Source organism: Ornithorhynchus anatinus, chromosome 15, assembly GCF_004115215.2.
Source record: "Ornithorhynchus anatinus isolate Pmale09 chromosome 15, mOrnAna1.pri.v4, whole genome shotgun sequence".
In the NCBI taxonomy this organism is placed as follows: Eukaryota; Metazoa; Chordata; class Mammalia; order Monotremata; family Ornithorhynchidae; genus Ornithorhynchus; species Ornithorhynchus anatinus.
The window spans coordinates 9,282,064-9,423,978 of record NC_041742.1 but is presented as its reverse complement, the minus strand read 5'-3'; the positions used below and the strand labels follow the sequence as shown (position 1 = coordinate 9,423,978).

At 43.9% G+C, this 141,915-nt stretch overlaps 4 protein-coding genes and 1 long non-coding RNA gene across 9 annotated transcripts in view; 3 read left to right on the top strand and 2 right to left on the bottom strand.

Moving 5' to 3' along the window:
• Positions 1-30,075: 30,075 nt before the first annotated feature.
• FN3K (fructosamine 3 kinase) lies at positions 30,076-39,935 on the bottom strand. 4 transcript variants are annotated; one of them, XM_039914141.1, is made up of 7 exons: positions 39,849-39,935; positions 37,064-37,222; positions 35,626-35,777; positions 34,658-34,749; positions 33,820-33,902; positions 32,017-32,139; positions 30,076-30,574 (listed from the first exon to the last, which is right to left on the bottom strand). In XM_039914141.1, exons 2-7 carry the CDS (start codon positions 37,202-37,204, stop codon positions 30,230-30,232), a joined length of 936 nt encoding a protein of 311 aa, XP_039770075.1. In that variant the 5' UTR covers positions 37,205-37,222; positions 39,849-39,935; the 3' UTR covers positions 30,076-30,229. The 4 variants fall into 4 exon arrangements, with proteins under 4 accessions (XP_039770075.1, XP_028935581.1, XP_028935580.1 ...); XM_029079748.2 differs by lacking the exon at positions 39,849-39,935 and having other exon boundaries at positions 32,017-32,094; positions 37,188-37,726; XM_029079747.2 differs by lacking the exon at positions 39,849-39,935 and having other exon boundaries at positions 37,188-37,723.
• LOC100079591 (ketosamine-3-kinase) lies at positions 39,879-46,537 on the bottom strand. Its single transcript, XM_007666489.3, is given in 7 exon segments — positions 39,879-41,139; positions 41,141-41,206; positions 41,789-41,911; positions 42,561-42,643; positions 43,304-43,395; positions 43,571-43,722; positions 46,072-46,537. Coding segments are annotated over 7 exon segments (939 nt in total). The 5' UTR covers positions 46,222-46,537; the 3' UTR covers positions 39,879-40,866.
• A 2,415-nt stretch (positions 46,538-48,952) lies between these two features.
• On the top strand, positions 48,953-52,539 carry LOC114816956. The gene is made up of 3 exons (XR_003764772.1): positions 48,953-49,073; positions 49,955-50,031; positions 52,505-52,539. It is a non-coding gene; the product is annotated as an uncharacterized LOC114816956 (long non-coding RNA).
• Positions 52,540-53,469: 930 nt separating this feature from the next.
• On the top strand, positions 53,470-117,654 carry RAB40B (RAB40B, member RAS oncogene family). 2 transcript variants are annotated; one of them, XM_029079749.2, is made up of 6 exons: positions 53,472-53,688; positions 102,988-103,048; positions 108,205-108,265; positions 109,156-109,233; positions 110,056-110,278; positions 116,518-117,654. In XM_029079749.2, exons 1-6 carry the CDS (start codon positions 53,547-53,549, stop codon positions 116,787-116,789), a joined length of 837 nt encoding a protein of 278 aa, XP_028935582.1. In that variant the 5' UTR covers positions 53,472-53,546; the 3' UTR covers positions 116,790-117,654. The 2 variants fall into 2 exon arrangements, with proteins under 2 accessions (XP_039770076.1, XP_028935582.1); XM_039914142.1 differs by lacking the exon at positions 109,156-109,233 and having other exon boundaries at positions 53,470-53,688.
• An 8,992-nt stretch (positions 117,655-126,646) lies between these two features.
• LOC114817035 (CMRF35-like molecule 1) overlaps positions 126,647-141,915 on the top strand; it is a 25,346-nt gene continuing 10,077 nt past the window's right edge. Inside the window, exons 1-5 of the mRNA XM_039914262.1 lie at positions 126,647-126,888; positions 129,742-129,883; positions 139,949-140,297; positions 140,606-140,935; positions 141,545-141,638. Coding sequence (XP_039770196.1) covers positions 126,647-126,888; positions 129,742-129,883; positions 139,949-140,297; positions 140,606-140,935; positions 141,545-141,638 — 1,157 coding nt within the window. The remainder of the gene's footprint in view (positions 126,889-129,741; positions 129,884-139,948; positions 140,298-140,605; positions 140,936-141,544; positions 141,639-141,915) is intronic.

Sequence of the window (141,915 nt, the reverse complement as noted above, 5' to 3'; positions counted from 1 at the left end):
AATGGTATTCATTAGTTATTGCCATTCATGGTAATAACAATAAATACCATTGTTGATCATTACCATAAACAACCAGTATTACTATCAACAACAATAATGATAATGATGTTATTTGTTTATCGCTCACTGTGGGCCAGGCACTGGACTAAGCTGCTACCACCTGAGCAGGAAGACAGTAATAATGATGATAGTGATAATAATAATAATGGTATTTATTAATGCTCTTACCATTCAGGGTAATAACAATCAATACCTTCATTATCACTATGAACAAGAAGTTTTGCTATCAATAACAATAATGATGATGATGTTTGTTACTGCAGGCAGGCACTAGACTAAGCTGCTTCCACCTGAGCAGGAAGACAGTAGCACTAATAATGAAAATAATAATGGTATTCATTAGTTATTACTAGTCATGGTAAATACAATAAATACCTTTATTCATGATTTCTCTGAACAACCAGTATTACTATCAATAACAATAATGATAATATTTGTTAAGCCCTTAGAGCAGGCCAGGCAATGATAATAATGATGCTGGTATTCATCATTTATTGCCATTCATGGTAATAACAATAAATACCATTGTTGATCATTACTATAAACAACCAGTATTATTATCAACAACAATAATGATAATAATGTTATTTGTTAATCGCTCACTGTGGGCCAGGCACTGGAATAAGCTGCTACCACCTGAGCAGGAAGACAGTAATAATGGTGATAGTGATAATAATAATAATAATGGTATTTAATAATGCTCTTACCATTCATGGTAATAACAACAAATACCTTCATTATCACTATGAACAACAGGTATTGCTATCAATAACAATCATGATGATGATGTTTGTTACTGCAGGCAGGCAATGGACTAAGCTGCTACGACCTGAGCGGGAAGACAGTAATAATGATAATAAAAATAATGATGGTATTCATTAGTTATTGCTATTCATGGTAATAACAATGAATACCTTTATTTATCATTACTATGAACAACCAGTATTGCTATCAATTACAATTACAATGATGATGATATTTTTTAAGCGCTTACTGTTTGCCAGCACTGGACTTGGCTGCCAAACACCTCAGCAGGAAGACAATAACAATAATAATGATAATAATGATGTTTATTAATGTTATTGCCATTCATGGTTATAACAATAAATACCATTATTTATTATTACCATGCAAAACCAGTATTTCTATCAGTAACAATAATGATAATGATGTTATTTGTTAAGCGCTTATAGCGGGCCAGGCAATGAATGGACTAAGCTGCTACCACCTGAGCAGGAAGACGGTAATAATGATAATAAAAATGATGATGGTATTCATTAGTTATTACTAATCATGGTAATAACAATAAAAACCTTTATTCATCATTACTATGAACAACCAGAATTACTATCAATGAAAATGATGATAATAATGTTATTTGTTAAGCGCTTACTGCGAGCCAGGCACTGGACTAAGCTGCCACCACCTCAGCAGGAGGACAGTAATAATAATAATAATGATAATAATGGTATTCATTAATGCTATTACCATTCATGGTAATAACGATTAATACATTTAATCATTATTACTATGAACAATCAGTATTGCTATCAGTAACAATAATGATAATATTTGTTTAGCCCTTACTGGGCGCCAGGCAATGGACTAAACTACTACCACCTGAGGAGGAAGACAGTAACACTAATAATGAAAATAATAATGGTATTCATTAGTTATTACTATTCATGGTAAATGCAATAAATACCTTTATTCATGATTACTCTCAACAACCAGTATTACTATCAATAACAATAATGATAATATTTGTTAAGCCCTTACAGCGGGCCAGGCAATGGACTAAACTGCTAGCACCTGAGCAGGAAGAGTAATAATGATAATAATAATAATGGTATTCATTAGTTATTGCCATTCATGGTAATAACAATAAATACCATTGTTGATCATTACCATAAACAACCAGTATTACTATCAACAACAATAATGATAATGATGTTATTTGTTTATCGCTCACTGTGGGCCAGGCACTGGACTAAGCTGCTACCACCTGAGCAGGAAGACAGTAATAATGATGATAGTGATAATAATAATAATGGTATTTATTAATGCTCTTACCATTCAGGGTAATAACAATCAATACCTTCATTATCACTATGAACAAGAAGTTTTGCTATCAATAACAATAATGACGATGATGTTTGTTACTGCAGGCAGGCACTAGACTAAGCTGCTTCCACCTGAGCAGGAGGATAGCAACAATAATAATGAAAATGATAATGGTATTCATTAGTCATTACTATTCATGGTAATAACAATAAATGCCTTTATTTATCATTACTATGAACAACCAGTATTGCTATCAATTACAATTACAATGATGATGATATTTTTAAGCGCTTACTGTTTGCCAGCACTGGACTTGGCTGCCAAACACCTCAGCAGGAAGACAATAACAATAATAATGATAATGATGATATTTATTAATGTTATTGCCATTCATGGTTATAACAATAAATACCATTATTCCTTATTACCCTGCAAAACCAGTATTTCTCTCAGTAACAATAATGATAATGATGTTATTTGTTAAGTGCTTACAGCGGGCCAGGCAATGGACTAAGCTGCTACGACCTGAGCGGGAAGACAGTAATAATGATAATAAAAATAATGATGGTATTCATTAGTTATTGCTATTCATGGTAATAACAATGAATACCTTTATTTATCATTACTATGAACAACCAGTATTTCTATCAGTAACAATAATGATAATGATGTTATTTGTTAAGCGCTTACTGCGGGCCAGGCACTGGACAAAGCTGCGACCACCTCAGCAGGAGGACAGTAATAATAATAATAATAATGGTATTCATTAATGCTATTACTATTCATGGTAATAACAATTAATACATTTAGTCTTTATTACTATGAACAACCGGTATTGCTATCATTAACAATAATGATCATATTTGTTTAGCCCTTACAGGGGGCCAGGCAGTCTACTAAACTACTACCACCTGAGCGGGAAGACAGTGACAATGATAATAAAAATAGTAATGGCATTCATTAGTTATTACAATTCATGGTAAATACAATGAATACCTTCATTTATGATTACTCTGAACAACCAGTATTACTATCGATACGAATAATGATAATATTTGTTAAGCCCTTACTGCGGGTCAGGCAATGGACTAAACCGCTACCACCTGTGCAGGAAGATTGTAATAATGATAATAATAATAATGAAGGTATTCATTAGTTATTGCCATTCATGGTAATAACAATAAATACCATTTTTTATTATTACTAGGAATAACCAGTGTTCCTATCAATAACAATAATGATAATGATGTTATTTGTTAATCGCTTACTGTGGGCCAGGCACTGGACTAGGCTTACCACCACCTTAGCAGGAAGACAGTAATGATAATGATAATTTTGATAATAATGATGGTATTCATTAATGCTCTTACCGTTCATGGTAATAACGATAAATACATTCATTTTCACTATGAACAACAGGTATTTCTATCAATAACAATAATGATGATGATGTTTGTTAGTGCAGACAGGCACTAGACTAAGCTGCTACCACCGGAGCAGGAAGACAGTAACAATAATGATGAAAATCATAATGGTATTTATTAGTCATTACTATTCATGGTAATAACAATAAATCCCTTTATTTATCATTACTATGAACAAACAGTATTGCTATCAATTACAATTACAATGATGATGATATTTTTTAAGTGCTTACTGCGTGCCAGCACTGGACTTGGCTGCCAAACAGCTCAACAGGAAAACAATAATAATAATAATAATCATGATTACAACGATATTCGTTAATGTTATTGCCATTCACGGTAATAACAATAAATTCCATTATTTCCTATTACCATGAAAAACCAGTATTTCTATCAATAACAATAATGATAATGATGTTATTTGTTAAGCGTTTACAGCGGGCCAGGCAATGGACTAAGCTGCTACCACCTGAGCAGGAAGACAGTAATAATGATAATAAAAATAATGATGGTATTCATTAGTTATTACTATTCATGGTAATAACAATGAATACCTTTATTTATCATTACTATGAACAACCAGTATTATTATCAATAAGAATGATGATAATGATGTTATTTGTTACGCGCTTACTGCGGGCCAGGCACTGGACAAAGCTGCCACCACCTCAGCAGGTGGACAGTAATAATAATAATAATAATGGTATTCATTAATTCTATTGCTATTCATGATAATAACAATTAATACATTTAGTCATTATTACTATGAACAACCAGTATTGCTATCAATAACAATAATGATAATATTTGTCTAGCCCTTACAGGGGGCCAGGCAGTCTACTAAACTACTACCACCTGAGCGGGAAGACAGTGACAATGATAATAAAAATAGTAATGGCATTCATTAGTTATTACAATTCATGGTAAATACAGTAAATACCTTCATTTATGATTACTCTGAACAACCAGTATTACTGTCAATAAGAATAATGATAATATTTGTTAAGCCCTTAAAGCAGGTCAGGCAATGGACTAAACTGCTACCACCTGCGCAGGAAGATTGTAATAATGATAATAATAATAATGAAGGTATTCATTAGTTAATGCCATTCATGGTAATAACATTAAATACCATGATTAATCATCACTAGGAATAACCAGTTATTGTTACTATCAATAACTATTATGATAATGAGGTTATTTGTTAATCGCTTACTGTGGGCCACGCACTGGACTAGGCTACCACCACCTTAGCAGGAAGACAGTAATGATAATGATAATTTTGATAACGATGAGGGTATTCATTAATGCTCTTACCATTCATGGTAATAACAATAAATACCTTCATTATCACTATGAACAACGGGTATTGCTATCAGTAAAAATAATCATGATGATGTTTGTTAGTGCAGGCAGGCACTAGACTAAGCTGTTACCACCTGAGCAGGAAGACAGTAGCAATAATGATGAAAATATTAATAGTATGTATTGGTCATTACTATTCATGGTAATAACAATAAATGCCTTTATTTATCATTACTATGAACAACCAGTATCGCTAGCAATTACAATTACAATGATGATTTTTTTAGGTGCTTATTGCGTGCCAGCACTGGACTTGGCTACCAAACAGCTCAGCAGGAAAACAATAATAATAATAATCATGATAACGATATTCATTAATGTTATTGCCATTCATGGTAATAACAATAAATACCATTGTTTCTTATTACCATGACAAACCAGTATTTCTATCAATAACAATAATGATAATGATGTTATTTGTTAAGCGCTTACAGCGGGCCAGGCAATGGACTAAGCTGCTACCACCTGAGCAGGAAGACAGAAATAATGATAATAAAAATGATGATGGTATTCATTAGTTATTACTATTCGTGGTAATGACAATGAATACCTTTATTCATCATTACTATGAACAACCAGTATTACTATCAATAAGAATGATGATAATGTTATTTGTTAAGCGCTTACTGCGGGCCAGGCACTGGACTAACCTGCCACCACCTCAGCAGGAGGACAGTAATAATAATGCTAATAATGATATTCATTAATGCTATTACTATTCATGGTAATAACAATCAATACATTTAATCATTATTACTATGAACAACCAGTATTGCTATCAATAACAATAATGATAATATTTGTTTAGCCCATACAGGGGGCCAGGCAGTCTACTAAACTACTACCACCTTAGCAGGAAGACAGTGACAATGATAATGAAAATAGTAATGGCATTCATTACTTATTACTATTCATGGTAAATACAATGAATACCTTCATTTATGATTACTCTGAACAACCCATATTACTATCCATAAGAATAATGATAATATTTATTAAGCCCTTACAGCGGGTCAGGCAAAGGACTAAACTGCTACCACCTGCGTGGGAAGATTGTAATAATGATAGTAATAATAATGAAGGTATTCATTAGTTATTGCCATTCATGGTAATAACAATAAATACCATTATTTATTATTACTAGGAATAACCAGTGTTCCTATCAATAACAATAATGATAATGATGTTATTTGTTAATCGCTTACTGTGGGCAAGGGACTGGACTAGGCTACCACCACCTTAGCAGGAAGACAGTAATGATAATGATAATTTTGATAATAATGATGGTATTTATTAATGCTCTTACCGTTCATGGTAATAACGACAAATACATTCATTTTCACTATGAACAACAGGTATTTCTATCAATAACAATATTGATGATGATGTTTGTTACTGCAGGCAGGCGCTAGACTAAGCTGCTACCACCGGAGCAGGAAGACAGTAACAATAATGATGAAAATCATAATGGTATTTATTAGTCATTACTATTCATGGTAATAACAATAAATGCCTTTATTTATCATTACTATGAACAACCAGTATTGCTATCAATTACAATTACAATGATGATGATATTTTTTAAGTGCTTACTGCGTGCCAGCACTGGACTTGGCTGCCAAACAGCTCAACAGGAAAACAATAATAATAATAATAATCATGATTACAACGATATTCGTTAATGTTATTGCCATTCACGGTAATAACAATAAATTCCATTATTTCCTATTACCATGAAAAACCAGTATTTCTATCAATAACAATAATGATAATGATGTTATTTGTTAAGCGTTTACAGCGGGCCAGGCAATGGACTAAGCTGCTACCACCTGAGCAGGAAGACAGTAATAATGATAATAAAAATAATGATGGTATTCATTAGTTATTACTATTCATGGTAATAACAATGAATACCTTTATTTATCATTACTATGAACAACCAGTATTATTATCAATAAGAATGATGATAATGATGTTATTTGTTACGCGCTTACTGCGGGCCAGGCACTGGACAAAGCTGCCACCACCTCAGCAGGTGGACAGTAATAATAATAATAATAATGGTATTCATTAATTCTATTGCTATTCATGATAATAACAATTAATACATTTAGTCATTATTACTATGAACAACCAGTATTGCTATCAATAACAATAATGATAATATTTGTCTAGCCCTTACAGGGGGCCAGGCAGTCTACTAAACTACTACCACCTGAGCAGGAAGACAGTGACAATGATAATAAAAATAGTAATGGCATTCATTAGTTATTACTATTCATGGTAAATACAATAAATACCTTCATTTATGATTACTCTGAACAACCAGTATTACTATCAATAAGAATAATGATAATATTTGTTAAGCCCTTACAGCAGGTCAGGCAATGGACTACACTGCTACCACCTGCGCAGGAAGATTGTAATAATGATAATAATAATAATGAAGGTATTCATTAGTTATTGCCATTCATGGTAATGACAATAAATACCATTATTTTTTATTACTAGGAATAACCAGTGTAACTATCAATAACAATAATGATAATGATGTTATTTGTTAATCTCTTACGGTGGGCCAGGCACTGGACTAGGCTGCCACCACCTTAGCAGGAAGGCAGTAATGATAATGATAATTTTGATAATGATGATGGTATTCATTAATGCTCTTACCATTCATGGTAATAACAACAAATACATTCATTATCACTATGAACAACAGGTATTGCTATCAATAACAATAGTGATGATGATGTTTGTTACTGCAGGCAGGCGCTAGACTAAGCTGCTACCACCTGAGCAGGAAGACAGTATCAATAATAATGAAAATAATAATGGTAATTATTAGTCATTACTATTCATGGTAATAACAATAAATCCCTTTATTTATCATTACTATGAACAACCAGTATTGCTATCAATTACAATTACAATGATGATAATATTTTTTAACTGCTTACTGCGTGCCAGCACTGGACTTGGCAGCCAAACAGCTCAGCAGGAAAACAATAATAATAATAATAATAATAATCATGATAATAACGATATTCATTAATGTTATTGCCATTCATTGTAATAATGATAAATACCAGTATTTCTTATTACCATGAAAAACCAGTATTTCTATCAATAACAATAATGATAATGATGTTATTTGTTAAGCGCTTATAGCGGGCCAGGCAATGGACTAAGCTGCTACCACCTGAGCAGGAAGACAGTAATAATGATAATAGAAATGAGGATGGTATTCATTAGTTATTACTATTCGTGGTAATAACAATGAATACCTTTATTCATCATTACTATGAACAACCAGTATTACTATCAATAAGAATGATGATAATGATGTTATTTGTTAAGCGCTTTCTGCGCGCCAGGCAGTGGACTAAGCTGCCACCACCTCAGCAGGAGGACAGTAATAATAATGATAATAATGGTATTCATTAATGCTATTACTATTCATGGTAATAACAATCAATACATTCAATCATTATTACTATGAACAACCAGTATTGCTATCAATAACAATAATGATGATATTTGTGTAGCCCTTACCGGGGGCCAGGCAGTCTACTAAACTACTACCACCTGAGCAGGAAGACAGTGACAGTGATAATAAAAATAGTAATTGCATTCATTAGTTATTACTATTCATGGTAAATACAATGAATACCTTCATTTATGATTACTCTGAACAACCCGTATTACTATCCATAAGAATAATGATAATATTTATTAAGCCCTTACAGCAGGTCAGGCAATGGACTAAACTGCTACCACCTGCGCGGGAAGATTGTAATAATGATATTAATAATAATGAAGATATTCATTAGTTATTGCCATTCATGGTAATAACATTAAATACCATTATTTATCATCACTAGGAATAACCAGTTATTGTTACTATCAATAACTATTATGATAATGAGGTTATTCGTTAATCGCTTACTGTGGGCCAAGCACTGGACTAGGCCACCACCACCTTAGCAGGAAGACAGTAATGATAATGATAATTTTGATAACGATGAGGGTATTCATTAATGCTCTTACCATTCATGGTAATAACAATAAATACCTTCATTATCACTATGAACAACAGGTATTGCTATCAATAAAAATAATCATGATGATGTTTGTTACTGCAGGCAGGCGCTAGACTAAGCTGCTACCACCTGAGCAGGAAGACAGTAGCAATAATGATGAAAATAATAATGGTATGTATTAGTCATTACTATTCATGGTAATAACAATAAATGCCTTTATTTATCATTACTATGAACAACCAGTATCGCTAGCAATTACAATTACAGTGATGATGATATTTTTTAGGTGCTTACTGCGTGCCAGCACTGGACTTGGCTACCCAACAGCTCAGCAGGAAAACAATAATAATAATAATCATGATAATAACGATATTCATTAATGTTATTGCCATTCAAGGTAATAACAATAAATACCATTATTTATCATTACCATGAAAAACCAGTATTTCTAACAATAACAATAATGATAATGATGTTATTTGTTAAGCCCTTATAGCGGGCCAGGCAATGGACTAAGCTGCTACCACCTGAGCAGGAAGACAGTAATAATGATAATAAAATAATAATGGTATTCATTAGTTATTACTATTCATGGTAATAACAATAAATACCTTTATTCATCATTACTGTGAACAACCAGTATTACTATCAATAAGAATGATGATAATGATGTTATTTGTTAAGCGCTTACTGCGGGCCAGGCACTGGACAAAGCTGCCACCACCTCAGCAGGGGGACAGTAATAGTAATAATAATGATAATAATAATGGTATTCATTAATGCTATTAGTATTCATGGTGATAATGATTAATACATTCAATCATTATCACTATGAACAACCAGTATTGCTATCAATAACAATAATGATAGTATTTGTTTAGCCCTTACAGGGGGCCAGGCAATGGACTAAACTACTACCACCTGAGCAGGAAGACAGTAACACTAATAATGAAAATAATAATGGTATTCATTAGTTATTACTATTCATGGTAAATACAATAAATACCTTTATTCATGATTACTCTGAACATCCAGTATTACTATCAATAATAATAATGATAATATTTGTTAAGCCCTTACAGCGGGCCAGGCAATGGACTAAACTGCTACCACCTGAGCAGGAAGATTGTAATAATGATAATAATAATGATAATGGTATTCATTAGTTATTGCCATTCACTGTAATAACAATAAATACCATTGTTGATCATTACCATAAACAACCAGTATTATTATCAACAACAATAATGATAATGATGTTATTTGTTAATCGCTCATTGTGGGCCAGGCACTGGACTAAGCTGCTACCACCTGAGCAGGAAGACAGTAATAATGATGATAGTGATAATAATAATAATGCTATTTAGTAATGCTCTTACCATTCATGGTAATAACAATAAATACCTTCATTATCACTAGGAAGAAGAATTGCTATCAATTCTTCAATCAATCAATAGGAAGTATTGCTTCAATCAATAGGAAGTATTGCTATCAATTACAATTACAATGATGATGATATTTTTTAAGCGCTTACTGTTTGCCAGCACTGGACCTGGCTGCCAAACACCTCAGCAGGAAGACAATAACAATAATAATGATAAGAATGACATTTATCAATGTTATTGCCATTCATGGTTATTACAATAAATACCATTATTTATTATTACCCTGCAAAACCAGTATTTCTGTCAGTAACAATAATGATAATGATGTTATTTGTTAAGCGCTTACAGCGGGCCAGGCAATGGACTAAGCTGCTACCACCTGAGCAGCAAGACAGTAATAATGATAATAAATGTAATGATGATATTCATTAGTTATTACTATTCATGGTAATAACAATGAATACCTTTATTTATCATTACTATGAACAACCGGTATTTCTATCAGTAACAATAATGATAATGATGTTATTTGTTAAGCGCTTACAGCGGGCCAGGCAATGGACTAAGCTGCTACCACCTGAGCAGGAAGACAGTAATAATGAAAATAAAAGTAATGATGGTATTCATTAGTTATTACTATTCATGGTAATAACAATGAATACCTTTATTTATCATTACTATGGACAACCGGTATTTCTATCAGTAACAATAATGATAATGAGGTTATTTGTTAAGCGCTTACTGCGGGCCAGGCACTGGATAAAGCTGCCACCACTTCAACAGGAGGACAGTAATAATAATAATAATAATAATGGTATTAATTAATGCTCTTACCATTCATGGTAATAGCAATACATTTAGTCATTATTACTATGAACAACCAGTATTGCTATCAATAACAATAATGATCATATTTGTTCAGCCCTCAGAGCCGGCCAGGCAATGGACTAAGCTGCTACCACCTGAGCAGGAAGACAGTAACACTAATAATGAAAATAATAATGGTATTCATTAGTTATTACTAGTCATGGTAAATACAGTACATACCTTTATGTATGATTACTCTGAACAACCAGTATTACCATTAATAAGAATAATGATAATATTTGTTAAGCCCTTACAGCAGGTCAGGCAGTGGACTAAACTGCTACCACCTGCGCAGGAAGATTGTAATAATGATAATAATAACAATGAAGGTATTCATTAGTTATTGCCATTCATGGTAATAACAATAAACACCATTATTTTTTATATCTAGGAATAACCAGTGTAACTATCAATAACAATAATGATAATGATGTCATTTTTTAATTGCTTACTGTGGGCCAGGCACTGGACTAGGCTACCACCACCTTAGCAGGAAGACAGTAATGATAATGATAATTTTGATAATGATGAGGGTATTCGTTAATGCTCTTACCATTCATGGTAATAACAACAAATACCTTCATTATCACTAGAACAACAGGTATTGCTATCAATAACAATCATGATGATGATGTTTGTTACTGCAGGCAGGCACTAGACTAAGCTGCTTCCACCTGAGCAGGAGGATAGCAACAATAATAATGAAAATGATAATGGTATTCATTAGTCATTACTATTCATGGTAATAACAATAAATGCCTTTATCATCACTATGAACAAGAAGTATTGCTATCAATTACATTTACAATGATGATGATATTTTTTAAGCGCTTACTGTTTGCCAGCACTGGACTTGGCTGCCAAACACCTCAGCAGGAAGACAATAACAATAATAATGATAATAATGATATTTATTAATGTTATTCCCATTCATGGTTATAACAATAAATACCATTATTCATTATTACCCTGCAAAACCAGTATTTCTATCAGTAACAATAATGATAATGATGTTATTTGTTAAGCACTTACAGCAGGCCAGGCAATGGACTAAGCTACTACCACCTGAGCAGGAAGACAGTAATAATGATAATAAAAATGATGATGGTATTCATTAGTTATTACTATTCGTGGTAATGACAATAAATACCTTTATTCATCATTACTATGAACAACCAGTATTACTATCAATAAGAATGATGATAATGTTATTTGTTAAGCGCTTACTGTGGGCCAGGCACTGGACTAACCTGCCACCACCTCAGCAGGAGGACAGTAATAATAATTCTAATAATGGTATTCATTAATGCTATTACTATTCATGGTAATAACAATCAATACATTTAATCATTATTACTATGAACAACCAGTATTGCTATCAGTAACAATAATGATAATATTTGTTTAGCCCTTACAGGGGGCCAGGCAGTCTACTAAACTACTACCACCTGAGCAGGAAGACAGTGACAATGATAATAAAAATAGTAATGCCATTCATTAGTTATTACTATTCATGGTAAATACAATGAATACCTTCATTTATGATTACTCTGAACAACCAGTATTACTATCCATAAGAATAATGATAATATTTATTAAGCCCTTACAGCGGGTCAGGCAATGGACTAAACTGCTACCACCTGCGCAGGAAGATTGTAATAATGATAATAATAATAATGAAGGTATTCATTAGTTATTGCCATTCATGGTAATAACAATAAATACCATCATTTATTATTACTAGGAATAACCAGTGTAACTATCAATAACAATAATGATAATGATATTATTTGTTAATCGCTTACTGTGGGCCAGGCACTGGACTAGGCTACGACTACCTTAGCAGGAAGATAGTAATGATGATGATAATTTTGATAATGATAATGGTATTCATTAATGCTCTTACCATTCATGGTAATAACAATAAATACCTTCATTATCACTATGAACAACAGGTATTGCTATCAATAACAATAATGATGATGATGTATGTTACTGCAGGCAGGCACTAGACTAAGCTGCTACCACTGAGCAGGAAGACAGTAACAATAATAATGAAAATAATGATGGTATTTGTTAGTCATTACTATTCATGGTAATAACAACAAATGCCTTCATTTATTATTACTATGAACAACCAGTATTGCTAGCAATTACAATTACAATGATGATGATATTTTTTAGGTGCTTACTGCGTGCCAGCACTGCACTTGGCTGCCAAACAGCTCAGCAGGAAACCAATGATAATAATAATGATCATGATAATAACGATATTCGTTAATGTTATTGCCATTCATGGTAATAACAATAAATACCATTATTTATCATTACCATGAAAAACCAGTATTTCTGTCAATAACAGTAATCATAATGATGTTATTTGTTAAGCGCTTACAGCGGACCAGGCACTGAACTAAGCAGCTACCACCTGAGCAGGAAGACAGTAATAATGATGGTAGTGATAATAATAATAATAATGGTATTTAGTAATGCTCTTACCATTCATTGTAATAACAATAAATACCTTCATTATCACTATGAACAAGAAGTATTGCTATCAATAACAATAGTGATGATGATGTTTGTTACTGCAGGCAGGCACTAGACTAAGCTGCTTCCACCTGAGCAGGAAGACAGTAACAATAATAATGAAAATGATAATGGTATTTATTAGTCATTACTATTCATGTTGATAACAATAAATGCCTCTATTTATCATTACTATAAACAACCAGTATTGCTATCAATTACAATTACAATGATGATGATATTTTTTAACTGCTTACTGCATGCCAGCACTGGACCTGTATACCAGTATTATAACAACCAGTAATGATAATTTTGTTAATGATGGTATTCATTAATGCTCTTACCATTCATGGTAATAACAACAAATACCTTCATTATCACTATGAACAGGTATTGCTATCAGTAACAATAGTGATGATGATGTTTGTTACTGCAGGCAGGCACTAGACTAAGCTGCTACCAACTGAGCAGGAAGACAGTATCAATAATAATGAAAATAATAATGGTATTTATTAGTCATTACTATTCATGGTAATGACAACAAATGCCTTTATTTATCATTACTATGAACAACCAGTATTGCTAGCAATTACAGTTACAATGATGATGATATTTTTTAAGTGCTTCCTGCATGCCAGCACTGGACTTGGCTGCCAAACAGCTCAGCAGGAAGATAATGATAATAATAATAATTAATAATAATGATAATTAACATATTCATTAATGTTATTGCCATTCATGGTAATAACAATAAATACCATTATTTCTTATTACCATGAAAAACCAGTATTTCTATCAATAACAATAATGATAATGATGTTATTTGTTAAGCGCTTATAGCGGGCCAGGCAATGGACTAAGCTGCTATCACCTGAGCAGGAAGACAGTAATAATGATAATAAAAATGATGATGGTATTCATTAGTTATTACTATTCGTGGTAATAAAATGAATTACCTTTTATTCATCATTACTATGAACAACCAGTATTACTATCAATAAGAATGATGATAATGTTATTTGTTAAGCGCTTACTGCGGGCCAGGCACTGGACTAAGCTGCCACCACCTCAGCAGGAGGACAGTAATAATAATGCTAATAATGGTATTCATTAATGCTATTACTATTCATGGTCATAACATCAATACATTTAATCATTATTACTATGAACAACCAGTATTGCTATCAATAACAATAATGATAATATTTGTTTAGCCCTTACAGGGGGCCAGGCAGTCTACTAAACTACTACCACCTGAGCAGGAAGACAGTGTCAATGATAATAAAAATAGTAATGGCATTCCATTAGTTATTACTATTCATGGTAAATACAATAAATACTTTCATTTATGATTACTCTGAACAACCAGTATTACTATCGATAAGAATAATGATAATATTTGTTAAGCCCTTACAGGGGTCAGGCAATGGACTAACCCGGCTACCACCCTGCGCAGGAAGATTGTAATAATGATAATATAATAATTGAAGGTATTCATTAGTTATTGCCATTCATGGTAATAACAATAAATACCCATTTTTTATTATTACTAGGAATAACCAGTGTTCCTATGAATAACAATAATGATAATGATGTTATTTGTTAATCGCTTACTGTGGGCCAGGGCACTGGACTAGGCTACCACCACCTTAGCAGGAAGACAGTAATTGATAATGAAATTTTGATAATAATGATGGTATTTATTAATGCTCTTACCATTCATGGTAATAATAATGAATACATTCATTTTCACTATGAACAACAGGTATTTCTATCAATAACAATGATGATGATGTTTGTTACTGCAGGCAGGCGCTAGAGTAAGCTGCTACCAATGAGCAGGAAGACAGTAACATAATGATGAAAATAATAATGGTATTTATTAGTGATTACTATTCATGGTAATAACAATAAATGCCTTTATTTATCATTACTATGAACAACCAGTATTGCTATCAATTACAATTACAATGATGATGATATTTTTTAACTGCTTACTGCGTGCCAGCACTGGACTTGGCAGCCAAATAGCTCAGCAGGAAAACTATAATAATAATAATCATGATAATAGCGATATTCATTAATGTTATTGCCATTCATTGTAATAACGATAAATACACAGTATTTCTTATTACCATGAAAAACGTATTTCTATCAATAAACAATAGTGATATGATGTTATTTGTTAAGCGCTTATAGCGGGCCAGGCAATGGACTAAGCTGCTACCACCTGAGCAGGAAGACAGTAATAATGATAATAAAAATGAGGATGGTATTCATTAGTTATTACTATTCATGGTAATAACAATAAATACCTTTATTCATCATTACTATGAACAACCAGTATTACTATCAATAAGAATGATGATAATAATGTTATTTGTTAAGCGCTTACTGCGGCCAGGCACTGGCTAAGCTGACACCACCTCAGCAGGAGGACAGTAATAATAATGCTAATATGGTATTTCATTAATGCTATTACTATTCATGGTAATAACAATCAATACATTCAATCTTTATTACTATGAACAACCAGTATTGCTATCAATAACAATAATGATGATATTTGTGTAGCCCTTACCGGGGGCCAGGCAGTCTACTTAACTACTAGACTAAGCTGCTACCACCTCAGCAGGAAGACAATAACAATAATAATGATAATAATGATATTTATTAATGTTATTGCCATTCATGGTTATAACAATAAATACCATTATTCATTATTACCCTGCAAAACCAGTATTTCTATCAGTAACAATAATGATAATGATGTTATTTGTTAAGCGCTTACAGCGGGCCAGGCAATGGACTAAGCTGCTACGACCTGAGCAGGAAGACAATAATAATGATAATAAAAATAATGATGGTATTCATTAGTTATTGCTATTCATGGTAATAACAATCAAAACCTTTATTTATCATTACTATGAACAACCAGTATTACTATCAATAAGAATGATGATAATGTTATTTGTTAAGCGCTTACTGCGGGCCAGGCACTGGACTAAGCTGCCACCACCTCAGCAGGAGGACAGTAATAATAATGCTAATAATGGTATTCATTAATGCTATTACTATTCATGGTCATAACAATCAATACATTTAATCATTATTACTATGAACAACCAGTATTGCTATCAATAACAATAATGATAATATTTGTGTAGCCCTTACAGGGGGCCAGGCAGTCTACTAAACTACTACCACCTGAGCAGGAAGACAGTGACAATGATAATAAAAATAGTAATGGCATTCATTAGTTATTACAATTCATGGTAAATACAATAAATACCTTTATTTATGATTACTCTGAACAACCAGTATTACTATCGATACGAATAATGATAATATTTTTTAAGCCCTTACTGCGGGTCAGGCAATGGACTAAACCGCTACCACCTGCGCAGGAAGATTGTAATAATGATAATAATAATGAAGGTATTAATTAGGTATTGCCATTCATGGTAATAACAATAAATACCATTATTTATTATTACTAGGAATAACCAGTGTTCCTATCAATAACAATAATGATAATGATGTTATTTGTTATTTGGGGAAGCAGTGGCTTGCAGTGGAAAGAGCACGGGCTTTGGAGTCTGGGGTCAAGAGTTCGAATGCCGGCTCTGCCACTTGTCAGCTGTGTGACTGTGGGCAAGTCACTTAACTTCTCTGTCCCTCAGTTCTCTCATCTGTAAAATGGGGATTAAGACTGTGAGCCCCACCTGGGACAACGTGATTCCCCTGTGTTTACCCCAGCGCTTAGAACAGTGCTCTGCACATAGTAAGCGCTTAACAAATACCAACATTTTTTTTTTTAATCACTTACTGGGGGCCAGGCACTGGACAAGGCTACCATCACCTTAGCAGGAAGACAGTAATGATAATGATAATTTTGATAATAATAATAGTATTTATTAATGCTCTTAACATTCATGGTAATAACAACAAATACCTTCATTATCACTATGAACAACAGGTATTGCTATCAATAACAATAATGATGATGATGTTTGTTACTGCAGGCAGGCACTAGACTAAGCTGCTTCCACCAGAGCAGGAAGACAGTAACAATAATGATGAAAATAATAATGGTAATTATTAGTCATTACTATTCATGGTAATAACAATAAATCCCTTTATTTATCATTACTATGAACAACCAGTATTTCTATCAGTTACAATTACAATGATGATGATATTTTTTAAGTGCTTACTGCGTGCCAGCACTGCACTTGACTGCCAAACAGCTCAGCAGGAAAACAATGATAATAATAATAATCATGATAATAACAATATTCGTTAATGTTATTGCCATTCATGGTAATAACAATAAATACCATTATTACCATGAAAAACCAGTATTTCTATCAATAACAATAATGATAATGATGTTATTTGTTAAGCGCTTACAGCGGGCCAGGCAATGGACTAAGCTGCTACCACCTGAGCAGGAAGACAGTAATAATGATGATAAAAATGATGATGGTATTCACTGGTTATTACTATTCGTGGTAATAACAATAAATACCTTTATTCATCATTACTATGAACAACCAGTATTACTATCAATAAGAATGATGATAATAATGTCATTTGTTAAGCGCTTACTACGGGCCAGGCACTGGACTAAGCTGCCACCACCTCAGCAGGAGGACAGTAATAATAATGATAATAATAATGGTATTCATTAATGCTATTAGTATTCATGGTAATAATGATTAATACATTTAATCATTATTACTAAGAACAACCAGTATTGCTAGCAATAACAATAATGATAATATTTGTTTAGCCCTTACAAGGGGCCAGGCAGTCTACTAAACTACTACCACCTGAGCAGGAAGACAGTGACAATGATAATAAAAATAGTAATGGCATTCATTAGTTATTACTATTCATGGTAAATACAATAAATACATTTATTTATGATTATTCTGAACAACCAGTATTACTATCAATAAGAATAATGATAATATTTGTTAAGCCCTTCCAAGGGGTCAGGCAATGGACTAAACCTCTACCACCTGCACAGGAAGATTGGTAATAATGATAATAATAATGAAGATATTCATTAGTTATTGCCATTCATGGTAATAACATAATACCATTATTTGTTATCACTAGGAATAACCAGTGTTACTATCAATAACTATTATGATATGAGGTTATTTGTTATCGCTTACTGTGGGCCAGGCACTGGACTAGGCTCCCACCACCTTAGCAGGAAAGACAGTAACCAATAATGATAATTTTGATAACGATGATGGTATTCATTAATGCTCTTACCATTCATGGTAATAACAATAAATACCTCATTATCACTATGACAACAGGTATTGCTATCAGTAAAAATAATCATGATGATGTTTGTTTACTGGCAGGCAGGCACTAGACTAAACTGCTACCACCTGAGCAGGAAGACAGTAGCAATAATAATAAAATAATAATGGTATTTATTAGTCATTACTATTGATGGTAATAACAACAAATGCCTTTATTTATCATTACTATGAACAACCAGTATTGCTAGCAATTACAATTACAGTGATGATGATATTTTTGAGGTGCTTACTGCGTGCCAGCACTGGACTTGGCTACCAAACAGCTCAGCAGGAAAACAATAATAATAATCATGATAATAACGATATTCATTAATGTTATTGCCATTCATGGTAATAACAATAAATACCATTATTATTACCATGAAAAACCAGTATTTCTATCAATAACAATAATGATAATGATGTTATTTGTTAAGCGCTTACAGCGGGCCAGGCAATGGACTAAGCTGCTACCACCTGAGCAGGAAGACAGTAATAATGATAATAAAATGATAATGGTATTCATTAGTTATTACTATTCATGGTAATAACAATAAATACTTTTAATAATAATAATTATAATAATGAAGGTATTTGTTAAGCGCTTACTATGTGCCGAGCACTGTTCTAAGCGCTGGGGTAGACATAAGGGAATCAGGTTGTCCCACGTGGGGCTCACAGTCTTAATGCCCATTTTACAGATGACGGAACTGAGGCACAGAGAAGTTAAGTGACTTGACCACAGTCACAGAGCCGACAAGTGGCAGAGCTGGGATTCGAACTCATGAGCCCTGACTCCAAAGCCCGTGCTCTTTCCACTGAGCCACGCTGCTTCTCTTTATTCATCATTACTGTGAACAACCAGTATTACTATCAATAAGAATGATGATAATGATGTTATTTGTTAAGCGCTTACTGCGGGCCAGGCACTGGACAAAGCTGCCACCACCCACAGCAGGGGATAGTAATAATAATGATAATAATAATGGTATTCGTTAATGCTATTACTATTCATGGTAATAATGATTAATACATTTAATCATTATTACTATGAACAACCAGTATTGCTCTCAATAACAATAATGATAATATTTGTTTAGCCCTTACAAGGGGCCAGGAAATGTACTAAACTACTACCACCTGAGCAGGAAGACAGTAACACTAATAATGAAAATAATAATGGTATTCATTAGTTATTACGATTCATGGTAAATACAGTAAATACCTTTATTTATGATTACTCTGAACAACCAGTATTACTATCAATAAGAATAATGATAATATTTGTTAAGCCCTTACAGCAGGCCAGGCAATGGACTAAACTGCTACCACCTGAGCAGGAAGATTGTAATAATGATAATAATAATGATAAATGGGTATTCATTAGTTATTGCCATTCATGGCCAATAACAATAAATACCATTGTTGACCATTACCATAAACAACCAGTATTATTATCAACACAATAATGATAATGATGTTATTTGTTAATCGCTCATTGTGGGCCAGGCACTGGACTAAGCTGCTACCACCTGAGCAGGAAGACAGTAATAATGATGATAGTGATAAAAATAATAATGGTATTTAGGAATGCTCTTACCATTCATGGTAATAACAATAAATACCTTCATTATCACTATGAACAAGAGTATGCTATCGATAACAATCATGATGATGATGTTTGTTACTGCAGGCAGGCACTAGACTAAAGCTGCTTCCACCTGAGCAGGAGATAGTAAAATAATAATGAAAATGCATAAATGGTATTCATTAGTCTTAACTATTCATGGGTAATAAATAAAATGCCTTTATTTGTTATTACTATGAACCAACCAGTATTGCTATCAATTAAATTACAATGATGATGATTTTTTTAAGCGCTTATGTTTGCCAGCACTGGACTTGGCTGCCAAACACCTCAGCAGGAAGACATAACAATAATAATGATAATGATTATATTTATTAATGTTATGCCATTCATGGTTATAAAATAAAATACCATTATTCATTCTTACCCTGCAAAACCCAGTATTTCTGTCAGTAACCAATAATGATATGATGTTATTTGTTAAGCGCTTCACAGCGGGCCAGGCAATGGACTAAGCTGCTACGACCTGAGCAGGAAGACAATAATAATGATAATAAAAATAATGATGGTATTCATTAGTTATTGCTATTCATGGTAATAACAATCAATACCTTTATTTATCATTACTATGAACAACCAGTATCTGTTTGCCAGTAAGCCATGTATATCAATAATAATTATATTATTACCATTTCCATGTAGATAGCAATACATTTATTCATGATTTACTATGAAAAACCAGTGATTGCTATCAATTACAATAATGATCATTTTGTTAACCCTTAGAGCTGGCCAGGCAATGGGAACCTAAAGACTACTACCCACGAGCCCTGGAGCAGGAAGACACTAACACTTATAATGAAAATAATAATGGTATTTCATTAGTGTATTTACTAGTCATGGTAAATACGAATAAATACCGTTTATGTATGATTACTCTGAACAACCAGTATTACCATCAATAAGAATAATGATAATATTTGTTAAGCCCTTACAGCAGGTCAGGCAATGGACTAAACTGCTACCACCTGCGCAGGAAGATTGTAATAATGATAATAATAACAATGAAGGTATTCATTAGTTATTGCCATTCATGGTAATAACAATAAACACCATCATTTTTATATCTAGGAATAACCAGTGTAACTATCAATAACAATAATGATAATGATGTCATTTTTAATTGCTTACTGTGGGCCACGCACTGGACTAGGCTACCACCACCTTAGCAGGAAGACAGTAATGATAATTATAATTTTGATAGTGATGATGGTATTCGTTAATGCTCTTACCATTCATGGTAATAACAACAAATACCTTCATTATCACTATGAACAACAGGTATTGCTATCAATAACAATCATGATGATGTTGTTTGTTACTGCAGGCAGGCACTAGACTAAGCTGCTTCCACCTGAGCAGGAGGATAGTAACAATAATAATGAAAATGAAAATGGTATTCATTAGTCATTACTATTCATGGTAATAACAATAAATGCCTTTATTTGTTATATCTATGAACAACCAGTATTGCTATCAATTACAATTACAATGATGATGATATTTTTTAAGTGCTTACTGCATGCCAGCACTGGACTTGGCTGCCAAACAGCTCAGCAGGAAAACAACAATAATAATTATAATAATAATAATGATAATAACGATATTCATTAATGTGATTGCCGTTCATGGTAATAACAATAAATACCATTATTTATTATTACCATGAAAAACCAGTATTTCCATCAATAACAATAATGATAATGATTTTATGGGTTAAGCGCTTACAGCGGGCCCGACAATGGACTAAGCTGCTACCACCTGAGCAGGAAGACAGTAATAATGATAATAAAAATAATGATGGTATTCATTAGTTATTACTATTCATGGTAATAACAATGAATACCTTTATTTATCATAACTATGAACAACCAGTATTACTATCAATAAGAATGATGATAATGATGTTATTTGTTACGCGCTTACTGCGGGCCAGGCACTGGACAAAGCTGCCACCACCTCAGCAGGTGGACAGTAATAATAATAATAATAATGGTATTCATTAATGCTATTACTATTCATGGTAATAACAATTAATCCATTTAGTCATTATTACTATGAACAACCAGTATTGCTATCAATAACAATAATGTTAATATTTGTTTAGCCCTTACAGGGGGCCAGGCAGTCTACTAAACTACTACCACCTGAGCAGGAAGACAGTGAAAATGATAATAAAAATAGTAATGGCATTCATTAGTTATTACTATTCATGGTAAATACAGTGAATACCTTCATTTATGATTACTCTGAACAACCAGTATTAGTATCCATAAGAATAATGATAATATTTATTAAGCCCTTACAGCGGGTCAGGCAATGGACTAAACTGCTACCACCTGAGCAGGAAGATTGTAATAATGATAATAATAATGATAATGGTATTCATTAGTTATTGCCATTCATGGCAATAACAATAAATACCATTGTTGACCATTACCATAAACAACCAGTATTATTATCAACAACAATAATGATAATGATGTTATTTGTTAATCGCTCACTGCAGGCCAGGCGCTAGGACTAAGCTGCTACCACCGGCGAGCAGGAAGGACAGTATCAATTATAATGAAACATAATGATATGGTAATTATTAGTCATTGTACTTTCATCGGTAATAACAATAAATGCCCTTAACTATCATAACTAATGAACAACCAGTATTGCTTATCAATTACAATTACAATGATGATGATACTTTTTAAGTGCTTACTGCGTGCCAGCACTGGACTTGGCTGCCAACAGTCTCAGGCAGGAAAACAATTAATAATTAATTAGATAATAATGATTAATAATGATATTAAGTTAATGTTTATTGCCATTCCACGGGTTAATAACCAATAAATTCCATTTTTCCTAATTACATGGAAAAACCAGTGATTTCTATCAATAACAATAATGATAATGATGTTAATTTGTTAAGCGCTTATAGCAGGCCAGGCAATGTACTAAGCTGCTACCAACCTGAGCAGGAAGAACAAGTTAATAATGATAATAAAAATGATGATCGGTTATTCATTGTTATTACTATTCGTGGGTAATAACAATAAATACCTTTATTCATCCATTAACTATGAACAACCCAGTATTACTATCAATAAGAATGGATGATAAATGTTATTTGTTTAAGGCTCTTACTGCGGCCAGGACGGACTAAGCTGCAGCCACCACCTCAGCAGGGAAGGACAGTAATAATAATGCTAATAATGGTATTCATTAATGCTATTACTATTCATGTTAATAACAATCAATACATTTAATCATTATTACTATGAACAACCAGTATTGCTATCAATAACAATAATGATAATATTTGTTTAGCCCTTACAGGGGGCCAGGCAGTCTACTAAACTACTACCACCTGAGCAGGAAGACAGTGACAATGATAATAAAAATAGTAATGGCATTCATTAGTTATTACTATTCATGGTAAATACAATAAATACCTTCATTTATGATTACTCTGAACAACCAGTATTACTATCAATAAGAATAATGATAATATTTGTTTAAGCCCTTACAGCAGGTCAGGCAATGGACTACACTGCTACCACCTGCGCAGGAAGATTGTAATAATGATTAATAATAATAATGAAGGTATTCATTAGTTATTGCCATTCATGGTAATGACAATAAATACCATTATTTTTTATTACTAGGAATAACCAGTGTAACTATCAATAACAATAATGATAATGATGTTATTTGTTAATCTCTTACGGTGGGCCAGGCACTGGACTAGGCTGCCACCACCTTAGCAGGAAGGCAGTAATGATAATGATAATTTTGATAATGATGATGGTATTCATTAATGCTCTTACCATTCATGGTAATAACAACAAATACATTCATTATCACTATGAACAACAGGTATTGCTATCAATAACAATAGTGATGATGATGTTTGTTACTGCAGGCAGGCGCTAGACTAAGCTGCTACCACCTGAGCAGGAAGACAGTATCAATAATAATGAAAATAATAATGGTAATTATTAGTCATTACTATTCATGGTAATAACAATAAATCCCTTTATCATTACTATGAACAACCAGTATTGCTATCAATTACAATTACAATGATGATAATATTTTTTAACTGCTTACTGCGTGCAAGCACTGGACTTGGCAGCCATCAGCTCAGCAGGAAAACAATAATAATAATAATAATAATAATAATCATGATAATAACGATATTCATTAATGTTATTGCCATTCATTGTAATAACGATAAATACACAGTATTTCTTATTACCATGATAAACCAGTATTTCTATCAATAACAATAATGATAATGATGTTATTTGTTAAGCGCTTATAGCGGGCCAGGCAATGGACTAAGCTGCTACCACCTGAGCAGGAAGACAGTAATAATGATAATAGAAATGAGGATGGTATTCATTAGTTATTACTATTCGTGGTAATAACAATAAATACCTTTATTCATCATTACTATGAACAACCAGTATTACTATCAATAAGAATGATGATAATGATGTTATTTGTTAAGCGCTTACTGCGGGCCAGGCACTGGACAAGGCTGCCACCACCTCAGCAGGTGGACAGTAATAATAATAATAATAATCGTATTCATTAATGCTATTGCTATTCATGGTAATAACAATTAATACATTTAGTCATTATTACTATGAACAACCAGTATTGCTATCAATAACAATAATGATCATATTTGTTAAGCCCTTAGAGTGGGCCAGGCAATGGACTAAACTACTACCACCTGAGCAGGAAGACAGTAACACTAATAATGAAAATAATAATGGTATTCATTAGTTATTACTAGTCATGGTCCAAACAGTAAATACCTTTATTTATGATTACTCTGAACAACCAGTATTACTATCCATAAGAATAATGATAATATTTGTTAAGCCCTTACAGCGGGTTGGGCAATGGACTAAACTGCTACCACCTGCGCAGGAAGATTGTAATAATGATAATAATAATAATGAAGGTATTCATTAGTTATTGCCATTCATGGTAATAACAATAAATACCATCATTTATTATTACTAGGAATAACCAGTGTAACTATCAGTAACAATAATGATAATGATGTTATTTGTTAACCGCTTACTGTGGGCCAGGCACTGGACTAAGCTGCTACCACCTTAGCAGGAAGACAGTAATGATGATGATAGTGATGATAATGATGATGGTATTCATTAATGCTCTTACCATTCATGTTAGTAACAATAATTCATTATCACTATGAACAACAGGTATTGCTATCAATAACAATAATGATGATGTTTGTTACTGCAGGCAGGCACTAGCCTAAGCTGCTACCACCTGAGCAGGAAGACAGTAACAATGATAATAAAAATAGTAATGGCATTCATTAGTTATTACTATTCATGGTAAATACAATAAATACCTTTATTTGTGATTACTCTGAACGACCAGTATTACTATCAATAACAATAGTGATAATATATGTTAAGCCCTTACAGCGGGCCAGGCAATGGACTAAGCTGCTACCACCTGAGCAGGAAGACAGTAATCATGATAATAAAAATAATAATGGTATTCATTAGTTATTACTATTCATGGTAATAACAATAAATACCTTTATTTATCATTACTGTGAACAACCAGTATTACTATCAATAGCAGTGATGATAATGATGTTATTTGTTAAGCACTTACTGCGGGCCAGGCAATGGACTAAGCTGCTACCACCTGAGCAGGAAGACAGTAATAATGATAATAAAAATAATGATGGTATTCATTAGTTATTACTATTCATGGTAATAACAATGAATACCTTTATTTATCATTACTATGAACAACCAGTATTTCTATCAGTAACAGTAATGATAATGATGTTATTTGTTAAGCGCTTACTGCGGGCCAGGCACTGGACAAAGCTGCCACCACCTCAGCAGGAGGACAGTAACAATAATAATAATAATAATGGTATTCCTTAATGCTGTTACTATTCATGGTAATAACAATCAATACATTTAATCACTATCACTATGAACAACCAGTATTGCTGTCAATAACAATAATGATAATATTTGTTTAGCCCTTACAGGGGGCCAGGCAATGGACTAAGCTGCTTCCACCTGAGCAGGAAGAGAGTAATAATGATAATAATAATAATGGTCTTCATTAGTCATTACTATTCATGGTAATAATAATAAATACCTTTATTTATCATCACTATGAACAACCAGTATTACTATCAATAACAATAATGATAATGATGTTATTTGGTAAGCGCTTACTGAGGGCCAGGCACTGGACTAAGCTGCCACCACCTCAGCAGGAAGACAGTAGTAAAAATGATCTTAATAATAGTATTTATTAATTCTCTTATTCATGGTAATAACAATAAATACCTTCATTATCACTATGAACTAGTACTGCTATCAATAACAATAATGATGATGATGATGTTTGTTACTGCAGGCCAGGCACTAGACTAAGCTGCTACCACCTGAGCATGAAGACAGTAACAATAATAATACAAATAATAATGGTATTTATCAGTTATTTCCATTCATGGTAATAACAATAAATACCTTTATTTATTAGTACTAGGAACAACCAGTAATACTATTAATAACAATAATGATAATGATATTTGTTAAGCGCTTACTGCGGGCCAGGCACAGGACTAGGCTGCCACCACCTGATCCAGAAGAGAGTAATAATAATAATAATAATAACAAAAGTGGTGTGTATTAATATTATTATTCATCATAATAACAATATAAACCTTTATTATTACTGTGAACTGCCAGTATTACTATCAATAACAATAATGATGATGGTATTTCCTTAGCGCTCAGTGCGGGCCACGCACTGGACTAGTGCGCCTGCTACCTAAGGAGGGCGAGTAATAGTCATAATAATGATAATAATGGCATTTATCAATGTTGTCGTTATTCATTTTAATAACAGTAAATACCTTTATTTATCATTACTATGAACATACAGTATTACTATCAATAACAATAACGATAATAATTGTATTTGTTAAGTGCTTAGTGCAGGCCAGGCACTGGACAAGGCTGCCACCACCTGAGGAGGGTGAGAATAATAATGGTATTTATTAATGTCATTATTCTTCATGATAGTATTTCCGAAGCGCTTACTGCAGGCCAGGCACTGTACTAAGCACTGAGGGGGATACAAGCAAATCGGGTGGAACACTGTCCCTTGTTATATCTAGTTGGTATCTCCTTGCTTTTGGATGGAAACATAAACTGATGTCTTCCAATCAGATGTCACACCTGGTGACATTTTTTGGTAACCCTACTTGTTTTGTTTTGTGGTCTATCTCCCCATTTTAGACTGTGAGCCCATTGTTGGGCAGGGATTGTCCCTCTCTGGTGCCAAATTGCACATTCCAAGCGCTTAGTACAGTGCTCTGCGCCCAGTAAGTGCTCAATAAATACGATTGAATGAATGAACCCATTTCAGCCACCTGAAAACATCTCAGAAGGAAGCCTCTCAAAATCAGGTTACTTATATTTGGCAAGATGGTGCAAAGCTGATCTAACTTGACTTCCCATGATGAGGGGCTCAAATTCAAAAAGTACTTTCCAGATACTTCGTGTATATTGCTTCTTTTTTCTGGCTTATTTTCTGTATATTGCCATCTTTCTGGCATAGGTCCTGTGTGCCTTCCTCCCAAGATTGATTCTCCTGGCCTCATTTATCGTCAGTCCATCTTGGCTTTTGACAATGCCAATCCGAGGACGAAATGTTCCCTTAATTTCCTTAATCTTCTGAAATACCAATCTTGTTTGCCCATGTTTGTTTGTTCGTTCATTTAATTGTATTTATTGAGCACTTACTGTGTGCAGAGCACTGTACTAATTGCTTGGGAAGTACAGTTCAGCAACAAATAGAGACAATAACTGCCCACAGCGGGCTCACAGTCTAGAAGGGGGGAGACAGACATCCAAACAAGTAAACAGGCTTCAGTAGCATCATTAGCGCTTAGAACAGTGCTTGGCACACTGTAAGCACTTAACAAAATACCATTATTATTAAATAAATAGAATTATAGATATATATACATCATTAATAAGAATAAATAGAATTATAAATATGTACATATATACATATATATACACAAGTGCTGTGGGGTGAGGAGGGGGGTAAAGCAAAGGGAGTGAGTCAAGGCGATGGGGAGAGGAGGGGAAGCAGAGGAAAAGGGGGACTTAATCATTTTGTTATTTTATTCATTTGTCAATTTGTTACTTACATGCATTGAATCAAAGATCATGACAACTGGAAGTGTTAACACATTTGTAGTGGACAAAGAGAAGATGGAAATAGTTGACAATTTTTTCTCTCCTGGGATTGATAGTAATAAAGGAAAAGTAGTTAAGAAATATGCCCAAGATTAATGTTAGAAAGACTGGCTATGATATAAAGAGCCTGGAAAAAGTCCCAAAATGTGCTCATCTAACAATTGCCACAAAAATGCAAATTGTCAATTCTGTGGTGTTTCCTATGACGGTGTATGGATCCGAAAGGTGGACAGTGAAAAAAGATTAAAAAGAACGTCGATTCTTGTGAAATGTGTTGGCGAAGGCTTTTGTGAATAGCATGGACTTCCCGAAAAATAAAACAGATGGATTTTGGAGCAAATGAAGCCAAAGTGGTCTTTGAAAGGCCAAATGACTCAACTTTGATTAGTATATTTTGGGCACATCATCAGGAGGACTAATTCTCTGGAGAAGACACTAATGATAGGAGAAGTCCCGGGAAAACGTGGAAGAAGCAGTCCAGGTTGGATTAATCACTCATTCAGTCAGTCACTCAATGGTATTTATTGAGCACCTACTGCAGAGCAAAGTACTAAGCGCTTGGGAGAGTACAATACATCAGACTTGGTAGATCCGATCCCATCCCATGAGGGGCTTACAGTCTACAGGGGAAGGCAGACATTAAAATAAGTTACAGAGAAGGGGGTAAAGTAGAGCATGAGGATCTGTATTAATAATAATAATAATAATAATAATGATAATAATAATTGTGGTATTAAATGCTTACTATGTGCCAGACACTGTACTAAGCTCTGGGGTAGATACAAGGAAAGCAGGTTGGACACAGTCCCTTTCACCCATGGGGCTCACATTCTCAATCCCTACTTTACAGATGAGGGAATTGAGGCAGAGGAAGTGAAATGGCTTGCCCAAAGTCACACGGCCGACAAGTGGCAGAGCGAGGATTAGAACCCAACTCCTTCTGACTTCCAGGCCCGTGCTCAATCCACGCTGTGCTGTTGGGTGAGTATTAAAGTGCATAAGGGATACCTAGCAAAGTGTATAGTCTGCGTGGAGGGGAGGGAAGGTAGGGGGAGTGGGGGAATAGGGGAAGAATTATTCATTCACTGGTATTTATTGAGCGCTCACTGTGTGCAGAACACTGTACTAAGTGCTTGGAAACTACAATTCAGCAGTAAAGGAAGACGATCCCTGCCCACACTGGGCTAACGGTCTAGAAGTAGCCTCAACCAGCCTGTCCCCCAGAAAGGACGTCAAAGGCTCTTGAGGAGTTTCCTCATGGCCCCCAGGCTCACGCCACGATACCCGCTCCCAAAATGGTTCCAGTGGTTGACGTAGTTGAAGACCTTGTAGAGTTGGAGCCGTCTGGCAAACCCCGGAGCCTGGGGGATTTTCCTGTGGTAGGCGGAGAAGAAGGAGCTGTCGAGGCCGCCGAACATGAAGGAAATGGCCAGATCGAACTCGGAATGGCCGTAGAAGGAAGCGGGGTCAAACACCATGGGGCCAGAATCATCTTCAGCCATATTTCCCGCCCAGAGGTCGCCGTGCAGGAGGGCGGGAACGATCTCCTCGTCTCCGAACAGCTCTGGGATCTTGAGCTGAAAGGGCCAGACAGGACAGGAGGGGCAAGGTGAAGTGCGATCCATTGATCGATCATTTTTATTGAACGCTGCCTGGGAGCAGAGCGCTGTACTAAGCGCTTGGGAGAGTAGTCGTTCATTATTTCACTCGTATTTAATGAGCGCTTACTGCATGCAGAGCACTATACTAAGTGCGTGGGAAAGACAATATGCCTGTTGTTATATTGTACTATATAACAGTAGTGATTGTAGCCTCCTCTGACGTGGGGGTGAATTAATCAATCATTGGTCTTTACTGAGTGCTTTCTATGTGTAGAGCATTGTATTAAGCATGTGGGAGAATATAAGACAAAAGAATTAGCCGTCATGTTTGCTGCCTATAGTGAGATTACAGTCCAGAGGGGGAGAGAGATATTAATATGAATACATTTTTTTAAATTAGCTGAAGTCTTCTCTTCCCCAAAGACCTGGCTAAAAATGTGCCCTGGGGAAAAAGCAATGCTTCCCTCCCGGGCCTCTCCCTGTCCTCCTATTGAGAATTTTTAAAAACAGTAATTTCCCATTGGCAACCCCCAGACACTATGATGGGTGAACGTGAAGCCCTGCCCTTGCTCATGATGACGGTGGTCTGCCAGAGCTCCTAGAAAGGTGGGCAGGAAGAGGCTGAAGAATAATATCGATAAACAAAATTGCGGTATTTGTTAAGTAGTTGCTCTGTGCCAGGCACTGGGATAAATACAGGATAATCTTACCTCGCTAATCTCCTACTACAACCCAGCCCGCACACTCTGCTCCTCTAGTGCCAACCTTCTCACTGTACCTCAATCTCATCTATCTCGCCACCGACCTTTCGCCCGTGTCCTGCCTCTGGCATGGAACGCCCTCCTTCTTCATGTCCAACAGACGATCACTCTCCCCTCCTTCAAAGCCTTATCGAAGGCACAGCTCCTCCAAGAGGCCTTCCCTGATTAAGTCCTCTTTTCCTTTTCTTCCACTCCCTTCTGCATCGCCCTGACTTGCTCCCTTTCTTCATCCACCCCACCTCAGACCTACAGCACTTATGCCCACATCTGTCATTTATTCATTTTTATTCATGTCTGTCTCCCCATCTAGACTGTAAGCTCATTGTGGGCAGGGAATGTGTCCGTTATATTGTTCTATTGTACTCTCCCAAGCACTTAGTACAGTTCCCGGCACACAGTAAGCACTTAATAAATATAACTGACAGACTAAATGACTGACCCCCGACCTGATTCTGCCCAATTTGCCCAGAAACTGTCTCTGCCCATTGCTCTGCTCCTTCCCTACGCCCTCGGTCACCCACCCCCAACTTAGTTCCGCCTCTCCTCGCACCTCGGGACATGATCCCGGAGCCCTGAGCTGCCCCTGACCATACCCCCTCCTCCCCACTCAGAGACCCCAGCCAGGCCTACCTTCCCGGGACAGAGGGCTTCACCCACCTGCAGCTGAGACCACAGTTCTCTGGCTTCTCGATCTCCATAATCCTTCTCAATCAGGTCCAGTTGGATTTGGAGCCGCTGGCGGGCGAAGAAGGTGGGCCAGTCACTTTGCCATTCATTCACCTGGCAACAGTCAACTGACCAATCAATCAATCATCTTTGCCCACATCCTGCCTCTGCCCCCACTCCCCAACGCCCTCCTTCATATCCGATAGACGATCCCGCTTCTCACCTGAAAAGCCAAGAGTCCTTCCCCAACTAGGCCCTCATATCTTCTTCTCCCACTCCCTTCCGCATCCCCAAAGGACTTGGATTTGTTCCCTTTATTCACCCCTGCCCCCCGCTCTCAGCCCCACATAGGTACACATCCAAAATTTATTTCTTTATATTAATGTCTGTCCCCCACTCTAGACTCTAAGCTCACTGTAGGCATGGCCCGGGTCTTCCAACTCTTACACTGGACTCACCCAAAAGCTTAATAATAATGTTAATAATAATGTTGGTATTTGTTAAGCGCTTACTATGTGCCAAGCACTGTTCTAAGCGCTGGGGTAGACATAGGGGAATCAGGTTGTCCCACGTGGGGCTCAGTCTTAATCCCCATTTTACAGATGAGGGAACTGAGGCACGGAGAAGTTAAGTGACTTGCCCACAGTCACACAGCCGACAAGTGGCAGAGCTGGGATTCGAACTCATGAGCCCTGACTCCAAAGCCCGTGCTCTTTCCACTGAGCCATGCTGCAATGGCATTTGTTAGGTGCTTACTATGTGCCAAGCATTATTCTAAGCACTGGGAAAAATACAGGTAATCAGGTTGGACAGAGTCCCTGTCCCACATGGGGCTCACACTCTTAATCCCCACTGATCAATCTAATCCCCATTTTACAGATGACGCAACTGAGGCCTAGAGAAGTTAAGTGACTTCCCCAAGGTCAAGCAGCAGACAAGTGGCAGAGCAGGGATCAGAACTCACGCCCTCTGACCCCCAAGCCTATGCTCTTGCCACTAGGCCATGCTGCTTCTTAGTACAGTGCCTTGCACAGGGTAAGCACTCAAAAAATATGACATGTATTCATTGAGCATTTACTGTATGCAGAACACTTTACTAAGTGCCTGGGAAGATATAACAGAATTGGTAGACATGTTCCCTGTCCACAAAGAGCTCACAGTCTAGAGGGGGAGGGAGGTTGACCTCTGCTACTCTACTCTGCACCCTGGTACCGTGACCATCTCCCAAATGGCCGTCTTGACCGAAAGCCCAACCAACATCAGAGTCCAGCAGCTCCTGGGCACCGGCTGCTAATAATAATCACTGCAATATTTTTTTAATGCTTACTATGTACCGAGCACTATGCTAAATGCTGGGATAGGTACAACATAATCGGTTCAGAGATATGGGGCAGCATGGCTCAGTGGACAGAGGCCGGGCCTGGGAGTCAGAAGGACCTGGGTTCCCACTTCCCCCAGTTTTCTGGTGTGTGACGCTGGGCTAGTCACCTCACTTCTCTGGGCCCCGATTACCTCATCTGTAAAATGGGTATTAAGACTGTGAGCCCCACCTGGGACAGGGACGGTGTCCAACCTGATTTGCTTCTATCCTCCCCAGTGCTTAGTACAGTGCCTGAAACATAGGAAGTGTTTAACAAATAACACAATTATTATTATTAATATTATTATTAATGGGCCGTGAGCAAGACCCCCCCAAACTCTTCATAGCTGACTGATTCCCCTGCCCCATGCTACAGCTTTGTGCCACTTAAAACTAATGAATAAATGAATGAATGAATGAGCGAACAAACTTACCTGGGGGATGTAGCCACAGCAGGTCACGGTGTGGAACCCAAACTGGTCTACGAACTTGGGCTCTGCAGCCCCGGCACCTTTACCTGGAAACAGACAAGTTTGCTGGCCAGGGAAGCCTTACTTTGGCTTCTCTCTTCCATCCTTACAATCACTCAGTCAATCCTATTGATCGAGTGCTTTCGGTGTGCAAGAGCACTTTTCTGAGCACTTGGGAGAGTTACAGTAAATCAATCAATGGTAATTACTGAGTGCTTTTGGTGAGCTGAGCACTTTTCTGAGCGCTCAGGAGAGTTACAATAAATCAATCAGTGGTAATTATTGAGTGCTTTCGTGTGCAGAGCACTTTTCTGAGCACTTGGGAGAGTTACAATAAATTAATCCAGTGGTAATTACTGAGTACTTTCAGTGTGCAGAGCACTATACTGAGCACTTGGGAGAGTAACAAAAAATGACTCTGGCTAGCAAGTGGCAGGCAATCTGCTACAAGTCAAAACTCACCCATGCTGGGCAGCGGTGGCACAGGGGAGAGTCGAGGGCGGAGACTAGAGGTTACTGCGCGGAAGGAGGCAGTGGTAAACCACTTCCAGATTTTTACCAAGAAAACTCTATGGATACACTACGGGAACAATTGCAGATGGAGGTGGGTCATTCTGGGAGAGATGTGACCATGGAGAAGCTATGGGTCGGAGACGACTCCACAGCATAAAGCAAGACCCCAGCCCATAAAACAGTACCTGGCACATAGCAGGCGCTTAACAACTACCTCAATTATCATCATCATCATCATCATTTTTATTATTAATATTAGCCATGGCCTAGGTCCGGGTCCCGGGCCTACCCACAGTCTTTTCCTCCTTCTTCACCTTCTCCCTCAGTTTCTGGTTGTAAAGGTGTAAGTCAGCTATCTGGTCTCCGAGAGCGGCTGAGTGGCTGAAAGGGAAAAGAAAGGAGTTCTGCCCTAGGCTGGCAAAGGGGCAGTTAAGTGGGCAAATAAACTGCAACGTAGGGGCTGGCATGTGTTAGATGGGTGGAAATCAGTCAGTCAATCAATCAATCTTATTTATTGAGCACTTACCATGTGCAATGCACTGTAATAATAATCATGGTCACAATAATTATGGTATTTGTTGAGCACTTACTGTGTGCAGAGCACTGTACTAAGCATTTGGGAGAGGACAGTATAACAGAGTAGGCAGACACAGTTCCCTACCCACAATGAGCTTAACCCTCTAGATGTGGGGAGAGACCATTAACATTTCATATACGTTCATTAGTGCAGCAGGGTTGAAAGAGGGGTGAATAAAGGGAGTAAATCGAGTGAGAGAATGACGCAGAAGGGAGTGGGAGAAAAGGAAAGGAGGGCTTAGTCAGGGAAGAGGGCTCAGTCTTCTTGGAGGAGATGTGCTTCCATAAGGCTTTGAAGTGGGGGAGAGTAATTATTGGTCAGATATAAGGAGGGAGGGTGTTCCAGGCCAGAGACAGGACATGGCTGAAAGGTTGGTGGTGAGATAGACGAGATGGAGGCACAGTGAGAAGCTTGGCATTAGAGGAGTGAAATGGGTGGGCTGGGTTGGAGTAGGAGAGTAGCGAGGTGAGGTAGGAGGGGGCAAGGGGATTGAGTCCTTTAAAGCCAAAGGTGAGTTTTTGTTTGATGTGAAGGTGGATGGGCAAAGATGGGCTGGCTCCCCTTGCCCACCCTGAGTCCCGGCCTTGACCCTTATCCTCAGGTAGCCAAGTTCGGGGAGCAAGCCCAGGAGGGAAAGGGTGCCCATCTTGGAAAGCCAGAGCCCCAGGAGGCCTACCTACCTAGACAGGCTCCTCATTGCCAGGTACTCCATGATCAGGGCCGCTCCCCCTCCTGGCAGGGCTACCACCTTCAAGGGCTGGGGCACCCGCAGAATACCCGTGGACCTGAGGGCCTCCAGGCTGGCCACCTCGCCCTCAAACATCTCCCGGGCCTGGCGAGAGGGGCAGGGAGAGGAGGACGTGAGAGCCGGGCCCGAACGCCTGCCTGATTGGTGCCCAGGGCCCATCTCTAATAATAATAACTGAGGTATTTAAGCGCTTACTCTGTGCCAGGCCAGCCACCCATCGGATCCCCTGATGAGAGCAGCTTGGGGGTGGGACCCCCAAGAAATGAGATCTCTTGTTTGTGTGCAGTTACCCGCCCCCCACCCCGCCGTTTGGCCTCGGGCTCCTGTTGCTGGACTGGGCTGGGTGTGGGGTGGGGAGCATGGCGAGCATGGGGAGGTGGTCAGGGGGACTCCATCCTGGGGCAGGGGTCACTGCACAGCAGGCCAAGGGCCTTCAGGCGGGGAGGCAGGATGCATCTCCCCGTTGTTGGTAAGGAATTGTCTCTATTTGTTGCTGAATTGTACTTTCCAAGCACTTAGTACAGTGCTCTGTACACAGTAAGGGCTCAATAAATACTATTGAATCTCCCCAAATGATTTAGCTTTATGTCCAGCCCCCCACCACCCTAAAACATCCCTTCCTGAAACTTGAGACTCAGAGCTGCTTCACCTCCTCCTCTCATAATATTAATTTATAACAGTATCTGCTAAGTGCTTATTATGTGCCAGGCACTGTACTAAGCACTGGGGTGGATCTGAGCAAATCAGGTTGGAGAGTCCCTGATCCACCTGGGGCTCACAGTCTCGATCCCCATTGTTCAAACGAGGGAACTGAGGGCCAGAGAAGTGAAGTGACTTGTCCAAGATCACACGCAGACAAGCGGCGGAGCCGAGATCAGAACCCAGGTCCTTTTGATTCCCGGGCCCGGGCTCTAGCCACTACGCCATGTTGCTTCTCGAAGGGACACGGGACAGGGAAGCTCCCCCCCCCACCCCCTCTGCTACCCAACACTGGGCAGAGGAGCACCCCCCCCCCCCAAAAAAAACACATTGGGTAGAGGAGCATCCCTCTTCTTTTCCCCATACTGGACAGAAGAGCACCCTCCGCACAAAACACACTGGTCAGAGGAATGTCCCCCTCCCCTCCCACTGGACAGGGGAGTTCCCCCTCCTCCAAATTGGACAGAGACACATTACCCTCCCTCCAACGCTGGACAGAGGTGCACCTTTCCTTCCCCCACACTGGACAGAAGAGCACTCCCCTTGCCCCCAAACGGGACAGAGGAGACCTCCCTTCCCCCCGCCCCCAACCCCGGCCCTGGACAGAGGTGAGCCCCCCCTCCCCAGCATTGGACCCAGGCATGCCCCCTTTCCCCGCACAGGAGAGCCACCTGACTCCTGGCGTTGCTTTTCACGAAGACGCGGCCCCGATCTGTTTGGTAGCCTTGGCCGTGACTAATGCAGCCGCCCCCCGAGCTTCCAAAGGCCCGGACCAGCGACGTCTTCAGCTCTGACCTCAGGAGGGACTCCATGGGTGCAGCTACACGGGCCTGGGGGGCACAAGGAGAGGAGACCGGCTGCGCACCCCAGGGGTGCAGGGAGCTGGAGGCCCACCGGGCCTCGGCCTGCACCCTTGCAGCCGGGCCCCTCGGAGCTGGCACTCTTGAAGCTGGCCTCCTTACGGCTGGCACCACCGTCTCCCCTTCCCTCCCCTCCCTGTGCCCACGTGGGGATGGAGGCGGGGAGAGCCAGGAATGACGGGGGTAGAGACAGCCTGGCTCGTTGAGGCTGTCCAGACCCAGAGACCCTGCGCCTGTGGGCAAGAGACCAGGCTGGCACCAGGTCCAGCGGCCTGTCCCGAGAGGTGGGTAGTTGGGTGGGATGGTGGGGGTCCCCCTGGGGCATGACCTTCCCCCCGGGTGGGCCAGCCAGGAAGGTCACTTTGCCAGGAGGGGGTTGTGCCTGGGCACAGATCATGGGTTGCAACTAGGTCTGCCCCCAGGGTGGCTATTTATTAATCATCATCATCATAATAGTGGTATTTAGTAAGCGTTTACTAGCCAGCAGGTACTGTTCTAAGCACTGGGATGCATGCAAGATAATCGTGTTAAATACAATTGCCTGTCTCACCTAGAGCTCACAATCTTAATGTCCATTTTGCCCCTGGCCTGGAACCCCCTCCCTCCACAAATCAGACAATTCCTCTACCCAGCTTCAAAGCCTTATTGAGGGCCCATCTCCTCCAAGAGGCCTTCCCAGGCTAAGCTCCTCCTTTCCTCTTCTCCCACTCCCTTCTGTATCGCCGTGCCTTTATTTATCCCCCTCTCCCAGCCCCACAGCACATATGTACAGATGTCATTTTTTTGGATTTATTGATGTCTGTCTCACTCCTCACCCTGAGACTGTAAAATCTTTGTAGGCAGGGAATGTGTCAGTTTATTGTTGTACTGTAGCAGGGAGCAGTGGATAGATCACAGGCCTGGGAGTCAGAATAATAAAAATAATAATAAATATGGCATTTGCCAGGCACTATGTGCAAAGCACTGTTCTAAGCGCTAGGGAGGCTACAAGGTGATCAGGCTGTCCCCCATGGGGTTCACAGTCTTCATCCCCATTTTACAGATGAGGTAACTGAGGCACAGAGAAGGTAAGTGACTTGCCCAAAGTCACACAGCTGACAAGCGGCTGAACGGGGATTTGAACACATGACCAATGACTCCCAAGCTGGTGCTCTTTCCACTGAGCCACGCCGAAAGAGGAAATCTAAAATAATAATAATAATAATAATAATAATAAAGCAGGTTAAACCACCGTGGGCTTGTGGTTTTGGTTTCTTAGCAGTCGTCCAAGGGGAATGGGGAAAAAGGAAAAAAAACCAAAACAGAAAGGGAGGCCTTGTCCCCCCGATTTCTCTTCAAGTTTCTTCTCGTGCAAAGCACTATACTAAATGCTTGGGAGAGTACAACACAATACAAAAGACACATTCCCTGCCCACAAGACCTTACAGTCTAGAGGATTTAATCCCCATTTTACAGGTGAGGAATCCGAGGCACAGAGAAGTGAAACGCCTTGCCCTAGATCTCACAGATGAGTAACAGAGCCAGAATTAAAACCAGGTCCTCTGACTCTGAACCCCCCTGCACTTTCCACTAGGCCACACTGCTTCTCTTGGTGAATTCCTCAGGGCAGCAGGATGACCACAGCAGTTTCCAAAGCTTCGGCTTAGCGATGGGGGGAGGATCAAAAAAGTTTACATATGGTCAGTGAACTCAATAAATAGCACTGCCCACTGCCCTTTCCATTAACTGTCAAGGTACGAAGATCGAATCTGCTGTGCTGGGATTTGGTCTGATGCCACACCATGACTGGGGAAGTGCGGCATGGATGAATGCTCTCCGACAGGCTGTCCAGAGGCTTCTGCCTCGAATCTCGTCAGCAGTGAAAGGCAGTGAGACTCCCCCGCTACTTTCTATAGTCAGCTTTCCCCCACTTTCTTCTGGATTCTCAAGGTGTCTTTGCAGTCTTGGGCACTCCCTGAATTCTACAAGTTGAAGAAAAACTCACGCCAGGGATTTAGAACAGGTCCCCTTCCTCGGTTGTAAATTTTTATTTAATTTTTAATTAATTTTCTCAAGTGCTCACTTCGTGCTCAGTTACCTCAACTGTAAAATGGGGATTGAGACCATAAACTCCACGTGGGACAGGGACTGTGTACAACTCTATTTGCTTGTATCCACCCTGGCACTTAATACAGTGCTTGGCATATAGTAAGTGCTTAAATACCACAATCATTATTAAGTTAATCAGGTTGGACACAGTCCATGTCTCACATGGGGCTCAGTCTTAAACCCCATTTTACAGTTGAGGACCAGAGAAGTGAAGTGACTTACCCAGGGTCACCCAGCAGACAAGCAGAGGAGCAGGGATTAGAACCCAAGTCCTCCAGAATCCCCGGCCTGTGCTCTTGCCTCTAGGCCATGCTGCTTCCCTAGAAAGCACTCAGCTCAGTGCTTGTCACATAGAATGGGCTTGGCAGACACCAGAATAATAATAATATAAATAATATAAGGAATGGCTATCAGGGGAGTGGGAGGACCGGGGCGGGGAGGGAGGAAAAGTCCCGAGTCCAGACCGGGTCCCCTGCCCAAGTCTGGGAAGGGGAGGGGGCAAACCCACCTGTAGACCCCTTAGAAACCAGAACCAAGGTGGTCTAATGATTCATTTATTCCAGTGGGGATTTCACACGCCGCTTCGGGTCACAACGGGGTCTGTAAGCGAATGGTGAAAACAAGTGGCCTGCGGACGGCTGGACAGGGAAAATGGGCTCCTCCTCGCTTCAAACATGCTTCCCACGCTCCTGGGAGGCGGCCACCACACTGGCCCCTCGGGAAGCTGGCCCTTCCTTGCTCACATACCCCACAGAAGCTAACGGCAAGATGTGGCCTGGCTCATCCAGGGGAAGGGGTATGTGGTCTCCTGGCAAGGGCCCGGTCCAGAACTTCCAGCACACAGAGCCTGGGCCCTGGTCCCACCCTCAGCCCTTGAGGCAGCACTGGGTCTCCTCCTCCATCCTCTTCTTCCTCCCTCCTCCTCCCTGAGAGCCGCTTTGACCCCAGACTGTGGGAGCCAGGGAACGGCCGGCGGACTGGATAGGGGCAACTTCCTACAGAGCACCAGCCGCTTCCTCTCAGCCCCCAAGAAAAGGTGGTCCCCTATGGCAGGAGGGAAGGGGCTGAGGCGACCCAGGGCTCGGGATCAGGAAGAGGAGGGGATTCCTGGCCTGGCGTAGTTCAGGACTGGCCCCAGCTGGGATGACCTGGCTGCCCTTCCCCAAGATGGGGGCTTTCCTCTGGGTGGAAACAGACAAGCGACGGGAATAGGATTGGGAATCCCACAGGGAACATCAGTCCCACAATACCCCCAGAGTTCCCTTGTGGGCTGCCCCGGTCCTGAGGGCTTAGGGAGATCTCTGCCCATCTCCCCCAGTGGCAACTGGCTGCCGCGCCAACCTTAAGGCCAGGCACCTCCCTCAAAGCGGGGCCTGGGGCCGACCTCTGCCCCGGGCCGGCGAGCGGCTCGGCCGAGTCGGTGCTACTGGCGGGGAGGGGTCGAGGGATGAACCACAGCAAAGGGGGGAGCCGAGGGGGCGGAAAGGGGGTCATCCACCCAGAAGGGAGCCGATCGGCGGCCCCCTTCATTTGAGGAGACCCCGCATGATGCTGAGGGACGAGCCACGGTAGCCGGAGCCGAAGTGGTTCCAGTGATTCAGGTAGTGGAAGAGCTGGTAGAGCCGCAGGCGGCGGTCAAATCCGGGGGCCTTGGGGATTCGGCTGTGGTAGGCCGAGTAGAAGGCGCCGTCGAAGCCCCCGAACATCCCGGCGATGGCCAGCTCGTACTCGGCGTGCCCGTAGAAGGAGGCCGGGTCGAAGACGATGGGCCCGTCGGCGTCCTCGGCCACGTTCCCCCCCCCACAGGTCTCCGTGCAGCAGGGCGGGCACCACGGTCACTGGGCGGAACAGCTCCGGGAGCTTCAGCTGCAGGGGGTCCAGAGGCAACCCACCCCATTGGCTTAAAGGACAGCCCGGGACCGCCGCCCTCGCCCCGGGATGATGATGATAATACCTTTGGTATTTGTTAAGCGCTTACTATGTGCCAAGCACTCTTTGAAGCACTGGGGTAGGTACAAGCTAATCAGGTTGTCCCACGTGGGGCTCACAGTCTTAACCCCATGTTACAGATGAGGCAAATGAGGCACACAGCTGATCAGTGGCAGACCCGCGACCTCTGACTCCCAAGCCCGGGCTCTATCCACTAAGCCAGGTTCCTGGGCCTCCACCTCTCCAGACAACCGGACTTGGTTTATCTGGGTCAGCTGCGAGACGAGGCCCCCAGCTCTGTGTCCTTTACACTGTTAAGTTCGTCGTGGCCAGCTCCGTTATATTGTCACACCGTCCTCCTCCAAGTGCTTAGTACAGTGCTCTGCCCACAGTAAGTGCTCAATAAATACTACTGATTTCACCGGCAAGGAACGTGTCTGTTAATTCGGTTTTCCCAAACACAGAACAGAATTCTGTGTTCTGTTCTTGGAAGAGAAAAAATGAACCCGCTGGTCTTACCTGCAGCTGAGCCCAGAGTTCGCGGGCCTCTCGATTGCCCGACTCCTTCTCCAACAGGTTTATCTGGTGCCCAATGCGCTGCTGGGCAAAGAAAGCCACCCAGTCTCTCTGCCAGTCGTTCACCTGGAGGAACAGCAAGGGAGGGAAAGAAACGGACTCTCCAGGGACCACTAGGTCAGAAGCAGAGTGGCCGAGTGGCTAGAGCGCGGGCCTGGGAGTCAGAAGGACCAGGGTTCTAATTCTGGCTCCGCCACCTGTCTGTCGGGTGACCTCGGGCCAATCACTTCTCTGTGCCTCAGTTACCGCATCTGTAAAATGGGGATCAAGACTAGGAGCCCCAGCTGGGACAGGGACCGTATCCACCCTTATTAGCTGGTATCTAACCCAGGGCTTAGAACAGTGCATGGCACATAGTAAGCGCCTAACAAAATACCACGATTATTATTATCATTAGAGGTCAGGGCTAGATCCACTCTGCCAATTAAAGCACGTGCCTTGTATTTCCACCCCAGCCCAAGATTTTCCTGAAGTCAGCTCTCTCCTGATGCCTTATCACAGCCAGTCGATCAACTGTATTTACTGAGCGCTTTCTCTGTGCAAAGCACTGCACTCAGCTCTTGGGAGAGGACAACACAGTGAGTCGGTGGCTATTTGCAAGGGTCAAACACTGCCCCCCCTTGTTAGAAAAAACACCCCCAGATCTTTGTCAGCCCTGGACTAGACAGACTTGCGGCTGGGCACCTGTCCCCGGGGGGGTGGGGGCAGCTCTCACCTGGGGCAGGTACCCGCAGCAGGTCACCACGTCAAACCCAAACTGGTCCACGAATTGCAGGTCCGACTGGCCCGCTCCCTTCCCTTGAAAGCCAAAGGGCCAGCGGTTAGCGCCTCCCCGACGGCCAGAACGTAGCCACCAGGCACCGGACCCCCCCGCCAGGACCCCACTGATACCGTAACAATGATAATTATTTATTATTCTCATGACGATGATGATGAATAATCATGATAATAATGTATTGTTATCATTATGGTGATGATGATGATGATTTCATGCTGGAGAAGCAGCATGGCCTGATGGATAGAGCACAGGCCTGGGCATCAGAAGGTCACCGGTTCTAATCCCGGCTTGGCCACTTGTCTGCTGAGGGACCTTGGGTAAGTCACTTCCCTTCCTCTGTGTCTCAGTTCCCTCATCTGTAAAATGGGGACTGAGACTGCGAGCCCCACGTGGGACAAAGACTGTGTCCAACCTTGTACCCACCTCAGCGCTCAGTACAGCGCCTGGCACACAGCGAAAGCTCAACAAATACCACAGTTATCATCATCGAATGATTGACCGATTGCAGGTGGCTGTACCTCAGAGAAATCTCGCTGAGGACAAGGTGGGGACTCTTCCTGTGAGGAGGCCCACCCCAGGCAGCGGCGGAAGCCTCGGCTGGGCCTCGAGGCTGCTCCCCTCCCCGACGGTGCCCGCTCCGCCCCCCGCCCCTCGCCACCGACGCCCCCCATGCCCCTCACCGACGGTGCCCTCTTCCTTCTGGAGCTTCTCTCCCAGCTTCTGGTTCTGCAGGTGCAGGTCCGCCAACTGCTCACCCAGCTTGGCTGCGTGACTGCCAGGCAAAAGAAAGCAGGGGGCGAGGGTCGGCAGCTGAATGACCGCCCGCCGGTGACGGCCGGCCCAGCCGTCCGGGCTTTGGCCCCCGCCCCCCTTCACGCGACCTCGAGGCGTCCCCCACCCCCGGGGAACCGACCCCATCCGGTGGGCCCGACATCGCGGGGGCTCACCTGTCTAGAAAGCGCATGTCCAGGTGTTCCATGACCAGGGCGCTGCCACCCTGGGGCACGTCAATGACTTTGATTGGCTTGGGGACTTTGACGGTGTGGGTTCGCAGGATGGCAGTGAGGCTGGCCATTTCGCCCTCAAACATCCTCCGGGCCTGCTCCGAGACAACGGGGATGGGGAAAGGGGCAAGGATTCACCGAGGGAAAGGGCTTTCAAGCAATGACTGATACTCACTGAACACAGAGCACTGTATTAAGCGCTTGGAAGAGAGGACGGGGGAATAGGTAACGTCGGCCTTCCCCTCTAGACTGTAAAGCTCCTTACGGGCAGGGAGCCCGTCGACCAACTCGGCTATACTGTCATTCATTCAATCGTATTTATTGAGCGCTTACTGTGTGCAGAGCACTCTACTAAGCACTTGGGAAAGTACAGTACAGCAATCAAGAGTGACAATCCCTGCCTTCCTCTCCCGAGCACTCAGTACAGTGCTCTGGCCAAGTCACTTCACTTCTCTGTGCCTCAGTTTCCTCACCTGTAAAACGAGGGAAAAGACAGCGTCCCACCTGATTAGCTTTTTACCTACCCTAGCGCTTAGTACAGCGCCCGGTACGTAGTAAGTGATTAACAAATACCAAACAACAACGAGGATTTATTGAGCCCTTAAACGGAGAGCAGAGCATTGTACCAAGGGCTTGGGAGAGTCCAGCTGAGGCCTTGTGGTAACAGCACAGACCCAGGAGTCAGAGCACCTGGGTTCGGATCCCTACCCCGCCAGTCGTCTGCTGCGTGACCCTGGGCGAGTCACTTCACTTCTGGCTGTCTCACTTCTCTCATCAGCAAAATGGGAATTCAATATCTGTCCTCCCTTCTCCTTAGACTGTAAGCCCCGGGTGGGACCTAATTATCTTGAATCTACCCCAGGGCGTAGTAGTTTTTGGCACGCAGTAATGGCTCAACGAATACCACAATTATTATCTTCTATTGCCTGCTGTGTGCCCTTGGCAAGTCAATCGAGCTACGCATCCTTTTCTGGGCCTCAGTTACCTCACCTGTAAAATGGGGATTAAATCCTTCTCAGCCTCTGAGCCCTATGTGGGACAGGGACTGTTGGTGTAGTGGATAGAGCTTGGGCCTGGGAGTCAGAAGGTCATGGGTTTTAATGGCAACTCTGCCACTTGGCTGCTGTGTGACCTTGGGCAAGCATTCATTCAATCATTTATTTAGTGCTGTGTGTAGAGCACTGTACTAAGCGCTTGGAATGTACAATTCGGCAACAGATAGAGACAATCCCCGCCCAACAGCAGGCCCACAGTCTAAAAGTCACTTCACTTCTCTGGGCCTCAGTTCCCTAATTTGTAAAATTCATTCATTCAATCATATTTATTGAGTACTTACTGTGTGCAGAGCGCTGTACTAAGCGATTGAAAGGGCATGGAGACTGTGAGCCCCACCTGGGACAGGGACTGTGACCACCCTGACTTGCTTGTATCCATTCCAGCACTTAGTATGGTGCCTGGCACATAGTAAGTGCTTAGCAAATACCACTATTACTATTCCTTTGTATCTACTCCAGGGTTCAGTACAGTGGCTGACACATAGTAAGCGGGATCCCGGAGGGACCCACAGAGCACTTTGCAGAGGAGAGACTGCAACCACCAAAAGCAACAAACAAGCGGGATAACGGTCAGAAAGGTGGGAACCGTGGCAGTATCTGACCCTCACGGCCGCCTCCATTGAGGACCGACCCTTGGCCTCCAGCTGTGGGATAATAATAAAACTAATTGTGGTAATTTTTTTTTAATGGTATTTGTCAAGCGCTTACTATATATATGCCAGGCACTGTTCTAAGCGCTGGGGGAGATTCAAGATTGTTGGGTTGGAAACAGTCCCTGTCCCGCATGGGGCTCACACTCTTAATCCTCATTTTAGAGATGAGGGAACTGAGGCAGAGCCGGGATTAAAACCCATGACCTTCGGACTCCCAGGTCCATGTCTGGGGGCGCGGGGACCCCTGCCCCAAATCCTGCAGCATGGATCCCGTCGGGGTTGGGTCGGGGGGCTTGGGGACCCCTGCCCCAAATCCTGCATGGGCCCCAGGGTCCCTTAGAGGCTGGGTCTGGGGGCTTGGAGACCCTCGCCCTAAATTCTGTAGCGTGGATGCCGGGATCCCTTAGGGGCTGGGGGCTTGAGGACCACTGCCCCAAATCCTGCAGCTCGGACCCCCTCAGGGTTGGGTCTGGGGGTGTGGGGACACTCCCCCCCCAAATCCTACAGTGTGGACCTGGGATCCCTTAGGGGCTGGGTCTGGGGGCGTGGGGACCCCCTACCCCAAATCCTGCAACGTGGACACCCGAGTCTCTTAGTGGTCTGGGGGCGTGGTGACCCCCGCCCCAAATGCTGCAGCCCGGACCCAAGGGTCCCGCAGCGAGGGGAGCGAAAGGGGGTGCCGCCGGGGGGTTCAGGCTCCACCCATCGAGCCTCCCAGCCCCCTCCCCGTCCAGACCTCGGCCTTGCCGTTGAACTTGACGAAGACCCGTCCGTGGTCGGTGCGGTAGGTGCGGCCCTGGTTGATGCATCCGCCCCCCGAGTGTCCGGTGGCGGCGACCGTGGAGCTCCCCAGCTCCCGTCTCAGCACCGACTCCACACCCTCCATAGACCCCCGGGACCCCGAAAACAGAGGGGAGGACCCCGGCCAAGTGCAAGAGGGGGCTCCGTGCAAGAGGAGGCCCCGGGGTCCGTGCAAGAGAAGGCCTCGGGCTCCGTGCAAGAGGGGGGCCCGGGGCCTGTGCAGGACGCGTCCCTTCGCAAGAGTTGGGTATCGGCGTTGTGCGCTGGCGGGGTCGGGGGTCGGGGGAGGGTCGGGGGTCGGGGCAGGGGGAGGCTCTGGCCTGCGGCCCCCGGGCTCCCGGACAGAAGCGGCGGGCGAGCGGGAGGGAGGCCGGGGAGAGGGGCAGAGGGGGCCGGGCCTTGAGGGCCTGGAGGAGCAGGAGGGGGAGCAGGAGGGGGAGCAGGGGGAGGAGCAGGGGGAGGAGCAGGGGGAGATGGAGGAGGAGCGGGGGTGATGGAAGAGGAGCAGGGGAGGAGCAGGAGGAGGAGAAAGAGCAGGGGGAGGAGGAGAAAGGGCAGGGGGAGGAGGAGAAAGGGCAGGGGGAGGAGGAGAAAGGGCAGGGGAAGGAGCAGGAGGAGGAGAAAGCAGGGGAAAAGCAGGAAGAGGAGAAAGAGCAGGGGGAGGAGGAGGAGAAAGAGCAGGGGGAGGAGGAGGAGAAAGAGCAGGGGGAGGAGGAGGAGAAAGAGCAGGGGGAGGAGGAGGAGAAAGAGGAGAAAGAGCAGGGGAAGGAGGAGCGGGGGAGGAGGAGAAGGAGCAGGGGGAGGAGGAAGAGGAGGAAGCTGTGTTGGGGATGCCCTGCAGCCCCCGCCCCACTGCCCTCTCCAGGTTGCCCCTGGGCTGGCGGTCCAGCAGGGGGCGCCCTAGACCGTGAGCTCTTTGCGGGCGGGGCTTGTCGCTCTCTCGTGTTCTAGTGGACTTTCCCCAAACGCTCAGTCCAGTGCTCCGCACACAGTAGGCGCTCAATAAAGACGATCGAATGAATGAATGAATGAATGAATGAATGAGAGAACAAGTACGGCAATTGTAGTTATTCTTTTCCTCCCTGTTTCCTTTCAACAGCATTTATTGAACGGTTACTATGTGCAGAACACTGTACTAAGCACTTGGAATGAACAAGTTTCCTCCGACCCAGCCGGCCTCCCCCTTGTCCCTGGGGCATCTGTTGCTGAATTGTCCATTCCAAGCGCTTAGTACAGTGCTCTGCACATAGTAATAATAATAATAATGATAATAATGGTATATGTTAAGCGCTTACTATGTGCAGCCGGTCACATAGCCGATAAGTGGCAGAGTGTTCTGAGACCACTCAGTTCTGCGGATCTGATTTCAGTTAGTGTTCAGGGATCTGTCTCTTGTTGTTAAAGTTGCAACTCATCCTGTCCACCTTAACCTTCCTCCTTTTTTTTATTTTCTTGGGATATTTGTTAAGCACTGACGATGCGTCAAAGCACTGTTCTAAATACTGGGGTAGATACAAATTAATCAGGTCCCTGACCCACATGGGGCTCACAGTCTAAGGAGGAGGGTAACAGGTGTTGAATCCCCATTTTGCAGTTGAGAAAACTGAGGCACACAGAAGTGACTTGCCCAGGGTCGCACAGCAGGCAAGTGGTGGGATTAAAACCCAGGTCCTCTGGCTCCCATGCCCCGGGGCTCTCTCTGCTCGGTCACACTGCTTCCCAGGAGCCCCAGCCCTGTCCCTTCACACCTGCCTGCTGCTTTGGGAATCCTCAGTCCATTCCCAGGAGCCAGGGAGCCTAGGGGTGGGAAACGGGAGTCATGCCGATTCAGCAACCCTTAGCAGCAAGGGACGTGAGCTTAGTCCTCACTAATCAGGAATCGGTCACCTCTTACACCTGGACGTGAGCTTAGTACAGAGGCAGGACATCCATTCATTCAGTTGTACTTAGGGAGTGCTTATTGTGTGCAGAGCACTGTACTACGCACCTGGGAAAGTACAATAATAAGTACACTGTCAATAAACAGTGACATTTCCTGCCCACAATTTAGCTAATTGCCTTGGGGGGGGAGGAGAATTAGGGTTGTTTAGTTCATTCACTCAGTCGATAGTATTTATTGAGCACTTACTATGTGCAGAGCACTGTACTAAGCACTTGAAATGTACAATTTGGCAACAGATAGAATCCCTGGCCAACAATGGCCTCACAGTCTAAACGGGGAAGACAGACAACAAAACAAGTAGTCTGGTGTCCATAACATCAAGATAAATAGAATCATAGATTTAGACACATCATTAACAAAACAGAGTAATAAATAATATATACAAATATACACCAGTGCTGTGGGGAGGGGAAGGGGGAAGAAGTGAGCTAAGCACTGGGGTGCGTACAATCAAATCATCCCCATTTTACAGATGAGGTAAGTGGAGCACAGAAAAGTGAAGTGGCTTACCCAAGGCCGCACAGCAGAAAAGTGGTGAAGCTGGGATTAGAATCCATGACCTTCTGACTCCCAGGCCCATGCTCCAGCCATTATGCCGGGTTGCTCCTCAGAGCAGCAGGACATGGGTTTAGTACAGTGCTGGTTACACAGAGTAAGCACTCAGTAAATACCACGGATGGATTGACTGACTTGAGTGGTCCTTTCTGAACCAGGACAGAGTGGAATGGACAGAGGGAATTCAGTGGGAAGTGATTTAGCCTAATCCTGTAGATTTGGGAAGCGTTAACAGCAGCGGAGAGCTCCTGATAATCAGGAGAGGCCGACGGATTCCATAAACCCTCACACCTGGATGGCATTTTGTCAGGTGATCCCGGGCTTCGGTCTGACCCATCAGGCCTCACTTTATTTGAGAAGCAAGATGGCGTTGTAGAAAGAGCTCTGGTCTGGAACCTGAAGGATGTAGGGTTTGTCATTTGTCTGTTGGGTGATCTTGGGTAAGTTGTTTTTCTGTTTTGTGCTACTGTGTGGTTTATTGGAAAGTTTGTGGTTCTGCTTCTTCTTTTCTGGATGACCTTAGGTGAGCTATTCACTTCTTTGTGCCTCAGTTATCTCACTTTTAAAATGGGGATTGAGACTGTAAACTCCATGTGGGGTTCCTACTGAAAACTCACATCCTTCAGGAGGCCTTCCCAGACAGCTCTCCTTTTTCTCTGCTCCCCCCTACATTGTCCCAACTCTCTTCCTCTGCCCTACCCTCTTCCCTTCCCCACAGCAGTTGTGCATTTTTGTACATATTATTTATTACTCTATTTTGTTAATGATGTGTAAATATCTATGATTCTACTTATCTTGATGATACGGATGCCAGACTACTTGTTTTGTTCTGTTTTGTTGTCTGTCTCCCCCGTTTAGACTGTGAGCTCCTTGTTGGGCAGGGATTGTCCTTCTCTGTTGCCAAACTGTACATTCCAAGCACTTAGTACAATGCTCTGCACATACTTGCCAGCTGTGTGACTTTGGGCAAGTCACTTAACTTCTCTGTTGCCAAACTGTACATTCCAAGCACTTAGTACAATGCTCTGCACATACTTGCCAGCTGTGTGATTTTTGGGCAAGTCACTTAACTTCTCTGTGCCTCAGTTACCTCATCTGTAAAATGGGGATGAAGACTGTGAGCCCCACGTGGGACAACCTGATTAGCTTGTATGCCCCAGTGCTTAGAACAGTGCTTTGCACATAGTAAGCGCTTAACAAATACCACCATTAATTAATTACTAAGTGCTCAGTACTATTGAATGAATAAAAAGAACCTCAGCTGTGAATTTAAGAGTTGCTTTGCTCACCTTGTGCTTTAGTGATCTTTCTTTCCTTTCAGGTCTCTGCCCCTCAGGGTGGGAAGCTATGTACCGCTGGACTGAGCAGGCATACACCAGTATTTATTGAGCACTTAAGGTATGCAGAATACTGTACTAAATGCTTTGGATAGTACCATAGAGCAATATAACAGATATATTCTCTGCACCCTACTGAGTTTAAATCTAAGGGGTGTGTGTGTGGTGGGGGGAGACATAAAATTTCAAATAATGTGCTGTGGCACTGAGTAGGTTTTCAGTAGACCTCAAGTACTTTGTTGCACTGTCTACTCAGCTCTTAGAACAGTGCCTTGCACATAGTAAGCGCTTTAACAAATGCCATCATTTATTATTGGAAAGCCCATGGGCCCGGGAGTCAGAGGACCTGTGTTCTACTCCCGGCTCTGCCACTTGTTTGCTGGGTGACCTTAAGCAAGCCACTTCCCTTCTCTGTGCCTCAGTTATCTCATATCTAAAATGGGGATTGATTGTGAGCCCACGTGGGATAGGGACTATGTTCAACCTCATTATCTTGTGCATTCCCCACTGCTTACTGAGGTGCCTGGCACATAAACACTTAATAAATACCACTTAAAGGTATATACTTTTTGTGAGTGCATATAAATATAGGTATATATATACACACACACATATATGTATATATATATATAAAATGACTCAAGTTTACTGTGTGGAAGGAGGCAGTGGTAAACCACGTATGGATTTTTACCAAGAAAACTCTAAGGCTGCTCTACTGGAAGGATTGCAGATGGAGGTGGAGTGTTCTGGGAGAGAGCTGTCCATGGCCTCGCTATGGGTTGGACACAAATATATAAATATATATGACATCAAATATATATACATGTCTATCCCATGTGTGTGTCTATGTGAAATACCCCTTTTCTGTCAAGTAGAATTGCAACTCTTTTTTGCAAATGGTCCTTGGTAGAGCACTTCAGAGCACTGAATGAAGCATTTTATATTTGGCCAACCCCACTGCACTTATCTCTAAATTACACATTCTAAATTACTTATTCTTTCATTCAGTCGTATTTATTGAGTGCTTACTGTGTGCAGAACACTGTACTAAGGGCTTGGAAACTACAAGTCAGCAACAAAGGGAGACAATCCCTGCCCATGACGGATTTGTTTGTATCACTGTCAACCCCACAAGATTTATAAGCTTGTTATGGGCAGGGAACAGGTCTTCCAATTCTGTTGTCCTCTCCCGAGCACTTAATGCAGTGTTTTTGCACCTAAGAAGTGCTCAATAGATACGACTGATTAATGAATTGGTGGAAGCAGATACAAACACTTCTCAGCTGTGACTTTGGACAAGTCACAACTTCTCTGTGCCTCAGTTCCCTCATCTGTCAAATGGGGATTAAGACTGTGAGCCCCGCGTGTGTCAACCTCATTACCTTGTAATAATAATGATGATGATGGCATTTAAGTGGTTACTATGTGCCAAGCACTGTTCTAAGTCCTGGGGAAATGCAAATTAATCAGATAATTAGGATATCTACCCCAGCAGCACATCTCTGGGGGAGAAAAAGGCAATCAGCAGTAACAGGGTAATGGTATTTAAGTGCTTACTATTTGCCAAGCACTGTTCTAATTGCTGGGGGAGATAAGGTAATCAGGTGTATCAGGGTACTTAGGATACCTACCCCAGCACAGCGCTGGGGGAGCTGCAAGGTAATCAGGTATATCGGGGTAATCAGCTAATAAGGGTAATATTTAAGCGCTTACTTTGTGCCAAGCACTGTTTTTAAGTGCTAGGGTAATAATAATTATGGTACTTAAACTCTCACTATGTGCCAAGCACTGTTCTAAGCAGCTGGGTAGACACAAGATCATCTGTTGTCCCATGTGGGGCACAGTCTTAATCCCCATTTTCCAGAATAGGGAACTGAGACCAGAGAAGTGAAGTGACTTGCCCAAAGTCACCCAACTGACAAGTGTCGGAGTGGGGATTAGAATCCACGACTTCTGACTCCCAAGCCCGGGCTCTTTCCACTAAGCCCGGGTTTAAAACAGTGCTTGGCACATAGTAAGCGCTTCACAAATACCATCATCATTATCATCACTAAGCCACGCTGCTTCTCTACCCCCGCGTTTCGACCAGTGCTTGGCACATAGTGCTTAACCAATACCATCATTATTATTATCATCATTAAACCATACTGCTTTTTTACCCCAGCGCTTCGAACAGTGCTTGGCACATAGTAAGCGCTTAGCAAATACCCTTATTATTATTATTATTATTATTAAGCCACGCTGCTTCTCTACCCCAGCGCTTCGACCAATGCTTAGCCCATAATCGCTTAGCAAATACCCTTATTATTTTTAATAAACCACGCTGCTTCTCTACCCCAGCGCTTTGACCAGTGTTTGGCCCATAGTAAGCCCTTAGCAAATATCCTTATTATTATTATTATTATTAAACCACGCTCCTTCTCTAGTCCAGCGCTTCGACCAGTCCTTGGCCCAGAGTAAGCGCTTAGCAACTACCGTTATTATTATTATTTTTATTATTACTATTATTAAACCACGTTCCTTCTCTATTCCAGCGCTTCGACCAGTGCTTGGCCCAGAGTAAGCGCTTAACAAATATCCTCATTATTATATATCTCCGTGCCTCAGTGATGTCATCTGGAAAATGGGGATGGAGTCTGTGAGCCCCACTTGGGACAACTTGATAACCTTCTCTCCACCCAGCGCTTAGACTGGTGCTTGGCCCATCGTAAGTGCTTAACCAATACCAAAATTATTATTATTATAATATTGTGATGATGATGATGAGCTCTGGTCCCCAGGAGGGCGCCCCCTCGGGGGAGAGGGCAGTGTTGCTCGGCGGAAAGAGCCCAGGCTTGGGAGTCAGAGTTCATGGGTTCGAATCCCGGCTCTGCCATTTGTCAGCTGCGCGACTGTGGGCAAGTGACTTCTCTGTGCCTCAGTGGCCTCATCTGTAAAATGGGCATGAAGACCGGGAGCCCCACGCGGGACAACCCGATTCTCCTGTGTCTACCCCAGCTCTTAGAACAGTGCTCTGCCCAGAGTAAGCGCTTAACAAATATCAACATTATGATGATTATATCTGCTGCTTGTCAGCTGTGTGACCGTGGGCCAGTCACTTCTCTGGGCCTCAGTGACCTCATCTGGAAAATGGAGATGAAGCTTGTATCTGCCCCAGCGCTTCGAACAGTGCTCCGCACAGAGTAAGCGCTTACCAAATACCAACATTTTTACCAAATACCATTATTATTAAGAGCAGGGCCGCACGCGGGTGGGTAAACAGGCTCGGCCCCGCCCCCGGCTCCCCATTGGTGGAGCAGGGCTCCACCCCCCCGAGGGGCGGGGCCGGGGGCGGCCCTGCCGGTGACGGACAGGCGGGCGGGCCAATGACGGCGCGGAGGCGCCCTAGCAACGGCGGCGCCGTCCAATGGGCGTCGGGGAGGGGGGCGGGGCGCGGGGAGCTGTCAGGTTGTCGGGGGCGCGCGCCGGGGCAGGCGGGCTCCCCCCGCGCGCGTCCGGGGCCGGGGGCCGGGGCGGGGGGCGTCTCGCTCATAGCCCGCTCATGGGCCCGCGGCGGACGAGACGCCCCCGGAGAGGATGAACCACCCGGCCAGCCCCGTCAAAGCCTACGATTTCCTGCTAAAGTTCTTGCTGGTGGGAGACAGCGACGTGGGCAAGGGGGAGATCCTGGCCAGCCTGCAAGATGGAGCCACCGAGTCGCCCTACGGCTACAACATGGGTGGGTGCTGACACGGCCCGCGGCCCGCCCGGGGCACATCCTCCACCCCCTGCACCTCTGCCCCTTTGCACAGACAGGGCTTGGGGAAGGTGCTGCTTGTGCTGGAGATGTAGCTCAAAGGAGGGGATCCCCACCCCCATCTGCCCCTTTGCACAGACTGGGGTTGGGGAGGGTGCTGTTTGTGCTGGAGAGATGGAGCTAAAAGGAGGGCCCCCCCCCCCCCTCCCCAGCTGCCCCTTTTCACAGACTGGGGTTGGGGAAGGTGCTGTTTGTGCTGGAGAGAGGTAGCTAAAAGGAGGGGATCCCGCCCTCCCCATCGGCCCCTTTGCCCAGACTGGGGTTGGGGAAGGTGGCGCAACACAGATGGGGCTCAAAAGGAAGGCAGCCCTCCCTCTTCCCCCCCATCTGCCCCTTTGCACAGACAGGAGTTGGGGAAGGCGCTGCTTGTGCTGGAGAGATGGAGCTAAAAGGAGAGGATTCCTCCTCCCCATCTGCCCCTTTGCACTGGGATTTAGGAAGGTTGTGCTTGTGCTTGAGAGATGTAGCTATAAAGCGTGGGATTCCCCCCCCCCCCATCTGCCCCTTTGCACAGACAGGGGTTGGGGAAGGTGGTGCTTGTGCTAGAGAGATGTAGCTAAAAGGATGGGATCCTCCCCTCCCCATCTGCACCTTTGCACAGACTGGAATTGAGGAAGGTTGTGCTTGTGCTTAAGGGATGTAGCTATAAAGCATGGGATCCCCCCCTCCCCATCTGCCCCTTTGCACAGACAGGGGTTGGGGAAGATGGTGCCTGTTACATCTGTAGCTAAAAGGATAGGATCCCCCCACCCCTCATCTGCCCCTTTGCACGGACTGGGATCGGGGAAGATGGTGCAACACAGATGGGGCTAAAAAAGAAGGCATCTCTCCCTCTCCCCCACATCTGCCCCTTTGCACAGATGGGGGTTGGGGAAGGTGGTGCTTGTGCTTGAGAGATGTAGCTAAAAGGAGGGGATCCCTCCTTCCCCATCTGCCCCTTTCCCCAGACAAGGATCGAGAAAGTGGTGTCCCAGAGATGGGGCTAAAAGGATGGGATCCCCCCTCCCCATCTGGCCCTTTGCATAGACAGGGGTTTGGGAAGGTTGTGCTTGTGCTTGAGAGATGTAGCTAAAAGGAGGGGATTCTCCCCCCTCCCCATCTGCCCCTTTGACCAGACTGGGATCGGGGAAGGTGGTGCTCCAGAGATGGGGCCAAAAGAATGGGATTCTCTTTCCCCTTTCCCAGACAGGGATTTAGGAAGGTTGTGCTGGGGCTCCAGAGATTTGTCTAAAAGGATGAGATCCCCCTGCCTCCCCATCTGCCCCTTTGCACAGACAGGAGTTTGGAAAGGTTGTGCTTGTGCTTGAGAGATGTAGCTAAAAGGAGGGGATTCCCCCCTCACCATCTGCCCCTTTGCCCAGATGGGGATCAGGGAAGGTTGTGCTTGTGCTTGAGAGATGTAGCTTAAAAAGATGGGATTCCTCCCGCGCCCCCCCCCCCCAATCTGCCCCTTTGCCCAGACTGGGATTAGGGAAGGTGGTGCTCCAGAGATGGGGCTAAAAGGATGGCATCTCCCCCCAGCCCCCCCCTTCTGTCCCTTTGCACAGATAGGGGTTTGGGAATGTTGTGCTTGTGCTTGAGAAATGGGGCTAAGAGGATGGGATCCCTCCTCCCCATCTGCCCCTTTTCCCAGAGAGGGATTTGGGAAGGTGGTATTCCAGGGATGGGGCCAGAAAGATGGGATCCACCCATCCTGTCCCGTCCAATCCCCCCCCCGACACTCCCATCTGCCCCTTTGCACAGACAGGAGTTTGGGAAGGTTGTACTTGAGACATATAGCTAAAAGGATGGGATCAACCCCCTCGCCCCAAATCTGTCCCGTTGCCCAAATAGAAATTTGGGAAGGTTGTTGAGAGATGTGGCTAAAAAGATGGGATTCCCCCTTCTCCCATCCCCCACCAATCTGCCCCCTTTCTCAGAGGGATGGGAGAAGGTGGTGCTCCAGAGATGGGGCTATGAGGATAGAATCCCCCTTCCCCATATGCCCCTTTTCCCAGATTTGGGAAGGTTGTGCTTCAGAGATGTGGCTAAAAGGATGGGACCCCCCTACCCCATATGCCCCTTTTCCCACACAAGGATTTAGTAGGTGGTGCTGGGGCTCCAGAGATTTGTCTAAAAGGATGGAATCCTCCCACCCCATCTACCCCTTTTCCCAGATGGGGATTTGGGAAGGTTGTGCTTGAGAGATATGTCTAAAAGGATGGGATTCTCCCTCCCTCCGCCCCCCCCCCCAGTATGTCCCTTTACACAGACAAGGGTTTGGATTCCCCCCCCCCCCCCATGCCCCTTTACCCAGACAGGGATTTGGGAAGGTTGTGCTTGTAAGATTTGTCTAAAAGGATGGAATCCCCCTTCCCCACCTGCCCCTTTTCCCAGAAGGGGTTTGGGAAGGTCATGCTTGAGAGATTTGTCTAAAAGGATGGGATTCCCACCCCCTCCCTAGGTGCCCCTTTGCCCAGAGAGGGATTTGGAAAGGTTGTGATTGTGCTTGAGAGATGTGGCTAAAAGGATGGGATCCCCCCTCCTCATCTGCCCCTCTTGGGTTTGGGGCACGATTTAGGCTGCTTCTCCTTCCAGCGGTGCCCTTTGCCTAGAGACGGATTTGGGAGGTGTTGCTTGGGCTTGAGAGAGATGTCTAAAAAGATGGGATTTCACCCTGCCGCCCCACCTGCCCCATGTGCCTCTTTTTCCCAGAGAGGCATTTGAGAAGGTTTTGCTTGGGACTCCAGAGATGTGGCTAAAAGGATGGGATTCTCCACCCCACCCCCCACCTCCAATTTGACCCTTTTCCCAGAGTGGGATTTGAGAGGTGGTGCCTGTGCATTAGAGATATGTCTAAAATGATGGGATCCCTCCTTCCCATCTGCCCCTTTTTCCCAGACAGGGATTTGGGAAGGTGGTGCTGGGGTTCTAGAAATTTGTCTAGAAGGATGGGATTCCTTTCCCCTCCATCTTCCCCTTTTCCCAGAGAGGGATTTGGGAAGGTTATGTGTGGGCTCGGGAGATGTGGCCAAAAGGGTGGGATCCTTCTCCTCACCCCCACCCCATTTACCCCTTTTGTGTTTGAGGCTGGGTTTGAGCTGCTTCTCCCTCCTCTCCCTTCTCCCTCCCCTTTTCCCAGGGAGGGATTTGGGAGCTGGTGCTTGGGCTTTAGAGATTTGTCTAAAAGGATGGGATTTGGGAGGTGGTACCTGTGCTTTAGAGATTGGTCTAAAAGGATGGGATTCCCCCCTCCCCATCTGCACCTCTTTCCCAGAGAGGGATTTGGGAAGTTGGTGCTGGGGCTCTAGATATTTGTCTAGAAGGATGGGATTCCTTTCCCCTCCATAGGTTGTGCTTGAGCTCTAGAGATGTGGCTAAAAGGATGAGATTTCTCCTCCCCTGCCCTGCCCCCATCTGCCCCTTTGGAGTTTGAGGCTGGATTTGGACTGCTTCTCCCTCCTGCAGTCCCATTTTCCCAAAGAGGGATTTGGGAAGGTGGGGCTTGTGCTTGAGAGATTTGTCTAAAAGGATGGAATTTCCCCCCTCCCCATCTGCCCTTTTTTGGGTTTAGAGCCGGGTTTGGGCTGCTTCTCCCTCCTGCTGGTCCCCTTTTCCCAGGGAGTGATTTGGGAGCTGGTGCTTGGGCTTTAGAGAGTTGGCTAAAATAATTATAATTATGGTATTTGGTGCTTACTATGTGCCAAGCACTGTACTAAGCGCTGGGATGGGTACAAGCAAATTGGATTGTACACAGTTCCTGTGCCACATTGGGCTCACAGTCCTGATCCCCATTTTCCAGATGAGAACACTGAGGCCCAGTGAAGTGACTTGTCCAAGGTCACACAGCAGACAAGTGGCGAGCTGGGATTAGAACCCATGAAGTTCTAACTCCTAGGTCTGTAGCTCTATCCACTACACCATACTGTTTCCGGATGGGATCCCCCTCCCTGTCTGCCCCTTTTGGGTTTGGGGCTGGGTTTGGTTGCTGCCTTCTCCCACGGATGCTTTTTCCCACAGAGGGATTTGGAAAGGTGGTGCCTGTGCTCTAGAGATTTGTCTAAAGATTTCCCCTCCCTATCAGCCGCTTGGTCACAGATCCGAGGATTCCATTTCCCCTCCTCTCTTCTTTCCCCCAGGCCCTCCCCGCGAAAGATTGCAGGATCTTCCCTTCCAACTCCCCATTTAACCTACCTTTTCCCAACTTAACCCTCAACCCAGTGCCATCTGGGGAGAGGATACCCTCATTTGCCTGTTCCTGCTGGATTTCGGGCCGTGCCGACTTGCCGCCGTGCCATCCCAGGCGGCCCTTGGACCAGATGGTGCCCAGCGGGGGGGCGGGGGGGGGGGGCATTTTGGGCTCGGTGCCCAACCCAGAGCTCAAAGTTGAGGAGCATCATAGACTCTGGAGTTGGTTAAAGAACACTCAGTTCGCTCACACACCCACACGCACACAGTTGCCTGAGAAAATTATGCTGAACCAAAGGTTCTTATTCGTTTTCTGTAGACTGCAGGCTGGCAGGGAATGTTTCTGTTTATTGTTGTGTTGTACTCTCCCAAGTGCTCAGTACAGTCCTCTGCACACAGTAAGCGCTCAAATGCGGCTGATTACTGTTGATCCAAAGGAAGTACCTTGGCTGTGGGAGTTGGGGCACCTTATTCTTAGTCCTGGTTAATAATGATTGTATTCATTAAGGGCCTGCTAAGTGCTAAGCACTGATGCAGATACAGGATGAGTAGATCCAATCACCATCCCAGTCTCACATAGAGCTCACAGTCTAAGGGGGAGGGAGAAATGGGTATTTAATCTCCATTTTACAGTTAAGGAAACTGAGGCACAGAGACGTTAAGTGACTTACCCAAGGTCAAATGACAGGTAAATGTGGAGCTGGGATTAGAACCCAGGTCTCTTGAGTCCTAGGCCCATGCTCTTTCTACTGGGCAATACTGCCTCCCAGTTGCCTCCTGGGATTTTGCTAAGAGTGGTGTAGTTTTCTGACCAAAGAACTGCCTAGGGGATTCGGAAGAGTGCAGAGGCCCAGTGGGAATCCTGAAAATATAAAGAAGCGGAGTGGCCCGGTGCAAAGAGCACGAGCTTGGGCATCAAAAGGAAGTGGGTTCTAATCCTGGCTCTCCCACGGCTGCTGCGCGACCTTGGACAAATCACTTTTCGGTGCCTCAATTCCCTCAGCTGTAAAATAGGGATGAAGACTGAGTCCCACGTGGGGCAGGGACTGCATCCAACCTGATTTTCTTGTATCCACCCCAGTGCTTAGTACAGTGTCTAACACACAGTAAGAGCTTAACAAATACCACTATTATTATTATGATCCTCTGGCTTCTGGGGGAGGCCCAGACTGCAGTGACTATCGAGGTGGTGGTCTGGCGGATTATGGTTCAGCTTCGGCCCCTGGCCGTGCTCACTGCCGGCCCTAGTGGGTCCTGCCTGGCCTTTCCCAGTGTTTGGCCCCCAACCTGCCTAACCACTTGTTGCATTCTATTCCTTGGCGAGGAACACCAGGTCTGCTCTAATCACCAGCACTATTTTTGGTTGTGAGTCTCAAACCAGAATAGGAAAAGGGTAACTGGGCATGAAATTTTGAGGAAGAGGTGGAGAAAAGCGTTTTGAGGTTAAAATTCCTCAATGTCCAGTTTAAACTGGGATCAGGTCTGGAGGGGAGAATTCCGTCATTTGCCTCAAGTAATGGAATATTCAATTTACCTGGCGGTGTTTGTTCTGAGAAATGATTTCTAATAATTCTGGGGGAAAGATTTATTTTTGTATAGGTATTAGAAAAATCAATAGCCAAACCTATGAGAGAAGGGATGCTTCTGGAACGAACTGGAAGCACTCTGGAAATCTGAGTATTTTTCAAGTGCCATCAGGTCGAAATATTAAAGAAATTGATTGGATGAAACAATCTGGCTCGTTCCCCTTGACTAAACACACAGAGGCTATTGGACCAAATTAAACCATGGAACTTTTATGTTTGGAGACTTGCTGCTTGCTCTTCAGTATTTGTTCAGGAAATAGATTCATTTACTCAGTCGACATTATTTTTATATGCAGAAAAATCCTGTGCTTGGCGTCTTTGCTCAAAAAGAAACCTGAATCTTAGAACGAGACACCTAAGGTGAAGCTGAAAGCTGTATCTGAAAGATTGGATGTACTTGAATATACTCCGCATTTATTTTTGATTAGATTTCTTGTATTGCAAATTGGGAGGCTTTAAGGTTGAAAGTCACTGGAAGAAAGATAATGACCAAAGATAGCATCAGGTATGGGGATAAAATACTTATCCTTCTTCTTAAACTCTAAGTCCCATGTGGGATTGAGACACAGGAGGTCTGATCTTATTGTACTGAATCAGGGCTTAGCACAGTGCTTGGCACTTAGTGCACACTTAAAAAATACCACATTTATAATTATTATTGCATGCTGTGTTTGTGCCAGTATTATAAAGTAAGCACATAATAGGTCCATATAGAGTAGATTTGCCTAATTCTGATACCGAGTTCTTGTTGAAGCAGATTTTCATAATTCCACCTAGATTTTTTTTTTTAATTCAGGTGAGAACTTTAGTTGTTTTAAAGTGGCTGAAAGTTCACCTTTAGCTCTTGAGAAGCAAGAATTCAGGCACCAGCAGGTCTTCGCCCAGAATCCAGATGACTTAACAGAAGTATGACAGAATGGGAACATAGAAAGTGACTTAATCCATCAAAGAAAATCCATCATTCAGTAGCATTTGAGTGTTTCCTATATGCAGAGCGCTGTACTAAGTGCTTGGGAGAGTACAGTCCAAGAGTTCAAGGTCACATTCTCTACCCACAGTGATCTTCCAGTCCAGAGAGGGAGACAGACATTTATATAAGTAATTTATAATTCATAATTGAAAGATCTACAGAAGTGCTGTGGGATTGAGCAGTCGGGGGTGGGAGAGAGGGAGAATACCTAATGCCCAAAGTTCACAGATCCAGGTTCTTGGACAGTGCAGAAGAGAGAGGGAGCTGGGGATAAAGAGAGCTTAATCGAGGAAGGCTTCCTGGAGGAGTTGTGATCTTAACTAAATGCTCAGTGACTTGGATCAGAAAGGTGTGTGTTCAGTCTGTACTCTTATGATAGAAGAAATTTTAAACATTCCGCAGTTCTCAAAAGTGGCCAGGTTGCAATTTACCGAGCTAAGCATCGTCTATCGGGGTTTCATTTTATTTCTGCATTATCCTGAAGATGAGTTTCAAAAAACTAAGAATAATCTTGTCCAGAAAGGAATCACACTTCCTGCAGTGGATCCATTTAACAGAGCCGACTTAATACAGTAAGTGAGGTAGGCAGTTGCTTTGGGGAGAAGTATTTTATTTCCATTTTACAGAGAAGGAAAATGAGACCCAGAGAAGTTAAGTGACTCACCTAAGGTCACGTAGCAGTAACGCGTGGAGCCGGAATTAGAACTCGGATCTCGTGACTATAATATTTACAACAAACAGCTATAGGCTTCAGAAATGTTTTACATTTATAACTATTTTTATGTTTCTAATTTTCATACCTTGATAAGGAGATAGTGTTTTCATGAGGTTTATAAAGCCAGGGATGTATTATTAAGGCTTCATTCTGCCTTGTTTGTAGGCGAGGTGAGTCACTATGCAGCAATTCAATGAGATTGAGCCTACTCGAACAGTTCTTTCAAGTAGACAACAAGAAGGTTCTTTTCTTTTTAAAGGTATTAGGTGCTTACTTTGTGCCAGGCACTGTACTAAGCACTGGGGTAATACAAGATAATCAGGGTGGATACAGTCCCTGTCCCTGTCCCACATGGGATTCACATTCTAAATTGGAGGGAAGATGACTTAATCCCCATTTTGCAGATGAGGTAACTGAGGCACAGAGCAGTAAGCTCATCTCTAGGCTGTAAAGTCATTATAGGCAGGGACTTTGTCTACTAATCCCATGGTACTGTCTCCCAAGCATTTAGTACAGTCTTCTGGACACAGTAAGTGTTCAATAAATGCCAGTGACTGATTAAATGACTCGCCCAAGGCTACACAGCAGGCACATGGCTGAGCTGGGATTAGAACCCAGGTCCTCTGACAACCCAGGCCCGTGTTCATTCCACTAGCCCTTGCTATTTTCCATTTTTTTTTCCATTTGCCATGAATGTGTTATTCCTTAATGAGCTTTGTCATTATAATTAAATTTCAGTGCATTTTAACTTCACACTAGTCTGTTCCAAGGAAGTGGCATTCTGTGACTTCTTTTCCCCCACAAGCCTAAGAGGAGCAGCATGGCCTAGTGGATAGAGCAAGGGCCTGGGAGTCTGAAGGACCTGGGTGCTAATCCCGGCTCTGCCACTTGTCTGCTGCGTGACCTTGGGAAAGTCACTTCACTTCTCTATGTCTAAATTCCCTTGTCTGTAAAGTGGGGATTAAGACTGTGAGCCCCATATGGGACAGGGACGGTGTCCTACCTGATTAGCTTGTTGTTTCTATCCTAGGGCCTAGTTCAGTGTCTGGCCCATAGTATGTGCATAATAAATACCATTTTTTAAAAAAAGCCATACAGTGCTTGAAATATTAAAGGGTTTAAACTTGAATCGTTATATTCTTTGACAAGAGTAGAGCAGTTGGGTAGCTTCCATTAATGGAGAATTTTAAACCATTTCTTTATTTGCCCATAATGCTGACTTGTATACTGCCCTGAATGAAAAGCAAAGAGAGAGTCTTTATGTGCCGCAGATACTTCTAGCTAAGTGTTCTGGGGGAGTTTAAGAAAAAAAATTCCCGGTAGATGTTTTTATTTTCTCTCCAAGAAAGAACAGATTAATGTAGAGTGTTCCTTCCATGTGCATTCAGCTTCCTTTTCACAGCCCCCGCCACCCCCAAATGATTAGAAATGTCCTTGTAAATTATTAGCCAGCATTCAGCAGAAGCTGTGAGTAAGTGTATTAGCAAGAGGCCAGTGATGCCATTATAACGTAAATCTTTGATTCTTCCCCAGCGAAAGTGAGCCTCTAGCTCTTTTTAATTTATATTTTACATGCAGACTGTTGCCTAATCTTCCAGAGGGCGTGTGACTAAACCCATTTACTCATGAATCGGAATTAATTGTGGGTTATTTATGCTGTTATTTGTGGCAGTTGCCGTGATTGACATTTTTGTAATTCACAAACAAATCTCTAAAGGAAATGGACATGGTAAATTCTAGCAGACCCTGATGTTCTTAATCTGCCAAGTAGATTGGGTAGGTCAAAATTTCTTAGTTTTCTCTTGCTCCTTTAGAGGTCAAAATGGAAATGGATATGGCAAATTCTATCAGGCCCTGATATTCTTAATCTGCAAAGAAGATTGGCTAGGACAAAAATTCTTAGTTTTCTCTTGGTGAGAAAAAATAATAGGGATATGAATTGGTGAATTTCACATGGGTACCGTATTAGAACATTGGCATAATTTAAGAGATGTTAATACCATAACCTTAAGAAATTATTTTGAGTTTCTCTGACAATTACAATCGGGGCAAAGAATTTTTGTCACCTCTTCTTGGAACTCCTACCAAATTAGTAATTTCTGAATTGATTTTTTTTTTAAGAGAATTTTCCCTCCCTATCTTAGTTAACCGAGACAAGAATGACCAAATACAAGTAAGAATGAGGACCTAGAAGGCAGAGGTTTTGGACAGAGGGCCTTCACTCTTCCGTCGGCTGAGTGTCTGCTGTGGACTGAGCACTGTGCTAGACACTTGGGCCAGTCGAGTGGTGGTTAAAGACATAGTGTCTACCCTCAAGGAGTTTACAATCCATCGAGGGAGGTAGCTGACGCAAACTATAGCTAGTGGGGAAGGGGAGAAAGGGATACAACTGGGATAGGATAAAGACGAGGATGAGAGGATCCGGGAATAAATAACTGGACTGGAAAGGAATGCAGTTGGATATATATAGAGAGAGAGACCTATGGCGACTGTCTGTACATAAGGATTTAGGGGACGTTAGGATGATATGACCCAAGGGGGGTCAGGTTCTTGACTTGGCAGGGCCAGAGAAGGGATGAGTTGGATGCTAATTGAAGACCCCAGGAAGTCTGCTATTTTTTTTTTTTTAAATATTAAGCACTTACCATGTGCCAAGCAGTGTACTAACAGCTGGGGTAGGTACAGATTAATTGGGTTGGAAACAGGCTCTGTTCCACATGGGTCTGTCAATCTTAATCCCCATCAGTGCTTAGAGTGTTCAGTGCTTAGAACAGTGCTTGGCACATAGTAAGGGCATAACAAATTCCATCACTATTATACAGAAAGGAAACTGAGGCCCAGACTAGTGCCAATGCCGTTCCCCTACAGTCTGCTCCAAGCCTGAGCAGAGATCCCTTGCCCTGTGGCCAGGGAAGGGTTTTTTGTTTCTTTTATAGTGGTTTTTGTTCAACATTTACTTTGTGCTAGGCTCTGGGATAGATTGAAGCCAATCAGATTGGACACAGTCACTGTCCCACACTGGGCTCACACTCCTAATCCCCATTTTGTACAGATGAGGTGACCTGAAGTAAAGAGAAATGAAGTGTTTTACCCAGGGTCACACAGCAGACAACTGGTGGAGCCAGGATTAGAACCCATGACCTTCTGACCTCCAGGGCCAGGCTCTAAGTGGTAGGCCGTGCTGCTTCTCAGCAGGGTTGGCACAAGGGTAGATGCGGTGGCAGCAGCAGGGTTCGGGCTAGAAGGAGGACTTGTTTGCCCCACCCTGTTCCCCTAAACTGCCCTAGCTCAGGTTCAGATTTTCACCCCTAACCCCTTGCTTTCTCCTCCATCCCCGGCGTCAGGCCCACCTTGCAGAAACTCCAGCCTACGTTGGGTTCACGGTGCTCAGCCCAAGCCCCGACCCACCCCTTTCGAGAAGCAGGGTGGTTTAGTGGTTCGAGCACGGGCCTGGGAGTCATTCATTCATTCAATCGTAATTATTGAGTCTTTAGTAGGTGTCAAGCACTGTACTAAGTGCTTGGAATGTACAATTCGGCAACAAATAGAGACATTCCCTGCCCAGAGATGGGCTCCCAGTGTAAACGAAGTCAGAAGGCCATGGGTTCTAATCCTGACTCTACCCCTTGTCTGCTGGGTGACCTTGGGCAAGTCACTTCACTTGTCTGTACCTCAGCTACCTCATGTTTAAAAAATGGAGATTAAGTGTGAACCCAATGTGTGACAGGTTCTGTGTCCAACCTGATTTACTTGCATCTACCCCAGTGCTTAGAACAGTGTTTGGCACAAGCACTGAGCAAGTAACATAATTATTATTTCCAGAGCCTCTGTGATGTCACAGTGCAGTGACATCACAGAGTTGTTGCATCGTGATGTTGTCATGATGCTTTGAGCTCCTGCCTTCCCTGTCCCTACTTACATCTAGCCAACAAGGGGCCACCCTAGCAACCATTTTGATTTTTCCTCCGCCTCTTGAGCTTCCCAGGACATTCAGATAGGATGGTGGCCAGGGTCTGTTGGTCTCTTGGCAGTTGTCGTGTATCAGATTGTGTGTGTGCGTGTGTATCTGTGGTCATCTTCCATATTGAAAGAAGAGCACCACTGCTGGCGAAATTACTCTGGTTGTGGGGCTGAAAAGGCCAATGTGGGAGCCACAGTGGGTGCACAGAGGTTGTCGGCCCATTGTGGTGGTGTGTTTCCCTTTTGTGCTGGTGCCATTTTTTCACTTGCTTATCAGAGTGAGCTTTCTGTAGATAGAGGCTTCGGGTGAATCAGTAGAAAACATTACTGGACTTCTTTGAGAGAGAGGGAAAGAGAGTGTGTGTGTGTTTAGACAGTCAAATAGGGCAGCAGTGGGGCAGGTTTCTGCACTTCCATTGTTCTGTCTTGGCAAGTCTCCCACAGCAGTAGACAGTTTTTTTTTTAGAAATAAATAAGAATTAGAGCTCCCAGTAATCATCCTTCCTCACAGAGAGCTCGAACCCCACATTACCAAATCGTCATTTCGGCAAGAAATCTACTCCACCACTCTGCAGCCCAATTTTTTTCCCCAGCTTCTAACAGTCCAGCAGAGTGGCCTGAGTTTGTTCCTTCACCTGGTTCTTTCCTGGAGAAGGTGCTAAAAGAAGCAGCGAGATGGGCAGAAATCGGGAATCTCGACTCTGAAAGAGGGAGGAGAAGCATAATCTGCAAAATGGATTATCTGCTGAAGGAAAATAGGGGGCTGGAGAGGAACCTCAAATCTTTGGACTTCCAGCTATTTTAGTTAAAGGCCTAATGACTTCTGATTGCAAACTACAGCATCTTGCTTTAATAATATTGATGATGGTGGTGGTGGTGGTGGTGTTTAAGCACTTACCATGTGCCAAACACAGTACTAAGCACTAGAGTAGACAGAAGAACATTAGGTCTAGTTAGGAGGAAGGACAGGTATTGAATCCCCATTCTGCACACGAGGGAACTGAGGCCCAGTGAAGTGACTTGCCCAAGGTCACACAGCAGGTAAGTGACAGAGACAGGATTAGAGCCCAGATCCCTGCTCTTTCAACTAAGCTACATTACGTCTATCTTAATAGCAGCAGTAGTTTTTATTATTTATTGGTATAATTTAGTTGTATTGATTTGTGCTGACTGCGAGGAAAGAATGCACAGGTGGACTTTTGACAGAACTCCTGGGCTCCTAACCTAAAAGTAAGGAGGTTGGTGACAAACACAGAAAGATAAAATGGAACCATGAAAACACAAATCAACATGAGACCAGGACAGGAATAAATAAAAATAAAATTTAAGCTTTAGGGTATCGTGGCAAGCTGAAGATCAGAGTTTGTGTTTTTTAATTTTTCCCTGCAGAAATTTTCCATGAACTTGTCCCATACTCCCTGATGGGTGTTTATCTTGTCTTATGCCACGGAGTCGTCTCCAGCCCGTAGCGCCGCCATGGACAGATCTCTCCCAGAACGCCCCGCTGTCCATCTGCCATCGTTCTGGTAGTGGATCTTAAGAGTTTTCTTGGTAAAAATCCAGAAGTGGTTTACCATTGCCTCCTTCCGTGCAGTCAAATTGAGTCTCCACCTTCGACTCTCTCCCATGCCTCTACTACCCCGCATCGGTGAGTTTTGACCTGTATCAGAGTGCCTTCCATTCACTAGCCAAGCTAGGAATGGAATGGACAGGCCTCTTCTTGACTCTCCCTCCCGTAGTCGAGACTGATAGAGGGCCGGAAACTCTCCAGCTGTGACCCTGAGAGGGGGTTGATCTTGTACTAGTATTTAGTACTTACTGTGTGCAGAGCTTGTGGTCAGGGAAGGTGTTTACCAACTCTGTTATACCATTATATTCTACTTTCCCAAGCATTTACTACAGTGCTCCGCACACAGGTCTAAAATACCATTGATTTTTTTTTTATGGTATTAAGCACTTACTATGTGCCCAGGCACTGGGCTAGATAAAAGGTTGGACACAGTCCCTGTCCCACTTGGAACTCCCAGTCTTAATCCCTACTTTATAGATGAGGTAACTGAAACCCAGAGGAAGTGAAGTGACTTGCCCAAGGTCACACAGCAGATACATGGTGGAGTCAGGATTAGAGCCCAGGTCCTACTGAGCCTTGCCCATGTTTTTTACACTAGTTCATGCTGTTTCTCAATGGATTTATTGCAGAGCACTGTATTAAGCAGTAGGAAAGAAGACAATTAGGTTAGATTGAGGATTACTAGTTGATTATCCCTCCCAGTTTAATATTTTTGTAATATATCTTTTTGAAAATGTCTTAATCACCTCCAATGAAGACAGGCTAGCTTGAAAGCAGTAGCATACTTAAACACAAAGTTCTGTTTTTACTAGGGATATCAGGTTTTGACATCCCCTGCTTGCCCACCCTTGGAAGTGTCTGCCAGGGTTTATTTTATAACCCCAGGATTTCTCTTCTTGCGGAACACCGTGCTAAGGAAAATAATGGTATCTAAGCATGGCCTAGTAGATAGGGCACAAGCCTGGGAGTCAGAAGAGATCCTCAGATTCGGAGAGGAGGTTTCTGGATGGCCAAGAGCTTGTTATAGGCAGGGATTGTTTCTCTTTATTCCTGTATTGTACTTTAACCAAGCGCTTAGTAAAGTGTTCTGCACATGGGAAGCGCTAAATAAATATGATTGAATGACTCCAAACTGGGTAGTTAGTAGAGTTGGTAGTCAAGATCCCTGCCCACAAAGCTTAGGGTCTAGAGGACTGCACCCAGGAGGGACCCATTACCATCCTCTGTACCAAGGAGGCACTCAGTAAATACTGATGATGATATGGATGATGATGCTCTTTCAGGTGCCCAGCCAGTAAAGTGTGGCTGGAATGTTCTGGTGGCCTTGGAAGTGACAAATTGATGTGGGCCACTTAATCCGTATGGTGATTTTGGTTGGGTTTTTTTTTTTCCCCTTGTCTGCAACATTAAACACAAGCAGAGATTCCTTCTCTTTTATGGACCCATTTTTACCTATTGGGGAGTTTCTCATTGCAGAATTACCATCAGGGTCACAAAGTGGGGTATAGATCCACTTGCAGTTTGTACCTGAAAAGTTAAAATTATATAGGAGCGATATAAATAGAGAATTTTCCCCCCATGGAGCTAGGAAAATAGATCACAGAAGACTGCATCCGGATGTAATGATTTTTCCCCATGGCCTTTGTTTATTCCTGGAGTAATATGAGAGAGAATTTGCAAGTTCCAACACATGAAAAGTAAATAAAAGATTAGTGGGTTTTCTTTTTGAATGTCTGCCACCATACCATTTTCTTCTTTTTCTGATTGTCCCTTGTTTGCTTCTCTGTAACTTGGTTGATTGGTTCACAGTAATTGTGATATTTCATTTATTCAATAGTATTTATTGAGTGCTTAAATGTGCCAGGCACTGTACTAAACAGTGGGGTGAATACAGGCAAATCAGTTGGACAAAGTCGTCACAGTCTCAATCCCCATTGAAAGAATGAATGCTGCTTCCATGCCGGTTCAGAAATGATTTAGAAAACCACGAGGCTTCACCTCGTGACTTGCTTGGACTCCATTTTTCAGCTTCTAATTATTTTAACTTAGTCATTGCACTGAATTTTCCAGCTCCACATTGATGTCTAGGAAGAGTTTAGAAAGATGTAAAAACTTTGATGGGAGTACCTCTGAAGGAATCAGGAGGACTGCCAGAAATTCTTAAGGTCAAATAAAAGACTTAAGTTAGAAAAGATTTTCCCAATGCCATTCAAAGGGCAGTACTACATCTTTAATATTTGTTTTTAAATCCGCCCCAGCCAAATCACAGCCTTTCTCTTTCCGTTTCCAACATATAATGTCTCCGAACTGGGAGGAGAAATGGTGGCCATATGTCATTTCTGTCTCAAGATGTTAAATTTTTGTACTCATCATGCGGCTTTATAAATTGATAGTCATCCATCCCTGTAAGGTTAAGAAACAAAAGTGATTTTGCTTGTGCTAAACAAGGTTACGTGACTTTAATTGTTAACATTCTTCCAGATATTGTTGCCTGGACGTCTGTCTCGAAGGGGATGGCAGAGAGAATTTGTTTTGTTTGAGCTAATAGCTTCTCAAAATACAGAGTCTCAGCAAAATGAAGAAAACAAGTAGAGCAGATGGGACACATTAGTTGGTAAAAGCTTACTTATATCCATCCAATTAATACTGCTACCGATATAATGTTTTTCATCCAAATATCTCCAGGTTTTTCTTAATATGAACCCACTAGTCTTTCCCCCTTAATTGAGTCTTTAAGGAAAAGAACCTTTTCAAAATGTGCAAGAGTTCTTCTTTTTTTAAAATGGAATTGAAGTCATTACTATGTGTCTAACACTGTAAGTGCTGTGGTAGGTACGAGCTAATAAAATCAGACAGACACTCCTTGTCCTACGTGGGGCTGTTAGCACAGAGTCCTGTACTAAGCACTTGGGAGAGTATAATTCAACAGAGTTGGTAGACACGTTCCTAGCCTACAAGGAGCTTACAGTCATTAATTCATTCATCATATTTATTGAGCTTTTACTGTGTGCAGAGCGCTGTACTAAGCACTGGGGAGAGTACTGTACAGTCCTAGAGGGAGTTTACAGTCTAAAGGTCTGATAGATTAAATCATTTGAGCAGCCGAGGACGAGCCTGTAGAACTGGATGAAGAAGCAGCGTGGCCTAGTGGATAGAGCATGGGCCTGGGAGGCGGAAGGACTTGGGTTCTAATGCTGACTCTGCCACCTGTCTGCTGTGACCTTGGGCAAATCACTTCCTTTTCCATTTCTCAGTTTCCTCTTCTGTAGAGACTGAGACTGTGAGCCCAGTGTGGGACAGGGACTGAGTCCAAACTGATTTGCAGGTATTCATCCCAGTGCTTAGTTCAGTGCCTGGCACATGGTTCTATTCTCTAGGCTATGCTGCTTAAGAAAAAACCAAAACACACAGACTTCCTTCCTGCCTCCTCTGCAACTTGCTGGTGTGATATTGGAGCACCGAGGAGCGGCAGAGCCGGGGTTAGGAAGCGGCGAGAAAATGTTAAATGGGGGCTTGTGTAGGCAGATTTTAGTTAGCGCCTTGTCATCCTTGCAGTGGTAAAATGGTTCAGGGGAGGCGCAGCTCAGAAGAAAAGTCGTGAAGGGTTTGAGGCCCTTAACAATTCTGGAAATGAGCATTGAATTTTTTGCATTTAGAAGAAATATGGAATTGGGACACCACCCTTTCTCTCCCTCCCCACCCCCCAACATGTTTAATTTAAATCACGGTTGGCAATCTTTTTCCCCAAGGAGGGTAGCCTTCTCTCTGGTGCGGCTGTAGTAGGCGTTAGTCCCGGGAAAGAAAGACAGATAATTTTTTAAAATGATATTTGTGTTTACTAAGGGCTCAATTTGCTTATATCCACCCCAGTGCTTAGTACAGTGCCCGGCACATAGCACTTAACAAATACCATTAAGTGCCAGGCACTGTAGTAAGTGTAGTAATCTGCCCCACAGAGGGTTGTCAATCTTAATCTCCATTATACAGATGAGGTAACTGAGGGACAGAGAAGTTAACTGACTTGCCCAAGATCACACAGAAGACAAGCAGCAGAGCTGGGAATAAAACCCAAGTCCTGTGACTCCCAGGCCCCTGCACTTTCCACTAGGTCTTGCTGCTTCCCCCCTCTTTGCTGACTTTTTTTTTTTAAATGGTATTTAAGTGCTTACTATAAGCCACGTACTGTACTAAGTGCTCAGGAAGATACAACCTAATCAGGTTGGGCACAATCTATAGCCCACACAGCACTCACAAGCTTAATTCCCATTTTACAGATGAGGGAACCGAGGTACCGAGAAGTGAAGCGACTTGCTCAAGATCACACAGCATCCACTGGGGAAGGGGGAATTAGAACCCGGGTCTTCTGACTCCCAGGCCTGAGCTCTATCCACTAGGCTATGCTGCTTCCCCCCTTTGCTGACTCGGTTGCCCTGTGCCACCTCCAGCCATCTTGGCTCCCTGCTTCAGGCAAGCGGATTTGGAAGTTGGAGAAGATGGCCCAGACCCCAAGTAGAAAATCAGGACAGAGTCAATGCAGCTTGTCATCTAAAGAAACCTGGCCCACCTCCAGGTTAATCTGGGCACTGCCAATGGTAGGCATCTGTAAAGCCAGCTGGATTCAGCCCACATGAAGGGGGCTGATGGTCCCTGATTTATACCATTTGAACCTGCTCCTTGCCGAAAACTTGAGACATCTCCATGCCTGAGGTTTGGAGTGCCTGTATGTTTTTATACATTGGGTCTGCTATTTAAATTCCATCTTTTGGAATACCTCTTCCTACAATTTTCAGAATTTAATAATGAATGGAAAAAGACCCCCTTCAATTTAGTTCTCATTCTAGACTGTGAGACGGTTGTGGGGAGGGATTGTCTTTGTTGCTGAATTGTACTTTCCAGGGCGCTTAGTACAGTGCTCTGCACACAGTAAGTGCTCAATAAATATGATTGAATGAATCTAAAGTATATCTAATGTATTACGCTTAAAAGTAAGAGCATAAGGAATGTCAGTCCAAATTAGAGCAAGTAGTCCACCATTCTCAGTTTTCTGGGAGGAACAGTGTGATAATGGCCTTCTTGACATAGACCCACAGGGCCTCGGAGTCAGGAGATCTGGATTCTAATCCTGGTTCCATTCCTTGCTTGCTGTGTGACCTAGAGCAGTCATTTAGCATCTCTGAGCCTCAATTTCCTCCTCTGTAAAATGGGGATTCAATACCTGTTCTCCCCCATAGTGAGTCCCATTATGTTTTGGGGATTTCAAATAAATCATTTTGTCTTGTAGCTACCCCAGGGCTTAGCACAGTCTTTGGCACATAGTAAGTGCTTAACATAAACCACTATTATTATTATTATTATTATTATTCTCTGAGCTTCAGTTTCTTCGTCTGTAAAATGGGGATTCCCTACCTCTTTTCCTTCCTACTTAGATTGCGAGTCCCTTGTGGGACAGGAACTGTATCTTTCCTGATGATCTTGTATCTGCTCCAGTGCTTAGCACAATGCTTGGCACCTAGTAAGCAGTTATCAGATATCAGGACATGCATACTGTAGTCCAAGTTTTCTTTAATGCAGAGTTCAACGGTAACCTAACCCCTGTAACCGAGCGAACTTAACTTTCCATAGCTTCCTCTTTTCTTCTCCCACCCTCTCCAAGAATAGGATTAAGCAGGTGGCTGCAGATGGAAATAGATTACTAAATTAATGATTTGCCCGTTCATATTGCAGAAGCAGCCAAAATTACTGACAACTGGTTGACACTTAGTTGTTCGATTGGTTTCCTCTTATTTTTAGAAGGAACGGTGCCTCTTTGCTGTGTTCAATAAAATCTATTCCTTATTAATTTCCTTTTTTATGGCATCTCTTAAGCACTTACTGTGTAGCAGGCATTGTATTAAAGTACTTGAGAAGACACAAAATAATGGGGTTGAACAACAGTCCTTGTCCCACATGGGGCTCCTGGTCCTAATCTCCATTTTACAGATGAAGGATCTGAATCACAGAGAAGTAAAAAGACTTGCCCAGAGTCACGCAGTAGGCAGATGGCAGAGTGGGGATTCGAACTCAGGTTTTCTGACTCCGAGGTCCAAGCTTTTTTTCACTAGAGCACAGTGCTTTTCAATTTAATTGTTACTTTATGAGGTGGACCAGGGCGGTTCAATTTTATGTATCCTAGGTGAAGAAAAGAAAGTGTTTACACAAATACCATTTGTCTGGGGAATTTGCCACAGGCTGATTAGTCAACAAACTTTATTTCAGGATTGCAGTGTCCTGTAGGGAAAGAGAGAGTTCAGACTGTAGGTCTAAACAAGATAGACGTTACATAGTGTTGTTAAATTGAAATAAATCATTTCACTGTAATGTTTTAGTACCTCCTGTTAGCTGAACAAGGGACGTCATTTGGGATTGCTTATGTGGGTAGGCACAGCTGTGTCTCAGAGCTTATCTTTTTGGATCAACATTGTTTTCGTGGAAAAAAACAACTTCATGTTTGGTCATGATTAGAGCGGTCTCACTTAATAAATGAAATTTCACCTTTGGAGCCATCTATTCAGATGTAGCTCTTATCGGAAACAAATTGGATTCGTCATAGTCTTGCCACTCTTAGATCTTCCCTGAAGTTAGATAACTGGTATCCAGCATCTGCTGTAGTTCCTAATTCCTATAGTAATAATGGTATTTAAGTGCTTATTTGTGGGCCAAGCACTCTACTAAGCGTGGGGGTCAATACAAGGTAATCAGGTCCCATGTGGGGCTTAGCTGAAGGAGAAGGAACAGGGATTGAATTCCCATTTTGCAGATGAGGGAACTGAGTCATAGAGAAGTTATGAGACTTGCCCCAGGTCATACAGCAGACAAATGGGTGAGCTCATTGGAGAAGAGGAAATGAGGGTGTAGTCAGGAAAGACCTCCTGGAGGAGGTGTGCCTTCAATAAGGCTTAGCAGGTGGAGCCAGTGGTCATTCAGCATGCATGAGTTAGGGAAGGCATTTTGAAAAGTTGAACCACAATAGCTAAGCATCCTACCCCTCAAACATATTGTGTTGGATCAATCATATTTGAGTTCTTACTATGGGCAGAGCACTGTACTAAGCGCTTGGAAGAGCACGATTCAATAGAATTAGTTGACACGTTCCCTGCCCACTTTGAGCTTGCAGTCTAGATCACTGAAATATCGAGAATGGCCCGCAGAAATCATAATAATTGTGGTCTTTGTTAATGTGCCAAGCACCGTACGAGGACAGGCGTAGATAGATAATCATCGGATCAGAGTTGCTGTCCCTCAGGGATGTCTCAGTCTGAGTAGGAGGAAGGTTAGGGGTCGAATGCCTATGTTACAGCTGAGGAAACTGAGTCCCAGGGAAGTTCTGTGAGGTGCCCAAAGGTCATCTGGCAGTTAAGTGGCAGAATTTGGATCAGAACCTCCATTCTCTGACTCCCAGACCTGTACTTTTTCCATTAGGTCACTTTTTCTCTAACCCTCAGCCCAGTCCTGGCTCTTAAAGTGGCTTTTGGCAATTGATTTTGATCAACAATCGAACTCTGATTTTGATAGTTGATCATTTCATGGAGCTTTTTGGGTTTGGGGTTTGTTCGGTTTTTACAATTTGTCTTCAGGCAGTCAGAGATCTATTTGGGCAGGAAAATAAGCCACCTATACCCACTCTCTCTCCCTGTAATTGTGTACCATGTAGAAAAACAATACAAGGTGAGGAAAAAAAATCCATTTTGTACCAAATAATCCACTTCAATAGGTTTGTCTAGGACAGGCAATCGCCCGTTGATTTGAATAATCTGTGTTTTATAGGCGTGTAAATGTCTTTCCTCTACTATGAATCACCACAAAAGCCCACATCTGCCAATTACAAGCCTAAGAGGGTTGTAAATTACTTTGCTTCCATGATGGTATTCAATCAACCTGAACCGAACAATCGAATTTGTCACACACAAAAAATGAAGTGCAAATTAAGAGTATAACTGCATTTAAAATTAGGGTCTACTGGACTTGGATAGAAATTAGTCTTTTATTTAAGCACGTACTATTCTGGAATTATTATGCAATTACTGTGCAGATTCAGAAGGCACATGGTCTGGTAGAAAGAGCCCATACCTATGAGTCAGAGGATCTGGGTTCTAAGCTCAGCTCTGCCATTGGCCTGCTGTGTGATGCAGAGATAGGTGAAGTGACTTCCTCAGCCTCAGTACTTCCATCTGTAAAATGGGGATTCAATATGTAGTCTCTCCCCCCCCCACCCCGTGCCCCCCAAGTAGACTGTGAACCTCATCAGGGTTCCTATCTTATCTTGCGTCTACCCTGGTTCTGCCACTTGGCTGTGTGACCTTGGGCAGGTCACTTAACTTCTCTTTGCCTCAATTACCTCATCTGTAAAAAGGTGATTGAAATTTTTTAATCTTGGATAAGCCCACGAGGGGCTAATCCACTCCAGAGCTTAGTACAATGTCTGACACATAGTAAGTGCTTAACAAATACCACTATTGTTATTGTTACCCCAGCGCTTACTACAGTGCTTGACACATAGTAAGCACTTAACAAGTACCACAGTTACTATTATGCCAAAGTTTTCACTTTCAGCTACAGGCATTTTCCTTGGCAATTGTCTTGAAAAAACCTTGGATGAGTTGACTCAATCGAATTGTACTTTCTGTGACTCTTGTTCCCGTAACACTGGCTTTTGTGATGTGGGAATATTAAATCGCAGAATTTTGAATAGAACTGTACATTAGTCTTAGCTGCATTGAATATGGTTTCACAGAAGCCACTGGTGAAATAACGGCTTCTTGGCGTTCTTCTCTAGACTGTAAGCTTGTGTAAGGAGGAAGCATGTCTGTTATATTTTACTGGACTCAAGTATTTAGTAAAGTGCTCTGCACACAGTAAGCACTCAAATACAATAGAATGAATGAGAAAGATGAGTTGGAGGAAAAGTGAGTAGGTTGGCATTAGAGGAACAAAGTGTGCAGGCTGGGCTAGGAGAGTAATGAGGTGAGGTTGGAGGGAGCAAGGTGATGAAGTGCTTTAAAGCCAATGGTGAGGAGTTTTCGTTTGATGCGGAGTTGGATGGGCAACCACTGTAGTTTTTTGAGGAGTGGAGAAACATGTTCTGAAAGTTTTTGAAGGCAAATGATCTGGATGGCAGAATGGAGTATGGACCAGAGCGGGGAGAGAGAGGAGGCAGGGAGGTAAGCAAGGAGGCTGATAGAATAATCAAGGCAGGATAGGTTAAATGCTTGAGCTAATGTGGTAACAGTTTGGATAGGATGGGGCAAACTTTGGGATCATTGTGAAGGAAGAATGGACAGGAGTAAGTGGCTTGAATATGTGAGATGAACGAGGGAGAGGAGTCAAGGATAAATACCAAGGTTACGGGCTTGTGAGACAGGAAGGATGGTGGTGCCATCAGCAGTGATGGGAAAGTGAGCGGGAGGACGGGGTTTGGGTAGGGAATATAAGAAGTTCAGTTTTAACCATGTTAAGTTTGAGGTGATGGGAGGACATCTAAGTCGAGATGTCTTGAAGGCAGGAGGAAATGAGAGACTGCGGAGAGGGAGAGACATCAGGGCTGGAGATATAGATTTGGGTGTCATCAGCATAGAGGTGATAGTTGAAACTGTCTGAGTGAATGAGTTTTCCAAGGGAGTGGGTGTAGATGGAGAAAAGAAGGGGACCCAGAACTGAACCTTGAGGGACAACCACAGTTAGAGCGTGGGAGGCAGAGGAGGAGCCCATGAAAGAGGCTGAGAAAGAGCATCCAGAGAGAGAGAACCAGGAGAGGACAGTGTCAGTGAAGCTGACGTTGGAAAATGTTTCCAGGAGAAGGGAGTGGTCAACAGTGTCAGAAGCAGCCGAGAGGTTGAGGAGGATTAGGATGGAGTAGAGACCATTGGATTTGGCAAAAAGGAGGTGATCAGTGACCTTTGAAGTTTAAATCCCCCTCTCCCTGCATTGGCAGCACTTGCGGTCGCTTGATGCAACCTGAGGTGACTGCTTCTTTTCATTTGATGTCTTGGGCCAATGTGGCCTAGTGCCTAGAGTTCAGGCTTGGGAGTCGGAAGGATCTGGGTTCTAATCCCAGCTCTGCCACTTGTCTGCTGTGGAACCTTGGGCAAGTCACTTCTTACCTCATCTATGAAGTGCAGATTAAGACTGTGATCCCCATGTGGGACATGGACTGTGTCCAACCTGATTAGCTTGTACCCACCCCAGTGCTTAGTTCAGTGCCTGGCACATTTATAAACACTTAACAAGAGCCTTAAAAAAAAAAAAAACAGCAACATAGAAGTCACCCAAAACCCTGTGACAGAGATGGGGAGAATCTCGAAGTGAATTTAAGATCCTTTTTTTCCTGTTCTCTTAGCTAGTTGTATTCTGTGCTCCAATGTCCCCAAACTCTATCTTCTTTGGTAGGTGGAATCTTAGACTTTAGAACAGAAGGAGATGGAGCATGGAAGGATTAAGGAGATTTAGGTTCTAATCCCAGCTCCACCACTGGTTTGCTTAATCTCTCTGGGCCTCAGTTTCCTCAGGTGTAAAATGGAAGAGTGCTTAATGGAGTGCTGGGCATGTAGGAAGCATTTAACAAAAATCACTATTATAGCTAGGTTGTTCCACCCCCCCCCCCCCCCCGCCTCCTGCCCCCAATTTGAAAGTTCGTGGAGAGCAGGGGTTGTCTACCAACTTTATTGTAAACTTCCAAGTGCTTTGTACAGTGCTAGGCACACAGTAAACCCTCAAATACCACTGATTTATAACTAGTCACCCTATATCTTCGACTTATGCTGTGCGGGACAGACATCAGGTGGGACTATTCGTGTGTAATCCCAGAACGAATTTGGTGTTTAGGCACATTATTTTGTTAACGCTTTACAAGAGTGTAAAGACTGAGAGAGTTTCATTCGGGTGTTGAGAATCTACAGCCGAGACAGAAAATACAGCAGGATTGTTCGAGGAAGGAAACGGTTCGATGGGCTCAAATAAATGCTGATTTTATAATGGGCCTTAAATTAGACTTGGAGGTTCATAACCTGGATTTTGTTGTTTTCCTTTTTATGCTATTAAATCAGGTTCTATCAGATTCCAGTGAGGGCAATGGAAATTAAAATGTCACACTCCTAAGGAGTTATTGGGATTAGATTTCGGTGTGGTAGTTAGAAATCGAGTCATTCTTGAGACGTTTGTTTTCCATTTGCTTACTGTTAGTGAAATTCCAAGATGTGAGTGGCGATTACACTTTCTTGGGGGGGATATGTCATCAGATAGTACATCTGTTTTCAATACTTAAGGAGGCCTTTCTCTAAAAGTTAGTACTTCCGCAGAAATTCAGAGTTTGTTCAAGATTTAAGCAAGCAAAGGTTTTGCAAGGAGTGGAAATACTCCCCCCCACCCCCATTAGAACCTTAATCTTCACCCTCGGAGGTTAAAACAGTAATAAGCAAAGGCCTAGGAGTCAGAGGAGCTGGGTTCTGATCCTGGCTCTGCCTGTTGCCTGCTGTGGGACCTTGGGCAAGTGGCTTCCCTGGGCCTCAGTTTCCTTGGCTCTGAAATAGGGATTCAGTACCTATTCTCCCTCCTACTTAGACACTGAGCCTTATGTGGGACCTGAATTGATCCAACCTAATTTAGCTCAGAACTTAATCCAGTGTTTGGCACATGGTAAATGCTTAAAAAGTATTTATTGCTCTTACCGATCATTATTATTATGATCAGTATTTAAGGAGTTTCAGAGAAGGAGATTCCATCATCTGGGTTAATTATCCATGCTAATGTCTAATAAATCTCACTTTGAGAACATTTTTCTAGCCCCTAAATAAATTTCCTCATGCTAACAGCTGGTTGCTTTCTTCTGGGTAAGAAACCTTCATACATTTGAAGACTGTCATTAAATGGTCCCATTTCTTCACAACTGACTCATCCCAGTTCCTCTAACATTTCCCACTGAGATCTTTTCCCAACCCTTTAATCATCCTTGTGGCTCATCTCTAAACTCTGTCCAATCAAGTCAATCAGTGGGAAGCCAAGCGCAGATAAAGAAAGTTAAGGGTAGTCAAAGGATTATCGCAAGGGTCCTGTGTTCTGAAGTACTGATTTCACCTCCTCCTATCATGTTCACTTTTTATTTTTAAATTATTGTGGTGTTTGCTAAGCACTTACTATGAGCCAGGCACTGTACTGAGTGCCGGGGTGGGTGCAAGCAAATCAGATTGAATACAGAATAAACTGTTAGAAAGCTGACATTCAAGTCCTGTCCATCATGATCAGCCAGATCTTTTTCTGCCCCATTTGCTCATCACTCAGTAAGTGGCATTTATTGAGTGCTTACTGTGTGCAGGGCACTATACTAAGCATTTGGGAGAGTACAATGCAGCAGAGTTGGTAGATAGGATCTCACCCCTCAAGGAGCTAACATGGCTAATCCTTGTTCATCTTGCATTTGTTTAGTTTTATTTCTTTCCTCCCAAAGGAAACTACACTCTATTTGTTCAATCAATCAGTGGTATCTATTGAGCACTTGCCATGTACAGAGCACTGTACTAAGTGCTTGGAAGAGTATATTATAACAGAGTGGATAGATAATGTTCCTTGACCACAGTGAGCTTACAATCTAGCGGGGAAGACAAACAAATATAAATAACTCATAGTATCTACTTTATAGATAGGTATAGAAATCCTGAGGGTGGGGTGAATATCAAATGCCTGAAGGTCACAGATCTAAATGGCCAAGTGATCCAAGACTTCTAGTCTTAGCAAGCTTGTCAGGACTTCTGTACAAGCTCATGAGAGTGATGAACCCTCTGGTTCAGGGGAAAAAAAAAATTGGTCTTGAACTCTGCTTACCCACTGCTGATGCTTCAGACTTGAAGCTTATGCAGTCTTGGTTAGCCTGAAGGTTGGTGAACCAAGGGCCTTTATACACAGAGAACTACAGTTACTTTTTTTTCCCCAGTAGTGTCTGTAAAGTGCTTATTAAGTGCCAGGCACTGTACTGAGCTCTGGGGTAGATCCAAACTAATCAGGTTGGGTCCAGGTCATGAACAAATGAGGTCAGACACAGTCCCTGTCCCACACGGGGCTCGCAATCTTAATCCCAATTTTACAGATGAGGAAAGTGAGGCACAGAGAAGTGAAGTGGCTTGCCCCAGGTCCCACAGCAGACAAGTGGTGGAGCCAGAATTAGAACTCAAGTCCTTCTGACTCCCAGGCCAGTAATCTATCCACTAGGCCACACTTCCTCTGCTTTTCAGTTACCTTTTGTGGGGAATTTTTCGGAACTCTTCCAGTCTCCCATAATATGCTCTAAAGGGATTTTTTTTTTACTTCATTAAAGTTCCGAATTTGGAAAATCAGCAAAAGATCCAGGAAATGTACTCCCTAAACAGTGCTAATGGTTGAATGTTAGACCGCAGCCTAGCAACAGGAAACGTCAGCTGGGGTCTCTCTTTCAACTCAGTCCTTTAACTTGGATTATTTTTTTCTGCCTGGCTAATCACACAGAAGATCTTAGCACTGATTTAGCCGGGAGACAAAGTCTGGAATCCATTTTACCACAAAGAGTGGGACAACTGAGAAGCCGCATGATGTAGCGAATAGAGTTCGGGCCTGGGAGTCACAAGGACCTGGGTTCTGATCCCGGCCCTGCCACTTGCCTGCTGTGTGACCTTGGGTGACTCACTTCACTTCTCTGCACCTCAGTTACCTCATCTGTAAAATAGGGATTAAGACCATGAGCTCCACATGGGACAGGGATTGTGTCCAATCTGATTGGCTTGTATTTACTACAGCATTTAGTACAGTGCCTGGAACATAGGTGATTAACAAATGCCATTATTGTACTTTCTCAAGTACTCCTACTCTGTTGTATTGAACACTCCAAAGCACCTAATGCAGTGCTCTGCACACAGTTAATACTCAATAAATGCCATCGGTTAATTGATTGACTGGTTAATAGGAATCTCCAAGGGCCTTTTTAGAGAGAGTTTTTTGCTTTTGTTCTTGTGGGGGGAGAAATTCTACAGAATTTGTGGATCTCGGCCGTGGCCATCTGACAGACTAGACCACTGACCTTAATCAATCAACAGTATTTATTGAGCACCTACTATGTGCAGAATGCCCCGGGTGCTTTGTGTCTGCATATCTCTCTCTTCTTTGAGGTCATCAAACATTCAGAGCACTGTTCTAAGAATTAGACACATTCCCTGCCCATAACAAGCTTAGTCTACTCTCTAATTGTGGATTTTATGATTTTATACACATTATAAATACGAAAAATCACTGAACATTGTATGTGGATTGATTGGAGTTTAGGAAAAAAAGTTTCAAGAGACACTTTACTAATTCAACTCTTCTTCACTTTGTCCACTTGGGAATACAGCAACCTGTCTGACTTCACCAAGCTTCCCTGCCATCTGATGACCCTAAGGTTCCCAGTTTCTTCTACCGAATCTTTTTCCTCACTGGTAATCAAGTGTAAGGGGTGGACAGTTATTTGTCTTTTATTTTTGCCTCTTAAACCAATCTCCCTGTGGGTTCTGATGCACAGAGTGCAGATCTTCATCTTCACATTTGAGATAAGCGATCAGATGCTCAGGGAATAAACAGGATCATTTCTGAAGATAGAGCCTGGAGGAGTTCCCCAAAGCCAGTGCAACTTGTATCGTGTTCCTAATAATGAAAGCAGTCTGTCACCAATTCCTGTCAGTTCATCCTTCGCCATGTCGCTAAAATCCACCCTTTCCTCTCCATCCAGATTGCTACCATGTTCATCTAAGCCCTTATTCTATCCCACTTTGATCACTGAATCTGTCTCCTCCCTGCCTCCAGTCTTTCCTCTCTCCAGTCCGTACTTCACTCTGCTGCCCGATCATTTTTCTACAGAAGAGTTCAGTCCATGTTTTTCTCTCCCCCCCCCCCCCCCCTTAAGAACCTCCAGTGGTGGCCTCCAGTGGGACAGGGATGGTTTTCAATTTGATTACCTTGTATCTACCCCACTGCTTAGTACGGAGTTTAGCAATTAGCAAATGCTTAAGTACTATTAGCAGAAAAGTACTGCTATATCTGCGCTGGGGAAATATAAAATACAATATATATACATAGTCGTTGTTCCACAAGGGGCTTGCAGTCTAAGAAGGAGGGAGTGCAGGTTTTGAATCCACGGTTTTTAAAGAGGAGGAAATGGAGGTACAGAGAAGTTAAATGACATGTCCAAGTTCACCGAGTGGGTAAGTGGCAGGGCCTGCATTAGAGCCTGATGGTCCTTTCATTTGGCACATAGTAAGCGCTTAACAAATACTATTATTATTATCCATCGCTTCGTCCTTGTTTGCGGGGTCACGCTTCTGGCCATGATTGCCATCTGCAGTCGGTGAAAGTAAAAGCTGAAACTGTCCTTTCAAAACTGCAGTCGATCATTCAGTGGGATCTAGTGAGCATTGACTTTGCAGAGCACTGTACTGAACACTGGGGAGAGTACAGGACAACAGAGTAAGAAGTCACATTCCCTATGGACAAGGAAGCAGTACGCCCTAGTAGAAAGAGTTTAGGTCTGGGTTCTAATCCCAGCTCTGCCACTTGCTTGCTGTGTGACCTTGGGCAAGTCACTGAACTTCTCTGTGCCTCAGTCTTTCTCCTCTGTAAAATGGTGTTTAAATCCTACGCCCGCCTCTTTAGACTTCAAGCCCCACGTGGGACGGGAACTGCATCCGTCCTGACTTGTATCTACCTCAGTGCTTAGGGCAGTGCTTGACAGAGTGTGCTTTTAACAAGTACCACAATTTTTGAGGAGTTTACGTGAAGATCGGCTGTTGGTTTACAGCTGCCGATTTGCAGAACTTGGGTCTAATGCGAGATTGATTTTTAGACTTCCGTGGTACCCTGAAGCCTCTGCTCACAAAAAGCTACTTGACACCAGTTCAGGTTTTTCACAGCAAAAAATAAAGCATTTTGATTCCCCTTATATAACTCTTTTCGGATTACAGAAATCTTACCTCTTCCCTGCTCCGGGCTTGGCAGTCCTCAGCCCCCAAAACTGCTTTCAAATTTGGGAAGGGGGAGACTAAACTGGGTAAGTTGGGGAAAACAGGAAGTTGCTAGGGAGGAGGAGGAAGAGGGAGGGGCTTGGGGGAGAAGGGGATCTTCCCTTTTTGGTCCACTGTCAAGGGTCTGGCCTTGGATCTCCATTCTTTCACTCCCCTCCTCTCTGCCCCCTGCTCCTTGACTTGGTGACCCGGGGATGAGGGGCAGGAATGGTGCAACTAAGGTGGTGGAACATGATGGGAGCTGGATGAGAACCTGGCAAGTATGGGAGGATGTGAATTTGGGGCGCAGAAGACTTGAACAGTTGGGTTGTTGGGGGAGGCTACCTTTTCTGTTACCTGTTAAGCACTCACTATGCTCCAGGCATGTACTAAGCTCTGGAGGGAGGTACAAGCTAACCTGGTTGGGCACAATTCCTGTTCCACATGGGGCTCGCAGTCTTAATTTTACCCCATTTTACAGATGAGGGAACTGAGGCACAGAGAAGCCAAGTGACTTTCTCAGGGACAAAGAGCAGACAAGCGGTGGAGCCAAAAGTGGGATCCAGGTCCTCTGACTCCCAGGCCCGAGTCCTTTCCCTTAGGCCATGCTAAAGTTCCCATAGTTCGGTCATTCAGTGGCATTTATTGGGTGCTTACTACATGCAGAGCACTGTGCTGAGCGCTTGGGAGAGTAAAGTCCAAAATAATTAGCAGACACGTTCCCTGTCCATAACATGCTTACAGTCTCGACGGGGAGACAGATGATAGTATGAATAAATGACTAATTTCTAATGTGTAATTGATAGCTATGTACATAAGTGTGGGTATGGGGTTGGGGCGAATATCGAATGTCCAGAGGTCATAGATCCAAGTACTTAAGTGGTGCAGAAGGGAGAGCAAGAAGGGGAAAAGAGGACTGAATCAGGGAAGCCCTCTAGGAGGAGATGAGAACTTAATAATGTGTTGATATCATGCTTTAATAGTTGAGTTAGAAAGAAGATGTAATCTAGGAGTCTTCTAAAGGGGTTAAAGCCCTCTGATAGGTCACTTTTGACACATCTGAATTTATTTTTGCCTAAAATTTCACATGCAGCGTGATCTAGTAGAGGAGCACAGGGCAGGGAGTCAGGACCTGGGTTTTAATCCCAGCTCTGCCACTTGTCTGCTATGGGGCCTTTGACAAGTCACGTCATTTCTCTGGGCCTCAGTTACCTCATCTGGAAAATGCAGATTAAGCCTATGAGTCCCATATAGGAGAGAGATTATGAGCTTTCTGATTATCTATCTCGTTCAGCACTTAGTACAGTGCTGGGAACATAGTATATGCTTAACACCATTTAAAAAAAAAAAAAAAGCATGCAGTTAGTTAATTGTACCCCAAATAGAGCGACACAGCAGGTTACATTTTTCTTTACCAAATGCATATCCGTTGATTGTGTCAGCGCCAGATTACACATGTTAAACTCAGTTGTTGCTAGGGGCTGAGTTATCTGTAATCTCAAAATAGGTCTGGAGGACAGCTTGTGGATATTAATAGTAACAAATCGATATCAGTGAAATATTGTGGACGGCCCCTGCGCACTTCCTTCCTTTGCGATTGTTCATTCATTCACTCGTATTTATTAAGCGCTTGTGGTATTCAGAGCACTGTACTAAGCGCCTGGGTTTGTACAAGTTTGTGGGTTGAGGTAGGGGCTATAACACACATTGGGTGTCCCCTCCTCACCCCCACCCACAGACTGTGGGTTCCTTGAGGGAAGGAAACCTGTCCACCATTTTTGTACTCTCCTAAGCACTTAGCACAGTGCTCTGCACTCAGTAGATGATCAGTAAATGTGATTGATCGATTGGATAGTTTTACTTGCATTTTGTTATTCCTTTTTATCATCAGAAGGAATTGTTCAGTGAAAAAAAGTGAACGGAAGCATTAAAATACCAAGAAAGAATGAAACCTATTTGGGGTATTTACTGACCTAGCTATCCTAATTTTGGATCCTAGCTATGCTGATCATTTAGAGTATTACAAATATATCAAAATGGAATCAATCAGTATATTTTAATCAGCCCTTACCTGGGGTGGAGCACTGCTGTAAGCGCTGGGGACATTACAATAGAGTTGGTAGAAATCATCCAAGCCCACAATGCAAGGGAGCCGTTTCCTGTTTTTGGAATTATGATACTTTGCCCGTAACATCTTTATCCTTGAATGTTAATCAAAATCCCTGTTAGATGTTTCTTTAATGAGCAATTGTCTTGGGTGGATTATTATTATTATTTTTTTTGTGGAAGGGGAGGCGGGGGGAGGAGGGAGAAGCCAAATGGATGTTTGCAGCTGTTCTTCCTCCTAAAGAGGAAAGTTTAGTGTTGTGATTTCCCAGGGCTAGATAGGTCCTCGGTGCCTCACAGATAAAAACAGAAGGTTGCGTCACTATGCCTTAGTAAGTATAGAGACGGGGCAGGATGAAATACCATCTCTGCTGTGTATTTTACTGTCTTCAGGCTTTTCAGTCTGGTTGAAAGCAGCATGGCCTAGTGGAAAGAGGACCTGGGTTCTAATCCCAGGTCCGCCACTTGTCTGTTGTCTGCTTTGTGACCTTGGGCAGGTCATAACTCTGTGCCTCAATCCCAGCTCTGCCGCTTGTCTGCTGTGAGATCTTGGGCAAATCAGTTCACTTCTCAATGCCTCAGTTTACCTCAGCTGAGCCCCATGTAGGATAGGGACCCCGTTGGCTTGTATTCAGCCCAGTGCTTAGTACAAGCAGCATGGCTCATTGGAAAGAGCACGGGCTTTGGAGTCAGAGGTCATGAGTTCGAATCCCGGCTCTGCCACGTGTCAGCTGTGTGACAGTGGGCAAGTCACTTCACTTCTCGGTGCCTCAGTTACCTCATCTGTAAAATGGGGATTAAGACTGTGAGCCCCACGTGGGACAACCTGATTCCCCTGTGTCTACCCCAGCGCTTAGAACAGTGCTCGGCACATAGTAAGCGCTTAACAAATACCAACATTATTATTTATTATTATTACAATGCCTGGCACATAGTAAGTTCTTAACAAATACCATGATTATTATTATCTGTAAAATGGGGATTAAATCCTACTCCTTCCTAGTTAGACTGTATTCCCCATGGGGCTCAGGGACTGTCTCCCTGATTATCTTGTAGCTATCCCGGCAGTTAGTACTTAGTAAGTACTTATGAGAAGCAGTGTGTCTTAGTGGCAAGAACACAGGCTTGGGAATCAGAGGGCATGGGTTCTAATTCCAGTTCCACCACTTATCTGCTGTATGACTTTGGGCAAGCCACTTAACTTCTCCGTGCCTCAGTTATCTCATCTGTAAAGTGGTGATAAAGAGTGTGAGCCTCACATGACAACCCCCATTACCTTGTACCTACTCCAGCGCTTAGAACAGTGCTTGGAACATAGTAAGTGCTTAACAAATACCATTATTATTATTAAGTACCATTAAAAAAAAAATCACACACCCCTGCTTTAACCAGGAAAGCCACTCTGGAACTGATAATACTTGTAGTTTCCTTTTTTTTTCCAAAACAAAGCTCTTCCTGCATTATGCAGCTTGATGAACCATTTTAGAGCCCAATATCTGAAGTACAGGAATAAATTGATGGGTTGGGAACATGGAAAAAAAAAATCAAAATTCTATTCATCCACAGTGTTGTTTTCCAGGAGTTTAGTAGCAGGCTGTGGTAAATGATTTCAAGCTAAAATTATTCTGTTGTCACAGATATTGCTGAGTTGTTGAGGGCAGTGCTTCATATATAGTTTTTATATACAGTACCTGGTGCATATGGTCCATTTGGTTTGATATGTTTTCCAATTGGGTTGTAGAGGGGTTTTGGGGTGGGGGGGGGGGGCTTCATAATTTAATTGCTTTTTAAAAATTTCAATTGTTTTGGGCTTTTTTCCTTCCTAAGAGTCCTGAAAGGCAAATAAATGACAAACAGTAATGATTAACAAACGGCCCAGCCTCGTTCTTAAACTGAGATAATCAACACATAACATTCCCCATGATGATTCAGAAACTGTGTAGGCGGTTGAAATAGAATATTGATAGGTTCATGTTTGGGGCTGGGGGGAAGTCTAAAATAACCTGATTCTCAGCTGAGAAGTAGCAGTGGAAAGAGCATGGGTCTGGAGTCAGGAAACCTGGGTTCTAATCCTGGGATCACCAATTGCTTGCTGGGTTAGTTTCCTCAACTGTAAAATGGGCGATTAAACATCTTTCCTCTCCCACAAGATCGGGTGCTCCATTTGGGACAGGGATTGTTGCTGATGTGATTAAATTGTATCTACCCCAGCACTTAGTATAAGTGCAGGCACATAAAGAGAGCTAAAGAAACACCACAATTATTATTAGTTTTCTTATTTTTCAATATGGAGTCAGCTTCTTTCAGGGGAAAAGATGCATCTCAAAAGCAAGTTAGGTATTTTATGAAGCTGCCAATTGGATCGCAAATCATAAATTACTATTGAGCAGCATTATACATTTTTTGTTTGTTTTTCTTAAATCATGGTATTTTTTTTAAGCATTTACATATGTGCCGCGAACTAAGCACTGGGGTAGAGCCAAAATTATCAGGTCAGACATAGTCCCTGTCCTACATAGATCTCAGAGTTTAAGAAGGAGCAAGAACAGATATTGAATCCTATTTTACAGATGAGGAAAATGAGGCCCAGAGAAGTGAAGTGACTTGCCCAAGGTTACTCAGCCAGCAGGTGGTAGAGCTGAGATTGAACCCAGGACCTATGCTGCCTCCCAGGCTCTTCCCACAAGGCCTCACTGCGTCCCCATCAAAACTGCTACCTCTGCAAGACCTTCAGCCTCGCCCCCCCCTAAATAGGGAATTGCTTGTTGATTTAAAAAAGGTAAGGATTGGTATTTTTAGTGGTATTTGTTAAGCTCATACTATGCACCAGGCACTGTAAGCACTGGGTAGATCCAAGATAATCAGGTAGAACACAGTCCACGTCCTACATGGGGCCCCATTTCCCGACGAGGCACTGAGGCCCAGGGAAGTTGAGCGGCTCTCCTAAGGTCACACCGCAAAGTGGCAGAGGTGGCACTGGAACCCAGAACCTCTGACTCCCAGGCCCCCCACTCTTTCCCCTAGGCCAGAGCCAGAAGCTTCACATCTTTCAAAGAATGATAATAGTATTTTTCAAGTGCTTACTAAGTGTACCGTACTAAGTCCTGGGGTGGATACAAGCCAAGCAGGTTGGACGCAGTCCAACCCAAAAGCCAAGGAAGGGAGTGACTCAAAGCCATTCGAAGACTCGAGTCCACCCCTTGAGGTGAGGAGAGCAGGTGTGAGTCAAATGGCAGAGAAGCAGCCTGGCTCAGTGGAAGGAGCCCGGGCTTGGGAGATGGAGGTTGTGGGTTCTAATTCTGTCTCTGTAACTTGTCAGCTGTGTGACTTTGGGTAAGGCACTTCACTTCTCTGTGCCTCAGTTACCTCATCTGTAAAATGGGGATGAAGACTGTGAGTCCCACATGGGACAACCGGTTTACCTTGTATCTCCCCCAGTGCTTGGAACTACAGGCATGTAGTAAATGCTTAACAAATACCATCATTATTATTATTATGTCTGACAAGTCTTTCAGGGACGGAGAAGGAGGCTGACCACCCCCCCCCCAGCCCCCGTGTTTGGACACAGGGTGGATACTAAATGCCCCAAATGGAAATCTCAGTCCTCTTTTGACCCCCTTTGAGGGTGAGGATCCATTGATTCATTCAATCGTATTTAAATAATTACGGTATTTGTGAAGCGCTTACTATGTGCCAGCCACTGTACTAAGAACTGGGGTGGATGCAAACAAATCAGGTGGGATGTAGATCCTGTCTCCCACGGGACTCTCAGCCTGAATCCTCATTTTACAGATGAGGTAATTGAGGTGCAGGGAAATGAAGTGACTTGCCCAAGGTCACGCAGCAGACAAGTGATGGAACTGAGATTAGAACTCATGACTTTCTGACTCCTGGGCCCTTGCTCTATCCACTACGTCATGCTGCTTCCCACTGAACTCTTACTGTGTGCAGAGCACTGAACTAAGCACTTGGGAGAGTACAGTACAACAATATGGTTGATTCGGCCATTGCTCACAACTGGAAGCTCTTCAGGTCATGCAGCTATTGTTGTTTTTTGTTTAAATGGTATTTGTTTCGCGCTTACTATGTGCAGGCACTGTCCTAAGCACTGGGTAGATACTCTGGGACACAGTCCCTGTCCCACGTGGGGGCTCACAGCCTTAATCCCCATTTTACAGATGAGGTTACGGAAGAAAGGAGAAGTGAAGTGTCTTGCCTAAGGTCACACAGCAGACAAGGGGTGGAGCTGGGATTAGAGTCCGGCCTTTAACCCCTAAGCACACTGCCTCTCCTGTGGCTGTTGCTATACCCCGATTTCTGCAGCTTTCCACAGATCTCCCATAGGAAAGAGTCCCTGTCCCACACTGGTCTTCCGATCGAAGGAAGAGGGAGAAGAGGTATTGAAATGCCATTGTACAGATGAGGAAACTGAAGCATAAGAAATGTTAAGTGATTCTCCCAGGTGGCAGCACTGGGACTGGAACCCAGGTCCTCTGCATCTCAGATCAGTGTTCTTTCCACCAGGCCTAATTATTTTTCCCCTTCCTCTACCAAACTGCCAGACCTCAGCTCTCCCCCATCCTCAAGACCTTTAGGAAAGATTGCATCTTCCAGGAAACCTTCCCAGATTAATTTTTCTTCCCCTCAGTTTTTATCCCCCCAACTATCATCTCAGCACTTTGACATTTCTACCCTCCTGTTCCCCTTCCGTACTTATCAATTTATATGCTCGGCTTTTTAAGCGCTCTTTCCTAATATCTGCAGATGTTATGAGTCCGACTCCCCCGTTATATTGTAAGCTCCTTGTGATCAGTGATTGTGTCTGCAACAGCTGTGCCAGTCTCCCAAGAACTTACTACAGTCCCCCAGAACCAGTAGGTGCTCAGTAAATAGTGATTTTTTTTTTTCAGTGGCTTTAGAACTTGGCTCCTCAGCTGTAACACCTAGACACCATCTCCCCACGATTCCATCTTCAGAACGGAACATAAATCCAGATGTCACCCATTTCAAGAAAAGAATCTTGGGAAATGGTTATGTTTATACTATACTCTCCCAAGTGCTTAGCACTGCACACAGTAAGCGCTCAGTAAATTACAATCAAATTAATGCATGAAGTGGGGAGGTAGTGAAGAGAGAGGGAGAATATTGGGTCCCTACATTTTCCAGCAGGTTTGCTGGCTGTTTTTGTTTTTTTTCTTTTTTGTCCTTTGTACTCAAAGAAGCCACTGATAATGAAATTGATGTTTGGGTGTGGGGCAATACAGGTCAGTCAGCCCGTCAATTGTATTTATTGAGGGTTTACTGTGTGCAGAGCACTGTACCGAGCGCTTGGGAAAATACAGTATAATATAACACACATTCCCCGCCAAGAACGAACTCACAGTTTAGAAGGGAAGACAGACCTTAATATAAATAAACTACAGATACGGACACAAGTCCTGTGGGGCTGGAAGGGGGAAAGAATGAAGACAAAGTCAGAGTGATGCAGAAGGGAGTGGGAGAAGAGGAAAGGAGGTCAATGAGAGAAATAAAATCTTGGCCATCCTGGGCACACAAAGACAGTTCTTTATTGTGCTGTAGTGTCTGTTGAATGCAGTGCCTGGTGCTGTTTTGTTTTTTTTACCTCCTTGTCTCACCCTTTCTAGAAGCAACATGGCTTAGTGAATAGAACAGGGACCTAGCAGTCAGGAGGACCTGGGTTCTAAAACCACATGTCTGTTAATGTGACCTTGTGCAAGTCATTTCACTCCTCTGGGCCTCATTTACCTCATCTGTATAATGGGGATTAAGAATGTGAGCCCCATGTGGGACAGGGACTGTGTCCAACCTGATTAACTTGTATCTACGCCAGTGTTTAGAGCAGTGCTTGTCTTATAGGACGCGCTTAACAAGTACCATAATTATTATTATTAATATTATTAGGGTATTGCCCGAACTGTGCCACTCCTTTAATAATAATGATAATTACAGTACTTGTTAAGTGCTTACTATGTGCCCAGCACTGCTCCGTGCTGAGGTAGATGCAATTTTAATCAGGTTGGACACAGTCCTTGTCCCAGATTGGGCTCATACTTTTTTAATCCCCATTTTTAAAAGATAAGGTAATTGAGGCACAGAGAAGTGACTTGCCCAAGGTCACACAGCAGACAGGTGGTGGAGCTGGGATTAGAACCCATGACCTTCTGACCCCAAGGCCCAGGCTGGATCCAGTACACCATGCTTCTTTATTGAAGTGTGCCCTTCTTGGTCTGCCTGATCCTTCTGACTCCCGGTTCCCGGCTGAAGTGTGTTACCATCTGAGGTTCTGTCCTACACCATCTTTAAATTGTCTCCTCTGTCCTACTTGCCTTCAGTTTTCAATTTCAGCTTCCCGTAGAGCGGTTATTTGGGTATCCCGTGGCCATCCTCCCAGTAAAACTGGGCCGGGGCAAACAGCGCTTCAAAGTCAGAGATTGATTCGGTCACCTGTGATCCCGGCTCGCCGTTTGATGTTAAGAATGGCCCATGAGCCCATCGGCATCAAAGCCATAGAGAGAAGGAGGGATTGGTCTGGCCATAAAGAATATGATCGGCCACTTTTACTGTGCCGGAATGGGCAGCGGTATATTTGGGCTACCAAAACCTGAACCTCGGTAGCTCTCCCAGCTGCTCCTGCCATTCACCTCTATTGCAGCAAAGCGGCCTGGTTGGTCGACGGGGATCGTGCTTGATTTAACTCCTTCCAAACGGGTGTCCTGCTGACTGCAAGCCTGGAAGACCTAAATGTGGGTAATGTAATAAGAGTTTCCATTTGATGTTCAAAGAGCCGCAGAAGCAGCTTGACTTAGTGGCTAGAGCACGGCCCTGGGAGTCAGAAGGACCTGGGTACTAAACCTGGCTCTGCCGCAAGTCTGCTCTGTCACCTCAGGCAAGTCACTTCACTTGGTCTGTGCCTGTTACCTCGTCTGTAAAATGGGGATAAGAATGTGAGCTTTGTGTGGGACAGGGATGGTGTCCAACCTGATTAACTTGAATCTACCCCAGCACTTACAACAGTGTTTGGTACATAGTAAGCACATAAGTGCCATAATTAATTAATTCAGTCTATCTCCTCTCCCGGCCTTTGTCTAGCCAGAGGGGTCGAAGAGGAGGGGAATGAGGAGTGCTCCCAACTGTGAGCCCCATGTGGGACATGGACTCTGCCTGACCTGATGACTTTGTAACTACCCTGGCGCCTAGAACAGTGCCTGGCACATAGTAAGTGTTTAACAAATACCATAAAAAAGAGCTCCAATCAACCCAGCTGGCCCTGAAATTGACCACTAATTTTGGAAAATGTGGCTGCATGTTTCGGGAGTATCCCGGTGAATGCCATTTCCTAAAAAATAAGAACCAAAAAACCCCCCCTTCATTTTGCTATCCATAGAAGCAGCTTATACTGCTGACCCATGTGTGCCTGAGAATCAAAATGATGCCAATTTTAGGCTTGCTAATCTTACATTACCCCTTCAACTCTAGCCCGTCCTTAAAACTGTTTCAAATTGGAAAGTCTATTCCAGTTGACACGTAAGAAGTCTGAACCGAAACTGAGGAGTAACGGCAGTCGTTTGGAATGGACTTGGGTTAAGATTGGAGAGAGATACTTGGAAAATAGTTAATGCGAAGTAATTTTTAGCTGTATTCACCTCCTCCCAGTATAATTGCGAATATAAATGAGGGAGACATGGGAAAAATAGATGCAAACATCTGTTTTAGCAGTATAACACAAAGGGAAATTCCATGTGTTGCTTGAGTCGTAGTATTTATTAAGTGCTTACTGTGTGCAGGGCCCTGAAGTAAGCACTTGGGGAAAGTACAACACAGTGGAGTTGGAAGACTTGATTCCTTCCCACAAGGAGCTTTTACAGTCTACAGGAGTAGATAGACATTGAATTACAGAGGGGGCAGAAATAGAGTATAAGGGTATGGAAAGCAGCACGCTGAAGTGGCTAGAACCCAGGCCTGGGAGTCAGAAGGCCATAGGTTCTAATCCCGGCTCCACCATTCATTCATTCAATTGTATTTGATTGCTTACTGTGTGCTACTGTGCTTACTGTGTAATAGTGGACTGAAGGGGGAATGTAAATTCCAGGTCTTGGGGAGTTTGAGCCTAGATCTGGGGAATCCAGAGATTGGAGGGCGGGATTGGAAGTGTAAGGACTAAGATGAGGTCGGCTTCCACTTCCGCTAATAACAATAACGATTGTACGGGTTAAGCACTTACTCGGGGCCAAGCACTGTTCTTAGCACGGGGGTAGATACAAGTCAATCAGGTTGGATACAGTCCCTGTCTCACATGGGGCTCATGTCCCTATTCCCCATTTTACAGATGAGGGAGCTGACGCCCAGTGAAATGACTTGCCCAAGGTCACTGAGATGGGACTTTCATCAGGGAGTCTTTGGGAGGCTCTTTTCCAGGCTTCAGTTGTCTGTTTAAACTATTAAACAATAGAGGGTTAGGACCGTTGCTTTGTTTTTTCTGAGCACATCACTCAAATTTGTCTATGGACTTCCTTATTCACTGAAGAGCTGCATTTCCTGTTAGGATTAGCCTGATAAAAAATATATTTTTGCCACATGCCAAAGTCAGCATTGGTGACACGAGCTCTGGCAGCAGGGGTGAACTGTATAAAGTTTGTTACCCACCCGAAAACAGTGTGAAGGGATAAAACTTTACGGCTGGGAGGCTGTTTTTATGGACTAACATAAAACATCTCGGAGTGGACTTTTTTTTTTTAAGCACCCACTTTGTGCAACACACTTGAGCTAGGAACAGTCATAGAAAAGCAGTGTGGACTAGTGGAAATGTCCCACCCCATTCTGATCCAAGGAGAATTTTTTTTAAGAGAAGATGAGCAGTAAAGTTTCCGCGGTGTAATGCGAGAATCAGAAGGGCACATTCTGTGACATGAGGCTGCTTCTAAAGAAGCCCTTAAGTCCCCAGACAGTCAGGATTGCTGAGACACGGCTCTCCTCGCCCCCTGTGACCTCTCAGCCCAAGAATAGCTTTCTAGTGTTTCTCGCAAAGGCTACTGAACAGCAGGTTCAGATCCCAAAGCAGGAGACTGGAAATTTGGGAAGCGGGAGGGAAGGGCTGAAGCAGCAACACAGCTGTTGCTTTTACCCCAGTCCCTTCTCCACAGCTGCAGCACCCCTCTGCATCCTCTGTTCTCATTCGGGGTGGGGGACTGGGAGCAGGAATGGATGCAGGGAGAAGCCCACCGGCCTGTGGGACAGTCAGTCAATCAATTGTTTTTATTGAGTGCTTTACTGTGTGCTGACCACTGTTCTAAGTGCTAGGGAGACAGTAAGACAATAGAACAGACTCGTTCCCTGCTCACAACGAGTTTAGAGGGGGAGATGGACATTAATATAAATAAATAAATGACAGATATGTACATAAGTGCTGTGGGGCTGGGAGGGGCAATGAATAAAGGGAGTAAGTCAGGGTGACGCAGAAGGGAGCAGGAGAAGAGGAAAGGAGGGCTTAAGGAAGGCCTTTTGGAAGAGATGTGCTTTCAATATGGCTTTGAAACGAGGAAGAGTAACTATCTGTCAGATATGAGGGTGTTCCAGGCCAGAGGCAAGATGTGGGCGGGAGGTCGGTGGCGAGATAGACAAGATGGAGGCACAGTGAGAAGGTTGGCATTGGAGAAGCAAAGTGCGCAGGCTGCTCATTACCTCTCCCCTGGCCTGGCATTCATTTGCTTGGTACTGGATGATGATGATGATGATTTTTTTTATGCTACTTGTTAAGTCCTTACTATGTGCCAGGCACTGTACTAAGCACTGGGCTTGATAGAAGCTTACAATATACAAGTGTGTTGGACACATGGGGCTCGCAGTCTTAATCCCCATTTTTTTTGGTTAACGGATCTGAGCCACAGAGAAGTGAAATGACTTGCCAAAGATCACACGAGACAAGTGGTGGAGCTGGGATTAGAACCACTTTTTCCCCTAGGCCACAATGCTTACCAGAAATATTTGCCTGGCCTTGGGAAAAATTAGGTGCCCAAGATTTCACCTCCTTTAGCTGATTTTTTAAATTTTCTTTCCCACTGGCTCTGAGAGAATGCTTCCCAATTTCCCTTTAGCAATTCTTTTTTTCTACGGAAAAAAAAAAAAACTTCACTGTGGAGTTGGTCCAATTGTTAAATGTTGTTCTGAGCAGGCTTCAATCTGGGCAACTACTACAGTAAATCCTGCCCACCTAAACTCCTCTGATTACTTGGACTTGAGTCAATGTTTTTCATTTGTGGGACTAAATTATGCCGTATTGTTCTCCGGTAACAGAAAAGTTCGGTTTCACCATGGAGATGACGGTGTACTGAAAGTAATTATTTTTATAATTTGTCAGTCCATTGTCGGACCCAAATAAAAACCACTAGGAAGACTACATTTGGCTTTAATGTCGTTTCCCACGCTGAGACAAAACTTAGTTTTTCGTGGAGTTAGGCTAAATGTGGGAGTAGTGTCCTGTTACGACAGAGTTCCCAGGTCCATTCCAGGATTAGGATATTTTGTGGGTTTCCAGATCCAAGATGTGTGGAAGCAGCCTGGCTTAGTGGATAGAGCACAGACCTGAGAGTCAAAAGATCATGGGTTGTAATCCCAGCTCTCACTTGTCGGCCGTGTGACTTTGGGCAAGTTGCTTTGCTTCTCTGGGTTTCAGTTACCTCATCTGTAAAATGGGGATTGAGACTGTGAGCCCCATGTGGGACAGGAACTGCGTCCAATCCAATTTGCTTGTATCCGCCCCAGGGCTTAGTACAGTGCCTGGTACATAGTGCTTAAATACCATAGTTAACATTATTAATATTAGGATGCTCATTTTCAACACTCAGGAGATGACAGTGAGGAAAGTATGGCTTTGTCGGTGAGAAATACTTTACATGGTCTCCAGGGAGAATCTGGTCTGGAGATACATCCACACAGAGTAGGCTTGGCCTCAGTGTGCAGAAAAAACTGTCAACCAATCGATCAATCAATTAATGGTATTTATTGAGCTCTTACTGTGTGCAGAGCACTGTACTAAGTGCTTGGGAGAGTACAATACAACAGAATTAGCAAACATGTTCCCTGCTGGGAAGGAACTGACGGTCTAGAGGGAGAGAAAGACATTAATATAAAGTGATTTATAACGTGTAATTTAAAGATATATATATATATATATATATATATGTATATAAAAGTGTTATGGGGCTGGAGCCCATGTCAAGTACCCCCAAAGGTCCCAGATCGAAGTGCGGAGACAACGTAGAAGGCAGAGTGAGCTGGGGAAAAGAGGGCTCAATCGGGGAAGGCCTCTTGGAGGAGATGTGACCTTAATAATGGTTTGAAGGTGGAGAGAGTGGCCGTCTGGCATATTTGGAGGGAAGGGGGTTCCAGGTTGAGGCAGGATAGAGGAGATCAGGGTGTGGTGAATAAGCTGGCACTAGCGGAGCAGAATATATGGGTTGGAGTAGGAGATGGGTGAGGTGAGGTAGGATGGAGCAAGCTGATTGCTCTGGAGCCGATGGTGAGGAGTTGCTGTCTGGTGAGGAGTTGTTGTCTGGTGAGAAGATGAAGTGGAGGATTGAACAATACCTGGTGAGTATTGGCCCAGCCGCCTCGGCCAAAACCAAGTGAAGGAGAAGTTATTTTCTGGATAATTCAGAATGAGTAATAATTATGGTATTGGTTAGGTGCTTGCTCTGTGTCAAGTTTGAGAAGTAGCATGGCTTAGTGGCAAGAGTCCAGGCTTCGGAAGTCAAGAGGATGTGGGTTCTAATTCCGGCTCCACCACTTGTCTTCTCTGGGCCTCAGTTATCTCATCTGGAAAATGGGGATAAAGACTGTGAGCCCCACATGGGTCAACTCAATTACCTTGTATCTATCCCGGTGGTTAGAACAGTGTTTGGCATATAGTAAGCGCTTAACAAATGCCATTATTATTATTATTAGTATTGTTAAGTACTGTAAGTGCTGGGGTAGATGTAGTGCTTAGAATAGTGCTTTGCACATAGGCACTTAATACCACCATTATTATTATGTAGTCAGACTGGACACCGTCCCTATCCCACATGGGGCTCACAGTCTCATTAGATTGGGTTTTGGTTGTAATTCACATCTTATTTTTTTAATTGATATTTAAGTGCCTATAGTGTGCCAGACACTGTACTAAGGGCTGGAGTAGAATCGAGCAGATCAGGTGCATGTCCCCTGTGGGGTTCACAGTCTTAATCCCTTTTCTAAAGATGAAGTAGCTTAGACCCAAAGAAGTAAAGTGACTTGTTCAAGGTCACACAGCACAAAAGCGGAGGACCCAGGAATGGAACTTAGTTCCTCTTCCCTTCAGATGTGATAACATGGACCTAAAATAAGTGCTGGAAGTCAGCCAGGACCAGCTGGCACTCAGCTCTGGCATAAGAATCAATTATTGGTATTGATTGAGCATTTACTGTGTGCAGAGCACTATACTAAGTGCTTGGGAGAGGACAATACAGCAGAGTTGGTAAACATGTTCTCGCCCCACAAGGAGCTATCTGATGTGTGCTTTTTTTAAACATGATTTTTGTTAAGCGCTTATTATGTGTCACAACCTGCTCTAATCACAGAGATAGGTACAAATTAATCTAGATCAGATATAGTCTCTGTCCCGCAGGAGACTCACAGTCTAAGCCTGTGTGGAGGGGAGAATTAAACCTGATGTGTTCTTGCTGAACACAGAAATTTGTCATGCAGTCAGCCTGAGCTCCAAACCTTCCCAGCGGAGAGGAGAATTAAGTCTCAAGGGAGCTTGCTGAACACAGAAGTTACTGTCGTGTAGACGGCCAGAACTTAGGACCTCTTGAGCGGAGGGGAAAATTGAGACTCGTGCATGCTTGCTGAATACAGAACCCTCGGATGCTTAAACAGATTGAACTCCAGACTGGCTGAGCAGAGGGGAAACTTGAGTACGATGAAGGCTTTATGGTCTTTGGAAGCAGAATCCCTACTGTAAGGGAAAATGACAACTCCTTTTGGAGTGTATATCTTAAGCCACCTTTATTCCTGATCTGTTTAGAGAAAATGCACCCTTTTCGGTGTGCCTATATTGACAAGCATCGCATGGCTACTTAAACACATTCCTCAAGGAAGGCTCACATCTGTTAATTAACCTCTAGGTTCAGAGAGTTAAGAATTCAGTTATGTAAGTGGGGAAACAAGCTGAAAAAACTTTCCATGAATGCAAAACCAATTTTTTCAGGCCAACTTGAAGCAAGCAAAAAAAAAAAAACCACCAAAAAAGCCGAAACAGAAATGGTCAAACATGTTCAGCAAAAATCTCTTTGTACATTATAAAGAAAGGGGCTTCATTCATTTCATTTAACTTTAACTGAATAGATTTAATGTTTACAGGTACAGGTCTGAGAAATGTAAAATATGTGTCAGTGAGCAGAAGCAGAGACCTGAGATTCTTTTTTAGATGATGATACTAATAATTATGCTATTTGTTAAGCACTTACTATGTGCCAAACATTGCATTAAGACCTGGGGTAGATGAAAGATCATCCGCTGGAGGGAGAGCAGGTATTGAATCCCCATTTTGCAGTTGAGGGAACAGAGGCACGAAGAACTGAAATGACTTGCCCGAGCTCACACAGCAGACAAGTAGTAGGGCCAGGATTAAAACCCATGTCATCTGACTCCCAGGCCTGTGCTCTTTCCACTAGGCCACACTGCATCTCTAGATATTTTAATATCAGTTTGAAAGGGCCATTACCTATCTTTGTATGAAATTCTACTTTAAATGAAATGCTTTTAAAAACAATCAATTATCGTGAGTTTGGGATGAAACTTCTAAGCATCCTGACCTGCTGGGTACTGGATAAAATATTTTCTAAACGGTATTTAGAAAAGCAGTAATGGTTTTTATGGAGTTCTCCCTCAATGCTACTACAACAGTAAAAGAATAGCATTTTTTGTCCATCTGTCCCACTAGATTATAAACATCTGGAAAGCAGAGATCATGTTTACTAATTTAATCGTACTCCCCCACGCACTTAATACAGTATATTTCATACAGAGGATGTTCCATAAGTATTCAGTAATATACTTATTCTCCCTCCCTGTGAAACTGTGAGCCCCATGTGGGACAGGTATGTTCCCCTCTAGACTGAGCTCATTGTGGGCAGGAATGTCTGTTGTTGTATTGTACTCTCCAAGCACTTAATACAGTGCTTTGCACACACTCAATAAATATGATTGAATGATAGAACAGATCAGGGGTGATAGTCAATTGTATACATTAGTACAGTGTATGGCATATTGTAAGGGTATACCAAATACCACAGTTATTATTATTTTCATTATTATTACTGATTAACTGAGCACTCACAGGGTCCAACGTATCAGTAAGTATTTGGGAGGTACAAAATGAAGAATGTTAATTTAAGAGGTAGGGATAAAAGCATTTGATTGAGTAATCAAAAAAAATGCTTGCATGTGCAATTGAATAAACATGCCAAGGATGGGCGCATATTGAGGCTGCCCACAAGGGGTTATACTTAAATGAGAGACAGACATAAAAACACGTGCAAAAAAAAAAATCAGAATGAACAAGTTACTGTACACTTTACCTTCAAAATAAGTACAAATGCTAAGAGTGGGTATGAATCCAGTGCTTGATCCATGGTAAGTGCCTAACAAGTACTGCTATTATTACTGTGGTGGCAGTGAGATGTTGGGAGTTAGCTGGGCCTCTTGGAGGTGGAGTTTTCATCATCAATGGTATTTAATCATCAACATCATTGATATTATTTACTGAGCACTTACCATGGGTGGATCATTCAGTTCGTATTTCCCTACTCCTCAGGAACTGCCCGTGGTTGCCCTACTTCCTCCGTGTCAAACAAAAACTCCTTCCCATTGGCTTTTAAGCACTCAATTACCTTGCTCCCTCTGGCATTACCTTCCTTATCTCCTCCTACCACCCAGCCTACACACTTCACTCCTCGAATTCCAAACTACCCACTGTATCTCGATCTCATCTAGCTCAATGCCGACCCCTTGCCGACCTGCCTCTGGCCCTGTCGTATCAGTCAGACAATCACTCTCCCTACCTTCAGCCTTATTAAAAGCACATCTCCTCCTAGAGACCTTTCCCTTAGTCCTCATTTCCTGTTCTCTCATTCCCTTTGGTGTTTCACTTGAACTTAGATTTGTATCCTTTATTCACCCCTCCCTCAGCTCCGTAGCACTTACGTGTATATCTGTAATTTGTATTGTCTGTCTCCTTCTTTAGATTGCAAGGTCATTGTGGACAGGGACCATGTCCACCAACTCTGATATATTATCCTCTCCCAATCGCTTATTACTCTGCACACAGCAAGTGCTCAATACCGTTCAATGATTGATTGGTTTTAACACCGGGAGTGTTATAGCTGGAGTTAATGGGGAGAAAGTTTCAGGCCTGTGTAACAGCTTATTTTGCCAGGAATCTTTTTCCTCACTCTTCTTCCCAGGGATTGGTATCCGAAAGAAAATTCATTTTTTTATGGTACTTGTTAAGCACTTACTATGTGTCAAGGACTGTTTTAAGTGCTGGGGTAGATAGAACTTAATCAGGCCAGACATAGTCCCTGTCCCAGAAGGGGTTCAAGGTCTATGTAGGAGAGAGAACAGATAGTGAATCTCCATTTTGCAGTTGAAGCTGAGGCGCACAGAAGTGAAGTGACCTGCCCAAGGACAACACAGCAGGCAGGTGGTGGAGCTGGAATTAGAACCAGGTCCTCTGGCTCCCAGGCTTCTGCTTTATCCATAAAGGTCAAGCTGTTCCCTTATTTTATTCCCTTATATTTCGCTCTCTGAATGTCCCCTTTTCACAAGGATTAGAACATTGTTTCTCATCTGTGTTTTTTTGGGGTCGAAGCATCTTCCTCCTTCCCCGCCTCCCTCCCTCCTTCTCTTCCTCCCTTCTTTCCTTCCTTCCTTCCTTCCTTCCTTCCTTCTGCCTTGGCATAATAGCCTTCAGCTTTACTCGTTTGAAAATTCTAAGTCCAGTCACATCCAAGAGTGTTTTCAGGCAGTCTCTCCTCTTCTCGAGTGCTTTGGGGGAGGCTTCGAATATGAATAATCAATTAAATCAAAGCTGAGAGCCACTGTGAGAAATGCCCAAATCGGCATCACTTTAACTGTGTGTTTTAAAACTAGAAACGGTTTTCTGAAAAGCTATTACTTTTAGGGAGTCTGATTCAATTTGCCCACGTCATTACAAGTCTCTTAACTTATAGTTCAAAATGTGAAATCTCTTATCTTTTCCTAAATTGAGAATTACCAGCCTATTACATGGGACAGGAATCCTTTTTTGAAAAGGTGTTTTTGTTAGAAAAGGTGCTTTGCCTCTCAAAAAGTATTAACCTAATGTTAATGTAGATTGTCCTGGGCAGAAAAAGTTAACATTGAGGTTTCCCCTGGAAGCTTTCTCTGAAATCAGAATACTCTTTAAACCCTTCCGTAATATTTAAAAAGGAATTTGTTCATTCACTCAGTGGTATTTATTGAGCACTTGTGTGCAGAGCACTGTACTAAGCACTTGGGAGAGTACAGTACAATATTTCCTGCCCAGCCCACAATGAGCTTACTAAGTGCCTAACCCTAGGCTAGAAACAATACAATCAGATCAGATTTCCTGCCCAACATAGGCTCACAATCTATAATAATAATAATAATAATAGTAATTACGGTGTTTAAGTGTTTACTATGTACCAAGCACCGTTCTAAGCACTGGGGAAGATAGAAGGTAATCATGTTCCACGTGGAGCTCACAGTCTTAATCCCCATTTTACAGATGAGGAAACCGAGGCACAAAGAAGCTAAGTGGCTTGCCCAAGATCACACAGCAATTAAGTGGCGGAGCTGGGATTAGTAAAGTAAAAGTAGCGTAAGAATATTGACATAAGTACTATAAGGCTTGGGTGAGTATCAAAATATTTGAGGGGTTCACGGCCAATAGTCGACACAGACGGAAGGGTCTTGTCTTATGCCGTCGAGTCATCTCCCACCCGTAGCGATGCCATGGACACATCGCTCCCAGAACACCCCACCTCCATCTGCAATTGTTCCGGTAGTGTACCCGTAGAGTTTTCTTGGTAAAAATATGGAAGTAGTTTACCACTGCCTCCTCCAGCGCAGTAAACTTGAGTCTCCACCTTTGACTCCCTCCCGTGCTGCTGCTGCCCAGCATGGGTGAGTTTTGATTCATAGCAGATTCCCTGCCACTCGCTAGCCACTGTCCAAGCTGGTAATGAAATGGACAGGCCTCTGCTTGACTCTCCCTCCCAAAGTCAAGACTGGCAGAGGACTGGAAACGCTCCAGGTGTGACCCTGAGAGGGGAGGGGAGATAGAGGAAATAAAGCATTTAGTCTGGGAAGACCTCTTGGAGGAGATGGGATTTTTGGAAGGAGTCAGTATGTGTGACTTAGCAGGAGCAGCAGCAGCACCAGCAGGAGTAGCATTTTTTGAATGCTATCTGTGTATAGAGTACTTTATGGGGCACCTACTATTCAATCAATCAATCGTACTTATTGAGAGCATTGTGATAAGTGCTTTGGAAAGTACAATACAACAATAAACAGTGGCATTCTATGTCATACTATGTGCAGAGCACTTTTCTGGGTACCTGTGCTATGGGGAACACTGCATTGAGCTCCCTCCTGCTGCCCAGGACCACTGAACAAGGCACTTTTTTGGCCTGGAAATCTACCCAGCTAAGGTTGGCTAAAATGAATCACTGGACTGGACCCCAGGCATTTTGTGTGGAGTCAATTTATCATTCTTTCCACCCCAACTGATCCTGTAGACTGGAAGCTCGTTCAGGACAGGGAACATCCTTAACGTTGGTAGCTAACGGTTTAATTTAGGAGACAGACAGGGATTGAATCCCAATTTTGAGATGGGGTAAACTGAGACACAGAAAAGTGATGTGATTTGCCCAAAGTAACCCAGCAAACTACTAGACTACTACTAGTACTACTACTACTAGTAGTCTATTATCCACTCTACTACCCTGCTTCTGTTGAAGACATCATTTTTTTATACCTGGCACTGTATTTAAAGCTTTCCTTGGACTCTCTTTTCATAGGTATCGATTACAAGACCACCACGATTCTTCTGGATGGCCGACGGATAAAACTGCAGCTGTGGTGCGTGGAGACTGGTGTCTTAGTTTCTTTGCCGTTTTGTAACCTATCCACACTAATAGTAATTGTGGTATCTGTTAAGTGTTTACAAAGAGCCATGAGCTGGGTGTAAATCCTGGGGTGGGTATAATACAATCAGATTATGCCCAGTCCCAGAAGCAGCATGGCATAATGGATAGAGCACGGGCCTGGGAGTCAGGAGATGGTGGGTTTTAATCCTAGCTCCGCCACTTGAGTGTTGCATGACCTTGGGCAAGTCACTTCAATTTTCCAGGTAAATTTTCCAATTTACCTCATGTGTCAAATGGTTCTAGACTGCGAGCCTGTTGTTGGGTAGGGATTGTCTCTATCTATTGCCAAATTGTACTTTCCAAGCACTTAGTACAGTGCTCTGCACACAGTAAGTGCTCAGTAAATATGATTGAATGGGGATTGAGACTGTGAGCCTCACAAGTTCTCTGAAAGCAACTTTTGGTCCAGCTCTCTATATTGATTAGAAATTAGCCCAGTATTACTTTCTAACTCTTGTTTGTCACACTGCTGTTCATACATCCCAGTACACTGCTAGCTTTGGGAAAAAGTCACTAAATTGTTGACCCATTGTTGACCCAGCCATGACCATGAGATCTTTTTCTTTGGCACTCGTTGCTACTCAGTGTGCGAAGTTTATTTTGTAGCCCTGGATATGCCCATTCCTGTTAGAAAGAGGACTCTTTTCTCACAGAATCAATCAAGGGTATTTATTGAGCACTTATTGGGTGCAGAGCACAGTACTAAGTTCTTGGGAGAGTACAGTAAAACAAATTTGGTAGATGAGTTCCCTATCCACAGGGATCTTAGAGTCTAGAGAAGAAAAATCCTCCCCTAAAATATTCTTTGCTTCTTAGACACGATTCAGAGAGTTAACTTTGGTCCTGAGAGAAGTTGAAGATGAGAGACAATCCTGGGAATATTGACATCTGCCCCAAAAGGGCAGCCAAGTGTTGGAAATAAAGTGTATTAGAATTGCTAATACTAATAATTATTATTGTGGCATTTAAGTGCTTACTATGTCTGAAGAACTGTACTAAGTGCTGAGGTTGGTGCAAGAAAAACAGATTGGATACAATCCCTGTCCCACCTAGGGCTCACAGTTTTAATCCCCAATTTGCAGATGAGGCAATTAAGGCCCAGAGAAGTGAAGTGACTTGCCTAGGGTCACACAGTAGATAAGCAGCGGAGCCAGGATTAGAACCCAAGTCCTTCTGACTCCCAAGCCCGGGCCCAATGCACTAAGCCATGGGTGCTTCTTAATTGTGGCACAGTTTACTTTAGGAAACCAATTTGTAAATTAAAATGTGGACAGGTTCCTGTGGAAAAAAGAACGGGATTCCAAGATATCTGGGGGAGAGGGTCCCTGCCTCTGTGATCCCCGAAGGAGCGGGACAGAGGTGTTTGGGAGGTGGGGAATGGGTTTCAAACTCCTCAGTCAGTCAATGAACCAGTCTATAAGTTTATGGTGTTCGAGTACTTACAAGTGCACTCTACTAAGCACTTGGGAGAGTACAATACAGCAGAGTTAGACACATCCCCTGCCCAAAAGGAGCCTACAGTCTAGAGGGGGAGACAGATGTTAATATAAATAAGTTATTTATAATGTATAATTTAAAGATATATGCATATGCTCAAGTAGCAGCGTGGCCTAGTGAAAAGAGCCTGGGCCTGGGCGTCAGAGGACCTGGGTTCGAATCTTGTCTCCTCCACTTAATAATAAGGTTGGTGTTTGTTAAGCGCTTACTATGTGCAGAGCACTTTTCTAAGTGCTGGGCTAGATACAGGATTATCAGGTTGTCCCATGTGAGGCTCACAGTTGATCCTCATTTTACAGATGAGGTAACTGAGGCACAGAGAAGTTAAGTGACTTGCCCACAGTCACACAGCTGACAAGTGGCAGAGTTGGGATTCGAACCAATGACCTCTGACTCCCAAGCCCGGGCTCTTTCCACTGAGCCACGTGTGTGACCTTGGGCAAGTCACTTCACTTCTCTAGGCCTCAGTTACCTCATCTGTAAACTGGGGATTAAGGCTGTGAGCACTGTTTGGGACATAGACTGTGTCCAACCTGATTATCTTGTATCTACCCCAGGGTTGATTACACTGCCTGATACATAGTAACCACTTAGCAAGTACAATTAAAAAAAAAAAAAAGCAGTCTATGGGCTTCCAGACGGTTCAAAATATCAACTACTGAGCTTGTGAAAACAGGGATAAACTTGTATATTCCCCAACACTTAGAACAGTGTTTGACACATGGCAAGTGCTTCTTTTTTTTTTTTTTTTTTAATGGTATTTGTTAAGTGCTTGCTATGTGCAAGGCACAGGCGTAAATACCAGTTAATCTGGTTGGACACAGTCCATGTCCCAAATGGGGCTCACAGTTTTAATAATTATCAATTATTAAAGGATAAGAATTGTTATTGGTATTATCAATTGATAATAAAGCACTTAAATATCATTAAAACATCTCCATGGCATGCACATTTCCCCAGAGACTGCCTGGATTTATCTGCACTGAATCGGGGGCAAGTTCACCTAAAGGGGTCCCAAAAAGTGAACTGGGCCCCAAAGCCCCAGCTGCTCAAGTTCCATACTTTGAGAAGAAACCTCTTTTCCCAGTGTTCCCCAAATCTCAACTGAGGGGAATCATTTAATCTGAGGGGTCTAGCTGGAGGTGACTTCATTAAGACTTGAATGTGCCAATTTTCAAATGTGCCACAAACAGCCTAGCATTTTCATTTGAACTCTACAGCACTTACAGGCTTTATTTCCTCCATTGAGCCCCATCATTATTACATTTTTATAAATGTTTGCAAGTTACATGAAACATATTCACAGGCCTCAGTCAATCAGCCAGTGATATGCCACATTTTGGAATGCCCTCCTCTTACTTGTTTGACTGAGTTTGTGAGCACTTCATTGACTCCACAAGAATTTGGATACCTCTGAACTAGATCTGGTCTAAACCCAGCTGGTCATTGAGGAGGTCGTATAGAGCTGAATCCAAAACCTCCCAGCAGTAGTATGTTGTCTATTTCCCAAGTGCTTAGTACAGTGCTCTGCACATGGTAAGTGCTCAATAAATACTTTTGAATTGAATCTTGACAGTTTCTATCAGTTGTCTCCCCCTCATCAATAAAGAAATAATATTATATATTATTATATTGCCCCACTTTAGTGCAGATAAGTCCAGGCAGTCCCTGGGGATATGTGCATGCCATGGAGATTTTTTAATCGTATTTGTTAACTGCTTTATTATCAATTGATAATATCAATGACGCGAGAGAAATAATATTAGTCTGGTACAGTTGGCTCTGCACAAAGCAATTTGGGCTGCTTCCTTAGAGCTTTTGTTCTTATAGGCAGCTGCAAATTGATTAATGGGGATTCACGCTTCCCAAGAATGTGTTCACGTGACCAGCTTGTCTTTTTCAGTGTTGTCCTTTTTTTTTACAATGAATACTAGGAATAGAACAATAATAACAATGTGTGCTATTTGTTAGGCACTTACTATGTGCCAAGCACTGTAATTAGTGCTGGGATTGCAACAACGTAGTTAGGCAGAACACAGTCCCTGTCCCACATGGGACTCATAGTCCAATCAATCAGTGGTATTTATTGAGAGCTTACTGTTTACAGAACACTATACTAAACACTTGGGAAAGTACAGTGGAGTAGAGAGAAGAGGTATCGAATTCTCATTTAACAGATGAGGAAACTGAGGCAGAGAAATTGATTGGTAATAATAATAAGCAGCACTTAATATGTTCCAAGCACTGGTCTAAACACTGAGGTAGATAAAAGGTAAGCATGTTGTCCCTCGTGCAGCTCAGTCTTTATCCCCATTTTACAGATGAGGTAACTGAGGCACAGAGAAGCTAAGTGACTTGCCCAAAGTCACACAACTAACAAGGGGCGGAGCTGGGATTAGAACCTCTGACTCCCAAACCCTTGCTCTTTCCATTGAGCCATGCTGCTTCTCATACTGAACAGAGCTCAGCGTATCCGATTTCTGAGTCTTAAGCATCATTCTCCTGTTAATACAGAACTCAAGCCTTGTCCCTATTCCGTTCTGAACCCAAGACTCTTCTGCTTTGCTTTGTCCTCCCCTGTCATTTGCCGTTATATTTATGAGGCTTGGTTTTGGCCTTAAGCATTTCCTCATACATGTCCTTGGCAACCAATGCCTCTTTCAGTAGATCATTTCCTTAGTTTGGCTTCTTCCTGTCTCCCAAGGTTTTAACAGTCCTTTCCAGCCTGGTGCCACATTATTAGTTTAATGATTATTTTAATTAGCACCATAATATTAAATGCTTACTGTGTGCTAAGCACTGTGATAAGTACTGGAATAGAAACAAGATGTTCATATTGGACACAGTCCCTGTCCCATCTGGATCATGCAATCCAAGAGATAAGGGGAGCAACTCAATTAAATTTCATGTGCATAATCTCAATCCCATTTTTTTTAATGCAACTTAAGCTCTTAATTTGTGCCAACCACTGTTCTATCCACTGGTGTAGATAAATAATAATCAGGTTGGATACAGTCCCTATCCCACCTGGGGCTCACAGTCTAAGTAGGAGGGAGTAAGATTCGATCCCCATTTTGAGGATGAGGAAACTGAGGCCCAGAGAAGTGAAGTGACTTGCCCATTGTCACATGGCAGATAAGTGGCGGATCCAGGATTAGAATCCAGGTCCTTCTGATGCCCAGGCCTCTTAGAGCTAAGCCACAATGCTTCTTTGGAGTCAGATGAGCTGGTCAGTTTTAGTTCTTTATCATTCATTATTTCTGAAATCAGAATCGTAAAAATCTTACCAGGTCACATTGAGTTCTTCTCCTGTCGATGTAGGATGGCACATTTTAATAAGTCTCATACTGTGTGCTAAAAAAGACCTGTCAAGAGGCAGTGAGATCTAAAAAACCCGAGACCTATTTTGCTAGACTCTCTTCAGCCCATTTTCAGGAAATAACCCTGCTAGGAAGCAAGTAGAGATTCTGTTTGGCTGCTATCTTTGCTGAGTGATGGATGGGAAACGGGGTTAGGGTGTCTGGGGCCAAGTTTGGGGGGGGGGGGAGATATTCCTGATTGCTTTTTAACGGCCGCTCATTTCGTCTTTAGGGATACATCAGGCCAGGGGAGATTTTGCACAATATTTCGCTCCTATTCCAGAGGTGCTCAGGTAAGGCCAGCTTCACTTGCTACTCTGTGTGTACGTCTCAAACGAGCCACATTTTAGAATTTCTAAATAGCAAGTGTGATATTTGTTAAATGCTTATTATGGGCCAGGCACTGTACTAAGCGTTGAGGTGGATACAGGCCAATCGGATTATAAAACAGTCGTAAGCCAATGGATGTGATTATCTTTTTTATGCTGCCTCCATTGAATGTATTCTACATTTCTCTCATTTCAGAGATGTGGGTGGGACATAGAGAAATGGCCACCGTCCTGCTCCCCACCTAATTAATAATGATAATGGTGGGATTTTTTAAGCGCTGATTACATACCAAGTACTGTTGTAAATGCTGGGGTATATACAAGGTAATCAGGTTGGACACAGTCCCTATCCCACATGGGGCTCATAGTCTCAGTCCCCATTTTCCAGATGAGGTAACTGAGATGCAGTGCAGTGAAGAACTTGCCCATGGTCACACAGCAGACATGCAGAGCAGAGATTAGGACCCACATCCCCTGACTCTACTAGAGCACGCTGCTTCCCCAACAAATGACCTTCCAAAATGCGGGGGTTGAATGCGGGACCTTTCGAACTTCAGTCTGATGCTCTCCCAACTGAGCTATAATGTAGTTTGCCCTTAGTCAAGCAAACCACACTCACACCTCGCACTTTCCACCTGGACCTGCATCTCCATTCAGGGTGAATTGGCTGTCTTCTCCACTCCTGCCAAAGTAGCCACCAGCACAGCTCCCTCATCCATCCTGAGTTCTGCAGCTAAATGAGAAGCCGGTGGTTAAAAGTTTGGAGATTTCATTTGGTCGCCGGATGATGTGTGGTCTAATTAAGATCCGGTGCTCCCCAGAATTATGAATGCATATATGTTCTTCCACGCTAGGGGGTGATTCTGGTGTATGACATCGCTAATCGCTGGTCCTTTGATGGCATTGATCGGTGGATTAAGGAAATTGATGAGGTAAGGTGTATGTGTGCTGAATAAATAACTTGTATTGAAAAATCTCCAATTAGGCAGACTGTTTACCTCATTAGAAAATCTGTATGTATTTCTTTGTCAGCCAGTCCATACCAACCTTGGACTGTGTTCAACCTGATTAGCTTGTTTCTGTCACAACACTTAGTATGGGGCCTGGAACATAGTAAGCGCTTAACAAATAGAACAATAATAATGGTAATAGAAGTAGTAATAATAAAATGCTTCTGGGTCAGGGACCGCTTGTCTTTCGTTGATTGTCTCATTTTCCCCCTGAGCTCCATGAATAGGCATCATCTGAAGGAACTCCATGAATAGGCTAGAACAGAGGGGGGCTAAATTAATAGACCCCTTGCCACCATCTTGTTGCTAAGGGAAAGGCAGAAGAACATCCCAGGTTCCTCAGTCCTCATATTTAATCAGTAACAACACCTGAAGAGCACAGTGATAACTGTGGTATTTGTTAAATGCTTATTCTGTACCAAGCATTGACGTAAGCGCTACAGTAGATACGAGAGAATCAGGTCCCACGTGAGGCTCACCCTCTAAAAAGGAGGAAGGAAAGGTACTGAATCCCCATTTGGCAGATAAGGGAACTGAGGGCCAGAGAAGTGAAGTGCCTTGACCAAGGTCACACAGCAAAGTAGCAGACCTGGGATTAAGCCCCAGGACCTCTGGCTTCCAGGCCCCTGCTCTTTTCATCAGGTCTTGCTGCTTCTCTAGAACCATCATCAACATTTTGGTCCCCTTCTCCTCCTCCCTCCATCTTTGTCTCTGTCTCTCTGTCTCTTTATCTCTCTCTCCCAGCATGCTCCTGGAGTCCCGAAAATCCTGGTGGGAAATCGCCTCCATTTGGCCTTCAAGCGACAGGTCTCAACCGAGCAAGCGCAAGCCTACGCGGAGAGGCTGGGCATGACTTTCTTCGAGGTCAGCCCGCTGTGCAACTTTAACATCACCGAGTCGTTCACGGAGCTGGCGCGGATCGTGTTGATGAGGCACGGAATGGACCGTCTGTGGAGGCCTAACAAGGGTAAGCTGAGGAAGGGGCTGGGGGCGGGAGGTGGGAGCGGAGGGTAGAAGCTGACTTCATCCCCTCCGACATCAACATTGTACCCGGGGACCATAGCAAAGGAGACTGACTGTAAAAAATAATAATAATAATAATAATAATAATTCATAATAATAATAAAAAACCATGGTATTTGTTAAGCCCTTACTATGTACCAGGCACTGTACTAAGCGCTGGGGTAGATACAAGCTAATCAGTTTGGACACAGTCCATGTCCCGCTCGGGGATCACGGCCTTAATCCTGTCTTCGTAGATGAGGTAACTGAGACCCAGAGCAGGGAAGTAATAATAATAATGTTGGTATTAAAGTGCTTACTACATGCAGAGCACTGTACTAAGCACTGGGGTAGATACAGGGTCATCACGTTGTCCCATGTGAGGCTCACAGTCTTAATCCCCATTTTACAGATGAGGTAACTGAGGCACAGAAAAGTGAAGTGACTTGCCCGCAGTCACACATCTGACAAGTGGCAGAGTAAGGATTCGAACCCATGACCTCTTAGTCCCAAGCCCATGCTCTTTCCCCTGAGCCACGCTGCTTCCCCAAGTGACTTGCCCAAGATCACTCAGCATGCAAGTGACAGAGCAAAGATTAGAACTCAGGTGTGCTGATCTCCTAGGCCTGTACTCTTTCCATTAGGCCTTGCCATTTTTCTATTAGCAACTTTATGAAATCAGTCAATCAACTGTATTGAGCACACACTGTGTGCAGAACAATATACTAAGTGCTTGGGAGAGTAGAGTACAACAGAGTTGGTAGACCCATTGCCTGCCCCCATCTAGCTCACATTCTAAAAGGGAAAACAGACACTAATATAAATGATGGTTATGTTACATACATGCGATGGGACTGAGGGAGGGCTGAATAAAAGCAGCAAATCAGGGCAACAAAGAAGGGAGTGGGAGAAGAGGAAATAAGGGCTTTAATCAGGGAAGGCCTTCTGGAGGAGATGTACCTTCAAAAAGCCTTTGAAACTGGGAAGAGTAATTGTCTCTTCCGGGCCAGAGGCAGGTTGCGGGCGGGAGGTTGAGAGCAGATGTAAACAGTTCACTCAAGGAGTTTAGGAGAGGAATAATAATAATAATGATGATGGTATTTGTTAAGCATTTACTATGTGCCAAGCACTGTTCTAAGCACTGAGGGGCAGGATGGATGGTAGGATAGAGATGGGGTGATAACTGGAGGGAACTGTGTGGTCAAGGGAGGGTTTTTTTTAGGATGAAAGAGACATGGGTATAATGGTATCTGTTAAGTGCTTACTATATGCTGTTTTAAATGCTGGGGGTAGCTACAAGGTAAAAAGGTTGTCCCACATGGGGCTCATAATCTTAATCCCCATTTTATAGATGAGGTAACTGAGGCACAGAGAAGTTAAGTGCCTTGCCCAGGGTCACACAGCAGACAAATGGCAGAGTGGGTTTATAACCCATGTCCTCTGACTCCCAAGCCTGTGCCCTTTCCACTAAGCCAAGCTGCTCCTTGCCAAGCTGTTTGAAAGCTGTGGGAAAGAAGCCAGTGGGGAACGAACAGTCGAAGATGGTGATCAGGGAGGGCAGAAGGGAGGGGGCAAGTGTTTTGATAAGGTCAAATAAATGATTTATCTAATTCCCACCTGTGTATTCTCTGCACTTAAATCCGTACCCCTTGGACATTTGGTCTTTACCCCACCTTCAGCTCCACAACACTAATGTACATATCTGTAAATTATTTATATTGTCTGTCTCCCCCTCTATACTGTAACACTCTTTTTGGACAGGACACGTATCTACTAACTCTGTTGTACTTTAGTCCCTCAAGAACCTAGTACAGGACTCCACACATAGTAAGCCCTCAATAAATAGCATTGATTCACTCCCAGCGCTTAGTACAGTGCTCTACACAATAGTAACCACTTAAGAAATACTACGACTGCTACTAAAACTGTCATTATGCAGCCACCATCACCTGCTTAAATATCGGAGAGTCAAACTGTGACTTGAATGGCTTAGAAGAACAATTTCAAGCAGAGTGAGGATTGTTTCTGTGTTGTACGGGGACAGAAAGCCATTTCTGGAAAAAGCCCATTAGGTTGAGATGATTCACCGGAAACTGATTCTGTTTACCGAAGGCGTATCTGAGTAATAGGTCGGCATCTGGTTTTTACATAGGCTCGTGTTAGAAAGTAGAGTCCAAGTTGTTGATCCTGGAATATTTCTTCTAACACTGAACATTTGGACACTTTAGTTTGCCTTGAGATACAAAGGGACCGACCATTTTCTTCCATCATTCAATGTATTTATTGAGCGCTTACTGTGTGCAGAGCAGTGTTTTAAACCCTTGGTAGATTGGGTAGATGATTCTTGCCCTTGAGGAGCTTACAGTCTAGAGAACACTATACTAAATGCTTGCTAGAGTTGCTAAACATGATTTGGAGTTCACAATCTAAGGGGAATGCCTGACATGAAAATCAGTGAGAGTTTCCTGTCACCAAGTTTTGATTTTGACTTATCGCGAGACTTCCTTTTCAGTGTGTCAATCTCCACTGCTCCTTGGTTCTTTTTCATCTTTATTGGGTGGAGATATTTTGCATGAAAACAAAAAAGGACCGTTAAGTTATAAATGCCCAAGTGGAGATGAGTCAAGTTGATGCCGTTTGTGGGCGAGCACGTGTGAATATGTGAAAAAGAACAGAACTGCTGGTTTTAAAGCGGTTGTTTGCACAAAATGCTATTCTTAGAAGAAAAATTACTTGTCGATTTGCTTTCTCAGCACAACATTATGTCCAACCCTATTAGATACAGCTATTAATCGTCCCTTCCCCCCGATTATCAACCTCACAGTTTCCAAACAGCATTGAGCCATCAGAGGAGAGTACACGCAATATGCAATGAAGGAGATATTTTCCCAGAGTAATATCGAAGGCCATGGCAGGTGTTTTACAGGCTGTCTTGTTACCTTTTTTTTTTTCCCTTTGGCCTCTTCGGAACAGTTTAACAGGGCAAATTCTCCTGATGCATGTTAAGGAAAACAGGGATAAGGCAGTCCCTGCTTGTAGAGAAACCACCATCTACACTGTAAGCTCCTTGCAGGCAAGGAATGTTTTTTTGTTTTTTTTTTTAAATGGCATTTGTTAAACACTTACTGTGTGCTAGGCACTGTACTGTACTGTTCTGGGTAGGTACAAGTTACTAAGGTAGGTTGTAGTCCTTGTCCCACTTGGGGCTCACAGTCTTAATCCCTATTTTACAGTTGAGGTAACTGAGGCACAGAGAAGTTGTGTCTCACCAAAGTCACACAGCTGACAAGTGGCAGAGCCAGGAGTAGAACCCACCACCTCTGACTCCCATGCTCTTTCCACTAAACCATGCTGCTTCTCATAAGCACTGAATGAAATCAGTCATTTTATTCTCCCAGAGAAAATCTGGATTCTTGCAAACGGACAGTTTAGAAAGACTTCAAAGCCAACCTCATCTCCTATTCCACAGCATAAGCTCGTGTGTCATTAGCTGATTGTTGCCTGTGTGAATTCAAACGCTCCCTTTCCTAATTGGATGATCAGACTCAACACCAGAAGAGTAAATAAATTACTCATCTACAGGCGTGAATTCCTAGAAAAATCTCCATTTTTCCATTGCTGTAATTGAAGCACAGCCCCAGTGAAATCTACTTCTTAACGCCGAACAATTATCTCATTTAGTGGTTTGTTGTAAAATGCCAACATAAATTGTCGAATGTTGAAAACAGCTGCATTTTTTTCATGACATTTATGAGGGAGGGAGGGTTCACAGGCTCATGTTCAGTACTACCAGAGCTGAACAACTATTCCCTGTTCTGGAATCAAGTCAACTTTATTGGGTTGTGAAATTTTGATATATGAACTGTGGTGGCAATAACTGTGGTATTGGTTATTATTAATAGTAATAATAATAATGGTTCTTGTTAAGCACTTAAAATGTGCCAGACACTCTACTAAGTGCAGCGGTAGATACAAGTTTATCAGGTTGGACACAGTATCTGACTGACATGATGTTCCCCATCTCAATCCCCATTTTATAGTTGAGGTAACTGAGGCACTGAGAAGTGAACTGATCTGCCCAAGGTCACACAGCAGACAAATGGAAGAATGAGGATTAGAACCGAGGTCCTTCTGACTCCCAGGCCTGGGTTCTAACCACTACCCCATGTTTCAGTGGAAAAGGAGGAGAAGCGAGAAGGAAGCAAGTTCACTAATACTGAACTGGACATTCCGTGAGCCGGAAATACACATCAGAAGAAGGTGCTTTCCACTTCTCCACAAATAGTAGCTTTGGGCTTAATTATTCAGGCCCATTTCTTTATATTATTGTCTGTCTCCTCCTCTAGACTGTAAATTCACTGTGGGCAGGGAAGGTGTCTACCAACACTGCTGTATTGTACTGTCCTAAACGCTCTGCACACAGCAAGCACTCAATACTATTCATTGATTAATGGACCTCCTAAGATCTCTCTGTTTGCCTGCAATACCCAGATAACCAAGCCAATTTCAATCTTCAAGCTCAATTTACTGGATCATTGGAAAAGGTCAATACAGCCTGAGCATTATTGGACAGAAAGAGGGAAGCCTAGGAGTCAGAGGTCCTGGGTTCTAATCCTGGAACTACCACTTTGCTGTGGAAATTTGGACAAGTTGGTTCACTTCTCTATGCCCATTAGCTTATCTGTAAAATGGAGATTAAGACTTTGTGCCCCACATGAGAAATGGACTGTCCTAATTAGCTTGCATCTACCCCAGTTCTTAGGACGGTGACTGGCACATAGTAAGCACTTAGCCTAAAAAAGGAAAGAAAAAAGGAAAGTCTAAAGGCAGTGCTGCAGCTCTGAGGATCATACGTGGAGAGTTTCCAGTCCTCTACCGGGCTCGGTTAGGGGAGGGAGAGTCAAGCAGAGGCCTGTCCATTCCATCCCTAGCTTGGGAAGTGGCTAGCGAGTGGCAAACAATCTGCTAGAAGTCAAACCTCACCCGTGCTGGGCAGCAGCGGCCCGGGAGAGAGTCGAGGGTGGAGACTCAAGTTGACTGCGCGATAGGAGGCAATGGTAAACCACTTCTGGACTTTTACCAAGAAAACTCGACGGATTCGGTACCAGAACGATTGCAGATAGAGGTGGGGCGGTCTGGGAGAGATGCGTTCATGGAGTCGCTATGGGTCGGAGACGATTGGACAGCGTAAGACAAGACAAGGGGCAGCGGTGAGGAGTCAATCCTGCTTATTGAAGGCACGTGTCCTCCAAGAGGCCTTCCCTGACTAATCCCTCCATTCCTCCTCTCCCACTGCCTTCTGCGTCACTTTGACTTGCTCCCTTTATTCATCCCCCTTCACATCCCCACAGGTCTTATGTCCATACCCGTAACGTATTCATTCAGTCGTATTTGAGTGCTTACTGTTTGCGTTAAATATCTGTCTCCCCCTTCTAGACTCGTTGTGAGCAGGGAATGTGTCTGCTTGTTATATTGTACCCTTCCAAGTGGTTGGTACAGTGCTCTGCAAACTGTGAGCTCAGTAAATACGATGAAATGAATGAATAAACTACATTGAATTTGTACCCTAGGCATTGTGGGTGCTGCCACCTTATGGTTTAGTAGATTTGCAAAGCAGCATGGTGGAGTGGCTAGAGCACTGGCTTGGGACTCAGGAGGTCACGGGTTCTAATCCCGACTCCACTTAATAATAATGTTGGTATTTGTTAAGCGCTTATAATGTGCAGAGCACTGTTCTAAGTGCTTGGGTAGATAAAGGGTAATCAGGTTGTCAAGACGTGAGGCTCACAGTCTTTAATCCCCATTTTACAGATGAGGTAGCTGAGCCACAGAGAAGTTAAGGGACTTGCCCACAGTCACACACCTGACAGGTGGTAGAGCTGGGATTCGAACCCATGACCTCTGACTCCCAAGCCCATGCTCTTTCCACTGAACCACGCTGCTTCTCTTGCCTGCCGTGTGACCTTGGGCAACTCACTTCCCTGGGCCTCCGTTACTTCATCTTTAAAGGGGGGGGTCAAGACTGTGAGCCCCTCGTGGGAAGGGGCTAAGTCCGACCCGATTTGCTTGTATCCATCCCAGCGCTTAGTACAGTGCCTGGTGCATAGTGAGCGCTTAACCAATACCCTACCAATAATTATGATTGTGATACAAAGTGTACTGCCACACTTCTAACCGCGGATTCCGCTCTCTCTCCAACAAAAGTTCTGAGTTTGCAGGACCTCTGCTGCCGCGCCATCGTGTCCTGTACCCCAGTGCACCTGGTGGACAAGCTCCCTCTTCCAGTCGCCTTAAGAAGCCATCTCAAGTCCTTCTCCATGGCCAACGGCCTCAACGCCAGGATGATGCATGGACGCTCCTACTCCCTCACTGCCAGCCACAACAACAAAAGGAACAGCCTCAAGAAAGTTAAAATCATCCGCCCGCCTCAGAGCCCGCCCAAAAACTGCACCAGAAACAGCTGTAAAATTTCCTAAAAACCATCCCCCGCGACAGAGGATGCTGGGACCTCACTTCCCGGATCCCACGATCCTCTTCGGTGGCTCATTTCTGGGGCTTGACCGGTTCTTAGAGGAGACCCCAGGAAAAACCCTCCTTTCGCTTGTTCATGATGATTATTGATGCTTACAGTTGAGTTTGACCTGTTCAGTGCCATAAAAAGCTACAAAACGGTTGAGTTTTTCTATTTTTGGCTTGGATGTGCATGAAGTCCTCATTTTAGATTTGTGTCGAGGAAGGGAGCCGTTTACCCTTTTCTGAGATCTTAATCGTGAGAAGCCGTGTCACGAAGTTAATACACTGCATCCTGCTTCGTCGAGATAACTTATTTATAAGGACGTAGACGTGAGTGGCGGCCAGAGTACCGATTTAGTTGGACTTTTCAAAATGCAATGTATTGTATACATTGCTTTAGAGAGACAGGTGAGAGGGAGAAACTAGGGTGAAATTTCAGTAGCGTCCGACTTTTTGTAAAAGTTCTATTGTAACTTGGAAGCTCTAATTTAAATACGCTGCAGTTGTGTATAGAGAGTATTATGCACAATAGATCTGTCCGATTTCTGTATGAGACTGATTTGATAAAAATTTTGCTATGTTATTTAATACTTTGGGGGATTAATCTGTGATTTATATGCTTATTTTTCTGTAAATCTACATTTTTTGTACCAGATGTTCTGCAAGTTACAGAGTTGTGGGAAGAAAATGCCAAAGACATCTGCGGAAATGTTGAATGCCGTCAACATATTTGCAAGAGATCAGAAGAAGAGTAGGCCTGAAACGTTGTTTTATAAGGGGTGGAGTGAACGCTGTTATTTACAAAAATAAATGTTTCTGAAAAATGGAGTGTGAACTTGGATTTTGTGGAGGGTTGGGATGGAAGAATTTTTCTTTCTCTTTAGACTTTGTAATAATAGTAATTGTGGTATTTGAAAGGCACGCAATAAATACTATTGATTAATTGGTTGCCCTCCTGAACTTCCATTCCCGTGGCTAAGGATGGTTTAATCATCCAATCCCCCTAACTCTCCCCTCAGCATCCCCAAATTGATTTCCCTCCGGTAACGAATAACGGACCATTTATCCACCCATTATAATTTGTTTAAAGATAAGCATCCAGGAAGGGGGAATTCAGGCCCCTCTGTGACTGAATTTTCTTTATCCCCTCTTCTCAGCGTGGCGATCTTGTGTGCGACGGTGACCTGGACTGCTGCGGCCTGACTTTCTGTGCCCCCAGGTACTAGTTTTTGGAAGGACGTTTCTGGAAAAGCAAGGTCCAGAAAAATCCAAGTTTTCTTTCGGGTTGTTTTCCAGGTTCTCGTTTCTGAATGTTCTCTCGGGCGCAATTATTTATACCCATTTGGAAAAAAAGGTAAGTACTTATTTCTGCCGTTGCTAGGAGACCAGTTGCTTTGAGTCCTTGTTAGAACTAGCTGTTCAGGTTCCTTGCTTTATGATAGGCTCTTGACTTCCTCTCCCGTGGGCCCCTTGCACGGAGAAAGACCGATGCCTGAAATGAACCCTTGGCTTCCTGGGCCCCATTCCCAGCCATCCGTGACTGAAAAAATCGATGAATGGTATTTACTTAGTACCTACCGTGGGACTGTATTAAGCACTTGAGAGAGCACAAGAGTTATTACAATTACGATCTCTCCTCTCAAGGAGCTTACCATCGATCCGTTGTATTTATTGAACCCCTATTGTAACTTCTCGGATACGTGGAGTGGACGAATCCTCTCCATTTGGAAAATCTCTGTTCCCACAGAGACTTTTAATAAGCAGTAATAATAGGGGGCAAAGGCAGAGCTTGTAACTGAGCAGAATGAAAAACCCAATGTGGATACTCAAAAAAAAAAAAAAAAAAAATCCAACTCGTATTATCTAATGAAATCTCTCCTGTTTCTTTACTTCGCAGTGGGAGTCTTGTCTTAATCAATCGATGGTATTTATTGAGCATTTACTATGTGTAGAGCACTATGCTAAGCACTTGGGAGAGTACAATGCAAAAGAATTAACAGACACGTTCCCTGCCCATATCAAACTCAGTTTGTGAGCCCTTTGCGGACCAGGAATCCTAATTCTCACTTGTGTATTCTTTCCTAGCTCTTAGTTCTGTGCTTTGCATATAGTAAGAGCTTATGTAATGCTCTTATTATTACTATTACTACTCAGTGCTGCAGTTTTAGCAGCATACTACTTCCTGCGGAAGAGGAAATGGTAGGCAGGAACTGGAAATGGCTCTGATGAAAGAGGGGAAGGAGATGGGTCCTACTTACACAAGGGCTTGATATATATCTTCCCTCCCAACCTCACCGAAGCGTGGCTCACTTTTGCCACAGGGGAGCAGCCAGAAACTGCTTCATCTAAGACAGTGAAAGTGCCTCTGAGAGCCAGCTCTTTCTGAAGGGGGAGTGGCGGCTGGCTGTCCGTCTGTCAGAACAGTCTGTCTCAGTTTGGCTTTGCAATTTGGGGTTTCGATATAGGGCACTTTGATATCTATTTTTAAATCTAGCTTTCCCTTTCTTGCCGCCAAGTTCCGCAGCTCGGATGCCACTCTAGACTTCACGTTGACCAAGGGGATCGCCACGGCTCTGGACGCCCTCCAAAGAAATGGTCTAAGACCTTAGGAAGTCCATATCCTTCCGTAAGCTGGCAGCTGTGGTGCCATTACATTGCACCATGTGCCGCATGTCTGTAACGTCACCCACCTCTCCTCGTCCGGGATGGACTCAGTCTCGATGCTCTAATGACAGCGTGAGCCCACCTTCAAATCCTTATTGAAAGCACATCTCCCCAAGAGGACTTCTCTAAGTCCTCATTTCCTTTTCTCCCACCCGTTTGTACGTCACCCCAATTTGCTCCCTTTATCACCAACTCCCCCTTGCCCCCATAATACTTATGTCCGTATCTGAAATGAATTTATTTATACTAATGCCTGTCTACACCTCTAGCCTGCAAGCTCGTTGTGGGCAAGGAATGTGTATGTCATGTTGTTATGTTGTACTCTTTCAAGCATAGTGCAGTGCTCTGTACACGTTAAGCTCTCTATAAATATCATCGATTAATTGGTGGCTATCAGAGGCTGAGAGCTTCTCGTTTGATGAAAAGGCAAAGTCTGAGTCCGACAGCACTTAGGCATGAGTTGCTTTTTTATTTTCCTTGTTCCCCTTCTCTGTTCCTAACCGCTTAAGAGTAATTAAAGAACCAGGGAGGCGGAGAGAACGAGAGAAAGCTGAAGACAAAGCCGGGAGAGTGGGGTTCTGGATTAGCAGAGTGGTAGAAGTGAAACGGAGGTGACCCAGAGAGAAAGGAAGATGCCTCTCACGGTGACTCTGCTCCTTTTCTGGCTCCCAGGTGAGTCGGGATGGAGACTCCTTCTGAATGTGAGATGAGGGTGTGATTTGCTTAAGGGACGTGGGATTGGTTTAGGAATTTGGGTGTCCTATCAAATCTATCAACCCTTGGCTATTATTATTATTATTAGGCTAGGCTTAAGAGAAGGGGTTCAAACTTCCCCCCCAAATCACCCCCCACACACACACACACACCATGTGATGCAACGGATCCCCCCGCTGTCCCCTCTAGATGGTCAGTGGTTAGCAGGGAATGTCTGTAATATTGTATATTGTACTCTCCCAAGCGCCTAGTACAGTGCACTGTGCACAGTAAGAGCTCAGTAAATATGACTGACTGACTCGGGACAGTTTCCCAAGGCAGGAAGAACTCTCAGGCAATGGCAAGGGTGGGAAGGGAATGGGCAGGCCTCTTGTTGAGAGGGAAAAGGAGTGTGGGGAAGTGGTGTGGCTTAGTGGATAGAGCAGCACGGGCCTGGGAGCAGAAGGAGCCAGGTTCCAATCTCAGCTCCACTGCTCATCTGTTGTGTGACCTTAGGTAAGTCACTTCACATCTCTGGGCCTCAGTTACCACCTATGTAAAATGCGTCGCTATGGGTCGAAGACGACTTGATGGCATAAGACCAGACAGGATTCCAATACTTGGTACCGAAGAGGTGGGAGTGTATTTTCCAGATGGTCTTTCACAGCAGGTGTGTGGTCCTGGGCCCGTGAGCACCTTCATTGGTGGATCGCTGACAGTGCAATGTCAGGATGGGTCTCGATGGCAGGCGTACGTTAAGTGGTGGTGCAGGGGAGAGGTCTGGAATTGCTGCTGGCTCATGGTGAAGACCACCGGACAGGAGACAACCGGTAGCCGGGCATCCATCCAAGACAGTCGTAGAGACCACACTATCATAGTGACCATGGTGAACCTCAAGGCGGGAGATAGACACCTACCGGTGTGGAATTGAGAGAGTAGGCATTAACTTTGGACACCCTGTCAGAGTGACCGTTTCCTCAGGTAAATCTCAGGTGACAGTCACCGTGTGTGCTTGTGTCTGTGGTAGAGGGAGGGATGCTGGACACACACCAGAATGACCCCACGCATCCACATACATAGAGAAGAAGAAGAAGAATTATGGTATTTGTTAAGCGTTTACTATTTGCTGAGCACTGTTGTAAGCGCTGGGGTAGATACAGGGTAATCAGACTGTCCCATGTGGGGCTCACTTTTATTTAATCCCCATTTTTACAGATGAGGTAACTGAGGCACAGAGAAGTTAAGTGACTTGCCCAAGGTCACACAGCAGAAAAGTGGTGGTGCCAGGATTAGAACCCATGACCTCTGACTCCCAAGCCTGTGCTCTTTCCACTAAACCACGCTGCTAAGAATGTCAGTCTCACAGTGGCTGCCCAGGCTCAAAGTTTGTGACATCTCTACAATATAAGCTTGTTAATAATAATAACTGTGGTATTTGGGAAGCTACCCGGGAAGGAGGCGTTTGGGAGATAGGAACGCCTCACCCCATCTCACATTCTTTGCTTATCCCAAGCAAACCCATTGTCCCCACCATTTCCTATCACGGATCCCCCTCCACACCAGGGTACATCGGACCATCTCCCATCTACCTTTTCCAGGGGATATTCCCAGATCCTCCCTCCATCCCTGAAGTCTGTGAGTGTCGCCTGGGTTAGGGTTCCACATCAAACGTCCTTAGCGCGTGTACACCTCGTCATTTATTTCACTTCTTCATTCCTTTAACAGCCTCCTTTTGTTTTTGTCGGTTGTACCTGTCGAAATAATTATCGTAATGATACTTCTTGTGTACTTGTTGCTATATGTCAGCCACTGTTCTAAGTGCTGGAATGGATACAGGATAATCAAGTGGGTTACTGTCCCTGTCCCTTATAGGCCTCAGAGACAAAGTAGGAGGGAGAAGGCTGTAACCCCCATTTTACAGATGAAGAAACTGAGGCACAGAGAAGGCAAGTGTCTTAAGTCATAAAAATTATACCCCATAGCCAGAGCCAGATTTAGAACACAGGTCCTCTGACTCCCAGGGCCATGCTTTTTCCCACTCGGCCCTGCTGTGGACAGCCAATCAGTGAATCATATTTACTGAGGGTTTACTGTGTGCAGAGCACTGTACTAAGTGCTTGGGAGAGTACAATAGAACAATATAACAGACACATTCCCTGCCCATGTCGACCAAATGTGGTATATTGTACGCTCCCAAGCACTTAGAACAGTACTCTGAACACTTTAGGTGGTCAGTAAATATGACTGGTGGATGGATGGCTCTTCCAACATATATGGGGGAGACAAGAGGATAGCAATTACAAAAAAGCAATAAGGAGGAGAGCAAACTTGCCAAGGAAAGAGTCCTATCTCATTTCTATTGGGCATTCTCTGATAGCTGGTCTGGTGCTCTGACGACTCCACTGATGAGGACGTTGATCTTTTGCCCCGACTTCCGCCCACCACCTTTCCCTTTCTGACCCAGTGATCAAGGTTAGTCATCACAGAAGAGCCACTTTTTCTAAAGCAGATTTATCATTTTTCCAGAGGTCCAGAAAGGGCCCTGCTTTCAGAACCCCAGGGCCTGGGCTGGAGACTCAAAGTCTTGGGCAGATCCCCTGAGAGGCCACACTCCTCCTGCACCCCATCTTAGAAGCCAAATTACCTGTGGAGTCTAGATTGTAATCTCGGGGTTGTTGTCTTTTTAAAATGGTATTTAAGCGTGTACTCTATGCCAGTCAGTGTACTAAGCTCTGGGAGATATACAAGCTGATCAGGTTGGACACAGTCTCTGTTCCACATGGAGCTCACAGTATTAATCCCCATTTTACAGGTAAGGGAATTGAGGCACAGAAAGACTCACCTAAGATTACAGAGCAGACCAGTGAGGTGGAGCTGGGATTAGGACCCAGGTCCAATCGACTCCCAGGTCTGTGCTTTATCCTCTAGTCAGTGCTGTTTCTTCCTCTGGGCAGGGAATGCATCTACTAACTCTGCTGCTCTTCTCATTTTTGTACTGACCTTGACGGGGAAGTAGGAGAAAATAAGGAAACGGATGATTAAGGGTGAAAAAGCGCAAGATCAGAGAGGGCAGTGAGGTTTTGAGAGTGCTGCCAGTCATAAATGGAACAGAGGGATTTCGGAGAGAAGGGATGATGCGGGTTTCAGCAGCTCTGCTCATTCTCTGCCTCCCAGGTGAGTGTGAGCCCCGTCTGCCTCTGTAGTAGGAGCCCCAAAGTAACTGCCAGTAGTGGGACTGGGAGATGGGGCTGTTGGGAGACTGAGAGAAGTGGAGTTCCTCAAAAACAAGGGAATGCTTGTTTTTTGGGTTTTTTTTTTTTTTAACAGTGTCTGTTCTGAACTCCTCATAGGAAAGGAGCATCTGAATGGAAAAAACGGTGGTATTTAAGTGCCAACCAAGTGCTGTACTAAGCTCTGGGGTAGATACAAGATAACTGGGTCAGTCCCAGTCCCAGCCGTGACTTAAATTCTAAGTAGGAGGGAGAACAGATATTTAAACGCTATTTTACTGGTGAGGGAAGCAACAAAGACAGAGCACAGACCTGGGAGTCAGGGGGACCTGAGTGCTAATCCCAACCCTACCACTTTTCTGCTGTGTGATCTTGGGCAAGTCACTTCACTTCTTAGTATGTCAATTTCCTCGTCTGTAAAATGGAGATTCAGTACCTAATCTCGCTCCTCCTTAGACTGTGAGCCCTATCTGGGACAGGGATTGTGTTTGACCTAATTAACTTGTATCTACCTCAGCGCTTAGAACAGTGCTCACAGAGTAAGCACTTTACAAAACCATTAAAAAAAAGCCAGGTGACTGGCTCAAGGCCACGCAGCAGGCAAGTGGCAGAGGCCAGAGTAGAACCCAGGTCTTTTGACTCCTATGAAAGATGGATTGATTCCCTCTAGATGCCCCTGCTCATTCCAGAGGGTCATTGAAATGGGCAACCTTCTTGTCCCTGAATGACACCAAGGGCCTTTGGAGGGAGCAGAGATGGGTTGTCATCTCCAAGCACCTGTCACCCTATTTACCTCAGTGCTTAGTGCAGTGCCTGGCGTATAATAATAATGATGGTATTTTGTTAAGCGCTTACTTAGTGTAAAGTACTGTTCTAAGTGCTGGAAGGGATATAAGGTGATCAGGTTGTCCCACATGGGGCTTACAGTCTTAATCCCCATTTTACAGATGAGGGAACTGAGGCACAGAGAAGTTAAGTGACTTGCCCAAAGTCACACAGCTGACAAGCAGCAGAACCGCATTAGAACCCATGACCCCTGACTCCCAAGCCTGTGCTCTTTCCCCTGAACCAGGCTGCTTCAGTATAGTAAGCACTTAACAATTATTTTTTGTTGTTATAATTATTTGGGGACCTAAGAAGGCCTGAAAATACTCAGGGGAAGACATGAGTGATGAGGAGTATTTGAAGGACCCAATAGGCTTATGATTTTTGTTGTGGCAGAGGAGAAGTTCTGGACCAAGAGAAGAGCAGAGCAAAGGAGGAGGCTTTGAAAGAGAACTAACAGAGAATGGTGGGCCAGGCACAAAAGTTGACGGTGGAGAAGGCAACATTTTGATTGAAACATTAGTCAATCATATTTATGGAGCGCTTACTGTGTGCAGAGGACTGTAAAAAAAAAAAAAAAAAAAATCACCTCCTCCAAGAGGCATTCCCAGACTGAGCTCCTCTTCCCCCTCTACTCCCTCTGCCATCCCCCCTTTACCTCTCTGCAGCTAAAGCCTCATTTTCCCCTTTTCCCTCTGCTCCTCCACCTCTCCCTTCCCATCCCCACAGCACCGTACTCGTCCGCTCAACTGTATATATTTTCGTTACCCTATTTATTTTGTTAATGAATTGTACATCGCCTCGATTCTATTTAGTTGCCATCGGTTTTTACGAGATGTTCTTCCCCTTGACGCTGTTTATTGCCATTGTTCTTGTCTGTCCGTCTCCCCCGATTAGACTGTAAGCCCGTCAAACGGCAGGGACTGTCTCTATCTGTTGCCGACTTGTTCATCCCAAGCGCTTAGTACAGTGCTCTGCACATAGTAAGCGCTCAATAAATACTATTGAATGAATGAATGAATACTAAACACCTGGGAGAATACTGTATAGCAATATAACAGACATCCCTGCCCACAATGAGCTTACAGTATAGAGAGGTAGACAGACATTAATACAAATAAATAAATTACAGCTATGGACATAAGGGCTGTAGGGCTGGGAGGGGGAATGTAGGGGTCAAATCAGGGAGATGCAGAAGGGGGTGGAAGCAAAGAAAAAGAGGGCTCAGTCAGGGAAGGCTTTGAATAAGGCTTTGAACTGGGGGGGAGTAATTCATCCATTCATTCCGTCATAATTACTGAGCGCTTACTGTGTGCAGAGGGAAAGGAGAAAGCAATAGAGGCAGACAATCCCTGCCCACAACAAGCTCAGAGTGTATGAAGAGGGACGGCATTTTGATCAGAGGTAGGACATGGGCGAGAGGTTGGAGGCGAGATATCCATCAGTGTATTTTTTTGTGCACTTGCTCTGTGCAGAGCACTGCACTAAGACTTCGGGAAAATACAGTTATGTTAGCTGGCATGATCGCTGCCCTCAAGTTGCATACACTCAAAGAAAAGGCACCAGGTACCAACAGAGTTCATTGTTATGGACATCAGCTCTGAGGAGGAGGTCAGGGTCAATAAATGGAAAGGGAGTGATCAGTTACTAGCAAATGAAGAGGTTTAACTCTCTGAAAACACTCTTCACCCTTGCCTCTGTTTACATGGCAAGGTGGAGAAAAACATTGCAGATCAATCAGTCAGCTTGTCTGCGGTGTGACCTTGGGCAAGTTACTTCACTTCTCTGTGCCTCATTTACCTAATCTGTAAAATGAGGATTAAGACTGAGAGTCCCATGTGGGACATGGATTTTGTCCAACCTGATCATCTTATATCTACCTTAGGGCTCAGTAAGGTGCCCGTCAAGTAATAAGCGCTCAACAAATACCATAAAAAAGCATATTGCTTCCTGTGTGCAGAGTTGGTAGACTCCTTTACTGCCCACAGAGTCTGACTGACAGCAGTAGCTTAGAATATAGAGGGAGAGAGAGTCAAGTACGAGTAAGCCACGCAGAGGAGGGGACTTGGGGAAACCATACCATACTGCAGAAGGAAAGATCACATAAGCCATGTGGAGGGGATGGGGTGGAAAGATCTGGGGGGACAACAGAAATTGGGGTGTGAATTGAGTTAGGGTAGGTGTTAGTGGAGACGTAATACTGTCCCAAATATCCCTGTTAAAATGCTGAATATTCTCGCATGTGCTGAAGGTGAGTTGAACAAGTCAACCAATCCATAGTATTTGCTGATTGCTTTCTGCACCCAGAGCACTGTAGTGAGAGCTTGGGAAAGTACAACACACCGGAGTTGGTGGATTGTTCAGAGGAGGTGGGTTTGTGTTTTCCAGACTGTGTTGCTTGGGAGGTGATGGGCCCTCGGTCCGTGTGGGGCCATATTGGCGGATGGCTAACGGTGCGATGTCAGTATAAACCGGCATGGGAGCCCTACGTGAAGTGCAGGGGAGAGGACTGGGAATCCTGCCAGATGATGGTGAAATCCTCAGGACCAGAGGCAACTAACGGCCGAGTGTCCATCCGAGACAATCGTGGAAACCACAACATCGAAGTGACCATGGTGAATCTGGAGGCAGGAGACACGGACACTTACTGGTGTGGGATTGAGAGAGCAAGACTTGACCTTGGATACCCTGTCAGAGTGATTGTTTTCCCGGGTAAATCTTGGTGGTGGGTGGGTGGGAGTGTGTGGGTGGGTGCCTGCCTATGACACAGGGGTGATAGGCCTTAGTCTTCCACCCAAGGAAACAGCATGGCCTAATGGAAAGAGTCTGGGCTTGGAAGTCTGGGCAGAGAAGCAGCGTGGCTTAGTGGAAAGAGCACGGGCTCTGGAGTCAGAGGTCATGGGTTCAAATCCCCGCTCGGCCATTTGTCAGCTGTGTGACTTTGGGCAAGTCACTTAACTTCTCGGTGCCTCAGTTACCTCATCTGTAAAATGGGGATTAAGACTGTGAGCCCCACGTGGGACAACCTGACTCCCTTGTGTCTACCCCAGCGCTTAGAACAGTGCTCGGCACATAGTAAGCGCTTAACAAATACCAACATTATTATTATTATTATTATAAGTCAAAGGATCTGGGATATAATCCCAGCAAGACCCCTTGTCTGCTGGGTGACCTTGGGCAAGCCACTTCAATTCCTTGTGCCTGTTACCTCACCTCCAAGATGGGCATTAATAATAATAATATTTGTTAAGCGCTTACTTTATGCCAAGCACTGCTCTAAGCACAAGGTAGATACAAGGTAATAAGGTTGTCCCACATGGATTTTACAGTCTTAATCCCCATTTTACAGAGGCACAGAGAAGTTAAGTGACTTGTCCAAAGTCACAAAGCTGTAAAGTGGTGGAGCTGGGATTAGAACCCATGACTTCTGACTCCCAAGCTTGTGCTCTTTCCAATAAGCCACTCTGCCTACTCCCCTCTACATAGACCGTGAGCCTCATATGGGACAGGGATTATGTCCCATCTGATTAACTCTTATTTACCCCAGCACTTAGAATAGTGCTTGGCACCAAGTAAGTGCCTAACAGATACCACAAATTATTATTCTCTCCTCCCAGGAGCCAGAAATCTCAGCCCCTTCTCCTGCCACCTCACGGACTAGTGCCACTGGCTCCTCTACCTCGCTGGCATCAGCCACTCTGGTGTGTGTCCCCCGGCCCAGATCCCAAGGGGCCTTCCCCCATTTGCCAGCTGTTCCCTGAGACCCCCATTCTGGGCCCCGCCAAGGCCTCTTGAAGATGTGCCTTCATCAAGGCTTTGAAGTGGAGGAGAGTAATTGTCTGTCATATTTGAGGAGGGAGACATGGGTGAGGGGTCGGCAAGGAAGGCGAGATCAATGACTCAAAAAGTCAATCGGTGAAAGGAGTGGGAGAAGAGGAAAGGAGGGCTTAGTCCGGGAAGGCCTCTTGGAGGAGATGTGCCTTCATTAATGCTTTGAAGGTTGGAAGAGTCATTGTCAGATATGAGGAGGAAGGTCATTTCAGGCCAGAGGCAGGACGCGGATGAGAGGTCGATGGCGAGATGGAGGTACGGTGAATTGTGCAGGCTGGCATGTAGTAGGAGAGTAGTGAGGTGAGGTAGGAGGGGGCAAGGAGATTAAGTGCTTAAAGAGCAAGGGGGCAGAGCAAGAGGGCCAGCTGGGGAGACTGACCTGTTCTCTGGTTTGCAAATTTCCCAGGATTATCAATGAACCCATCAGATGTACTCGGCCCCACACCAGGGTCTCTGAACTCCAACACTTAGAACTCCTCCTCCTCCCTTACCACCTCACCTGATGGGTAAGCAAAGCTGATTCTCATCTCCCCTTCCAGTCATCAAAACTCCTGGGTCCAGCCCCCCCATCTCACCCGGAGACTGTTTCCGGCGCCAGTAAGGAGGCCCCGACACACTACTGCACACAGACCCCCGAGGACCTTGGGCAAGTCACTTCACATGGTTGTACCTCAGTTACCTGTAAAGTGGGGATGAGGACTGTGAGCCCCACCTAGGATCTGGATTATATACGGTCTGATGTACTTGTACCTACCCCTGTGCTTAGTACGGTGTCTGGAACGTAGTTTTTAAATGAGCATACCATAAAAACAAGCTGCCTGTCCTTTGCTCTCAGTCCACCAATCGATGGTATCTACTGAGTGCTTACTGTTTGCAGACCTCTCCCCTGCTTCAAAGCATTATTGAAGGCCCATCTCCTCCATGAGGCCTTCCCTGACTAAGCCCTCATTTCCTCTTCTCCCACTCCCTTCTCTGTTGCCCAGCCCCACAACACTTATGTCCATATCCGTAATTTATTTATGTATATTAATGTGTCTCCCCCTATAGACCGTGAACTCAGTGGGGGTTGAGAATGTCTACCAACTCTGTAATATTGTTATATTTTACTCTCCCTAATGCTTATTGCAGCGCTCTGCACACAGTAACCGGTCAACAAATGCAATTGATTGCGGAGCACTGTACTAAATGCTTGAAAGAGCACAATACAACAGAGCTGGTAGACACGTGCCTTGCCCACAAGGTGTTTACAGTCTGGAGAGGGAGACAGACTTTAAAATAAATTATGGATGTGTACATTGGTATGTGGGGCTGAGGTTGGGGTAAATATTAAGTGCTTACAGGGGGCAGAGTCAAGGTCTCTCTGCTGTATTTCTCTCGCTGGTCAGATTGGACTTGGCTTGAAACTACCTCAGCGCTTAGTACAGTGCCTGGCACAAAGTGATTAACATATGTCATTTTTAAAAAAAAAAAGAGATGCCATTATCTTTCCAACTGGGAGGAAAGTTCCCGCCAGGCTGTTCTGTCTTCTGTAGATTGTAAGCTTGATGTAAATAGGAAACACATCTACCAACTCTGTGGCAGTGTATTCTCCCAATCACTTAGTACAGTGCCCTGCACACAGTAAGCATTCAATAAATATCACTGATTCTTTGCCCCGGTCTTTCCTCAACAGCGTGCACCTCGGGATCATGGTCTTCTTGAAGGTCCCCATCTTGGTGCGTTTGGTCTGTGCGGTGGTCTGGGTGAACAGGCTGCGGAAGAGCGGAGATAGCCTCAGCAGCGACTTCCCAACGGCCTCAACTTCCAGTCCAAGGGCAAAGCCCAGTGACTCTGAGATGAGCAGAACCCCCAATCCCACCTTGAACTGCCTTCCACAGCAAGGCAGGGAAGGATCAGCCCGTGGAGACACCCGGCTGTGGGGAGAACCAAGGCAGAACACAGTGTCTGGTCTGGAGACAGGAATATAGCGGAAACGCACTTGGAAGTTTATCCCCACTGGGAGGGAGGAAACTGAGCTGGTTCTGGGTTTGTGTTGCCAACACCTGGAGCTTCGGTGAAACTCCCCTGTCTGATTTGGGTGGTTCCCAGATCCAGAACCCTGGAGAGACTTGGGGGTGGGCAAGAGAATGGATCAGACTAAGCCTCTTTAGTCTTTTATTCATTCCTTCATTGAATTGCATTTATTGAGGGCTTACTGTGTGCAGAGCACTGTACTGAGCACTTGGGAGAGTACAACACAACAGTAAAGGGTCATCCTTTCGAGTCCACTGAGTCTTTGGGAAGCTACCCGGGAAGGCGGTGTTTGGGAGATGTGAATCCTATGCGCCAACTCACATTCTTTGCTTACCCCAGGCAAATCCACTGTGCCCACCATGCCCTTATCACAGATTCCCCTCCACACCAGAGTCCACCGGACCATCTCCCATCCACCTCTTCCAGGAGAAATTCCCAGATCCTCGGCCCCCCCTTCCCGCCCAAAGTCTGAGGATACAGCCTGGGTGAGGGTAACACATGAACCCATCGACTCTCCTAAGAACTTGTGTACACCTGCTTATTTATTTCAATTATTCACTCCTTTAGCTGTCTCCTTTTGTTTTTTATCAGTTGTATCTATACCTTAACAAACACCATGAGTAGTATTATTACCATAATTATTAAGTGCTTACTATGTGTAAAACACTGTTCTAAGTGCTAAGATGGATACGAGATCATCAGATGGGACATGGTCCTTCTCCCTTATGGGCCTCACAGTTCAAGTAGGAGGGAGAAGGCTGTAACCCCCATTTTAGAGATGAAGAAACTGAGTCACAGAGAAGGTAAGTTGTCACATAACTGGAGCCGGAATTAGAACTCTGGTGTTCTGACCTCTGGGGCCATGATTTTTCCACTAGGCCCTGTAACGGGCATTAAGTCAGGAAGGCAGCCGAGGCCTGCAGCTTAGTACAATGCTTTGCAGACAGTAAACGCTCAATAAGAAGCAGTGTTGCTCAATGAGAAGCAGTGTCGCTCAATGGAAAGAGCCCGGGCTTGGGAGTCAGAGGTCATGGGTTCGAATTCCGGCTCTGCCACTTGTCAGCGGTGTGACTGTGGGCAAGTCATTTCACTTCTCTGGGCCTCAGTTCCCTCATCTGTAAAATGGGGATTAAGACTGTGAGCCTCACGTGGGACAACCTAATTACCCTGTATCTACCCCAGCGCTTAGAACAGTGCTCTGCACATAGTAAGCGCTTAACAAATACCAACATTATTATTATAAATACGATTGACTGAATGAATGAATGCAACCATGTTGCCACTGGAGGAGTTTCTTCTTAAACCCTTTCGTTGTCATGTTTGCTTGTCCCGTCCAGGAGAGGATTGGTGGTGCATTGTAGGTGGGGCCTGGGGGCAACACTATTTTGAAAAGGGCCACTGTCAGTTCCTGGACACGTCTCCCCATCACACTAAGTCACGGGAAAAACAAGCTTATTATAGAAAAGGAACAGGCCTACCAACTTGATTTATACTGTACTCTCCCAAGCGTTTGGTACAGTGCTTTGCCCACAGTAAGTGCTAGATAAATGCGATTGACTGTTTGAAGCAGAGTAGCTTAGTGGAAAGAGCACGGGTTGGGAGTCAGAGGACATGGGTTCTAATCCCGGCTCTGCCACTTGTCTGCTGTGTGATCTTGGGCAAATTACTTCATTTCTCTAGGTGTCATTTTTCTCATCTGTCAAGTGGACGTTCAGTACCTCTTCTTTGAGCCCCAGATGGGACCTGATGATCTTGTACCTATTCCAGGCCTTGGCACATAGTAAGTGCTTCACAAAAACAACAATTATGTGTCCCAAGAGAGAAATCCAAGCCAATACCCAAAGCAGATAGGAAAACCAAAAGATAGGTTAGTTATCTCATGATCATTCAACACCTTCCCTGACCCCAGTGAGTTTGTAGTCTAAAGGGGGAGACAGATATTAGTATACATAAATAATTAAATTAGTGATGTGAACCTAAGTACTATAATGTAGGTCACATCTTCTGGCCACACCCAGTGAATAATCTTTCAGTGTTCCACAAGTGGTTGTTTAAGCACCAGAGGCCTGGTTGAGCAATTGTAAAGGAGACATGATGAAACTGAACGGATTGATTTGACTCCAGTTGTACTAAGCACCACTTCCCTCTGCCTGAGCAGAACACTAGTCACTTCCCTTGCCCCAGTCTTTCCTCTTAGAACATTATATCATCATCTCTGTGCTAATTTCCCGGTAATCCTTTGCTGGGCCCCAGGGGCCTCTTCCATAAAGATCCATTGTGTTAAAATGTGTCTCTTATTCCATCCCTTGCGTTTTGCCTGTTGAGATTGGTTTCCAATCGTATGTCCCCAACTTCTTGGGGAGATGGCACAAATGCCGTATGCCTTCCGCCCCCCAAGACTATCCCCTGACTTGCATTGGCCTTTCTTGGGAAAGCGGGATGGCATAGTGGATAGGGCACGGGTCTGGGAATCCGAAGTTTATATTCCCGGCTCAGGCACTTGTTTGCTGTGTGATGTTGGGCAAATCACTTAACTTCTCTGTGCTTCATTTCCTCATCTGTAAAATGAGAATTGAGACTTTGAGCCCCATGTGGGACAGATACTGTGTCCAGCCCAATTTTCTTGTTTCCACTCCAGCGCTTAGTACAGTGCCTTGCATATAGTAAGCGCTTAATACCAGAATTATTATTATTTGAGGCCGCTGCAGAATTTCAGTATTTGCCGACACTCCCTGAGGACTGGTATTTTGGGATTGAAATGTGGAGGTGTTCCTCCAGACTGTAAACTTATTGCAGGCGGGAAACGTTTCTGCTAATTTTATTGTACTCTCCCAAGCTCTTAGAAGAGGACTCTGCACATAGGAAATGCTGAAAAAATACCACTGATTCATTCAGTGATCAAGAGAATGTGGCTAGAAGTTTGCTTCTAAGGCCACTGTCATTTCCATAAGAGAGTCTGCTAATAAAGAATGACAGTTTGGGGAAGAGGATCACATCGAGCTCCCCAGGATCTTTCAGGATCAGCCTCCAGACAAATGTATCCAGGGACTTGACAGCCATCTGTGTTTTTTTTTTGTTTTTTTGTTTCAAATAGTATTGGTTGAGTGCTTCGTACGTGTCAAGCACTGAACTAAGCAGTGGGCTAGACACAAGTTAATCAGGTTGGATGCACTCCTTGTCCCACATGAGGCTCCCAGTGAAGTACGAGGGAGAACAGGAATTGAATCTCCATTTTACAGCTGAGGAAACTGAGGTAAAGAGAAGTGACGTGACTTGCCCAAGGTCACAGAGCAGGTAAGTGGGTAAGTAGGCATTAGAACTCAGGTCCCCTGGCTCTCAGGCCCGTGTTTTTTCCACTAGACCACACTTCCCATGGGATAGTGATCCTGTTCACCATCAAAGGCTTTTAATAAAATAATCACGGTATTCATTAATTGCATACAGCTTTATACTTGTTCTTCCTTTCACTATCTGGATGTCATTTTTATCTGTCTTTTTCCATAATAATAGTGAGAAGCAGCGTGCCCTAAGAAACAGATCATGAGCCTGGGAATCAAAAGAACCTGGGTTCTACTCCCAGCTCTGCCACTATCTGCTGTGTGACCTAGGGTGAGTCACTTTGCACCTCTGTGCCTCAATTCCCTTATCTGGGGTTTAAGACTGTGAGCCCCGGGTGGAACATGGACTGTGTCCAACCTGATCAGTGCTTGGCACATAGTAAACGCTTAACAAATACCATTTAAAAAAAGTGGTAATTAAGTGCTCCCCTTCTAAACTGTAAACTCATTGTGGGCAGGGACTCTGTCTACCAACTCTGTTAGTGTGCTCTCCCAAGAGCTTAATACAGTGCTCTACAAACAAAGCGCTCAATATATACAATTGATTGATTGGCAAGTACTGACTCAATGCTGAGGTAGTTACAAGACTCACATCTGACAAAGACTGTGAGGTCCAGGCACTAAAGGGGAGGGAGAACAGGGAAAATCCCCATTTTCCAGATGAGGAGACTGAGGCACAGAGCAGTTAAGTCGAGTCAAAAATCCCTTCTTCTGGATCTGCAGAGTGAGGGAATAATTGCATCGTCTTGGCTCTCGAGGGTCATCTTAGGAAACAGAAGTCACACTGAGAAACAAGGGAGGACCTCTTGGGTGAAAGACGTCCAGGTCCAGGGTCATTTTGTACAAAATGGAAAAGAAAAAGTTTGAAGGTTGACCTTGTGACAAGTGGATATTGCTGAGTCATCATCATCACCAATCAATATGATCATTAAAAACTTCATTAGAATTCAAGAAATCGAAATGTTTTCTTTTTTTAAGGTATTTGTTAAGCGCCACGTACCAAACACTGTTCTAAGCTCTGGGATAGGTACAGGTTAATTAGGTTGGACACAGTCCCTGTCCATCATGGAGATCACAGTCTAAGTAGGAGGGAGGATAGATTTTTAATACCCATTTTACAATTGAGGAAACTAAGGTACAGAGAAGTTAAATGACTTGCCCAAAGGCACACCGCAAGCGATGGACAGAGCTGGGGTTGGAACCCAGGTCCTCTGACTCCCAGTCCTACGCTCTTTCCATTAGGCCATATAGCTTTTATCTGCCCCAGTGCTTCATACAGTGGCAAATAATAATAATGATAAATTATTGTTTTATTTAAGCACTTGCTCTGTGTCCCACACTGTTCCAAGCACTGGGGTAGACACAAGTAAATCAGTTCAGACACAGTCCCTGTCCCACATGAGACTCACAGTCTAAGAGGGAGATCAGATATTGAATCCCCATTGAACACGTGAGGAAACTTTGGCAGGAAGAAGGTGAGTGACTCACCCAAGATCACCCGGCAGGCAAGGGCTGGAACCAGGATTAGAACTCAGGTCTTGTCACCCCAAGTCCCCAGCTATTTCCACTTAGGTCAAACTGCTCCTCCTAAGTGCTTAAGAAAAACACAATTTGTAGTAATAATAGTAAAAATTAAGTGTGGCAGGTGGCAGAGGGGTGGTCAAGCCCAGGAAGGAGACTTTAGGGATATTGTCCTAAGGTTTGGGGTTCTGAGCCCAAAGCGCACCCTAAATTCAGAGGCTGGGAAAAGGGAGTTTGTACCCAAAAGATGCCACCCAGGTGTTCTGTGGGCATGAACCCGTCCATTTCTGGCAAGTTTTCAACCATTTTCACATCAGTCAAGTGACTTAAAATTTCACTCTGCCTCCCTTCCTATTTTTGTACCGACCGTGAGGGGGAAATATGAGAAAATAAGGAAGTGGATGATTAAGAGAAAGAAAAAGCGGAAGATGAGAGAGTGGAGAGTGAGGTTTTGGGAGTGCTGCAAGTCATAAATGAAACAGAACAGAGGAATTTCAAAGAGAACGGATGATGCGGGTCTCAGCAGCTCTGGTCCTTCTGTGGCTCCCAGGTGAGTTTGAGCCCTGTCTGTCCCTGTAGTAAGAGCCCCAAAGTCACTGCTGGTAGCGGGACAGCGGAGTTGGAGGTAGGAGCATTGGGAGATGGGAAAGGGGTTGAATGGATGACCCAAAAATGAGAAAACTTATTGCGAGTAGATGGGCTTGGATTGGCAGTGAGTTCTGAGCTCTACCTGCGACATGAGCTTCTGATTGATAAAACTGTGCTAACCAAGAGCTGTATTAAGCTCTGGGTAGATACAAGATAATAAGGTCAGTCACAATCCCTGCCCCTGACAAATTCTAAGTCAGAGGGAGAACTGGCAACTGAACCCTATTTTACAGGTGCATGGGCAGATAATTGATAATTAGGCCAGTCACAGTCCCTGCCCTGACAAATTCTAAGTAGGAGGGAGAACAGATATTTGAAACCGTACAGGTTTATTTTACAGGTCAGAGGAACCATCTAATCTAGTGGTCAGAGCACGGGCCTGGGGGGGGGGGTCAGAGGACCTGGCTTCTAATCCTATCACTTGTCTGTATGACCTTGGGCAAACACTTCACTCATACTCTCACTTTTGTATATTATACTCTCCCAAGCACTTAGTACTATGTAACTAGGATCGATGGTTTCACTTCTCTTTGCCTGTTTTCTCATCTGTAAAATCAATCAATTGTATTTATTGAGCACTTACTATGTGAAGAACACTGTACTAAGTGCTGGAGAGAGTACAACATAACAATATAGCAGACACACTCCCTGTCCACAGTGAGCTTACAGTCTAGAGGTAATGGGTATTTATTACCTGATCTCCCTTCTACTTACTCTTTCTTTCATTCAGTTGTATTTTCTGAGTTCTTAATGTGTGCAAAACACAGTACTAAGCGCTCGGGAGAGTACAATATAGCAATACACGGGCACATTCCCTGCCCACATCGAGCTTGGAGTCTAGAGGGAGAGACAGACATCAATATAAAAAATTTTTATATCTGCAATTTATTTTTACATTATTATTATTATGTAATATTACAGATTGGGGGGAGATATATTAATATGAATACTTAAATTACAAATCTATAAATAAATGCTGTGGGTCTGAGAGGGGGGATGAATAAAGAGAGCTAGTCAGGGTGACACAGGAGTGGGAGAAGAGGAAAGAAGGGCTTAGTCAGGAAAGACCTCTTGGAGAGTAATTGTCTCTCAAATATGAGGCTGGAGGGCATTCCAGGCCAGAGGCAGGTTGTGGGTGAGAGGTTGGCAGTGAGATAAACGAGATCCACGTACAGTGAGAAGGTTGGCTTTAGAGGAGTGAAATGGGTGGACTGGGTTGGAGTAGGAGAATAGCGAGGTGAGGTAGGAGGGGGCAAGGGGATTGAGTTTTTTAAAGCCAGCAGCGAGGAGTTTTTCTCTGGTGGAGAGGTGGATGGGCAACCACTGGAGTTTCTTGAGGAGTGGAGAAAGATGGTCTGAATGTATCTGTAGGAAAATGATCCAAGCAGCAAAGTGAACTACAGACTGGAGTGTAGAGAGACAGGAGGCAGGGAGGTCAGCAAGAAGGCAGATACAAAAATAAAAGCAGGGTGGTATAAATGTTTGGGTTAACATGGTAGAAGTTTGGATGGCGAGGAAAGGGTGGATTTTAGCGATATTGTGAAGGTGGAACTAACAGGATTTAGTGATGGATTGAGAATGTGGGTTGAATGAGAGAGGAGTCAAGGACTGTGCCAAGGTTATGTGCTTGTAAGATAGGGAAGATGGTGGGAACATCTACAGTTGTGGGAAAGTGAAGGGGAGAACAGGGTTTGGGTAGGAAGATGAGAAGTTCCGTTTTTGACATGCTAAGTTTGAAGTCACGGGAGGAGCTCCAAGTAGGGGTATCTTGAAGGCAGGAGAAAATGCGAGACTGCAGAGAGGGAGTGGTATCAGGGCTGGAGATATAGATTTGGGTGTCGTCATCTGCGTAGAGGTGGTATTTGAAGTTATTGGAGCGAATGAGTTCTCGAAGGAAGTGGGTAAAGGTGAAGATTAGGAGGGGACCCAGAATTAAACCTTGAGGGATCCCAACAGTTAGGGGGTGAGAAGTAGAGGAGGCGCCATTGAAAGAGACTGAGAATGAGTCAGTGAAGCCAAGGTCGGATGTTTCCAGCAGAAGGGGGTGGTTGACAGTGTCCAAGACAGCTGAGAGGTCGAGGAAGATGAGGTTGGAGTAGGGGCCATTGGATTTGGTGAGAAGGAGATCACACTGGTGACCTTTTGAGAGAGAGGTTGTGGAATGAAGGGGACGGAAGCCAGATTGGAGGGGGTCAAGGAGAGAATTGGAGGACAGTTGGTGTAAACAACTCTCTCAAAGAGTTTGGAGAGGAATGGTAGAAGGGAGATGGGGCAGTAACTGGAGGGAGCCATGGGGTCCAGCGAGGATTTTTTTAGGTTAGGGAAGATATGGGCATGTTTGAAAGCAGTGGGGAAGAAGCCACTGGGAGAGTGAACAGTTGAAGATGGCAGTTAGGAAGGGAAGAAGGGAGAGGGCAAGTGTTGGGATAAGGTGCAAAGGAATGGAGTCAGATGTGCAGGTGGAGGGAGTGGATTTTGATAGAAAGCAGGAGATCTCCTCTAGAGATAGTTAGATTGTGAGTCCCATGTAGGACAGGGGCTGTGTCTGGCCTAATTAACTTGTATCTACCCCAGTGCTTAGAACAGTGACTGGCACACAGTAATTTCTTTACAAATATTATAAAAACAAAAAATGTCAAGTGACCTGCTCAAGGTTATAGAGCAGGCAGGTAGCAGAGGCAAGAACAAAACCCAGGTCCTCTGACCTCCGTGACAGTTGGACTGATTCCTTCTGGAGGCCCCTGCTCATGCCAGAGGGGAATCGAAATGGGCAACCTTCTTTTTCCTGAATGACACCAGGGTCTCTCAGAGGGAGCAGAGAAGGGTGTTTGTCTCTGAGTACCTGTCACCCTCTTTGGGAACCTAAAAAGGCCAAGAAATACTCTGGGGAAGATGTGAGTTCTAAGGAGTATTTGAAGGACCAATTAGGCTTATGATATTTAGAATGGCAGAAAAGAAGTTCTGGACCAAGAAAAGAGCACAGGAGGGGAGTTGGAAAGAGGAGGATCAGAGAGCAGTGGATGAGGTAAACATGGTGACAGTGGAGAAGGCAACATTTGAGATGTCAGTCTATCACATTTATTGAGTGGTTACCGTGTGCAGAGCACTGTACTAAGCACTTGAGAGATTACCTTATAACAGACACATTCCCTGCCCATAATGAGCTTACGGTCTAGAGGGGGAGCCAGACAAAAGAAATAAATGAATTACAGATATGAACATAAAGGCTGTGGGCCTGGGAGGGGGGATGAATGAAGGGATCAAGTCAGGGAGATGCAGAAAGAAGTTGAAGACAAGGAAAAGAAGGCTCAGTCAGAGAAAGTTTTGAATAGAGCTTTGAAGGGAGGGTGAGTTATTGTCAGGAAGAGGGAAGACATTTCAGGCCAGAGGCAGAAAGTGGGAGAGAGATTGGTGGCGACATATTAATCAGTGTATTTCTTGAGCATTTGCTCTGTGCATAGCACTGTACCAAGTCTTTGGGAAGGTATAGTAGCGTGAGCAGACATTATCCCTGCCCTCAAGTTGCTTAAAATCTAGCAAGGGGAGACAGACACTCAAAGGACAATCACCAGGTTCTGGACATTACTTCTGAGGAGGTCAGGGTCACTAACCTGGAGTGATGAGTTACTAGCAAACAGAGAGATTTAACTCTCTCTAACCCCTCTTCACCCTTGCCTCTGTTCACGTGGCAAGGTGGAGAAAAGCATTGCAGATCAATCTGTCAATCAGCCTGTCTGCAGTGTGTCCTTGGGCAAATTACTTCACTTCTCTGTGCCTCAACCCAATCTGTAAAATGAGGATTGAGACTGAGAGTCACATATGGGACATGGACTGTGGCCAAACTGATTAGCTTGTATCTACCTCAGGGCTCAGTATCGTGCCCATCACATTATAAGCGCTTAACAAACACCATTAAAAAATGCATATTTATTGAATGCTTCTTGTGTGCTGAGTTGGTAGACTTATTTACTGCCTACAGGGAGCTTTCAATCTAGAGGTTCTGATAGCAGTAGATTGGAATAGAGAAAGAGAGAGGGTCAGGAAGTATGAGTAAGCCAGGCAGAGGAGGAGGCTTGGGGAGACCATACCATGCTACAGAAGGAAAGATCACATGAGCCATGTTGAGGGGAAGGGGTAGAAGGGTATGGGGGTCAACAGAAATTGGGGTGTGATTAAGTTGGAGCAGGAGCTAGTGGGGACATAACACTGCCCCAAATATCCCCATGAAGCTGCTGCATATTCTTATGGGTGCTGAAGGTGAGTCAACCAATCAATCAATCAATGGCATTTATTGATCGCTTTCTACATGCAGAGCACTTGAGAAAGTACAGTCCAACAGTGTTGGTGGATTCTTCAAAGGAGGTGGGTTTGTGTTTTCCAGACTGTGTTTCTTGGGAGGTGACGGGCCCCCAGTCCGTGAGGGTCCCTCTTGGCGGATCGCTGACAGTGCGATGTCAGTATAAACAGGAATGGAAGTCCAACGTGAAGTGGTGGTGCAGGGGAGAGCAATGGTCATCCTGCCAATTCATGGCGAAATCCTCTGGATTCGAGACCAGTGGCCGAACATCCATCCAAGACAGACGTGGGAACCTCACCTTCATAGTGACCATCGTGAACCTTGAGGCGGGAGACACAGACACCTACTGGTGTGGGATTGAGAAAGCACTAAGAGATCATGGACATCGTGTCAAAGTGACCGTTTCCCCACGTAAATCTCGGGCGGTGATGGCCGTGTGTGCGCGCGTCCCCATGACCCAGCGATAGAGCCCACCCTTCTCTGGGCACGGGATCCAGAAATCTCGGCCCCTTGTCCCACCTCCTCACAACCTAGTGCCACTGGCTCCTCTGCCTCCCTGGCAGCTTTGCCACATGTTCTCATTGGGCGGCCCCTGGCCCAGACCCAGTGAGTCCTGCCCCAATTTGCCAGTCATTCCCTGAGACACCCGCCTGCCCCCTTAGCCGTGGAGGAGCCGGACCATTATGGGAGCTGGGTGGGGGGGGGAATCTGTTTTGCAGACCATCTATCCCTGAGCGGCCCCAGGGAGGTGAGTGCTGCAGTGGGAGAAAACCTGACAGTGCGGTGTCACTACGAGCAGCGCCTGCAGGCAGAGGAGAAATCCTGGTGCCGAGGACCCCGTTGGGGGGCCTGTGGTCCCATGGCCACCACACGGGGGGCAAGGAGCCAGGGGACGGCTGGCCGGGTGTCCATCTTGGATGACTGGGACAGCTACACATTCACGGTGACCATGGAGAAGCTCTCCTGGAGAGACTCAGACACATACTGGTGTGTCATGCACACGGAGGGAGCTGAGCTGGGGCTTCCGGTCATTGTGAAGGTTTCTCCCGGTAAGACCCCTAGGGTTTGGTGGTGGGCAGCACTGGCCTCTCCTTAAACTATGGCTCCCCTCTTCCTTGGCCTCAGGAAGCAAATCATTCAATCAATAAGCAAGCACTTACTGCATGCAGAACACTGTAATAAGCGTTAAGGAGAATACAATGTAACAGAGTCGGTAGAGGCATTCCCTGTCAATCAATCAGAGGTATTTATTGGGCACTTACTGTGTGCAGAGCACTGGACTAAACCCTTGGGAGAGTACAATATAACAGAGATAGACTTGTTCCCTGTCCATCATATTTATCGGGTGCATACTGTGTGCAGGACACTGAGCTAAGCACTTGGGAGAGTACACTATAACAGAGTTGGTAGCCGCCAGGAAGTCAAATCTTCTAGACTGTAAGCTCATTGTGGGCAGGGAATGTAACTATTGTTGTATTGTACTCTCCCAAGCACTTAGTACAGTGCTCTGCACACAGTAAGCTCTCAATAAATACGACTGAATGAATGAATAAATGAATGAGTAACCCTGAGGCAACTGGAAAGCAAGTGTGGCTTGGGGAGGAGGGTCACCCCTGGAGGATATGGAACATGACCAGTGGCCTGGCTTGTGTCTCTAGCAACAACACGGATGACAGTAACAACCAAAGGAACTCCCAAACTGACTAGCTCCGCGCAAGAATCCTCGAACACAGACAGCGGTTCTTCAGAATGGTAAGGATGGCTGACAATCACCTCAATCAATCAGTCGTTTTGATCGAGCGCTTCCGGGATGCAGAGTGCTGTACTGAGCGGTTGGGAGAGGACGATGTAGCCGAGCTGGTAGTTACGTCCCTGCCCAGTTGGAGCTTACGGTCTAGAGGATAAATAGAGAAACGGTGGGGCCTAGCGGATACAGCAGGGTCCTGGGAGTCAGAAGGACCTGGGTTCTAATCCCAGCTCTGCCACATGTCTGCTGTGTGATCTTGGATAGTCATTCATTCATTCAATT

Coding starts and splice junctions, on each gene's coding strand:
- FN3K (XM_029079747.2), bottom strand. CDS start 37,649: ATGATCTGTGCCCAGGCACAACCCCCTCCTGGCAAAGTGACCTTCCTG. Junction 35,778..37,187: donor CCCATGGAGTCCCTCCTGAG/GTCAGAGCTGAA, acceptor CCCTCTCGCCAG/GCCCGGGAGATGTTTGAGGG. Junction 30,575..32,016: donor AACTGTGGTCTCAGCTGCAG/GTGGGTGAAGCC, acceptor TGGCCCTTTCAG/CTCAAGATCCCAGAGCTGTT.
- RAB40B (XM_029079749.2), top strand. CDS start 53,547: ATGAACCACCCGGCCAGCCCCGTCAAAGCCTACGATTTCCTGCTAAAG. Junction 53,689..102,987: donor GCCCTACGGCTACAACATGG/GTGGGTGCTGAC, acceptor CTCTTTTCATAG/GTATCGATTACAAGACCACC. Junction 110,279..116,517: donor TCTGTGGAGGCCTAACAAGG/GTAAGCTGAGGA, acceptor CTCCAACAAAAG/TTCTGAGTTTGCAGGACCTC.